Raw genomic sequence first — 144179 nt, forward strand, 5'->3', positions numbered from 1 at the left:
GGAAAGCGCAACCCAACCAAAGGGAATGTTTGATACAGGGGCAATGTAAGCTGGCGTGGCGCAGGTGGCAGCAGGCGGAATTTGTTGCTTACGGGTACGCATTGGTGTTGCGCGCGCGTGCTCTTTGTAAGTTTCCGCTATGGGTATTTACATATTACATATGTGTATGTAATGATTCAAGTGTGCAAAGTTGTAGACTTGACAAAGCAGACTTCGAACTGACGCGCCGACAGTCAAACGTAGGGACGCGCTGGCGTGCCAACTTGTGGTGCGGCGGGCTGACGCAAGCACTCACACTACAACTGACAACTAAACAGGCGCTTGTCAAATTTAGCTGAACGTTTGACAGTTCGTGCGTATAAGTGTCAGCATGAAGCGCTTCGGGCGTATGTAGTAGTAGCAAAAGCTTGCTCACTCGTGTAACGGCAGAGTTGCACATAGCATTTCTGTCGCTTAAAGCCGAAGCGTTGCTTTATGTTTTATTGTTATTTTTGTCCGTTTGGTAGTGAAATTTTCGTTTCGTTTCCATTGCGTGTATTTGTTTTCGCTTTTATGAGGCGTGCAACATGCGTGGGCAGAAGTTTAACGGAGCGTGTGAGCGTGTGAGCGTATGTGTGTTATGCAGCGCGTAATACGCAAGACCTTACGCTACGTCAAATATAGCAATAAAACACACAAAAACAAACACAATGTGAAAGCAGAAAAGTCATTGATATGCGTAGACTTTGGCTTTGATGTCACAATTAGTGTGCGCTCGCAAAGTAGTAGCGGTATGGGTGGACTCGCGTGCGTATGCAATTCGAAGCGCGCGTTACGCACGCGGTAGTAAGCGCTGTTGGGTGTAAAAGTGTTGCGTGTAGCAAGCGCCTTCGTAGCTATAACAAAGTTTCGATGATTGCGTATATTTCGTTAATAAAATGAACGCGCCGCGTACGCTTAATTAACACTTCTCATTGATTTTCTGTGACGCGCTGCCTATTTTTGCACATTTCAAAGTGAGTTGCCTTACCTTAGTACTAATATACCGATATGCGCGCCGCCTATATTTGCACGTTTGCGTTATGCGCGCATATCTTTTACCATTTTCAGCGTCTTTTCTCAAATCACTTTGTCCAACAACTAGTCTACGTTTAGCGCCGCTTACAACTGCCGCTACACTTGCGCCTTTTTAGCCTTACTCTTCAACTTTCATGCCTAGTTGCCTTATTGTCTGTCTACATGCAAGTCTGCGTTGCGACGCGTCCCCAGCGCGTTGCTGCACTGCGCCTGCATTGCAACGTCTTGCTTTTACACAGCGCGTTCTGTATCTATTGATTCACTTTTGCTAATATTTGCAACAAAAAGTGCACTTGAGCTGCTTAGACGCCGTCCACAGCGCGCACGCCAATCATCGCGCACTTCATGCGCCATTCATATGTAGACACTTTGCTTGTGCAAATATTTGTATGCGTTAGCGGCGGCAGCGACTGGGTAGCCGCATGGTACGAAGCGCAACAAACAACACTACAATTCCAATAAGAATAAGAGCGCACATCCAGCAACAATGCACTGGAAGTGTCTGGGTAATGAAAGAAAAGTGTTGTTTTGCGGCGCTCTGCTGCACTTTGTGCATAATAGTATTTGTTTTTGCATTGCTTCTTTTGAATTTCTGTGTGGTACCATATCAATCTAATTTTAGCACAAAAGCTATAGACTGCCTGCACCAACTGCCAGCTATTTGCTGCGCTCACGCACGTACCATATTACGACGGCTAGTATTTTACTACAGTCCGTATATGTAGAGCGCTATGTACTTTAATCACCTTACACAGTCTGCTGGCTGTAGTGCGAATATCAAGCGCTAGCTTGTCACTCAGTCATTCAGAAAATGCGCTTGCATGCCACCTGTATTTGGTTGAAAAATTTCATTGCAACAAGCTGCCGGTTTAAAAGTCGATGAGTGATTCATTCACAAGATAAGTTGGAACAAGTTTGCTCACATAATTTACTTTCTGCCTATTTTACACCTAATAATATGGATTTTTGTATTACTGCTTTGAAATTACATTAATCGTAAAAAAATATTTTTGGAATTCATGTGAAAATTAAGCGACTTGTTATTCAATTGAATTAAGTCGTAATCGCTTGGCAAATAATAATTTTATTAATAGGCGTAAGTAGCTGAGATCAACTCAGCTTGTTTCCATCGTCATTGCTGTCGAATGTATATTTAGTAAATAATAATTTTCACCTATCACTGCAGTCAATGACTATTAGTTAAAGTCAATTGATAAATAAACTTAAACGAATTTACAAAACCCAATAAAACGTCGCCATCAATTCTGAGCGTCGTTAACTAAAATATCTTTTCTCTAGAAAGTAAGAGATCATCATTCAATTTCCTTTGTAATAAGACAAATTGTTTAATATTTGTCTATTCTTTCGCCTCCATTTGCCAGAAAATGATTAGCAGTCATTGAATGAAACATAATGACTCCAGCATAGGAATCAATTAAGTCGCTTATAAGTCAAAATTGGAAAGATTTGCGAAATTTTTTACTGACTAGTCAATTAACTAAGCGGAAAATAAAATTAATCATTTGTGAACTTGGTTGCTAATCCTTTTTTGGATAAAGTTACATTTTAATTATACTCGGTAGCAGGGCATTATAATGGATTGTACAATCACTTTGCCATTAAATGGCTTGTGATTGAACTAGTCTTCAGCTAGTCTCTGATTAATCATTAATTAGTTAATCTCAATGGTCTCAAACAATTAATTATTGATTAATCAGAGACTAGATAAAGACGGACTCTAACATATGTGTCAGCTTTTAATTCGAATTCGTTGATTATTCAATTAGCCATTAATTAGTCATATATTAATCTCATTAAGCAATAATTAATCTCAATAAATTAATTATTGATAAATCAAAGACTAGCTAAAGGCGGACTACATCTCAAGTGTCGACTTTTAATACAAATTCATTGATTAGTCAGTTGGCAATTAATTAGTTAGAAATTAATCTCAATAAATAATATTTAATCTCAATACATTAATAATTGATTAATCAAAGACTAGCTTAAGATCGACTCAATCACAAGTGTCGATTTTTAATTAAAATTTATTGATAAGTCAATTGGCCATTAATTTGTTAGAAATTAATCTTAAAAAAATAATTATTAAATAATCGAAACTGGCTAAAGATGCACTCTATTACAAGTGTCGACTTTTAATTCTAATTCATTGATTAGTCGATTAGTTATTAATTAGTTACAAATTAATCTCAATAAATGATAATTAATGTAAATAAATAAATTATTGATTAAGCGAAGACTTTTACTTCAAATTCATTGATTAGTCAATTAATCACTAATTAGTTACAAATTAATCATTTAAATTATTTATTTAAGATTCTAAATCACTTTTGTTCTTAAATTAGTAAATTGACTATAGCATTGAGTTAAAATTGCTAAATTACTCAACTGAGTTCCGAAACGAGCTTAAGTTGTTCACACGCCTGGTATTCTGGCAATTGTTTTTATATATCAATCCAATTGATTAGTGTAATATTGATTAGAAGCAATTTTGATAGCTTTTCAACTTTTTGATTGATTTTTTGCTAATTAGTTAAGTGTTGAGTTCATTAAACTAGAAGCCATTGGTATTCAGTTAAATATTATATATCACATTCCATTTCGGGGAGTCGTCAAAAATTAGTCACTAACTTAAACAGGATTCTTCTTATATATTCAAAAATACATATTTCATTTCCAAAACTTTTAATTAAGTCATTCATTAATTAGTTACTATATTACCCACAACAAATTTAAGTCAATTAAATACTGAACTAATTGCGGACAATTCTTAGTTATTGATTGGAACTCAATTAAGTACGTCAATGTGTTTATTATTAGAAAAAATTGTTTTAAATTTTCTTGCCACCAAACTTTAAATATAACACACATACTATATACAGATGCCACCAATTATTAACTTGCCATTTTTCAACGATACCCCTGCAACGCGAGCAATTTGATTTTCATTCCTATTTTTGCAAAGGTTTTTTGCACTTTTACACAAATTATTCGCACATTTTCTGGCCGCTAACGTATTTATATTTACCCACACTTGCCTGCGCGCTCTCACGCTCTTCTTCATTGACACTGTCCGCTACCCTTTTACTCTTTACACATGACTTCTCCAACGCGCTCACTTCTTGCGTACTCATAACTGCAAGACGCGAGGCGTGAGGCAACGCTTGCGATGACGCGGATGCAGGCGCGGACAACGACAATGAAGACGATGAAGGCCAGCGCGGTCCAAAAGAAATTAACGCGCTGACATAACCGCTAACGTTTTGTCTACAAACATTTTTTGTGCTAGCCCATAGACGACGCGCTAAAGCTCGCCGGATAAATTGGCGACAGCGCACTAAATAAACGAGAGCGCCGCAGCTATATGGAGTGCAAGCACACAACATATGACTTACATAGCTGTTTGAGGCGACAGCAGCGCTGCCGACAATAATGTGTAAAGCGGTGAGCAGCGCGCATGGAAAAAATATGAACGGAACCAAAATGAGTACAAAATAATTTGTAGAAGTTGCGCGTAACAAAAGGAAAGTTCACAGAAATCCTTAAAAAATTTTGTGAAACGTCAATTTAACTGGCACACTTACTGCAATTCACGAACCGCTTGCGTCTGCTGCTACTACTACTGCTGCTGGCAATAGTGTGTACTCTTGGCTGCGCCTCTAAGATTATGGCACTGTCCTGCTCGAAGTACTGACATTGGCGTTGCGGACGTCCAGTGACGACGCTACCAAAATGTTGAGACAAACTATGTGGCACTGAATACAGCTAGGACGCCGTCGGCTCCTATGGTTATGGCTATTCTTATGGCACTCTACACTGTACACGGCACTTCACTGACTGGCTGAACTGACAGTTGAGACTGCACTGCACTCGCGCAATGGCACACACAAACAAACGCGCGTTCATACACTGCATCGATGGCATGGACCAACGCGGTGCGCCGACAATGGCGCACATAAAATCACTGTTTCACAGTAACAATCACTCATAGCCAGCCCCAGCGCACTATGCCATATACTTTGTGCGGCGCGCTAGCATATATATTTCCACATATATGTACATATGTATATATGCATACATATAAAATTTAGTATTGGCAGAGCTGGCTGTGTTATGTAGTGGTAAGTTAGTAGTAGTAGTAAGTAAGTGCGAACAACTGCGGCGCTTTGGTTAGTCCGCTCTGTGTGTCCTGTTGAAGCTGCAAAAGGGAACTGAAACCGAAAACGAAATTGAAACTGAAAAACGAATTGTCTCCATCAGCGAAAAGCAAAAGTTTAGTGTGGCGCCCGGTGAGTGTAAGGCGCGCGCGTTGTTGGTCACAGAGTAAAAGCGCAGCGTTAGCAGTGAGCGCCAAGTCACAAAAGACCGAAAACCAAGCAGACACAAGAGTTTTGGAAGCGCCTGCTTATACATACATACTTTTATGTCTCATATGTATGTATATAAGGACACGCTTGCATATACTACTCGCTTTTCTGTAGTACACAGTGATGGCGCTTTGTTGTTGCGCTTGTGGCTGTGCATGCACGGCACAATGGCTGCACGCGCTGCTCCACCAAGCGAATGAATGGTGTCCGTGCATGCCAATAGCTACAACAAAACTCATTGTTTGTGTTGTTGCTGCTTCGCGTAAAAGTGAGTTACGAGTGCAGCATGGCGTCACATTTGTTAGCTGGCGTTGCGCAAAGCGTCAGTCAGTGGAACTTGCCACACGAGTAGCGCGAGAGCGTTGAGCGCGTTGCTGGGTGCCTGTGTGTGCCTTAATGGTTCTCAAAAGCGTTGAGGTTTGGTTCTTGGTTGATGCATCATTGTTGCTGCTGTTCTTAACTTGCTGCAAAATGTTCAACTTCCAGGGTGCTGCCAGATTGTTTTTTATTCGAAATATTGTACTTTTGTTTAACTTAAAAATTTTTGGAAATTCTTTAGTATTAAAAAAAATTTTGATTCGAAAAACTTTAACACCAAATAATTATTTTAGTGGGTAATATTTTTGTTTTCTTTTTCACGTAATTTAGACATTTTTCTGTTCTAAAATTACACAAAATTGGAAGCTCACAATCAAATTAAATGATTTGCAATATTTCTTGCTATAATAGCAAACAATTTAATTAAGCGCCTAAAGGTAGACCACGTTGAAATATTAGTATAACGTTGCCTACATTTAGGCGAATATTCCACGCAATTAAATTTCACCTCTGCTTAACTTTACGGGCGACTTTATCGTGGACTGCTGATCAAATCTGTACTTCCCTACCAAACATTTTAAAATCCATCGTAAGATATAACACACATATTTTTTCTAAATGCTTAGTAAGACTTACAGTTCGTCACTTAAAATGCAAAAAACGTATCAACAAAAAAATGGTAATTGAGTTTTTTATTACCTACGATTCACTACATCTTATTATATATATTTAGCATAGAGTTTTCAGCTTCCGCTGTCAGACATAACCAATATATTGGTTAGTCGAAAAAGTATTTTCGTATTCCTAATCAAACTTCAACTTATTTTTTTATTTATACTAATAAATAAATAAACAAATATTCTTCACTTTTTTATATAAAAATTTTTCAATATATTTCGAATTTCTTCATTATTCATTGTGAACAGCTATAACTTCTTTCAACTTCCCCGAACTTAATTTTTGGTTAAATGAAGCTTAAAATCTCACCTTTTCAACTCTATACGGTATGACACAATGCGATTGGGTGCATTGGAGAGAAACAATTATTCAATACAACAATTCAATGACAACAATTGACAAAATACGAAAATACTCTTTCGACTACCCAATATAACCATTTTATAACCAAAACTCTGATTTTTTTCAAAATGAATGGTTCCTATTATATCGTTCTTCCTTTGTCTACAAATTTATGAAGAAAGATGTTATGCTATTTTTAGTTTTAGGTTACGAGTTGTAATTTTTATATAAGGCGTTGCCACACGTTTCGTTATTCTTTTTTATCAATTTTACACGAAAATAAATTTTGAGTAGAAATTTTGTGAAATATTGCAATCTGTTTGATATTTTCTGAAAAATTCAATTAATAATCAAGAGTGCCTCACTAGCTTCACTAACTGCCAGTATTTCGAATCCCTACTAATAAAATCGAAAAGCTTTAAAATATTCCGTAGCACAAGCTGGTAAGCATGGCAAATCGCCGCGCACTGAGAGCAAATGACTAATAATTTTTTATACTCCAATGAGCTCATATGAGCTGGGTGAGAGCACACAGCCAAAGCCACCCACCCACTCGTCACTCGCTACACATCGTCCCAGTGGAGTAAAACAGCAGACAGGCCTACGTGCGCTCTCTTCACCATCTTCACTGTGCTCATTGAGCTCGACCACTCTTTCATATAGCAAGCACCTAGTACAAGCTTATTTATATTCTTATATGCCTATAAATATTTATATACGCGTACGTGCCCACACACTTGATTGCTCAGCCGTTTTGCCAAAGTGCGCTGCCGATGATAATGATGATGATGACAAAGGCAACAACGGCAAAGATGTTGACAAGTTGAGCGCAGTACACAGAGAAAACGGGTGAAAAAATAATTGAAATGAAATAATAAATAATCAAGCAAAGCGTATACGATAATCTTAAAACGTTTGCAAATAGAAGAGTCACCAAAATATATACAATAAGAATGAAGCGCGCACACACACCTACAGCAAGCACAATCAGCTTCAGCGTCAGCGTCAGTACCAGCGACAGCAAATGACGAAAATGTTAAAGCGGAAGATGTGGATGAAGGTAACCAGTATATGGAAGATGAGCGCCAAGAAAGAGCGCACTCCGTTCGGCAGCGCGCTGCGCTGTGCGCGTATATTCTACTATACTACGGCTGAGCGCTGCTTCATAAATTTCGTAATTTCGTGTCTTTACTTTATTATATGAAAATAAATGTATTTATGTACATAGAATACGTACGGCAAGTACTTAGAAATGTATAATAAATACGCGCTAGAGTTTTCTAAGCAAATAAAGTAAGTCTAAGCTTCCGCGCTGATCCGCCGCACCAGTTTAAATCACTCTTCTGGCTCTTTCTTTATTTTGTAGGATGCAGCGCGTGCTTAAAACTAACAGCGCTGCTTTCATTGGTACAAATATTTGTAAAAATTTATTGAACCTAGGCGCTTATACAAAAAACTTTAAAGGGAGACATAAAAAGTGACTTTGCAAATACGCGCTTAGTTGCGGCTGCTGCAAAAAAGATAACGTTGTAAAACAAATCAAATAGTAAGCAGCCATAAACATAAACTGACAGCGCGCTTTACGCCTGCAAGGCATATAGCCTACCGCGGCTCAACGGCGCGTCGTCTTTATACTTAATGTTACATAGTTTAAACTTGTACTTACCCGCTGTACGCTGTGCGCGCTGCTTCAGCGCTGCGCTCGACGTTAACGCTATAGCGCGCCGTCGCTCACTTATTCTTTTTGATGTTTTTGTTGTTCTAACTACGGCTATTGGTTCTTTAGTTAGTACTTTTCGTTGTTTTTCGTTTTTTTTCTTTGCTCGCGACGTTTACTAATTTTGCGCTGCCGACGCCGGCTTGACTTTTTGGCCAACGTTCGCGTTTATTGCTTTTACTTGCTGTAATATTGTCTTATTTTTATTTTTACTGCTATTTTATTGCACCTCCTACGTGTACCTTAAACTTTACTTGCTTTGTTTGCTTTTTTACCGTGCTTGTGCTGTACGCAGCGCATAGACGCGTCTAACGCGGGTCACGAAAACATCACCTATTCTCTATTATTACCACACTCTTCCGCCTACCGCCTTCAACAAGAGCCGCAACAGTACTAGCGCTTTGGTGTCGCGGCTGCTGTGGCTCTAGTGATTGTCGCTACTACTACGCTTACTACTCGTAACTTTGTTGTTGTTGTTGTTGTGGGCTGTATTGCTGCCGCCTTCACTGCCGCTGCGGTTGTAGTAATTCTTGTTTGATTTCAATTTTTTTTGTGTTACTTTTAGTTTTATTTGTTCCTCTTCCAGCAGCATTCACTGAATCGTAGCGCTGTCGGCTACTCGAACTTTTGGTGGTTTGACTACTTTCTGGTTTTTACTAGGAGTCGCGCTCACTACTATCGCTTTTTGTATGAACACACACGCGCGCACACACATACTCAAGTATATTACTCAATTGTTTTACACATCATGCTATTTACGAGCAAACACTCAAGCGCACTGTGCTGTCTTAACGCCTACGGCCGGAGTTTAAGTACATAAATGGCCACGAACGGGCAGCGCGACTGCCGCAATTCTTGTTTTTTGTTTTTCTTCGACGACGTTGCAGACTAGCTGTCGTTGAAATTAGGCTCTTTTCTTATTATTTATTGTTTCTAATTTTCCAGTTTCGTAACGCGCGCGGGTGGTAGGTGTGCGGTTGGACAACTCAACAAGCAACGCGCTGCGCTAGTAGCAATTATATTTTCCAATAGTAGTATTAGTTGTAGTAGTAGTAGCACCGCGGACGGACTATACGTGCTGGTAGTGATAATAGGTACTGCTGGCGTTTTGTTTTCACTGCTCACTGGCAGCGCAATCGAAGTATGAACACTGTATTGTTGGAGATTTTTTTCCAACTACGGCGCTGAATTGTGTAGAGCGGCAGCGCAAGTGAAAATGCACAAAGTATATTAACAAAAAACCTTGAGCGCTAAATAGACGCTCTCTGGAGCACTTTATTTTGGCTGCGCGTTTGCAGACAACGTAAACGCTCTCACCGGTGCTAAGGAAGTGTAGCAGAGTACAATACATAAAAAAGAAAACAAATTTTACGCTTTCATTGTAAAACAGCGCCAGCATCGTGTGGCGCGTGCTTTATGGCGCTCAGCAGCGCCCACCATTGCTCAGGCGCTACGCTCTACGCCCGGCGCATGCAGCCGCAACTCTCTCGCATACTTAAAAAACAACAAATAACAATTTTCAAGTTAACGCCGAGAGTAACGCTTGCCACTTATAGTCAAAATACAGGGGCTTCAAAGTGTATTATTTTCATGTAGGTCTAGAAATATTTTTGTTACGTAATTAATCGAGAAGTCTTGGTTTGCATTATATCTGCATTAGAGCGCTTCTATTTAAAAACCAAATATTGCTTTTCTTGGATTTGGTATAGTTAGACCAAGTACTATAGTTCTCGTATTCGGTTGATAAAAATTGTTCGAAGTGGTTATCTTTCGGCGGGTATTCACAATCAGCCTGCAAAGGGGGAAAGAAAGTAGCATTATACCTTTCAAAGTCTATGCTAACATGAGAGGTGACAGTTGCTACGTTCTCAATACAGTCGGATCTACTAAGATAGACCGGAAGGACTATTGATAAGTTAGGTTAGTCTGGTGGGCTAAAGAGCCACGCATAGACCAGTTTTGGTTTTTTGTGGTGCCAGATGGAGTTCAGTTACGAGGACCATGAAGAGTAGTCATCCTTTAGCATGCCTGCGCTTGACGCGTACTTCAATAGACTATGTGGCCTGACTAACGACACCTCTTCCAGTGTCTTTGGGCCCTGTCGAGGTCGTAAAAGTGCACAAGAGATGTTCCATTGTTTCCTTGGCGCCTTGCTCTTTAACGGTATAATTTTTTTTGGGACTTAGTAGTTATATAAATTTTAAATAAATTTGTAGGAATATGATTCTTGATTACCATCTCAGCGATTTTACATGGAATTGTAAAAAGTAACCTGTCGTAATGTTGTTTAGTTTAGTTGCCATAAAATGTAACGAAATCTGTTTGGCTCTTAGTAGATCAGTAATATTATATATACAGAAAATTGTAACTGAATGCCACTGATATTGAAATCCAGGCATAGCTATTATGTTTTGTTTGGCGTGTTAGAAAGGCACTGAGCAGAGTTTTTGTAATGAAGACTACAAGTATGTAGGTATGATTGAATTTCAAACTGACAGTTTGGTGGCAGAGCGGCCGGTAAATAATACATTAGCTTCTAAACTCTACAGTGGTGAGCAAATAAGAAGTACACTGCCCAAAAATTTCAGTTATAAGGGTGGATTATTAAACAAAAGCAGGCAGTCGAAGTTTGATTTTACAAAATAAAAATTATAATTTATACGAAAATCAGCATTAAAATGTAAAAGTAATAAAATAATTACAAGTTAAATATAAGTAAATTAATTTTAGTATATAGATCGGAAGAGCACATAATAATAAAATATTTATTAATTACTAATTAATATTTTTTTTTTTAATTTTTTTCAGTTAGTTTTGTGAAATATGAAATATTGTATATGTAGTCTTCGCTGAGACTGAATGACTTCTGCATTTTAAACAGGTGAGTCTATTCTTACATATTGACAATACATGTTTTATATTAGTAAAGTTCCCAAAAGTGGAAGTGAATTTGGAGTTAATTTGTTCCTCTGTATATACACGTCTTGAATAATATTTCATGTCTATTGCGCTTATGAATATCGTAAGTAGACTTCTAAATAATTGAACTGAAGGACCTGTTGTTGTTATAGCTCCAGAAAAAGTCCCTGAAGTAATGTCGAGTTGACAGTCTATGGCCGGATCAAAATCCGGGTCCGTTTCGGCTACTTAGACTCCCACTGTTCCCATAATTTGAAGACCCTTATGAGTGATAACCCTACACTTGTGTCAATGTTTGTTTTTCGACAAAACGGTCGAGTCGAGGTTGTCCTTAGTAATACTGATCATATTCTTATACATTTCCTAGAGTTGTAAGATGCCCGGTTTATTATTTATTTATTGTTTCGGCTTAACATTATTTTAAACCTTATGCTTCTTAAGTCCCTCCGCAACAGTTTTGCTCTCTAATAATATAATCAGAGAATGTCATTAACAGGCTTCCATATATACCTAAATTGTTTGTACTTTGCCACCACTGTACTAATATTTGTTACAGTTTGACAAACATTGCGTTGGCTTTGAAACTGTCTTGTTAAAGGTGGATTTAATTTGTTCCGAGGTGAAGTTGGAATTATGAATTTGTATATCCTGAAAAGAGTATACTAAGTTTGCCAGGATGTTTCTAACAGCCAAAAGGAAACGTGGGATAGCTTATTAAATATATATGTATATATAAATGATCAGCTGATGAGCTGAGTCGCCTTAGTCACGTCCCTCAGTTTTTGAGATATCGATCTGAAATTCTGCACACGTCATTTTCTCCCTAAGAAGCTGCCGATATCGGATCACTATGGCATTTAGCTGTTATACAATATGAACGAACAGAATTAAACCCTTGGATAACTTTTTCATTTGACAAGATATCTTGACGAAGTTTTGGCATGAATTATTTTTCTAAGCAACGCTACGATCTCTGAAGAAATGTTGCCGATCAGACGTCTATAGCATATAAACTGAACAATGAAATATAAGTTCTTTGGAGACTTCTTTATATGTGAAGGATATTCTAGCTTCGGTGCAGACGAGGTTAACCTTTTTTCTTGTTTAATTTAATAAAACTACGTTTTTTTTTTAATTTTAAACACTTTACTGAACACTGTTGTAATTTTAAACAAAATACTAGGCATATCGCTTAAGCAACAGTCAATTTATATAAAATTAATAAAAAGTCGTTAATTTAATTAATTACAAGTGTCTAATGTATATACATGAAATCTATATAATTTAATACATATGAGCTTAAAATAGGACACTTAGGCCTAATGGATGGATCAATAGTAACTTAAGCACTGAAATGAGTTTTCGTCAAAGCGAATGTGATTTTTATTTCTACACTTTAATTAAATAATTTTTTATACTTCGTTTTTATTATTTTTTGTTTTAATCTCTACACGCAAAAGCGCAAATATTTTCGTTTTTTCTTCCATCTTACTATATTTACTCGCTTAACAGTACATCGGCTAGCTAAGGTAGCATTAAGGCAGATCGAAAGGCTTAATACATATAACATTTATGCTATAAAAGATATTAATATTTAGTTTGTTTCTCAAGCGCTTAAAAAGTAGCTGCATATATTACTTATAATAAATTAATGTAACGGTAAAAAAGAGGTGCGTCATGTGTGATTCTATCGTTTGTGTTTTGTGATGATGCGTTACTTATTACACTATATGCTAAACTTCGTTCGATTTCGTCGCCTCCTCGTATTACTTCACTGTCTCGCATTGCACTAAGTCTACATAGCCGTCTCCAGTGGCTGACTGTAGCTGCGACTATTCGTACTGAGCGGCACCATGCTCGGCGACTCATCGTCGAAATCTGTCTCTAACAGCGCCTCGGATCGGGAACGATGGTATGCCGTCGGCTCCGGACTGGCAGTTTGATAAACAGTCTTTGGACGTTTGCCGTTTTGATTGTGACCCTGCACCGAGCTCTTCCCAGCCAATGGCTGTGTCGTAGCACTCGGCTGTTGCGCCGACACCAGCGCTCTCGTAGTGTGCGGCGCCGCTGCCATACGCGACAACTGCGGTTGTGCTTTACTGCTACGCACCGCGGTGTAGTAGGAATCGGGGCGACGCATGTCGGGTGGCGGTGTGGGCAGTCCGCTGATCGCGGCGGTTTCATGCCGATACAAAGGCATTTCCTCCGCCTTTTGTGGGGTGGGTGTGAAATTTAAATTATCAATTTTTTGCTCATACGGCAACGTACTCATATGAGAGTCATTGCTCAGCTGTGAGCTGCTGGTGGGACGCATTTTGCCATTACCATGCCCACTGCCGCTGGGTAGAAAACTACTGTGTCCCTGCGCCTTCGGTTTATTGTAGGCGGGCGGTGGTAGATTCTGTTTGAGCTCATGCAGGAATGAGAGACTCTCATTACCGCCACTATGCAGAGGTAATGTACTGGCATTGCCGTAGTAATCCGAGTTGCCATCCTCCACATCGGTCTGGTGTATGATGGGCGTGTCTTCGGCAATGCTAGTGGCCACCGAGTTGTTCAGCGTGCTGGCGTAAGTAGAATTGTCGCGGAAACCTTCGTTGCGGTAGGAAAGCTCGAATGTGTCGGTTGGTCGTGGACGGCCACGCGCTGTGGATGCTTTCGAAATCGAGCCAATTGTCGCCACTTTATATGGTTCATTTGATTTATTAGCGCCCTTCAATGCGTCTGGCTCACATATTCATTGTAGTTCGGTTTTTGATATTCGCTGGGATGCGCCGTTTGATTCTCATACGGTTCGAAGCTGCCGTCAGAGCTGAGAACACTTTTGTCCATTGAATCGATGGAGCCGTTGCCCATCATTTTATAGTCTTGCCCCAGTTGTTTAGAAAGCGTGCCCGTCGATGTGGACATATTCTAATCAAATAAAGAGAGTCGTCGGAAGAAAATAAAAGTGGGGGAAATAAAAGGTGAAATGAAAACTGCAAAATAATATAAATTTATACAAAATAAGGTTTCAAATAAGGTTTAAAGTATAATAAAATAACTAACATAACAAGTCTCAAAAAATTAGACCTAAACATTATTCAGAGCAGTTTTCAGGACCTTTACTATGATCTGAGCTTACTCTTAAGAAATGTATCTTATTTCTGGTTCTTAGGGACCTCAAAAACTGACATAACATTTCAGGTAAGAAAGTAGAGATGACAAAAGCTCCCTTGGAATGGAAAGGGATCCAAGTTGCTTTCGGGTCTGCTTTTACTGATATTTGAACTTACTGCTCAAAACATTCCCCACTCGAGTTGAAGTACTTTTTCCTGGAATAATTTTTGAGTAAAAATATCTTTGGAAAGCTAGGGCAGTAAGTTTTAATAGTAATAGAAATCTTTAGACCCAAACCATGGAGTTTGATAGATACTCAACGTTCGCTTTTTGGGCAAAGAAACATTATTATATAAACAAAGCAGCTCAAAATGCAAAAAACATTAGGTTGAGATATTACCACAAAGTTTCAACCAGAAATGGATTATAGGCATGATCTCAAGGATCTGTTAAGAGATTATTGAGTACGAGGAATGCCGAGAATGTAGGCTGTAGCTCTACAGAAGTCTATTGTCAATTATTTGTGGCTTTTAAATGGAGAAATTAAATAAGGTTTTAAAAAATATCTTCCAAATGAATCCTTCTACTTAATGGTCCCATAGGGGTTCCTTATAACTTAATGACGGTAAATAAGGGGTAATTAAGCTTGCTTAAAAAATAAAGAAAAATAAACTCTCTTGAATAAATAAAAAAATATTATAAACTTAAACTAAAGTACGAAGTATCATAAATAATTTGGAAAAAACATAAAATTAATAAACATATAATCATACAAAGTTTCGACGACGCAGCGATCCCTGCGGATCAATGCTATTCAAGCTACGTAAGCTCTGCCGTATACTATTTCTGCGCTGTAAACGTTGCACGTGACGATGCTTCGACTTGGCATACCAACAGATGGCGACCAAAATCAGTAATATTATGGCCAAAATGAAAGCCGAAATGATGCTGATCGCGAAGATATCAGCGCGCCAAGAGAGCGGATCGATAATGACCTGAAAGAGTGAGAAATATATTTAAATGAAGCCAAATATGTCTAATTGTTTTAAAATATGGCCTACCCTTGGATCTGTTTCGCAAATGAAGCCCATCTCATTGCTGCAATCCTCAACCTCGGTGGTGGTGAAGGCGAAGCTCGTGCAACGATCGATGTGATCGAAATCTTGTATCCACACCTTTTCGGGGTATCTGTAAATAAAGTTTTGGAGATGAAGATGTTAATACTTTTTGAATACCTTTGAAGGAATTTTTGTCTGAGTGCTTTGATAGAAAGGAAATGGCAATGATGCTAAAATGACGTTTTTAGCATAATTTATGTTATGTAATACTACTAAAGGCTTACAGAAGTCTTCAGTCTGGTTATAAACCTTTAAGCATGAAAGATGAATTTAGTAGAACAAAACGAGAGATCTATTGAAGAGCTTCCGAGTTTCGTTAGATCGAGTGATATCTTACACAATCGAAGTTACAACAGAGCTCGAACTTAGACAATGGCGAATTATTACCGGTAGGCCCTAGATTTGTAGCTGAAGCCATGTTTCTTTTCTGGGTACCAAAAAAAAGTGTCTGAACTTCGAAAAGAACATTCTAAAAACCGCGTGGCTATTTAGACTATTTGTAAGAGGAATAAGGAGCTGTTTAAAAAAAGCGTTCCAAAATAAAAGCGATAGAGAGCCATTCAAGAATTCAGTACAAAATTGAGAGACCACAACATGTGGACAAGATTTCTCAGAACATCAAAGGTTTATCCTTGTTATTCACTTTGCAGCATCGGAAAGTTTTAATATTAATTTAAGATGAAACTTTGTGTCACAACATATATGTATGTATTCGAGGTCTTCGAAATATATACTTTTTACTCACTTCAAGTGCCTCATTTGCCCTTGTAAATATCTCCACAACGTCGCGCTGTCGGTACGTATGAAAGGCATTGTCGAGTTCTCGCTACGGCAGAAAGCGCGTGCCTCATGGAAGGTCAAAGGAGCGCCCACATAAATGAAGCAAGTATCATGCACTAACGACCAACCGGGCGGGCACTTGCCATCGAGTATGGTGAGATTGTTCATTTGGAATGGCACCGCTTGCACCTCGAGTAGCAGAGGATCATCTGAAAAAAGAGGAAATAAAAAAGTTAAAAAAAAATTTCAAAACTTCATCTAACGTTAGCATGCATACCTGATTTATCGCGTATGCGCGACTGCACCGATATCGTGTTATTATAGCTCCAATAGTTGTGTCTAGCATCGATCTTTGAGCGCCATAGTTCAATGGTGCTAATGAGAGGAAAGTGAAAATGATGAGAAAAGTAAAAAGTTATAAATTTTTTTTTTTGTTTTTTATTGAGAATTTTTTTATTGTTTTTTAAGAGACATTTTTATTTATTTTTTAATAACTTTGCTTCCACTTACCTATTGATCACATAATCAACATTCAAACTACAGTTAGAGTAACGGGTGAGTGTGTGTTTTTACGTAGCATGCATACATAGTTCAGGCACGTACATATGTAGTGGATAGTTATTGTAAAAACGAGGTTAAAAAATAGAAAAGAAAAGTTCAAAGTGGGCTTATACGTAAATATTTGTTTGGGGGTTAGAAAAATCAGAGAAACTTCGGTTTATAGTACTGAGTTATATTTGTAATACCGGTTGAAAGCTAATTTACTTACATTGAGTTATTAACGGTAATCATTTCGTAATCGTTTTCGGGATTCTCAAATATATTGTCGACATACTGCTGACCTGCAGTGCCGGCGACAACTGTAGCGCGACCCATCCAGTTTGTGGCAACATTGCTGTCAAGAAAAAAATAGTTTTTTTAATAAAGCGCCAAAAGGTATGCAATGATTATGAATATTTGGAGTAAAATACCAGCATAAATTGTTGCCTACATTGCGGCGCATTCCCAAAACACATGCTGACCTTAGAAAGCGGGCGAAATCTTAGTCAAAAGTTCATTACTCTCACTTACCTATAAAAACCATTATGCGATGTGGTCTGATAGATGGGCAAACGCACTTTCTCAAAGCCCGATATCTCGACAATTCGTCCACCAACATTGCTATGTACGAAATTGTAACTGAAGTTCGAGACAACTTGACGCAGCTTGATGACATCTTCGAAACCGGCCTTGTTCTGAGCAAAATAATTACGATATAACTCGATCTCTTGATACGGTGACGACTGACGACCCTCGACATACAACGCTGGACGATTGCGATTGCCAAAGAAAAGATTGTGATGTATGAAACCGCGTAGCGAAGTGGCTGAACCGCGTGAGTCGGCGCGTATGCTCAGACCGCCCTGATTATGCATGATCAAGTTGTTCTGGTAGGAAAAATACAATAAGTAGGAGCGACAAGTTTCGCTTGTGACTAATGACTTACCATAAAGTACAGCGAATGCATATTCTGCACATCAATGCTGAGCGCCGACTTGCAAGTGGAGAAATTGCCATAAAGTTGATGACAATTGCCCTGGATGCGATTCGAGGTGAGCGTAAGAGTGGGTGTAACCTCACCGGCGGACGAATAAGTGACAGCACCCTTCACTGCGTTCGATATGTGGGTATAGGTGACATTATGTTGAGCATCGCGAACTGCAGCGAAACAAATAATAAAGCACTAGGTTTTATGGAATTTCAAATCTATTCTACTCACATTGTCCCAAAGTAGATATCGGCACCGTTACAATTTCGGCAATGAAACCGTGATATTCTGGCGCGCCACTCGCAATCAACTGTAAGCTCAAGGTGGGACTCTCGGTCTTGAAGAACTTACGCTGATTGTCGCTGTCCCATTCGATTTTGCCGAGAAAACGTGAAGTTACGTTATATATATCGCCATCGAAAAGTTTTATCACATCCGTGCGTCCATATTCCTTCGAGTGATTAAATAAATTCGATTGCAGCAAACGGAAGCCCATCGGTTTGGCACGATATAGTGAAGTGAATATCTTGACACAGTTCACAGGGTTATTATCGTACTTGTAGTAGACTAAAATACGTTCCTCCACGGTGAGCACCTTTTGTGGATCACAGATATCAACGAGCGAGAAAAGTTTATACGGTATATCCAAATCTTTAAGTGGCGTAAAGCTGGACTCGTCACTTTCACGACCTTCACCGGTCAACGAGAGTATATTGATGCCAGCGCCAAAAGCATTGCTGATATTCAAGAAGTTGAGGTTCATCGTGCCACTGGGTGCTATATAGTTAACACCGTGGTGTGCGGAGTTCACGATCGTCACCGAACGTATTGTCGGATTCTTGTGTATCGCTTGTATTGCGGCTGATTTCTGATTATGCAATATGCCAGCATTTTCAATGCGTATATATTCCAAATGACTCTGCCTATTATTGATCGGTCCATGTGAGAGACTATCATGAAAACGATGACCATATTGATTCTCTTCAAAGTCGGAATTGGCAAAACGTATGCCACCCCAATAGACGAGATCTTCGGGCGCGCTGTTGCAACTTACAAATACGAACACATCATCCCAACGGCATTCGTGCCGACGTCCATAAACTTGTCCATTTAAGCGTTCGGCGCAATCCTCCATACGCAACTCATCGCCACGACACTCCAGCGGTTGCACCCAGGTCCAAATACGTGTCAGTGAGTTTGTGTGATACTCAATGCGTCGATCGTGTCCATAATAAACGTTGAGCGGATCAAAGCCGAGCTCACGACAAACAACCTGCGCATTACGTTCGGTGAAGCGGCTATCACAAATCGGTACCCATTGCAGTGTGGTATGGTTGAAATACTCGAGAAAGCCTTCGTTGATGCCGCCAAAAGAGAGCTGCGGATTTGTCGTGCAATTCTGTGCGCTTGTGCAAAGTCTGATGGAATCGTATGCCTGCGACTGACTCAGATCTTCGATGGCACGTTTCGTTAACATTGTGTACGACTCATGAGAGGCATTCACAAAGGGACGCATTATAATTTCTGACTCACGATAACCCGTAGCCAAGAGTGTGCCCAGTACCAATATACCTACATTTGGCTCGAACTCGAGTTGTACGCCATGTTGTATGGAAAGCGTGGCTCCAGGCATGACAGTGATGTCGGAGAGTATGCGATATGGCTCAAGACGTTTGGGTAATGACAGATCCTTGTAAATACGACCACCCGTCCAATTGTTGAGATCAATGATTTCGTCGTGCTCATCGATCAGTGAGACACTTCCATCGAAAGTGTCCTCAATGAGGAATGGCTGATAAATGACGTCCGCGTGATCGTTCCACGTATCGAAATCAAATATTTTCGACTCGATGTACTTGGCATCCTTCGAGCCCCACCAATTCTCCGTGGCATAAAAGTAGTTATTTAGACGTGCCGAACGTACACCTGCCACCAGATTGTAATCCATTTGATTCTCTGCGATTAAGTTACGATACAGCTTCACATTTTGTATGCCATCCAAACGCACGACGGCGCTCGGTAGACGATTCTGCGGACGCACTTTACGTGGGCGATAATTGCGCATGGGCGCACTACGGAAATTGCCCGCCATTGAGTCGATGCTATTACCTTTTATGGTATTGTAGGCGATCAGTGCCGGCACCTCACCCAGTATCTCGCTCAGACTGTCAGCACGCAGCTCCATAATAAATTTAGCATTGTTACTCTCGATGCGATTATAATCGAACTTGATGCGTTTCTCCATGCCGTCGAGTGTTATCAGACTACGCGGACATTGATTGTTCAAAAATACATTTGAGGTTATGTTAAAGACCGTGTAATGACCACTGACGTCGATGAAAAAGTTACGATTACGCTGCCAAGTGCTATTACCGAAGTAGACGCTGTGCGTGAAATTCTCATTGTACTGCCAAACGTAGGGCAATGCGACCTGGAAGCCACCGAAAGCATTATCCTCGACCGTCGTATCTTGTACCACATAATGGAAGAGATTATTCGATGAACGCAAATCCTTCGAAAGCTGTCTTATGCCATGTCCATTCTGTGTGATCATCGAGCTGTTCACATGTATAGTCACCTCGGAGATGTTGCTGTACTGCACATCCCAGAACGGCGACTTCACCAGTATAGCCTCTCGAAAGTTCGTACTGATTTCAGAATTCATAATTTTGATGGACTCATTCGCCTTACGTAGGTAATACTCGCCATTATCGCCCATATAACGATTGTAGTAGTAAGCGGCAATGCCACGAAAGTTCTTCTGTATCTTAGTAGAACGTATGCTAAGCGTAGGCACAGGACCGCTCACGACACGATTACGTATATTCTGCACTGGTGCCGTGACAGTAGAGAGACGCAGTACAGCGCCACCCAAAGCATTAGTACCGCTCTCGTAGTAAATGATAATGCCGTAACTGCTGCTCGTGGTTGGAAATACATTGAGATCACGTTTGAGCACCCACAAAGAGGAACGCCTGTTCTCTGTTTGCGAATCGAGTATTGTGATATGCTCCGTGGAGAGGTTTTGTACGGGGTTGAGCAATTGTATGCCCAGCACATAACCGGCGGGGCAACGCACAACAATTTTGCGACTTATCGACTCACCACGTACAGGCTCTGTGCGTATATACTTATTTTGCCAGGTGTCCAAGTCAATTTGACCTTCATCGCGTGGCAATACATAAGGATCGTAGTCAGCCTCAAAGGTGTTGAAGTCCACAGCCATTTTAAACCAACCACCCAGTTCACTCTGTTCGATCGCCGAAATGACCGGATCATGTGAGATGCCACTATCGCGATTGTTCTTTATAATCGAACCCTGTATCCGCAAATCCAACTGCTTCAGGCTGATGCCATTACCACGATTGCCTATGAATTCACAATTCTTAATGTTATTCACCGACTTGCCACCATAAAGATCTGCATATACAACACCCAGACCGTCTTGCAGATTATCCACCACACGCACATTCTCCAGATTGTGTCGCGCAAAGTCCATTTGTATTGCGGGCTTGAAGATATTCGTGGTGTAATCGAAGAGCCCTGCCTTCTCAATAGTTAGGTACTGTAGGTCAGCGCGTTCGGCTAACATGCTGAAGCGTACACCGGCCCAAGCGCCCTCATAACAACGCATACCTACATCGTTTTCATGTGTGCATGAGTTCTCGAACTCACCACGTGTTGAGTACTCTGCGCGACACTTGGTTATATCGAGATCATGTTCGGTGCAATGCACATTCGATGCAATCACATCCTCAGTCACACCCACTGTAGGCATTTGTGAGCGGTGTAGTCGCCAGTCACGCGGATTGAGTGTATAACCGAGATGATGACACACAAGCGCCGCATTTAACACTGTCCAACCGTAGTCGCAGACTGTGCCCCAACGTCCATCTAAGTAGACCTGCAAACGTCCTTCGTAATCACCAGCTCCTCCAACGAGCCGTACCGGCACACGCGGTGGCTCATTCTTCTCTATGATCGACTCGGTCTCCACATCGATAATGTCAACATCTAATTGCTCCATGTCAGTCGAATTATCCATAGCGATAACAGTCTCACGCTTCAACGTAAAGAATATATCATCTGGGCGACGACCGCGCGCCTCTAATTTACCTGCGACCATCATGCCGACGCTGGGTTCAAATTTGAGCGTAACACCGGGTTGCAGCGTTAGCTTGCCTCCGGGACGTATATTGATGTCGTTCGTTACGCGATACGTGCCCGGTGAGAGTATTTCTTGACCATCAATTTCACCGCCAATCAAATCAGAGCCTTCTTGCGAGAAGCGTGGCACCAGCGTAGACATTGTGATCATTGTCGTCGAGCCAGGATTGGAGCTATGTAACAGGTAGGGTATATACTGTATCTTAGCCAAATTATAACGATTGTTGCGATGAAAGAGACGCGCAAATATCTTATTCTCATCCGAGTGACCCAACCAATTATAGGTGGCGTTGATTATCTGACTCTGATCACTCAGCTGTGAGCCCACCTCGTAGGCAGAGTCCAAGTTGTGTAGTATGTTGCGGAAGATGTCCACATTGCTGGAAGCAACCACAACAGCAGCAGCGACACGGCAACGTGGATTGAGGCGTCCCGAGCCATCGCTACCCTCACTACCCTCGATCAGCGGCCCAAACGGTTCTGAGATCTTGTTATCACGCACGAAATTGCGTGTGAACAGCAACGACTGCAGCTCGTGTGTGCTGTAGGGCGATAGACCCAATGATACCACATAAACGCCGCTGTTACGTCGAAAGAAGTTACTTTGTATCAGCAGACGGACAGGCATGAAGTTGAACTCCTGAAAGATATAGTCATTGCGTATATAAATTGCACCATAAGAACCCATGCGAAAGTGATTGAACTCGATTTTGCCTTGTAGATTGAGTGCAGGGCTGAGAAAGATCGAGTTTTTCTGGCTATAGTCGAAGGTATTGTGTCCGATTTGTAATTGCATATTCGGCTGTTTGTTGGCAGTGAAACGCCAGCAGGACTCCACCAGCACATCGTTATTTAGACTACCGTTAAAGTTGTTTCCTGTGATGTTGACCCAAATGGGTAGACAATAGTTCCCGTGCAAGACCCCTGTCTCCAAATTTCCACCGATTTGTGAGTATTCCACTGTCGTCGTTTGGTTGAAAGGTATATATTCTACACGGTCCGGTGCGCTGGTATCGTTTAGCCAAACTGCCAAGCCATAACCTTTATTCGCTTGTATTGCGCTACGTGATATATTACGATTGCCGCCATAATAGGTGATGTTTACACCGCCACCCTGATTGAATGTTATGTTACTGCTCGTGATATTCACGTCTCCAGCGCCGCTGGTTACATGCACACCCGACACATGTCCATTGCCCGAGACGAAGCTACCATGCACATGCAGTTTGGAACGTATATTATCGATGGCAATACCACGTCCGCCATTATCCTCGACTACCGAGTTCGCAATACGTAAATCATATGCTCGTGTATCATCTGTGGTAATTCGTATAAAGCCATTCACTTCCTGACGCGCGTCTGCCTGTATACGCATGAAGAGCTTCTCGCGATTGCTCGTCACACTCTGAGGACGCGTGTAGTTACGCGCTTTCCACGCAAATAGCACCCGATCCGTCTCCGAAGTACCGTCGAAGATCTCCACTGTGGCGGTCTCATTGTTGCGCAACACAAAGGACTCAAAGTGCACCGTAAGCAAATATCCGGGACGTGTGAAGAAGTATTTACCGCACACTTTCTCCGAGCCGGCATAGTATTTTTGCGTGAAGGACAACGAGATGGGATAAGTCTGCCCGGAGGTTGTAGGCAATGTGCAAAAATCATAAATGGTCGCACGATCCATACGCTCATTCGCACGCAAATCATGTCCCACATACTTGACACCATCCGCTATGTTACCCACAATATTGCAACCGTCCAACTGTACCATACCCTGACTGGAGTTCACAAACACACCAATACCATTATTTTTCTGCACAGTCACATTCTGCAAGACGAAACCTCCCTGCGGCAAGGTCGCATTGAAACCGGTGTAAGCCGAATGACTGATTACTACATGTTGCAACACAGGCGGCAGTCCAATAGCTTCCAAGGCGGACTTGACGCTATAGTCTCGACCAACACCGGCATGCTTGATATCGACATAACGTAATGTGGACTGTGATAAGGCTGTGTAAACGATATTGTTATAGCCGAGCGTTTTAGTGGAAGGCGCGTTGTGAAAATAAAGTCCACGCCAATTATCGAGTGGTGCATTGTACAACGGTCGACATTGTATGCCGATATCATTGTGGTAGTCGCATACACCAGAGCCCAGCTGCCGCGTTGCCCAGGCGCAATTCAGCAGCGAGTTCTCACCACCTTTACAACGCGGCTGTTCGTAGAGCAAACGTGGGTGATAGCCTGGTGTGCGTTCAACCCAATTCCAAAATCGTCCGCCAGCATAACCCATTTGACGACACGCGACCGCGTAGTCCACGAGCGTCCAACTGTTGGATTTCGGAGAAAATATATATTATTTTCGTTATAAACAATTTTTAAACTACTCACTTTCTCGAATTTGTGCAGACATCGCGCCATGAGCCTTTGTGATAGAGCTGTAGGCGTCCTTCTAAAGGCGTTGGTCCATCGACTAAGCGTGCGCCTCGTACCTCTGCATCTATGATATCTGTCTGGGTAGCCATGGGTTTCGCTTGTGCTGTTAATGTGATGCGTGATGTTGGTGTTCCCTGGAAGATAAATGAAGAAAGGTATAAAATAGAGGACTATTTCAGAAAAATGTGCCGAAAATAACCGCATTTTAAGCATTCGACGTACATATGTCATTCACTTGTATGACTGTAAAATAGTTAGAAGTTTTGAGCTACATATCTATTAACACTGCCTTATGCTAGTGAAATATTTCCAAGTTACCTTATTGTTTAGCATTAGGTCCTACTCGAAGAATAGAATGAAGTAATGTTCCTTGTACATATATATGTTTTTGTCGTTTTGATATATGTATGTATCTAGAAAAAAGGCTAAGGAGACTAAAACTTTTTTCGGTTATATTTTGGAACGATACTTGATTGGTTGGTTGAAAAAGGAGGCGTGTGAGCGCCAGACCACAGGCGACCGGACACAGGCCGCACTTAGGACTATTGTGCTACCGGGTGATAACTAAATAAAGTTTTATCTAGCAACTCAGAAGATTTGGTAAAAAATCGGATTATTTTCCACCCACTGCCCAAAGTCTCTTGTTGGAGCATTGGCAGCCGTGGAATATGTGCTGTCTCTTACGGCCGAAGGCCTATAGTAATGTTTAGTTTGGCGCTACCTTCTGACTCCCGTCCGATACTCAAGAGGCACTGTTATTTATGAGTGTTTAAAAAATTTTTCGAATAAAAATCTTGGTCAGTTGGTAATTATTTTCGTGTGCAATATAGTTCTGAAGATTTAATTTTTATTATTATACTTAGTTTTAATTATTACAATAAATTGTTTAACCGCAATTTTAATTAATAAAAAAATTAATTTATTTTAATTAACTAAAAAATTCGTTTATTTTAAATTAATAAAAATAATTTTTAATATATAAAACTAATTTTTACCCAAAAATTAATTGTAATTATTTATTATTAAATTAATTATTTATTATTTTAGTTAATTTAACAAAAATAATTTTTTTAATTAATTGAAATATTTTTTTTAATAAAATTATCCTTTAGCAAGTTTTAACAAAACATAGTGTTCAAGTAAAATTTAATTTAAATAATTTTTTTTTGTAGCCGTAACTTTAATTAATTTAAAATAAATTAATTTTTTTTTAATTAATTAAAACATTTTTTTTAAATATAATACTGAACGAGTAGCATCAAAAAGTGTAAAAAGTAAATTTAATTAAAAAATTGTTTAATTAATTTTTAAAATTTATTTTTAAAATTTTTCGTAAAAAAAATAATTTTATTTAATTAAAAAATTAATTAATTGATTTTATTACTTAAAATTATTATTTTTATTTAAAACAATTTTTCAAAAGTAATTGTAATTAATTTAGATTGAACAAATTTTAATTAAATTAATTAATTGAAACAATTTTTTAATTAAATTTACTTTTTACACTTTTTGATGCTACTCGTTCATATTATAAATATAGTTAGCAGATGTGAACGTTTTCTGCCTGCAAAAAGTTATATAATTTTTAAGATGCTAATTCGCTAATTTAAATAAATTTCCATATACTATGTCATGAGCAACAGCTAATCACATTAACAATAACAATAAATAATGACAACAAGGGTCAACTTTAATTTGTCTTTCACTCATTCATACATTCACACAAACATACCCTTTTACTCATTCACTCATTAAATTGAAGCGCCAAACACTTTGACACACCAACCAACTCCTACAACGTACATATACATAGCTAAGCAAACAACAACAGGAACAACAACAAAAATCCACCAACCGAGCAACCAACTAATCTAATTAACCCAACGCGACCCAGTGGCCGTCTGTCAAGACATTCGCCAGCACAGCAAAAAAAACCAACAACAATAATAATAACCTAAAAAAAAATAAAAATACTAATAACAACAATGAAAAAAGCATCAAGCGACAACATCAAATGATTTAATGCACAAAAGTGTAGCTAAGGAGGAAGATAGGCGCGCTAATAGGCCACGAAATGGGCAATAAAGCATAGGCGCGTTGTAAAGCAACCGAACGGCGTATAACGGGGCGTGTCACAGTCATCGCCAGAGCCAACGCCGCCGCCGCCAGCAACAACAACAGCAATCACATAGCAGACAATCAGAGCAACTTCCGTTCGTGCGCTGGACGGTCAAGTAATATTTGCTATTATTGTTGTAAGTCTATATATATGTGTGTGTGCGCATAATGAACGTCGTGACTCAAAGCCAAAGTCGACATTTGCGACTTTTTAATTGGACAACTCTGAAAATTGCGCTTGCGTCAAATAGCCATTGACCCTAACCTAAGCCACGGCTATCCGCATGCCAAATGGCTCTTCAGCAATTGTCTGGTCGCGTCTACTTTACGCACTGCCTTAACGGGCAGTCAGCTTAGCTACTGTTTTTGTGTTGTTCTTATTGTTGCTTTTTCATTTTTGGCCTACCCCACCCAAAAAATTGGTCTTTCGACATTACAGTGCGCAAGTGCGCAGGCCTTTCGCGCAGCCGCTCGTACGCTTCGAAATGTCTTGCTCTTTGTTTACCTTTTTCATAATCTCACTCGAGTACGTGCAAATTGTTTGTGTAAGTGTGTGTTTGTAATGTTAACTTTATCATTGGCACCTGTTCTATTTGCTTTCGTGTTTCATTATCAATCGGGACACATTGCGCTTTCAATACAAAGTTGCCCCATATTTGGAGTATTATCTATAGAGATAATAAATAATATGTAGTATTTCTGTAGAACTGAAAGTTCGGTTTGTGATTCTCAGATTTATAGAGGGTTTGAAATTTTAGTTTTTTTTTATATGATTATGGGTCGATAAGGCCGGTAGATAGCGTTACACGTTCAAATGAGGCGATACAAAAATTCATAGGAATGGATTATTCTAACGAAGACCATCCCTCATCGGCTAATGTCAATCTGCCAGTCCCTCAAGGCAGCTTTGAAGTTAAGTAATCATCAATTTATGGGTTAAAAAAGTGCAATTACAAATCTCAGTAGAAATCCAGGCAAATATATCTATTTTCCGGTATACGCATCAGTATACGATTTTACTTAACCTGGAATGGTTAATTACTTTAAAGATTAGCTAAAACTTTGGACATAGTTTCCTCCAAAAAAACCCAGCTTGAAGCTCCAGCCCAAAAATAGTCCGAAAGCATGTAAACTTATGTTTTGCATTCTCCTAGCACTGTATTCTCAACTAACATAAGATTTATTTCCTTTCTCAGCAGGAGTTATGCCCTTAGGTTAGGTTAAGTTAGGTTAGAAGGCTGATCCCTCAGCAATTTCGAACGGGGATCGCACTTAGTCCTTTGTTGTATCCTTTGCGATGCCAAACGAAAAATAAATTTCTCTAGTTGGATACCAGCTATTGGCAAAAACGCCCTGAACCTATCACAAATCTGTTTAGGTATTGATGAGCTTGCTAGGCAGGTACTACAGTCTCAATAACTGCGGAATGGGAACGGATGATTTTTCTTCTTCTGGAAGCTGAGGAGCTCAGTTGATTTTTTATGGTTAATTACTGCATTGTTAAGCTTCGGACCGAATCAGCAAGCGTTGGTCGACCACCAGCAACAGTGCAGTAGAAAGGATATTATAACCTAGTGTACATCCAGGGAACTCTGTTCCCTTCTGTTTCAAAACTCAACCCAATTAAAATATCTTCAAAAGATACCTAACTTAATATTAGTGTTACTAATAAATTTATGCACTGAATTTATATAATTTAGAAGGAAATTTACGCAGTCGGAAGCAACCTAATCTAGACCATAACTCCGCTTGCTTAAAAGTGAATAAGGTTTGCTAGAAAAAATAGAAGAAATTTAGCTAAGAAAGGCTCTATAACTCTTCGAACCGGTTTAATTTGGCTTTCACTTAGCAACACTCGAAGCATTTACAGTCATGTTTTAGAAAATGGCGAATGGATCAGAAACTGGTATAAATCATATAAACTGGTATAATAAATTTGCGACTCTTCTAAATTAAATTTGGCTAAACGTAGAAATACACGAAGCATTCACAGATGATGTCTTAGAACGTGGCGAATAGGTCAGGAAGTGGTATAAATCATATAAACTGGTATAATTAATTTGCGACTCTTGTAATTAAATTTGGCTTTCACTTTGAAATACATAAAGCATTTACAGTCATGTCTTAGAAAATGGCGAATGGATCAGAAACTGGTATAAACCATATAAACTGGTATAATAAATTTGCGACTCTTCTAAATTAAATTTGGCTAAAACGTAGAAATACACGAAGCATTCACAGTTGATGTCTTAGAACTTGGCGAATAGATCAGGAAGTTGTATAAATCATATAAACTGGTATAATTAATTTGCGACTCTTGTAATTAAATTTGGCTTTCACTTAGAAATACATGAAGCATTTACAGTCATGTCTTAGATAATGGCGAATGGATCAGAAACTGGTATAAACCATATAAACTGGTATAATAAATTTGTGACTCTTCTAAATTAAATTTGGCTAAAACGTAGAAATACACGAAGCATTCACAGATGATGCCTTAGAACGTGGCGAATAGGTCAGAAAGTGGTATAAATCACATAATCTAGCATAATACATTTGCGACAAAAGAGCAAGCGGTTATACCATTCTAAACAGCTATCCACGCTGTGGCTTTCCCGGGAACATTTTTTTGACTAAGATTAGAGGTTAACATGGGGAGCGATCAATCGAAGACGACTGATATGCATGAATTTACCCAACCGCCGACCAACGTTGCCTGTTAATTTTTTTGTGTGTTAACCGCAAGTTTTACTTTCTCACCTCACATATGTGCCGTTAGTAAAACGTTTATTTATTTATGTACTATATATGACATATGTATCCTCACTACTCGTTATCGGTCGCCTGATAAGCGGTGAGCGATAGCGCCAACCTGCTTTTGCGATTATTCAATCAATTATTTGCCAGTGTGTATGGGTGCAGTTTTTCTTTGGTGAACTTTGGCAATGTTTGCATTGAGTGACTGTTTGCACTTTATCCACACTTTTATGTTTGAATCGATATCTTTGTTGTCAGTGGAATTACTGGCGCGTATGAATAATCGGCTTGTGTTTGAACAGTTAAGCTTTACGAAAACTGTAGAGCAACAGGTGGAATTACAGGTGAAATGAGCTGAATTTAGTGGAACAGCGAACTAATGATTTTGAGATATGGTAATAATCTTATTATATTTCTGCTGTACTCTTTAAAATGTTCTATCTTTCACGTGTATACGAGGTTCGCTTATGAGATTTCAAAGCGCTTCTCTGCTTTTCTCATAGAAAAAGCTTTAAAGTTGGTGATAGAGACTTTATAGACCATATGGAAAATAGGATTTGATCACGAAACCATGAGATGTTATGCGTTCAAGGTTGAGTTGAGTTATCTCGTGAAATTGGATCCAAACGGATGCTTTATTGAGAATATTCTATTGTACAGAGTGTACTAGGGATAATTTTGGCTTTATCTAAGTAAGGGTATGAGCTTCATTTTCTTTTATTTTCTTTATGCTGAGTTTTGCACATATATTTATACTATTCTTCGAAGTGTTCTTGAAGAACAGATTATCTTTTGAAAGGAGTTTGGACCGTCTCAACTCAAAAAAGTTTGTCTCAACAAAAATATTTCGTTTTCGAAGATTTTTTCTTTATGAATTTCAAAGCTGTTCTAAAATTGTTTACATTCGGATAATTTTCGGTTAAGTTTATATTACATTTTACAGTACTTTTGAAAAGTATTCAAACAAATTTATATCAAAGAAATGTGCCCTACAAAATATTTCACATTTCTCGTATTTTTTCACTCTTTTGCCATTCTCTCCTAAAAAATAAGAAACAATTCAAACGCTACTCACCACTGCATGCAGTATGCCCCGCACAGTTATGCCCACAGTCGGCGCAAATTCCACACGCACACCCGGCTCGATGATCAGACGCGCGCCCTTGGCCACCTCGATGTGCTGGCGCGCCACAAAAGGACTCTCACTGTAACGCAATGTCCGTTCGCCGGTGATTTCACCACCCTGCAGCTCAGTGTAACTGCTGGCCGAGAGGGCTGGCTGCGATGACATCACTGGCTGCGCTGGCGCAGGTTCCACTATATCCACCACCCTTAAAGGCCACTGCGGCGCCACTGTGCTTGGCGCTGGCTGCAGTGGTGTGAGTAGTTGTGTGCCGGCGCCATCGAGACTTGCGAATTCGAGTTCACCGCTCACATCACTGGCAGCGTCAGCGCCGCGTCCGTCAAGCGTGTTGCCTTGCAACTGTGCCGCGGCGCCTGCACACAACAGTGCAACAATGCTAAATGCTGTTAGGGTGGCGCAGTGGCAGGAAGTCAGCGTTGCAGGCAGTGTGGCATGTTGTTGTTGTCCACTGTGGTGTCGCTTCGCGTAACCAGGTGGACGCGCATTGTGTTGCGCGCGGTGTGGTGGCATGAGCGCGCTGTGTACGTGTTTGCTGCGTGTAGCAGCGCACATTTCTGTTGTTGTTGTTATAACTTTATGTTGTATATGAATATTTTGTTTGTATTTTTTGTTGCAAATTTTCACTTATGCAGTATGCGGTAGCTTATGACTGACTTTGTTGTTTTTATTATTGCTTTATTGCACTAAATTTGCGCTCACTTCTTGGAATTTTATTGCTGTAATAATTTATTTGCATTTTTTACACTTGCTGCCAGCGCATATTCGTAAGCGTCGTCCTCTTTATGGGCGCATGATTCACTTGAGTGCACATTTTTGGTTGTTTTTGTTTGTTTAATTTTTTTTACATTTTTTTTGAATTTTTTTGAAGCTAATTTTCATATAAGCTTTTGGTTTTCACAGCGTTTGGCACGTCGCGCGCTCTAACATTCACTTTAACGTAGCGCTGCGCTTGCAATTAGTTACAATTAATTTTTTGCTTCAACAAAAAAAAATATTTTTTTTTATTAATTGCACCAATTACACTTAATTAATAATTTTAGGCACTAATTTGTAATTTTTTCCCTTCCAAAACGCTCGCTATTCACCTTGGCGAAAATTTCGTCATAATCACTTACTAATATGCATGTGTGTGTGTGTGTATCAAGCACTATTTTTCACAATTTTTTTTTATAAAATGATAAGCGCTTATCAGCTGTTCGATTTAGTCATCGCAGACCAAACATTGAAATGCCAAAAGTGGCTTTCCACATTAACCTGCACTAGCAACGCTCTTACGCCCCACACCCCTCAAAAATAGCTAACGCGGCCATTCATTCATGGGCCGACACGCCACCATACACCGTCAAAACAACACGTTATACTATAAAAAACAACAAAAACTAAACACTCCCAGCAATGCCACTTTTGTCAGCGTGTAGGTCCAAAAGCAGAAAACACGTCTATACGCAAAGAACCGTTACGAGCAACTAAACTCAACGAAACACACAGCGCGCCGCCATACAAGCGCGAGTGCGCAACAACAAAGGCAAACACAAATAACAACAACAATTAGTGAACTGTTAAACTCAACTCCCCAACTGGCGGCGTCCCACAGTGTGTTTGTTGTTATACTACACTATGCATATCCACAAATATATGTATGTGTGTGTGCTCTTTGTTGGTACTTGGGCGGCTAACTCTTGTGCGCTTTTGGAGAGAATATAACTACAATTTGAGCGCGCGGGAATCACTCCCATTTACTTTCATTGTTGGCTGGTTGGCCCCAAAACTCGCTAACAGCCGAACGCGGCAGCAACGTAATGCAGCAACAATCACCATAACGGTACAAACTTGGTATTAAAAGTAGTGTAAGAAGTAGCAAATGCTGAAGAAGACCATCAAGTTTTGTTAGAACTTATTTGTTGCTAATAGCTTTGGCATAGCAATCACAGTCATAACGGTAGTTAAGTGGTAAGAAATAGAGTAATAAAAACTTAAAGTAAGTAAGTGCCTTTAATGATGAAAGTAATAGCAGGGAAATTGTTGAATTTTCCTTTTTGGGCCAAAAGCATTCCGAACTTTGTAAGTAACTACATGGCAGACCCAGCTCCAGCATAAAAGCTCTTAAAATGTATCGAATTTTTCAATACCTTGAATACCACTTTTTATTTTAGAATATATTTCTATCTCTTGAGTTGCCTACCAGAGTAATATCGGCTTTAATTAAGTCCCGGTTCGTGTAGTCACTACTTTAGTTCCAATTAAAAAAACTGAAATCAAAGCTCTAAGAAGATAAAAGTAGCCAGAATTGACCGTTGTTTTTCAACCCGGTACCAGCAGTACCATATTTTTGGACCTATTGCTTTGAGGAGCAATTTGTGGAAGTGTTGTAAATTTCAAACATACTATATTTCTCTTTCACAAAATGTCGAAGTGCTAATAAGACAAAGAACCGTTCGAAGTAGTGAAAATATTACTGCCGTTCAGGCCAGTGATGCTGAAGACCGCAATATGTCGTTTCCAAGATGTTCTCAAGAACTGGGACTGTCTCAAACCAGAACCAGGCGAATTATGAGAAATGATATGAGCTTGCATCCGTATAAAATTATTTTCCCTCAAGAACTGAAGCCATTGGACCACCGTAAAAGTCGTAAATGTAATGATTTTGCCTTGGAACAACTTGAAAATGTTAACGATTGTTTTAACAAAATCATCTTCTTCGATAAGGCTCACTTTCGTCTGAGTAGTGCGATAAATAAAGTATGCTGTCGATTCAGCTGCGAAGAAAATCCACAAATTACTCATGAACAGCCATTTCATACACATTTTTGGTCTGTTGGCATCATCGGTCCGTACTTCTTTCGAAATGTAGCTGTTGACACCGTTACTATCAATGGAGAGTGGTATAGATCGATAATAACCAATTTTTTATGGCCGCAATAGGAAGAAGTTGATCTTGAAACCATCTGGTTCCAACAAGACGGGGCTACGTGCACCACAGTACGTGCAACAACCGAATTACTGCGAGAAAAGTTTGGAGATTCGATTATTTCAATAAATTGCGTAAATAAATCGTCTCAGCTCAATACTCGTTTACTGATCATTTATATATATACTCTATACGGTCTCCGAAGCTTCTTTCTGGGTGTTACAAACTTCGTGGCAACCTTAATATACCCTGTGCAGGGTATAAAAATTATTAATAATAAAAAATTGAAGCTTCAGTTTTTCTAATAATAGGTCACAACTACTTTAATATCTTTAATATCGCTATTTAAGGTTTATGACTTTGCTTATAAATGGTGTGTGCATATGCTATAATAAAAAATGCTCCCAAATGTAGGCCACATTTTATGCCTACTACTGTCTACTAATCCGTAAGAAGTAAATATATTGATTATTTGTGGCTTGGCAGTGAAATAAAGAGTTTCTGATGCTCAGAGATAGATCAAATTGCAAATAAAAAAGTTTAGTACTTTGTGAGATATGAGGTTTCTTTACTATAATAAACTAATTTGCTATAATTACTTTTAAGACTGTACTAATCACATACAAACACACATTTGGACGTAAGCATGTGAATGAGTTTACCTATATGTATACATATGTGTTTACTCTCAATGATGCAGCGTTGAAAGCAAAAACTGAAAAATAACTGTTTCAACAACTGACACAACAAACAGCGGCGCGAGGAGTATTGCTTCAGCTGCATGCAACAACAAAAAATACCATTAAAAAAGGTTTCAAAAAAGCCAATTCTATCTTATGCACATCTACACACACACAGTTGAGTACATGATAATGTTATTTCTGGAGCTTTTCTTGTTTACTTTCCACACGAGTTTTCTTCGCTTTTCACCTAGTTTTTAGTTTTTACGCTTATTCGTAATTCTTAAGCTCGGCTCTTACTGTTTTGGGTTTTTTTCTGTCTTTTTTTGTCTCTAAAATTTATGATTTTTATGATGTTGCTGTGGCGACTGTTTGTTTTTGTTTTTGTAGTCATTTGAATAACTGTAAAATTGTGGGTTGCATGACCAACTGCGTGCTTTGTCAATAGCCGGTGTGTGCGACCGACCAGCGACGGTCATTCTAAAAGTTGTTGCTGTCGTACACACACACATCTACCAAATGGCTGAGAAAGAGCTGTGGAGAGAGGGAGTGAGAGTGAAAGGGGAATTGTTCTGGAGTTGATGACTTTTTAGCCGGTCGACTATGCTGGTTGAGCGCTTGACTACGCAACCATTTGTTGCACGTTGCATAACAACAACAACAATGTGACGTTATTGCTTGAATTTTTGTTTGTGTGTAAGTGTCTGTTCTTGTGCGCTTGTAGATTTGTATGCAAATGCTTATGGCGGCAGAACATAAATTTTTCGTCGTTGCACATTCAAATATTTTGTCATTTTATTTGTAAATTACCATGGCATTGTTCAGGAAAAATATGGGTAAAAAATTTATAGTGGAAAACAATAAAAAAACGCTAACTTCTGCTGCACCGAAGTCATAATACCCTTCATAGGTGTATATTTTGTAGCATAAAAGGCTATAAAAGAGATTTTTATCTTAATTTTGATCGGCCAGTTTGTATGGCAGCTATATGCTATAGCAGTCCGATCTGAAAAATTTATTCAATGATTATAGCCATGCCTTGAGTGATAATCTATTTCGGACGATATATTGTCAAAATAAAAAGTTTTCCTTATAAGGACCTGACTCCGCCATACTTGTAGGCTACATTGATTTGACAACGGCGGGTCCGACAAATGAGCAGTTTTTTGTTGAGAAAAAAACGTGTGCAAAATTTTAGGACGGCATCTCAAAAACTGAGGACCTAGTTCACCTATATACAAACAGAGGAATGGACGGACATGAATTTTTCCCTTGCCGCGGGTTCACTTTCGCTCTTAGAGCAAGGTTTCCAAGATGAACCTATTATTGGTCAGTTTCTACTCTCTCTGAGTCCATGGATGCCTACAATTTTGCAGCCACTATAAAGCTATTTAGCCCACATTCAACTAACTAAAAACTGTTTGTTAAAGAAAACTCACTTTTTTAATTCCGTTTGGCTTCGCCAGGGGTTAAAACGCTGCGAAGTGTTTCTAACTGCACTAAAAAGTCCTTATAAAATCCATAACCCGTTCAGAGCCCGCTTAAAATTGGATAAAATTAAAGCTAAGCCCACACTTTGTCAGATCCCATCATCATCCCAACAAATATAGCCAGATATTCGATATTGGCTTACTAAAACTAATTATAAGTTGATTCTATACTACATACTATATACTTTCTCTAGGCTTAAGCCAATGTAAAATCCTAAAAAGCCAAACTTTAACAACTTAATTTAAAACCATGAAAAAATGAGTCGAATTTCTCTTTTTTTCGGCTTAAACATATGCTTTGAGATCTCCATACTATAAAGCAAATACAGGCTACTTTTGGAATTATTGCCTAAACTAATGGAATGTAATAAGTAACTGTAACACGTTTTTGTTCAGGTCAGTTAAACCTAAAGACTCAATTATTCACCCTCATAAAGATTATCATCACCTCTTCTTTACTTAAAATTTGATCGCTGCATAAATGAATTAGTCACACTGTAATAATCGTCATATTGTGCGCACCTATTTGACCCCCAGCGGACACCGCCCAAAAGCCGTTGCACACATCCGAGCAATAAATAAAATTCAATAACCACATTTATTTTAACAAATTTATTGACAGTATCGTATTGTTCTTGTGTGCATGCATGGATGTAAATTTTAGTGCTGAGCAAGTTAGCGGTCAATGTCAATCCCGAAATTTCGGGATGCATTCGGGATTAAAGTTACAATGGATAAGAGATTACTGAACATACATTAGACAAGTAGTGGTTAATTTCAATCCCCAAATTTCGGGATTTCATTTCGGGATTCAAGTTATAATGGGTTAGAGAATTTTGAAAATAGTACCTACATATATAAGACAAGTTGTGGTCAATGTTAATCCCGAAATTTCATTTCGGAATAAAAATTGTAAAGGTTAGGAATTTCTAAAAAATTGTCAAGTAATCTGTCAATGTCAGTCCCAAAACTTTCGGGATTAAAATTGTAATGATCAAGAACTTCTAGATATTTCTCAAGTAAGTTGTCAATGTCAATCCCGAAATTTGGGGATAGCATTTCGGGATTAAAATTGTAACGGCTTGTTGATTTCTTAAAATAATTAAAGTTTGTGGTCAATGTCAAACCCGAAATTTCGGCTTTTTTCAGGGCTTGTGTTTATAAATTTAAAAAAAAATATTACTTTGTTGAGAAGAAAATGCCTTCTTTTGGGCAACGGTAGAAAATTTTTAATCATTGAGATTTTTTCTTGAATCCCGAAAGCATTTAGAATTCGGGATTATCATGTCTAGCATTCCCATATGCACACGTTCGCCACTCACATTTATGTTAGCATGCTCATATGCGCTTGTTGTGGCCATTAGCGCAAAGGTGAATGTGTAGCCACGGTCAGTAGACAATACCGTTATGGCAGTGATAACTACACAACAACAATAATAAAAAAAACATTACTAAGTATAAGTGTGTGAAAGATAATAGCCATTTTTGGAGAATGTTACCGAGTGCATATATAGTACCAGAGAAATGAGGTAATCGCTGTGGACATGTGCACACACATACCAACATAAACGCATACACTTTTTACAAAGCTATATATACACATTGTACATGCATACACACATATATGTACAAACACACACCAATAAGTTCATATGTGAGTTCTAAAGAAGCACCCAAAGCGTCTTTGAGCAAACGGCGACTAAATGTATGACTAAGCCAAGCCACAACAACAACAATACGCCTTAGCACGGAGCTTTCTTGCTTTCTTGTCTAAGGTGACGTCTTATAGTTATTTTTGTTGTTCTTTTTGAATAAATAATATGCGCTTAGATAGTTTCTTTATTTATTTGTGTGATTGACCGCAGAATGTTGGCGTTGTGTACGCTTTGGAATGCAGAAATAAATGTGTGTATACATACATACATATGCAGTGATAAGCCAAATTATTTAAAGAAAATTTTCTTTCTTTTGACAAAGTGCACTTTTCCTGCATTTTTGTGGCTTAAAAACTTATTTTATGGGACGCAATATCTATTTTTTAATTTTTTTTCTATATTTCTTTTTTTTCGTCCACTTAGCGTCCACTCTTAGTAGCCAACTTCCGCTGGATGTTGTTGCCACAAGCAATTTGCACTTCCTCTGCTCATTCTGGTCGCCGCTGACCTGTGTGAGAGAGCGATTTTCTCACTTCCGTTGTAATTGCCGCTGTTGTTGTTGTCATAAAGTTATTGATGCTTTGCCTTGTCGTCACTTGTATTTATTTATTTAATTATTGGCATTGGTGTGAGTAATATATGTACATATACCTATATATAGAACGTTTTTTAGTCTTTTATATTTTATTAGCGCTATGATTAATCGTAATGGCATTGATATTACACACACACACACACTAACAAAAGCGCATGAATTCGCTATAAACTTGGTATAAATTAAGCGCATTACACCTGCTACAGGGTGCTTAGCAGGCTTTTTGCAGCTGATATTGTTATCTCATACACAGTCATGCATATATTAGTTATTAATTAATACTTTATATATATATTAATGTATTCTATTTCCGTTTGCTTTGCTTCTCTTGCAGTTATGCGCACTCACTCAGTTTCTTCTTTCTTTTTCTTTTTTCCAGGTAATTGCAACAACTACTATGATTACCAAGCCAATTTCATAACATAAACTGGGGCTTTGTGAGTACATATGTACGTATATACAGTTAATTTCTTTCTTTTTGTAGCAATTTTTGTTTTTGTAATGCGTTCACATATAGTTTATGCATTCATTTTATCTACTTTATGCTGCATTTTCGCAATTTAAAGTTCATAAATAATAATGCAATTTGCTTTTCGGTGCATGACCAGCAGGCTAAGAAGCTAGTGCAGACACTTCGAATGTAAAATGAAGAATTTAGTGTGTTAGATGGAAAAAGTGGAGGTTGGAACGTATCCAAGCAACTTCTTTTCGAAATTCAATGTGGAAGAATCATTCCTTAGAAATAGTAATCATTACTTGAGTTATCATTTTGCGCTTTCAACGGACGAAAATAAAGATTTAATGTACATAAATGCACTTGATTCTGCTTCGAAGCCAAAGTAATTATTACAAGCAAAGAGTAATCATTACTACAGTTATTACTTTGGATTTTTTACAGACGAAAATTTCGCTATTGAACATATAAGTATATTGGTTCGAAACCAAAGTAATCATTACAAAGGAAAAGTAATCATTACTAGAGTAATTGATAAAAAACATATAAACAGATAATACAAATAATAGCAAAAGATTTTGCTTCGAAACCAAAATAATCATTACTAAGGAACTGTAATCATTACCCCAGTTACTACTTTGGATTTTCTAAAGACGAAAATTAAAATATAACATTATATTTACGTGTAGATACCCCACTTGATTTTGCTTCGTATTTAAAATAATCATTACTAAGCAACAGTAATCATTACTCTAGTTATTACTCTAGATTATAAAACATATTCATCTTTCTTACTTGCTTCTTTGCTTCGAAGTCAAAATAATCATTACTCCAGTCATCAGTAGGGACTCTATGCGGAAAAAATAATGATATAAAACCAAAAAAAATTTCCCACTTTATTTGGAAGCTATAATAATCATTATTCGAGTCATTACTAAGGTCTTTATGTGGACGAAAATAAAGTTTTAATTTAAACATTTCCAACTATACTTTGCTTTGTAGACAAAATAATCATTAGTGAGGAACAGTAATCATTACTCTAGTTGTCTCTAGAGGGCGTCATGTGGACGAAAATTAAGATATAGAACACATAAATATTTCAAACTACATTTTGCTTTGAAACCAAAATAATCATTACAAAAAAAGAGTAATCATTACTTGAGCTATCAGTAAGAACTTTATGCGAACAAAAATTAAGATATAAAGCATATAAATAGTTCCCACTGGATTTCGCTTCGAAGCCAAAGTAATCATTACTAAGAAATAGTAATCATTGCTCGAGTCATTACCAGGGACTTTATGTGGACGAAAATTAAGATATAGAACACATAAATATTTCACACTACATTTTGCCTCGAAGCCAAAGTAATCATTACTAAGAAACAGTAATCATTACTCTTGTTGTTATTATGGATTTTATACAGACAAAAAAAAAGATTTCAAAAATTGAACAATAATCATTATTAGAAAACAGTAATCATTCCCCGAGATATGATCTAAACTGCTTCATCCTTCTGCCATTTCAGTGACTTCCTCTTTTCTATGATTTATCTAGTGGAAATACGGTACGAACTAATAAAAAGTATATTAGAGCAGTCAAAATTCCGTAGATTCTCAAAAATGCTAACCTGTTTTGGTCAAAACTCAAATTATTTAGAACAAATACTGCAAACTCACTCCTCCAGTCGTCAAATGTGCAACGCAAAGCTCCCGCTCCACATCTTTTCTTAATAAATTCCGCTTTATTTTCTCCACCTCATCGACCGTTTATTGGCTACAGTTAGTTGGGCGCAATTAAATCGCGCAAAACACCTGTTACATCGCGGCTTTGCCACTGCCGCCGTCACTATTGTCGCCACCCAAACTGCACGCGCGCTGAGTAACACGACGCTGCACCGTTGCGGTTGCGCACGACCGCGTGTGCAGCCACTTGTTGTCGCCGCGATGCCAATGCTCTTTCACCACGCGTCGCCGTGTGCATTATTAGTTTTTAGCAGCGTTAAACTCGGCAGTGGCAAAAGCGCAACGAACGCGCGGAAATGCTGCCGCATTTTGAAAGAAAGATTCACTGAATCATAAGCAGTCTTGCTTTTGCGCTAAGTAATTGCGCACTGAACGCGCGCTTACACGTCTAATGATATGGATGAACATATGAATGTCGTATATACATATATATATACATATATCTATATAAATGCCTGCGGCACATTTCGCGCTACGTTGCCTTTGGCCCAAAACCACTCGAAGGGAAAACGCGCCACTGCGGCGAACGCGTCGAGGCATTGACTTTAAAGAACCTTACTTTGAAGAAAGGCGCAACGTGCTTGCAATCTATTTAATGTTGTCGGTTTTTAATTATTAGGTGTCATTGATTTGCGTAATTTAGTTTTCCTATATTGTAAGCCATTTTTGTAAAGTAATAGTAGTGGTAGTAGTGCTTTGTGAGGAATTATCGAGTAAGAAAAGAAAAGGTTAAGTTTGACCGAACCGAAAAGGTATATGATCTTAGAAAATTATACTTCTAGACCGCACATTCTATGTTTAGAACTATTTATGCTATATGAAAGATTAGAGTAGGCACATCTATCGATTTCATTTATAGTCGATTCTGCATCCGCGGCTTAGGAAAAATGAATGTCGATTTCACACATCTCGATAGACTCTGCCCATTCTAATCCAATTTTAACAAGTTCTTTCCCCAATCAAGAGAGATTCTTATATTCCAAAATGATGATATGATTTAAGTTAGCTTTAATCTGAGAAAGATGTGTGCATAAATTTACTAGCTGTCGGATTATTAGTTAGTGAATTATATCTATGTGATTGAACCAACCTTCGTTTTTGTGAAAAAATGGATAAAAAGGAATTTCGCGTGTTCATAAAATATGGTTTTTTGAAGAGAAAGAATACAGTTGAAGCAAAACCTTGACTTGTTGACAAGTTTCCGGACACTGCTCCAGAAAAATCAACAATTATTGATTGTTACTAAGTTTAGATGTGGTCAAATGATCACCGAAGACGGTGGACGTCCAAAAGAGGTTGTCACCGAGGAAAACATCAAAAAAGTCCACAAAATAATTTTGGAAGACCGTAAAGGGAAGTTGTTGGAGAAAGCAGGCACTCTAAAGATATCAACTGAATGCGTATATCATAACATTCACGAATATCTGGGTTACCACCAGTAATGACTGTTACATAGTATTATTGGTGCATTTCAAGGACGAAACCGCCAAAAAACGGGCGCAATTGAAGAAAAAGAAAGTTATGTTTCATGAACGAATTGCCTCCTCATTAACCGTATTCTCCAGATCTGGCTCTAGCGACTATTTCCTATTCTCAATACTCAAAGGAATGCTTGCTGGGCAGAAATTTTCGTCGACTCAGAAGATGATCGCCGATTACCTATTTGGAAGCAAGTGACAAATCGTACTACAAAAATGGTATCGAAAAGTTGGATGGTCACTATAATCTTTGTATCACCCTTCGAAAGAAACTATGTGTAATAAAATAAGGGATTTCGCAAAAAAAAAAAATGTGGGACTTTTAATTGACTTGTTTTGGTAAGTTTGCCACGAAGTTTGTAACACCCTGAAAGAATCATCAGAGTTCTTATAATACATATACTTATATACATATAAATGATTAACAAGTCTAGCTGAGTCGATTTAGCAATTTCTGTCTGTCCAGCCGTCTGTATATACTCAAAATAGACTCTCAGTTTTTGAGATATCGATCTGAAGTTTTGCACATTTCTTTTATGCTATCAAAAAAGCTCTCATACAGGGTATTATGCTTCAGTGTAGGCGAAGTTCACAGTTTTTCTTGTTTCTTTTACATTATTTATCTTTATTTTTTTATAATTCATTTTGTTTTATAATTTTCTCTTATTTGAATTTATTTTTACTTTTTAACACTTTTTCTTTAATTTCATTACATAATTTTTTTTCAGAATAATTTTTGTCCACTTCAATTTGTTGCTATTATTGCGCTGCTAATTACACATTTTTTACGAGCTTCACTTCATTAAAACTCGTTTTTGTTGTTGTTCGCAGGTTTTTATGTTTCTCTTTTATTTTATCGCAAATCTCAACAGATGAATCAGTGTTTAATGAAAACGCATGCATTGTTTTTGTTTTGCATATGCGGGTGTTGTCGTCATTTACGTGATTTGCTATTATTGTGTTAGTAACATTGTTGTTGCTGCTATTGTTGTTGTTGTCATATACTCCAATTCTGTTTGCACGCATTCGCTTTTTATGCAAAAGCGCACAATATTTTGTCAACGCAGCGCAACCTTTTCGAACCATTACCTAAATGTTGTTTCCTACCACTTCTTCTTCTTCTTCTTCTTACTCCTCCTCTTCTTCTTCTTCTACTTATTCTTAAACTTCCACCAACTTCACTGTTTTCTCACATTTTTATGCACAAAACTTCGATATTTTCCCTCATTTGTTGTTTTCACTGTATTTCTTAAAATTGTTGTGCACTGTTGTTGCTATTGTTGCTCTTGTTATTAACGTCTTTTTTCCAACCGTCTTGCCATATTTTGTAAGACTTCGCCATAAGCTCTCTGGCAGCCGCCTTAGTGTGGGTAAGAAACGTCAGTTGGCTAGCAAGTTATGTTAACCAACTCACCAATACCACCTCAAGCGAGCGCTTTCACACACACATGCACATTTTTCACTAATGCTGGGAAATAAAACGGAAAAAAATTGGCCAATTTTTCAGCACATTTCTTTGTTAAAAACCCACATTTTTCCACATAAATTCCGCGATTTTCACACACTTTTCACTTTCATTCCGGCGTGTGCGCACTTTTAACGCGCCGCTCGCGCGCAATTCGCACGCTTTCGAGTATTTTATTTGGCAAAATAGGCGCGGTCGCCACCAGTGACCACAAAAGTCTATATGCAACACTTGAACCGTTCAAACGACCGTCGTTCCACCAACACGCTACCAACTCGCTCAGCACCAAGAATCAAACTGATTGGCGCTGCGAGAGTGTCGCGCGCATACACCTGGTAAGACGATACGGCTGGCCTGCTAGCCGTTGACATTCGCCACCACTGTGCCGCTAACTAAGTAGCTTGAGCGAGCTTTATTATGCGCGCGCGCTCTTTGAAAGTTTTCAGTTGCGCGCGCTTGTATGTGTGTGTGTGTGTGTTTGAATTGTGTTAACTGTTAACGGCTTTGGCTCGCCGCACTGGTTGCATTTGTGTGGCGCGGCGGTGTTCCATAGATTTTGTTTACTTTTGCGCTGTCTTAACTTGTCTCTTTGGCGCTTTGCTGTTGGCAATACTTGAGTTGGCTTTAAGCTTTGTGAGCTGTGTTTCATGTGTTTTCTTTTGACTTGGGTTCGTGGTTATATTCAATGATCGTAAGCGATGTGTGCTTTCATACAACTTTTGACCACTTTGATTTTGCTAATTTACCCTATACTCGGTCTTACACAAATTTATTGTACAAGTATACCTGACCATAGTGATAGAACCGTTTAGGTTGCGCACCATCAGTGTACAGTACCTAGGTCCGAAAACTGTTTCGACGAAACGCAGACAGTTCTTAGAATATCAGTTAGTCTTTTAGTCGCTATGTCTTCTTCTTCTTTACCGGTGTAGACACCACTTACGCGATTATAGCCGAGTTAACAATAGCGCGCCAGTCGTTTCTTTTTTCGCTATTTGGCGCCAATTCGAAATACTAAGTAAAGCGAGCTCTTTCTCCGCCTGATCTCCCCAACGAAGTGGAGGTTTTCCTCTACTTTCACCGGCGGTTGCTACATCGAAAACCTTCAAAGCTGAAGTGTTCCTTTCCATCCGGACAACATTACCTACCCAGCGCAGTCACTGTCTCTAGATTCGCTGAACTATGGCAATGTCGTTGTATATCTAGTAAAGTTCATCGACCTGTCGACTGCGATACTCGCCGTTGGCAATGCGCAAAGGACTACAAATCTTCCGCAAAACTTTCTCTCACACACTTCTAAGGCCGACTCAACAGATGATGTCCATGCCTCCGCACCATATACCAACCGGGAATAATGAGCGACTTGTAGAGTTTGGTCTTTGTTCGTCGAGAGAGGACTTTACTTCTCAATTACCTACTCAGTCCAAACTAGCACCTGTTGGCAAGAGTAATTCTGTGTTGGATTTCAAGGCTGATGATATTTGTTGGTACTGATGCTTCAAAGTTATGACACGTCAACAGTGAGGAGTGACCCAAGTCGTGATTGCAATGACTGTTTGTTTGATGAAAGGAAATATTCTTCCCCTCGTTCACAACCAGACCCATACGCTCCGCTTCCTTATCCAGTCTAGAGAAAACAGAACTAACCGCGCACAACAGGATCGATCTAGTTTAAAAATTTTCGATTCGATGCTGAAATCTAGTGCTGGAATCTAGTGCTACAGACAACCACATTTCGGGCCATCAGCCTCAACCTAATTGAAGAAGGGTGGGATGATTTTTTCAACTGTTGTACCAAAGATACCTTCTTTGCCTACCCTGGCATTAAAATCGCCAAGCACAATTTTTCCATCATAGAGGAAACAGTCGTCATAAGCGCGCTCGAACCTATCAAAAAATACATCTTTGCTCATATCGTCCTTCTGTTCCATCGGGGCGTGGGCGCAAATCAGTGTTATGTTGGAAAATGGTGCTTTGATGCGGATTGCTAGACACTCATCCCCCAGGGTGAATGCAAGGACTCGACGACTGAGTCTTTCCGCCATGAATCTCAAACCGAATTTGCGCTCCTGTTTATGGTCGCTGTAGTAAAGGTCACAAGGACCTATTCGTCTCCGTCCTTGTTCCGTCTATCACATTTCTTGGTCGGCGGTAATGACAGCCTTTACTTTTACGAGGACATCAACCAGTTTGGCTTCGGCATTACGACATTAATATAATAAGAATAAGTAGCTCAGAGCTACAATTAATAGCTGTGTTCAGCTGTACCTAAATTATATCAGAAATGTTGGTGCAGCTGTAATGTATTTTTATCAAATTTCACCGTTATGTTTGAATTGTTATCAAAGCAAGTGCCTAAATGTAGGCAACATATTTTAGTATAATTCTTAGTGGCCCGTTAAGGTAATATTGAAAGACAATGCATATAGATATCTGTAGGGGAGGAACATCCTACGTATTGAACTCGAAACGAATCGAAATTTTTGATGAGATTTCTTGGAAACTGGATTTTTGTTGGAAAGTGAGAACATTTTTAAATCCAACTGCAGACCAACAAACATGAGCGAAATAGAAAATTAAGCGGGTTAAGCCTAGAGGATTTCATTACCTCCGATAATAGCTACATCAAATAAATAGGTGGTTTAGAGAAGTACTAAAATTTCAAAGCATTGTCTGACTCAGGGATCCATATACACATAGTCGTGAGAACGCAGCTATTTTAAAGCAAAACAAATTAAACCCTCAAGGTTAAATTATTTGTATATCATCTTAAGTACCCTTTTGTTATAAATCAAGTATAAATCAAATATACCAAGTAACTTAGTTACCTTCGAATAAAAAAATTATCCTGTACATTTTTCTTCAATCGGATCATCGGGGCTCACACTCAGGGTTCGGATTCAGAGCTCTAACATCCATTCAAAATAATGTCAATATACTCGGTGCAGTTCGGAACTCATGTTTCTTACTGTCTATTGAGAGTTGCAGAAGGCATTTTTGGATATCAAGTAGATGAAAGGTTATACCAATCCGCCGCCGCAGGAAAGTGTTAGAGAGATGGCAAGAGAGCTCGTCATATCTCGTGAATACGTGCACATGATTTTGGTGGATATTTTGGGTAATAATATTGAACATTAGGGAGCCTGATCGATTTGCGATCACTTGAAAGGCGAAATAGTTAATAGTGTGTGGTCTTTGTCGTAGCGAATGTCCAGAACCGTTCCAAACAGGGTTAAAACTACGGCATAACAGTGCTTGACTTAATAAAATCCGGTGCAACTCCAGTACAGCAGTGCTGACTGTTGTGGGAAATGATTAGTAGAAAATTTTGACATATCGTTTAGTCGCGTAGTTATAGACCAATCAGGTTCAAAAAGTTGTTTTTGGAAAAATTGATCGAAAAAATTTCTATATATCGTTTTAGAAGAGGGATCTCCAAGCCATTTTTCAGAAAACTCCACTATGGTTTTATTTACAGTATCGAAAAGCTTGCCCCTATATAAAAAAATTGCTTAAGCCGGTATCATAAAACTCAATTTCAGCACCGGAAATACCAAGCTGCCATATAAGATGGCGGATTTAATTATTTTACAATTTTTGTATGAATTTCTTTTTTTATTAATTCGGATGAGACATAACTCAATAGCATGCGTGTGCGGCCCAACCCAATTACTTTGATTTCAATGCAACAGATCGCGCATAAATTTGCAAAAATCGTACACAAATTTAACTGGAATTTTTCGAAATCTAGGAAAGGAGTTAACCGCAAAGCGTACTTGCACGGTTAAGTACCGGAACGTGTGGCGTATACTTTACGGCTACACTGCTACATAAAAGTGTGCATACAAACATATTTTATTCGACTCTATTGATTTTAACGGACATGTTTATGTAAATATTTACGAACATATGTACATATGTAATATATATTTATATATAAATAAGTGTATATGAGTATTAAAACTTCTCATATTCGATAAGTGTGCGTGTCGGTGAGCTTCAAGCCAAGTACTTGTACTTTTTGTACTTTTCATTAGCAAGCACTTTATATGCAGAGCGTTCTCTTATTATTTCTTAATAAAATGCTTTCTTTATAAAATTTAAATATAAACTTCTTGTAAGCGCATGCACACACACAAACATGCTATTATTTACTTTGTGTAAAGCATTGTGGTTTGCGTGTGGCGTATTGAAGCAAGTGGCTTACGAATAGTATTATTCATCGAGTTTCAAGAAAGCCTAGGCTAACACTTGGACATACAGCTATTAATAAATATATATAGACACACATACACACATACATATCTACATGTGTAACTGCTAAGTGCCACTCCACCACTAATTGTATGCACGACACGTCGCTTTGCTTCAATGCTGCTGTTGCTGCCATTATTGTTGCTGATGATTATTACTCGCACGCCGTCAGTTGCTGGTGTTGCATGTGGCAGATGTTATCTGCTGGCACATACATAGCTGCAGTGCGGGAGAAACCGTCAATAAAGTTCATGCTATAAATGTTCAACAATACTTTTTGCCTTTTAATAAGCGTGAATAAATGAGCAAATAACTAAGTGACTAAAGGACTGACTGACGATTCAACGATGCGTTTGTATTCGAATTTGTTTGTATGTATACACATACATTCGTCTTGTTCAAGGGATTTTCGCAAACAGCACAAGCTTTGTCAAAGCATTTTGAAGTTTTCATTTTATTAAATTCACTTTAATTGTGCCGATGACATTTTACGTGCTTTAGTGTGGCAGGGTGTGAGTAAGGTATGGCATAGGAAATAATGTGTGCTCGATAAAACTGCGTACGTGATTAAGTGGTGAATAAATGGGAGACTTTTTGCAGATTATAAAAATATATATATGTATATATACAATTCATGGCATAGTACATATGTACATACATATATGAATATGTATAAGTTATTTACTATATATGGTAAATGTTCATATGTATATAAATTTAAATATCAGCTAATATTTAAAAATTTCTTATAATCAGTTTTCTTACTAGTTTTTTTCGACTACAAATGATTTTAAAATTTTAATTGTTGCATAAATATTTCGGGATCCCGATAATACGGAAATATTATTAATTTTTTTTTTTACTGTAATTGTTTTAAAATTTAAATTGCTTCTTAAAAATATGTGATAGCTCGGAATTTTTATTGCGGGATCCCGAAAATACGGTATTATTAGTAAATTTTTTTCGATTGCCAATTGTTTTAGACTTGAAATTGCGACTTAAGAATATCTTATTGTAAAATGTTTTAAAATTTGAATTGTTACTCAAAAACATTTCATATCTCGGGATTGGTATTTTGGGATCCTGAAAATTCGGCATTTATAATAATTTTTTCAACGGAAAATTGTTTTAAAATTTTAGTTGTAGTTCGGCTTTATTAATTCGGGATCCCGCAAAATTCGGGATTAATAATAAAATGTCATCGACTGCCAATTATTTTAAAATTAAATTGCTTCTTATTGTTAATAGCTGAAATCTCGAGATTGGTATTTCGGGATCCCAAAAACACGGAAAAATATTACTAATATTCTCCTACTTATTGTTTAAAATTTAAATTGCTGTCTAAAAATAGCTGGTAGTTCGGTATTTCTAATTCGAAATTACGGGATTATTAATAAATTTTCATCGACTGCCAATTGTTCTAGAATAAATTACTACTTAAAAATAGCTGAATGCTCGGGATTGGTATTTCGGAACCTCGGAATTTCGGGATTTTAAATAAATTTTCATTGATTGCTGATTGTTTTAAAATTAAATTGCAGCTTAAAAATAGCTGAATGCTGGCAATTGGTATTTCGGGATCCCGAAATGCATAAAAAACTTGAACAAATGGCAATCTTTACAAATATATTTATAATTGAAATTTTTCTGATTTCATTTATGTAGTTTGATTTAAAAAATTAATTGAAATAAATTATTTCGCAAATTTCATTGAAAAAATTTTCAACAGTTGGCAACCTTTTTTTATATTTTTGTAAACCATCCGTTTGTTATATAAAATCCAATTTATGTATATGCATAAAAAGTTCCAAAAAATCGTAGTTTTCACCATGTTTCTGTTCAATCTCTCACCCTCCCTCATCTCCATATTTCCCTCTATCTCTCTCTCTCTCTCTAAAAACATTAATAACACATTGATTTGAATTTCATTGAAAATGTTTTTCATGTCATTTATTTATTTATTAATATTAAAGAAACGCTTAGGAGCCACTTTAGAGGAAGACACATGGAATGCTTAGCTTAAAATAAAGTATTTTTATAAATGCATTAAGAAACTTATTTTTAAGTACACACATACAAACTACTATATTTGTATACAATTGTAGGTCAGCATCTTTTATTTATTTATTTATTTTAAATAAATTTTTATGTTTTAAATAATTAAATAAATTTTATATATTTATAATGAAATTCTACATCTAAGTTTTTATTATGAAAAAAATTTAATATTTTATTAAAAAAATTTAAAGTTTCATACATTTTTTGTTAACATTTTCTTATTTTTTTATATATTTCATATTTTTTTTTATTTCAATATTATTTTTTTAATTTTTAACTTAAATACCTAAATTTTTACATTTACTTTATAAAATTTTTTTTTTCAATTTTGTTACATTTTTCCTCCAGAATTTCATAATTATTGTTTGTTGGCTCAACATTATTATTATTTTTCAAGAAACATTCTGTTTATGATTCTTTAGGTGTTTCTAATTTTGAATTCTTTAAATTGTTATCCTATATTTATAATTTAATTTATTTTATTTTCATATATATTTCATAATTTTGTTTCTGGTTTAAAGTTCATAAAATATCACTTCTTTAATTTCTGGTAAATTTTATTAATTTTTTTTCAATATTAACTGCGCTGTGGATCTCATATAAATAAGAAAGAAAGAGTATTGTAATTTAATTAGGCCACTTTATTTGATTTAATATTATCAAATAAATATATAAAAAAATTTTATTTCATATGTACATACATACATACATATGTACATATGTATGTTTGGAATTTTTTAAACAAAACTCCGGGTTTGGTCATGGAAACGGGTTAATTCAAATCATATTTTTTTTTAAGTCAAAAAATATTTTTACACAAGTTTTATGTGTTTGTAAGTGTTGCTTGATTCAATATTTAAATAATTTTTAAATCCCGAAATTTCGGGATTCACATTTTTAGTTCCAAAATTTTATTATTTTAAAAAAATTAAAAAAAAAAATCAAAATCGCCAAAAATCCCGAAATTTCGGGATTCACATTTTTAATCCCGAAATTAAATTTTTTCCAAAAAATCGTAAGAATAAAAATCCCGAAATTTCGGGACTCACATTTTTAATTCCAAAATTTTATTTCTTACAAAAAAATCTAATATATTAAAATCCCGAAATTTGGGATTCACATTTTTGGTGCCGAAATTTTATTTTTGAACAAAAAATCGAAAGACTGTTATAGTCTTAAAAATACTGTAATACTATACTACAGTGTCTTTCTGTAGATCTGTTTTAAGAAACTGTAGTCTGCTTTTCGGGTGCAGCAGCACAAAATTAGACAATTAAACAGTATAGATGAGTTTGTTTAATCCTCGTTTGAAAAATTTACAGTTTCTTGCTTGTAATACAATTTTATTCAAATTTCTTCCAACTCAATCGGTTACATAAGATCCACTTACAATATTACTTTTAAAATTACTTAAAAGAATGCGTTGCTCAACTCGTTATACATTTTTATTACTTTTGTTGCTTTATTAAGTAAACGTATTCATTATTGTAATATTTTACGTAAACATACATACGTAACTCATTTAAGAGCACTAAGTGCCCGGCAAGTAGAAAACATACATACATACCTAAATAACGGAGCTATTAAACTAGTAACTTATGATGTTTAAAACTAATTTTACATATATTTTTTTATAAATATGTGTGTGTGTACATGCATACTGTAATATATAAAATAATATGTGGGAAAAATAATTGAAATTTTACAAATAAAAAGCTCACTGATTTGCATAAAAGTACAGCTATAAGCAACTTAAGCTAAGCGAAAATACTAATTAAATTATGTGTGTGGATAACTTAAGTATACATAGCATGGCTTTGAAGCACTAGAATATACGTACATAGCATATGAGAAGGCACTTGAGGATTGTAAATGTATTCTATAAACTATTTAAACATAAATTTATAGCAAATAGTATATCAAAAATCTTAAAGAAACCCTTGCGGTATGGTAAAAAGTAAAATATAGGAATGTCGTGGCAGCAAACACGACCTCAGCGGCGCATTATATCCTCTATGCTAAAGCCGGTGCGACGCGTAGGTGGTGGCGCTGCTTGCTGCTGCTGCTGATGTGGTTGCATAGTCAACGCCGTAGATGCTGGTGATAGTGATGGGCGCGTTGCGCCAACGCCACTCAACGGCTCCTGAGTATTCAAATTAACTGCATTATTAGGTGGCAACAGGTAGTGACGCTCACTGCTGCTGCTCGTTAATGGCGCTATACCCACTGCCGCTTCCTGGCTCAGCAGCGCTGACGTGTCAGCATGCGCGCTACCAACAGCAATACCACCACCGGCAGCCAACAGCGATTTAGACTCACATAAGAGCGGCGCTTGATTTACGCTTGACATATATGGTTTCCCCGGGAGCAGAGTGTGTGGCGGCGGTGGCGCTGCTTTCAGCGCGGCATGCGTGCGCGTCATATTGAGCGCCATGAGACCGGCGCTTTGCGTGTGCGCGTTGTAGGCGCGTTGCGCCTCGGCCATTTGTTCGAGTCCCACAATGCGCTTACGTATCGGTATGGAACCAAGAAAACTGGGCATCGATTCGAGCGGTGAGTGCAGCGGCTGTTGTAAATTCTTGCCTGTATCTAAGAGCGGCGGTAAGGGTGGTGGTGGCGCTGCCGGCGCTATACCGCTTGCTTGTTGCGCCTGCGTTAACACTGGTGGCAATGAAATTGTTGACGCTGTCGGTGGTGGTTGTTGTGTTGGTGTGGGCAGCGGTGATGCGCCAACCAATACTCCTGGTGGCATTATATTTGCACCTTTCATTTCGGCGGCGCTTAATAGTAACGCTTTTGGATGGAGATCTCTACGCACATGTAACATGGGTATGTACGGTTCGGGCCCATTAGATGTGGAGGGCGAATGTATGGATTCACCAGAGCCGGGTAGCGCGCGCATCGGATTGTAACGTGCGCTCGGCGAGGACGGCATGAAAGCAGAACCGGTTGGCGGTGCGTTAAAAGTGTGCGGCGAATCGCTAGCATGCATTGAATCATGTAAGTCGCGCGTTTCATGCGTCGGACGCATAGTGTACATTTCACCGCCTTCGTGATGGCAATGTGTTACACCCTGCCCGGTTGGACGCGGTTCTAGTAAACCAACTTTTGGCATATTTTGCGCTGTTTCTTCCTCGTCCTCATCTTCGCCCAACTCCGCCTCATCCTCCAGCTCGGCCTCATCCAACTCATCATCCTCGTCTAACTCCTCTTCTGATTCATCTGAAATTTCGGCTGCATCATAGCATGCCTTACGCTTGAGACGCATGCGCGCTGCTGCGCGTGCCTCTCCGCTAGACTTCTCTGCATGCCCAGCAGCACCGCCGAGCTCTTGTGTTGGCGAGCCGCTGTGTAAGCGGTGTATCGGCGATTGTCGCGGTGAATCTACTTCCAGTAGTGTGTCCTCTTCATCACCACTCAAATGTCGGCCTTCATCTTCTTCGCCCACATCCACGTACTCGGACGGCCCATCACCGACCGCATGTGTGAGCGCATGACGTCGCAGATCGCAATTGCGTCGGAACACTTTGCCACAGGAAGAACACTCGTACGGCTTGTGATCGGTGTGCGTGAGCAGGTGCGTTTTCAAATTGGAGCGCTGATTGAAGCTGCGACTGCAGACGGGGCACTTGTGCGGCGACTCTTCCATGTGTAGGATCTTGTGGACGGCGAGTGTGCGCGACTGGCAGAAACCCTTGCCACATTCGGTACATTTGAATGGCTTCTCCTTGGAGTGTATGTACCTGTGGAAATGAAAGCGAAAAATTAAGTTGTTCATTAGTTTGCCTAGAGCGTGATTAATAATAACATAAAGTGGCACGTATAAAGAATGCAGCAAACGTGTAAAATAGTGGGAAACTAATGGGACTGCGCGCAGCTTTTAATGTTTGTGTTGTATTTCTTTTGTGTTCTTAGCGACGGTACTCATTAAGCTCGCGTTCGTGTGCTTGGCGGCGGCACTGTAAAGGCGCTTACACTAATTACAGTAAATGAGTCTACGAACGAAGCTCAAGTCGCGGTAGATTAATGGATTGAGTTCGTTAGACAGAATATATAAGATATTGTTGGTCTTTTCTTGACAACGAGCCTATTTTTTTTAAACTCGTACTCCATTTTGCAGGTTCTGGAATTGAATTACTCCGTTAAGGTTCTGGTGTTTACAGTTACGAGACTTTGGTAATTTTGTTTATGTAGTCTAATACGAACTCCATCATCTCCACAGCGATACTACTTTATATACTTCGGGTATCGGGTATCAATGAAGTAGAAGTTTTACGGCTCCTGAGCTGTGTTCGCTGATTACTCACGTAGAAAATGTCGTTGTATTTTTGGTAGACCGAGATCTGTCAGAGTCTTCTGTCTCTAGTAGAAAGGTTTTCAATCATTTGCTTATCCCAGCATTGATTTATTCAAGCGTTTGAATAACTTTTTCATTGAGATTCGTGAAGGCAAAGACCTTGTCTTATCAGCAAGTTAAGACTGTACCATCTATAAATTATGTCACAGCTTTAGCTTCCCTCAAAATACCTCAGTATATGGGAAATCGTAAATAAATGCAGTCTTTTCCGTTGAGTGTTGATCCTGAGATCTTTTTACGGAACCAAACTTTCGCCTCTTCGAAAGTTAAACTATTATTCATGTCAGTCAAGTCGACCAGCATTATTTTAAATTTCGGCAGATCCGTCAGATAGTTTCAATGGAAAGTATGTTAGACCTTACCAATAAAGCTCTTACGGTTCCTCTCTTTGAGGTTTATAGAATCTGTTAGAATCGTTTGTCGACAAGAATAAAGTTTGCTCATTGCTGTATTGATTTATTCGGGGGTTTCAAGTGGTTCCTTGAACTGTCGCCTCTTCGAAAGTAGAACTATTATTCATGTCAGTCAAGTCGATCAGCATTACTTTATATTTCAGATTGACGGCAGATCCGTCAGATCTTTTCAATGGAAAGTGGTTTAGACCTTTCCAAGAAAGCTCTACCGGTTTCTGTCTCTCAGGTTTATAGAATCTGTCAGAATCGCTTGTCTGTGGTTAAAAGTTTTGCCTCACTTACTCATTGCTTAACTGATTTATTCAAGGGTTTCGAGTGGTACCTTGAAGGCAAAGACCTTGTCTTATCAGCAAGTGAAGACTGTAACCTCGATAAAATATGACCGAGCTTTAGATCCCATCGGCATACCTTAGTCTGGTATAAAGCATAAATAAATTTACCCTTTACCCTTAAGATCTAAGACCTGTCGATATTTTTATGGAAACAAACTGTCTCCCCTTCGAAAATATAACTGTTATTCATGTTAGTCAAGTTGAACAGCATTTTTTCGTCAGATCCGTGGGATATTTTCAATATGGGTTAAACCTTGCCAGTAAAGATATTATGGTTCCTCTTTTTCAGACATCTATTGGGACTTTTGAAGTTCAGAAGCTTTTTTCTTCTGAAAGTATTGTCTTATTTTAATACGCTAGATTGTGTCATTCCTGCTGTTTAGGTCTCTTATAGAGCCTGCTTTATAAATCATCAATACAAAGATTATAAATTTCCGATTGGATTAGTTTGGCTAAAAAGGTTTTAAAAGTAGTAATTGGAGCTTTGTCGTGAGGATTTGTTCATTTTAAGCTTTTTGCTTCCAGTTCGAGCTAATACGGTTCCTTTCCCTCAGGCATATAGTAGGACTTATGAACTACAACAGAACCAGAAGCTTTTTTCTTTTGTTATCGCACTTTGAGACCTTAGATTGAGACCTTAGATTGTCTCATTCCTGTTGTTTCGGACTCTTAGACAGACTATCATTACAAAGCTTTTAAGTTCCATATTGGAATAGTTTGGAAAAAAGATTTAAAGAGTAGTGTTTGGAGCTTTTTCTTCGAGATTTGTTCATTTTAAACTGTTTGTTTCAAGTTCTTAGATTTATAAAGCCTAACAAATCAAACAGCTCTATAAGTGGTGAATATAACATTCCTAACTCGTCACCAACCATGGGAAATCACACTTTCAAAACACCAACTTTCTGAACTAAATGCAAACATCATAATTACTTATTTCTCAGAAAAGTTGTGTAGTTTTAACAACAACAAAAAAAAATACAGCTACAGAATGATTAATGTTATTTTCTACAGATGACGCGCGGCAATTCTATAAACTAGCAGCAACGCTTACTACACAAATAGAATTACTTCGACGGCCGGCAGCAATGGCCATGGCTTAAGTCAACACATCAGCCAGCAACGCCGCAAATCGCCACACATCAGCCACCTTAAAATGGCTGGCCTGTCGCCGTGATTGCTTGCCAAATAGCCCAAGCAGCAACCGACAGTCTCTAATGGTAGGGCAAAAAAGCGAAAAAATTATGCTCGAGCTGAAAACAGGTTCTGCGCGCGGCAAACACAACATGTCGCACTGTAGCGCTTGCGCGCAGGCTGATTGCTGGTTGTGTGCCCGTAAGATAAATGCCGCTGTTGGCTGTTAATTTTTCAATCCTTTTTTCGCATTTCTTACGCCGCTTAAACGCACTGCGTCGTGGTCTGGCAGTGACTGCGCGCAGGCTGTAGTTGCGTAGGGCTTGCGGTTTGCCCTTGCCGCGGCCGTTGCACATCGCGCGCACTAACCGCATTGCGCTTAATGAGCGTTCAGGGTTTTGTTATTTTTTACTTACATGTCTCGTTCTTTGTATGCGAAAGTAATTTGATTGCGTCGTCGCTTGCAAGACAATCACGTACAGCGCGCGCGTTTTTTTCGCAGTTGACAGTTTATGATGGATGCGCAAGGCAAAAGGTAATAATAATAACAACACGGTAAGGAAAGCTGCGTATAAAAAAAACATGCCAAACTCACCTGTGATCGCGCAAATGATCCTGCCGGCGAAACGCCTTGCCACATATGTCACACGAATACGGTCGCTCGTCGGTATGCGTGCGCTCGTGTATCAGCAGATTGTAGGACTTGGTGAACTGACGATTACAGAACTTGCAAATAAACTGCTTCTTCGGACGTGATGCGCGTCCCGGCGCGCGCAACAAACGGCGATCCAAACCGGCGTGCATGGTTGGTGGCAGCCCAGCGGGAAACAACGCTGCCGTTGCGGCTGCCGAAGGAAAGGCGAATGTGCCGGCGCCAGTTGGTGATGGCCCCGGTCCGCCCAAATACGGTGGTGGTGGATACATAACAGCAGTAGGCACACCCGGTGGTGGACCCTGTCCAGGTGGTCGTTGCATCAACATTGCCGCCGCGGCAGCCTCGCGCAACGCCAACTCCTTGCGCTTATCCGCCATCATGGAGATGATCTCGAAATTTGTATTACTACCGTGACGTTTGCTCGCCTCCTTGGCCACCTCCGCGTCCAGCATGCCACCATAAATGGCGGCGGCGCCTGGCGCGCGCATAGCGTTACGTGATGGCAGCACCGGCACGAAGGCAGAGTGAGCCGCTTGCGCATTCGCCGCGCCACCGCCAGCGCCCATTAAACCAGCCGCCACCAAATGATGTTGGTAAGCGAGTTGTGTCTCATAAGCAGCTGCAGCGGCCGCGGCGGCAGCAGCGCCGCCCGGCACACGTCCGCTAGACGCGCTACGTTGTTCCGACACGCCGCCAGCGCCAGGCGCTTGCAAGAATTGTTCCAGGCGGCTCGGACGCGTCATAGTCATGGCACCGCCGCCAGGACGGTCCTCTAGCATTGTAGTTTCGGTAGGCATTTTTCAGTTAGCACTTGACGTTGACGCGTGTTGGTAACCTTGTGGCGCTCACCGTCGCGTCATTGGCATGGCCAAGTTAGTACTGTAATGGAAAGAAACAAAATATAAACATTAGCATTTCTTTTGGAGTTGCGGAAAAGTATTTAACGCTAATAGTGGTGAGTATTCACTGCAGCAGATAAGCGACGCGTTTGTTCAGCGGGATTTACGCGCGTCTCCAAATATATACAAAGGTACAAACGTATATGTGTATATTATTTTATTGACCCTGCCGTGCTAAAATATACTCTCTAATATTTATCTAAATGATGGCGCAATAAACTGCTGATTGTTATTTTTATTATCTTCAGGCAGAAACGACTAAAATATTTCCTATCCAGCACAGCAGCGATAAGCTGGTGTTTATGACTTTGATAAACACACTAGACACTTAGCAAACATGTACTGACTATATGCAGTAGTCGGCTGAATTTCGACAGCGCAATATGCGTTATTAACGCAACGGCAGTTGCTTGTCAGCACTGCTGCTAAGCTGGTGTGCAGTGCGTGACTTAAGCGCCTTAACGCTTTGCGCGTTTGAAGAGTAGCTGACAAGTAGCAGCGACAGAGGCGCGGCAGTCATAAAATAATTTGCAATTCTTGCTGACTATACCAAAGATTAGTTGAGTGCATGTGAGTGTTCTGCAATTTCACATATTTCTGAAACTCCACACCGTCTTCGACTTGGCAGTTTCTCACCGATTTTTTTTTCAATTTTATTTTTTATAACATCGGTTTTTATAAACAAAATTCGCTTAACAGAAATTTTTATACAAACTCGTGTCACCCGCACTCAACCCCCCTTTATCAGCCATGCATTTATTCCCCCATTCATTGACCTCAATCAAAGCACATCACAGTTTGAGCACAGCTAATCAAATGCAGATTGTTGCCGCACAGCAGCAGCAAAACTAACACGACAGCTTTATAATCAGCTGCTCATTGTGTCCACCATAAGAATCTACTCTACAACTTTCTCTCTTTCTCAGTCGAAAAAGTTTTAATATTCACTATTTCTTATCCACTTTGATTCTCACTATCCGTAATGTTGTTTAATAATGCCTTCGATTGTTATCGGATTACCACCAGCCGCGTTTCCAGCGCACATATTGATTCTTATATGAAGAAGATTGAAGATTCTTACTTAGGCGTATAGCCTGTTGGAAATTTCTAACCCGTTTCTTAATTATTTTGAGGGCTGATAGTCGTTTATCGACTTGAAATAACACAACCATTATAACTTTTACTCTCCAGTCTCATCAAACTAGTCGTTCTTAAGTTCAGATCAAACTGTAAAACGCACAAACTCTATTTATTGGACCGTTTGAAGGTCAAACGAAAAATGACCGCATTTAAAGAAAAGGAAAGTGCTGTTTGCCTTGATTGCCTTGATGAGGCAATGCACCGTGTTACAACTCTGTGAAAACGATGGCAAAAGTCCATAAATTAGGTTTCGAATTGCTTACGTATCCACCGTATTCTCCAGATCAGGCCCCCAGGGAATGTTTACTGTCCTCAGATCTCAAAATAATGCTCGGTAGGAAGAAATTTTCGTCGAATGAAAAGGTGATCGCCGAAACCGAGGCCTATTTTGAAGCAAATGACAAATCATACTGCAAAAATTGGTATTGAAAAGTTGGCAGGACAGTGTATCAAAGTTGAAGGGAACTATGTTGAACAAAAAAACGAATTTTGCCAAATAATCTTAACCATATTATGAAAAAAAAACGAATTCGTGTGAAAAATAGTAATTACAAATCAGATCCTTTCTAAATTTTCTTTAGTCGTATATAATGAGAAACCTCAGGCTTTGAATTTGTAGGTCAAACCTCTGCTTATAGAAATTTGAACAGCTTAAAAGCATTTCAACTTATTTCGATATAGCTTTCCTGAACACTTTCTTGTTATACTCTGTTAGCTTTTGAAATCATAAAGCACTAATGAATGACAATGAAGAGCAGTGAGCTTCGCGATTTAACGGCAAAAAAACATTATCCGAATAATTTGGATTCATCAACCTTTCGGAAGGTACAAACTCGGATCCCTTTCTGTTACGAAGAGACAAATGTATTATTCGATTAAGTACGAACTTGTATAAGTATCAAAGATCGATTGAATATGATTTTCAAAGATCCATAGAGCACTAAGATGTGAAGTAAGGATACTACATACTTTCTTTAATACCGAAGAAGGGAAAGTTTTGCTCAAGCCGACGGCTTGTTCTCAGTTCAGTAAGACGAAAAGACACTTTACAAAATCCCTACTTGGACACATTCGCAACTGTAACTGCATTTGCATCTTTGGAACCGCAAACAAAATAAGCTGAAACCTGTAAATAAACAAACAGCACAATTGACCGTACGTCGTAAAGCCGTCTAAATAGTCGGACAGACAAACGGACAGTGACATAGTGAATGCAGATAGAGTGTACGTAAAACAAATAGCCATTTATTTCAATGAAACTCTCACGCATCGCGGATAGCCACGTATGTGAAATTAAAGTAATCAAATAAGACCCTTTCGAGGAGAAAAATAAAAACGAGTCTTGCGGGCATATAAAAACACTTTATAGTGAAACCTTGTTGGAAGTTGAAGTAAGCTCTTCCCTATAAAATTTGCAATGATAAGCTAATGATGACTGACTTAACTACAAAGTCCATAGTTTTTTGTGTTCGAAACCACGAAGAGATAGTTTTGAGATACTGATGAAGGCAATAAAGTCATGAATGGTGGAAAAAAGTGTGAGTGAGAAGTTTACAAAGCTGTCGAAGACATTTTTTTAGATTTAGATATTTATTAATATATTTGACATCATGTCAAATCTCTCTGTCATATAAAGTTACGACTAAGCGAATTCGTCAGTACTGATACTTGATGTTGTCTTTTTATCACTTCTATAGAGTCTCTTCTTGACTAAAATCACCGTAGAAAAATTGCGGCTACCATTTTCGAATGGCATATTTACTCCTCTCCGAGATTTCTTAACCTCTGAGAAAATTGGAAAAAATTGGTCACAGTCTCATTGACAAGTGACAGGGCCGTTCTTATGTTCCTAATTCTATTTTAGTGACATAACCACAATTTGGAGTATTATAAGTAGTATTGTCTCACCTACCAAAACCTCAACTAGTTATTAATCATAAATGACAGAAGCGAATTCCTACAACAGCTGATAAATTCACAACAGCTGATAAATTAATAAAATTGGCAGCTGACCATGACTAGTGACATGTGACAAGTGACAACACTTGATTTATGATTTATTACATGCTGGCAGATTTTAGTTACTAACTTTTAGGTTATAATTTGTGGTTGTTACTAACTCATTCTATAATTTATGGAAAATGTTTTTTTTTTTTCTAAACAAGAAATTTGAAATGTAAATGTGCCGTAATTTCGTCGAATTATTAACCTCCTCCACACCAGCAGCCTCAGCTGAAAATGTGAGCTCATCGCGGCTGTCCAAATGATGGCCGATGGCTGCTGGTTGCTGGCTAATGGCCGCCAACACTGCCACAGTCTAAGCCAGCGCACAGATACTGGACCTTTATTTGTTGTTTCTTTTTTGTTGTTGTTGCGCTTTTTTCTCTCCTTTTTGTTGTAATTTTCAAAACACAAATGCCAGCGGCTGGTGGACATTGGAATTTTTTTAAATGCGTGTGTGTGTATATGTATATAACATTTTTTTTTCACATCGGTCGGTAAATGCCGTAAGTGCCGCAACTGAAGGTTGCAACAAAGCGGCTAAGACAGAAAGCAAGAAAATAAAAAAAAACGCTTTGAGTTGATGATGAGGAAGAAAAAAATATAAATATGTTTATACACATACATACATATATAAATGCGTGTGAGTATGTGCGCATGCTCAGCGCACAGCATCGGTCGAAAATGCCTTCAGGCCACCAAACAAAATAAAAAAGTAGAAAAAAGTGAAGAATAAAATCAAATAAAACCCCTTTGAGGCAGCAAATACCATTGATGACGGCGTTGTTTTGCTGGCTTAAGTAAACACCACACACACACACGCACACACATGTGTACATACACACAGCCTTTCTTAACGGGCTAAGCAAATAAACGATGGCAGAATGCTTGGCTTGATGGTAGATAATAGTTCTTTTTCAGCCTTTTCATAAGAGGAAAATAATGTGGTGACCAAAAAGAATTTAAATAAATAAGTGCGGCTTGTGCGGCGTGGCTTATCAGATGGAAGCTTAAATGTGACAACGTCGACAAAAAGCCACTTTAATTACTTTTGAAAGAAAAAAATACAAAAAATGTATAAAAATAGAATATGTGTATGTCATTAAAATCATGTGGGTATTTTGTTCGTTTAGGTAATAAGGCTTATGTAGGTTGGGCTATTGGCATATACATATGTATGTATATCAGTAAGTCACGTTATTTGATATAAATCATACACTTCTTTAGATTTTTTTGTCAAGAACAGCTATTTGGAGGTTTTGCGAGCGAGCTACCAATGTACCCACAAATAAAACGTGTGTAGCTATCTTCGATACGCCACTCTGGCATTAAGGCTGTGCCCTAGGAAGCTAGACAGCTAGATTTCATGCATTCAATTATATGGATAAGTCATTAAAATGGTAAAACTGCTTTAAATTTCGTCTCCGTTTGATTATACCAGTTTATACCAGTTGCTTTTATGGCTGTTTTTTTGTTCCATTCGGCAATCCTAGAGCTTAGCGAGTTAAAAACAGTTAGTATTAAACTCATTTGAAGCTTGCATAGTTACTCATAAGACAAGAGAGCCGGAAATGAGAATGAGAAAAATTTATAAAAAAAACTGAACACTATATCTTTGTTTAAAAATAATGTTAAAAGCATTTCCTGAGTTGATTAAAAAGCATTTGGATTGATTATACCAGTTTATAACAGTTGCATTTATAGCTGTTTTTTTGTTCTATTCGCAAATTCTAAAATTTGGCGAGCTAAACAGAGATAGTATTAGACTTTTTGAAACTTTGCATAGTTCCTCTTAAGCCAAGAAAGCCGGAAATAAGAATGAGAATAATGGATAACTCATTAAAATTATAAAACCGCTTGAAAATTCGTCTCTGTTTGATTATACCAGTTTATACCAGTTATATTTATAGCTGTTTTTTTTGTTCTATTCACCCTTACCTTTAGTTTAGCGAGTTAAACAAAGCTAATATTAGACATATTTGAAGCTTTCATAGTTACTCATAAGCCAAGAAAGCCGGAAATGAGAATGAAGAAGCATAAACAACTAAAAATAATATTTTTGCTTAAAACATTTGTCAAAAGCTTTTCCGCAGTTATTAAGAAGAGTTGAAAAAAAGAAAAAAATTAAAAAATTAAAAAAAAACATAAATATCCGAAAAAAAATTTTTACCCGAAGTAAAGAAAATATTTATTTTTTCAAATGTCTCCACTTCTTTGTCAGTGACTGTCTTCATATCCAAATAATTATTTAAATTATTGGCATTTCTTTTGATTTTGTTTGTGTTATTTTATTAAAATTTATGTCTCTCTACTTTAGCGCTGACTATTGTATTTCAATACAAAAGCAACAAAAAGGCATATTTCTTTCTTTTGAGTTAAGCAATTGCCACCGTTTGTAGATTAAGCGTTGACAATGAAATTACCATTTTAAATGCAAAGTGTATCTATCAAAATTCCCCAGAAAAAAAATAATAATTATAAAAAAAATATTCCAAAGCAAATTTGTTAATCAAAAAAAATGGCTTTCAACGCTTATTAGCTACTGCAATAAAAACGCTTTGCACAACAGCTTAAAATCTCGAAACAACAATACAATAACGCACGCTGCCCATTGGTTTTACAAGCTCATTTAATGCCTATAATTTTCAGTATTAGACCAAATGATGTGACGCTAATCTATGACTTTATGATACGCGCGCATATTTCCACATACATATGTGTATGTGTGTGTGTGTGTGTGCATAAAAATTCACATTATCAGCGCTTTGTCTGTATCTAAAGTTGCTTTATTAGCTGATAAATGACAAAGCCGCAACAACAACAGCAAGAACAGCAGGAATTTCAAAAGAGTTTTCAACTTCAAATTATTCCGCTAATGCTTCACGCTTAACTTTGAGAATGTTGCGCTAATAACGCCACAGGCATGCCTACATACTAACATAAGCATATATGTACATATGTATATATATGTATATATATAAAGCGTAGTTAATGAAGATACAGCAATAAGCACTCACTTAAGTGTCTGAGCCTAACTGCCTCAAAGTGTCCAACGGTAGCCTGGTCGTAGAGTCATTATGGCTGGTAGAGAGCAACAACAAAAAATTACAAAAACAAAATAATCAAATACAAAAAAATACAAAATTAACAAAAAATCATTATAACAAATGAAAAATGTCAATAACAAAATCAACTAAGTCATGCGAGCAAAAATCAAACAAATTCTGTATTTGCCATAAATTATATATTTTTTAACTTTTTTTATTATTTTTCTAATTTTTTTTTCCTTAGTTTAACAGTGCTGCTATTTTAAGATGCTATTAAGCGCAGAGATAATTTATTTGAATATTAATGCAAACACGAAATTTCGTATGCTTAGACTTAATATGTAAGTACACAGGTATAATACATTATATACACACCATATACATTATGACAAAAAAGCACCAGGAAATAGTAATTAAATTCCCTGGGTACCCTACGAGTGATACAAAGCTTTTAAAGAGGGTCTAGAGATCGTTGAAGACATGCATCGTTTTGGACGTGATGCTTGAAAATCGTCAGGCAAGTGCTACAGAGATGGCGAGAGAGCTCGACATATCTTGCGAGTCCGCTTAAATGACTTTAGTGAATAATTTGGGTATTAAACGGGTTCTTGTTCGACTCGTTCCGATAAAGCTGATTTTTTTTAAAGAGTACCGTAGACAGGTCTCTTTGGATATGCCTGATAGTGCGAATTCCGATCCCACATTCAGGGAGAGCATTATAACTGCGGATGAAACATGGGTTTATGAATTTGACATTCAGAGAAGTCAAGAATCATCGCAATGGAGGAAAGAACAAGAGCTTAAGTCAAAAAGAACACGGCAAAATCGTTCAAAACTCAAGGTGATGCATATTGTTTTTTTCGATATTCGTAGTTTGGTGCATCATGATTTTTTTCCAAAGGGACAGACCGTCAATAGAAGTTGTATTTGGTCGTATTGAGGCGTTTGCGTGAGAGCAACCGTCGAAAACGGCCGGAATTGTGCAAAACCTATTCATTGATTTTACGCGATAATAATGCACCAACTCATCGAGTCACGATTGTGACCGAATTTGAAGCCAAAAACGTAGTGACTACCATTAAACAACCATCGTATTCACCAGATTGGCTTCGTGTGATTTTTTCTTGTTCCCCAAACTGTAATTGCCGTTCTGGGAACCCGTTTTCAGTCAATCGAAGAAATAAAACAAAATGGGAGGACTGAAAAAATCGTTGGCTTAAGTATATTACACCTGGTGGGGATTACTCTTAATGCTACAAAATATATATTGATGAATAATTGAATATTTTGCGTTTTATTTAAAATTTTCGGGTACTTTTTTGTCACAAGGTTATGCCACATACATATATATAAATACATATAAATGTTTGTATTTCCATATATTATCGTATTATATTGACTTACTAACGTCAATATGTGGGAATTATTGCTGGGGTTTTTCTATAAGCCATATTCATTACATGGACCATGTTTTTTCCAATTCAGTGCTCATTTAATTGAATGGCCCGTTTGGACAAGCAGTTAATAAAAATTATTTATTTTAATTATAAAAATAAAAACAACTTAATTCTGGCTGCACTGAAGCTATATAATATCCTTCACAAGTTTATGCCTTACAGAATAAAGGATACAAAGAGAGCTTTATCTTGCTTTTGAGCGTAGTTTTGTATGACAGCTTTATGCTATAGGGGCACAATCGGAACATTGGGAACTTTATTTTACTCGGTCGGTTTGTATGGCAGCTATATGTATTGTATAGTCGTCCGATAAGACCGGTTCCAACAAATGAACATCTTCTTGGGTGGAAAAAAGCATGTGTAAATTCCGCTGGTTATGCGCAATAAAAAGCTAATTGCTTCAATGAACTTCAAAATTTTCTCTCCAGTAACCATTATACGTTAATCTTATGAAAACCTGTAGTTCAATCTTATTGGCACCCACTCTACTCTACTCTGCTTCGAGTTTGTGCGATTGAATGAATGTACAGTAGAAAATTGTATGATTTCATGGCCTTGAAAAGTTAGTTCAGTCACCCAATAGGTGATATTTCGAAAAACGGGGAAACTTTTTAAACTTATTTTTCACTTTGAGCACTTTTAGCTTTTTACTGACATTTTAGACTTCACATTAATCATCGGATATATCGTTTCTTTACGTGGTTGTTCGTATTGTATGATTTCTATGCTCTGGATGTTCAGATCACTAATGCGATAGAAGTTCTATAAGATAATTTACGTGTATAAAACTGAGTTCAACTAGAGATCACTTCGTCGAAAATGAAGATTTTGAGTATTTGTGATAGCAGATACTGTAGTGTAAACTGAATTCGAAGTTTGAATACCTAACATATATTACGATTATTTGGATATTATTCGATAACCATTTTGCACAATTCTTGTACTTTTTAAGCAGTAGAGAAGCTGTTTTACACTATAGAGCTTGTTTGAGTGCCTCCTTTCTTGCTATCTTTGCCTAGCCTCATTAAGCCAAAATGGCTCAAAGCCTTGAAAGAATAAATTTATGTTAAAGAATTTGATAATTTGTTAGAACAAAGCAAACCGCGGGGAATTTCAACAAAATCGTATAAATCTTGAACCATTTAAACGGCATAAAATTAATTACTTAGGAAACGCTTTCGAAACACTTCACTATAGAGCGAATTACCACAAAAATAAATTATAACTCTTAATAGTCTTCCATAAACGACAGAACTTTATGAAGTAAGCGCTCTCCATAAACCTAAACTTCATAGTTGTTCAAGATTCTCTTTTTCTAAAGGTGATATCACAGCTGACATGGTTCAGCGAATTAAAAGACAGCGGCTACGCTGGCTAGGTCATGTTGTCCGGATGGATGAAAACACTCCAGCTCTGAAAGTATTCGACGCACCACCCGCCTGGGGAAGCAGAGGAAGAGAAAGACCTCCACTCCGTTGGAAGGACCAATTGGAGAAAGACCTGGCTTCGCTTGGAACAGCCAATTGGCGCCACGTAGCGAAAAGAAGAAACGACTGGCGCGCTGTTGTTAACTCGGCTATAATCGCGTAAGCGGTGTCTACGCCAATTAAGAAGAAGAAGATATCACAACTTTCCACATATTCTGGTATCTCAAGTTCTTAATTCAAATGGATCTCCAAAGAAACTTAGCTTCTTTCCGTTTATAGTATCTTGTACAGTTTTAGCCCAGATAAAAGTACTCTTATCGATCTGCATTGGCAAAAATTCTAACTATTTTCATTAGTAAAGTTTTGTAAAGTTTTAACTAAAGCTTTAAGTATTTGACGGTATAAGGTGATAGTAGAGAACCAGCTTATAAAGTGTTATTAGACTTTCTCTATTAGTCGCTCCAACTGACAATCATCTGGTTTTGCAAACAGCGGCAGAATAACGATGAACGTCCAGGGTTAAATACACAGATTTTGGCCCCTGGAAAGTATCTTTGATGAAAAGAAAACTAACAAGTGCGGTAAATGAGTTGGAGCTAGAATAAAACGAGATATCACTAACTGAAGGAGGTAAATATACAAAGCTATTACATCCAGTTCGACAAAAGTGCTGTGCAGTCCGAGGTCGGAAAAGACCTGCCCAAATGGCATGAGTGGGTAAAAATTTAGTTCAATATACACATATACTATACAAGTGGGGATATGGGCTAGACCCACTGAAGCCAAAAAGTTATGGCTTCAAATATGAACACTTTTCTTGGAGCAAGGCAGAATAGTGAAGAATTTTCAAGTATTAAGAAGACCAACTACGCCAGTGGACATGATCGTGGAGATGCTTAGTTGCCTGCGTTTCGCTTGATTTTTTACTGCTCTCCTGTGATAATTGCTTCCATAAGGCTTGCCATTAACTTGTAGTACCCAAGAACGAGTGTCTAATGGTTAATAGTTTCATAGAAGCAGCTCTAACCGTACAACTACAAGTACAACTACAACTATGTGATATGACTTTGTAATTATATGCTTTGCTCGAGCTTAAAATATTCCGCCATTAACTGCGGCTTCATTTATATTTTATCTAAGTGCCCATCGTGTGGTTATAATTTATTTTTGTTGCTAACTTATACTGGAGCACTTTGATAATATCTCTAAGTGAATAACAAGCGATATCCCTCGGCCATACTAACAGAAAAAAATATAAAAAAAAGTACGAAAGAAAAACATAAGCGCGCTTGGGCTGCACGAACGCGCTTCAAAGCGTTGATTGTGACTTGTTTTGAGGCGCACATATTCCAGGGGCCTGTGTGTATGTATGGTTGTGTGACGGTATGCACTACATATGGACAAGTGGTTATCACAATTGAATCTCTTATGCCAACCTGTCGAAAATGTGCGCCTCCCTCAGTGGAGCGGCGGTCCACGCAAGCGCTGTATACACCGATCATTACCAACGCTGGAGATGCGGACAAGTATCGACCGACGTACATACATACATACATACACATGTGTAGCATTTAGTTGGGCGCAAACCTTCGGGCAACGCGCCGCGCTCTGCCTTCACTCGGGTACACTTTTTCCTACTTGAAATCTACAAAGATTTTTAATTAAAAATCACGTTAAGCACAAAATCACACACACAGCGTTACGTACAAACAAATCGGGTAAATGTCCGTCCACCATGGTGGCGAGCGCGCACAATGGATGACGGAGAGACAAACAAAATTCAAAGACTGTCTTCAGCCAACAACTAACAACGGGCGAAGTATGCAGCCACCGGTGCTACCAACAACGATACAGAGCTACAGTTAAGAGCCGCGTAGAAGTCAGGCGGACAGGCGGCATACGACTAAAACACAGGCACACACACGCGCGCACACGAAGAGTCTTTAAGAAAAGCCAGTAAGCGCTCTGGAGAACAAGTAAACGGTGAGCTGGCGAAGCAGTCAGCCGGTTTGTCCAACAGTCGGCATGCAAGCGAGTCACTCTGTGCGAACGACGGTCGGCGCTATAGCATGCAGTCAAACCTCTGTGGCTTGCGGCAATGCTAACAAAAAAGAAAGAAAAAAAGCCGATCCAAAAAAAATTCAACGAGAAAAAAGAAAAAAACGCTCGAAAAGATAAAAACAAAATACAATGCACAACAACAACCCGCGCGCGCACCCCGCAACGATCAAGTCAGGTTAGCCAGCACGGCAGCAACCTCAGATACAGAAGCTCGCGGCAATTGCTCGTTTCCCCGACCACGTTCTTAGCGATTAACGTAGTGTGGCAGCGAGCCATAGTAAAGTCGCTATCGCGTTGAGTATTGTTGTTGTTACGGTTAAGACTGAAAACCGGATGGGAGTTTTTTCTAAAGCGAAGAACGCTTGCTGAGCGCACGTTGTTTCTTGGTGATCGCAAGCGAGGCGCGACAGTCTCTATGCGCCAAGTGCTGGTGGCCCGTCAGTGGTCGTTTAATGGTTGGGTGTAAGATGTTCCAGTTCAATTCGTTTGTCTTGCCCGTGAATGCAGTTTGTAAGTTAATAGGAAAGGTATAAAAGGAACGCAGCAGGCTTTTATACTTTGCCGGGCAGGTGGAAATGAAAGGTTGCACTCGACTGAAATATAGACATCGGTGTAAGTTTTCGAAATTCTGTTGAGATACTAGATTAACCTCGATGTTGGGAAACTTGTTCCTTGACTTCTTATGGAGCGTCGAACTGCTTCGTTCAGCCGGGGGGTCTTATTCCAGCTTCATGCATTCAGTTCATGTCTAAGGTTATGTTGTTTCAAGATAAACTTTGTATAATTTCGTTAACTTCACATAAAATTAATCAAAGTTCCTTACAAAGTTCCAAGTCGACATTCCAATTCTCAACAAGTCTCAAAAACTGTCGAGAGATAAGACTGCAAGATAGCTGGAGTCCTTAGTATATATCGCAGAAGATGTCGGAAGCAATTTAATACTTAAGCTAGCGATAACCGAGGTCAGGTTTAAAAGATCTGTCGTTAGATCACAGAGTTCGTTAACGCACAGTTCCTGTAAGACTAATCAAAGTGACTATAACCAAAGACTTACAACGTTCTTTGAGATTACATTCCCCAATCGTCTAGATCTAGAAAGAACAGATTTTATCAAAGAACTATGTCACTTGTGCTTCGTCAGAAGATTATGGGCCTTGATCATGATTTATGATCACTAAAGTCTGGAATTTTTTGAATGAATACTCTGTAGCTAAAGTAACTGGAGATCTTTTAGTGAAAATGTATCGACCTTACCACGCTTTATTAAATATCTTTGGGAGGTGGCCTCAAGAGGTTCTAAAATCTTCTTGCAATTGACTGGTGGCTCGAGAAAATCTTTGAAGACTACTTCTGACTGAAAAACAACGAGACGGCAATTCAGTTGATCCAAAACGATCTCGTTAGGTTTCCATCTTGGAAACCCTTTATACTGGAAGATCTCTTCTTGTCCGTCAGCCCAGACTTTGATCCAAAACGATCTCGTTCGGTTTCCATCTTGGATACCTTTTATACTGGAAGATCTCTCCTCATCCGTTAGCTCAGACTTTGATCCAAAACGATCTCGTTCGGTTTCCATCTTGGAAACCTTTTATAGTGGAAGATATCTTCTCGTCCGTAAGCGCAGACTTTGATCCCATCTTGGAAACCTTTTATACTGGAAGATCTCTTCTCATCCGTTAGTCCAGACTTTGATTCTTTTTCATAAGCATGGAGCTTAAGCTCAGACTGTATTCTTACTAGTAATAATTCCTTAAAGAGTTCTTGCTTTCAAGCTGAAACCATTGTCTTAAGCTGTATATTTCCAAGAGCAATAAATAACTTGTATCTCACACCGGTGGCTCTTCAGGCTGAACAATCGTTTTCGACCGTCAAGCTTTGATGCATATTGCACAAATGCGAAATGGGGAGGGGGGAATAGAATGTGGCAACTTTGCAAAAGAAGATCAATAGCGGCATATTGAGGCAGATCAACAAAAGAACGGTGCATCGATAACCACTAATCTATGTGAAAGGAAATGCAAGAAAATACTATAATGACGATACTGACACTGAAGATTATGAGGACAACACGAATGAAGATGCAAGAACGTGCTTACGCTGCCGAGCGCCGGACCAATGCAGATGCTGCGTTTGTTCCACCGCAGAGTACGAGACCAGCAAAACACAATGAAACAACTGAACTTAAGCGGCAAAGCAAAAACAGGAAAATATACAAGAGCTACAGATGCTAAAGCTAAACCAAGCCAACGCTGACCATCCACAGATTGTAGGCATGAGGCGCGCTTGGCATGAATGTGCATATATTAAACCACAGAGTGCTTAGCACATTGCTGGCTTGCTTGGTTTTGGACGTTCGCATGCTTGATAGTGCAATTGTACGGCAAGCGCAACGAATGGGTTAAAGCGGAGCGCTGTATTGCGGTGCGGCTCGTGGACGCCTTTGCTGACACCGCCACCACCGCCGCTTCACTTGTGGTTGCGCGCCGCGCGGCACCACACTGTGTTCGGTGGCAATGACAGTGGCAGCTGCTGCAATTGTTGCGTTGGTAGTAGTAGTTAAAGTCGTTGTAGTAGTAGCGGCGGTGGCGTGCCGCATTCAAGCCGCGCGCTGGCCAACAAACAAATGTGCTACAAACAGCGCTGGGGTAAGCATGGTCGCGCCGTTGAAGCGGTGACTGTGCGCCGTGGTGAAGGTGCGCGCACTGTGACACGGCAAGGCGCTTTAGCTGCCATGACCACATTTTGTACCAACACAACCATGCGCGAGCTATACAAGTGTGCGCGTACACTCAAATATTCATATAAATGTATATGGGTGAGCGCGCGCAGACATGCATACATAAGCGCGCTCTGCACATTTTGTAAGGCGCATGGTTAATCTTCTGTTTTCTACTCTTCGGCGGGTCGAAGCAGCAACAGAAGCACTGAGTAGCTGAGTAACAGCAGCAAGCTATACAAGAACAACGCGAACAACTCATCGTCAGCGCGCATAACTTGTTTCGTCGTCTGGAAAACTGGTAGCGTAGCGACGAGAGACGTGCGGCGCTGAGGTGAAATTAATTAGCCACACTTTGGAATTTGAATTTAAGTTGGTAGCACTTTAAAGTAATTAAGCGAGAAGTAAAAAAACGGCTCCCGTGCAGCGCGCATGCTCTATGTGTATGGCGTATGAATATTCAACTATGCTCATTGTTGCTGTGCCGCACCGCGTCGATTCGCTGAATTGCTGAGGTTTGCGTGCAGCGGCAGCGTCAACAGTTAGTCGGCTACTAAATGCGTCCGCTGCTGCTGTTTTGCGCAAGCTAATTAGTGTCTGTGGCGGTGGTTTTCGCTTGAATTGTAAATTTTATGCAAAAACTCAATCGGTTTTTCATTTTATTGCCTTTCAACTGCGTGTAAGCGCTGCTTGTGTTTTGTGCAAAAATGAATCACAAAAAAAAACCGCTTGCATTAATGTGTTATTGCATTTAATATGAAAAGTAGCGAGTTCGCTAACTGCGGCGCATAAATTACATTTGCGTGAATGGTTTGCTGTAATTTATTACTCAATTTATATGTAAATGCTGTTTTGTTTGGGTCAACGGAGTGTAACAATCTCGTGTTTTATTAATTTGCTTGTCGTAATTTTTTTATACATTTTATGTATTTCGAATATGGCCATGCTTCGAATTCATTGCACTGAGATATTTCAAAAAAAGATTTTTCTAAAACAAAATACAGCAGTGCATTTATCAGATTTAAGCTAAGCACAGAGTGAAGCATGCAGTGAAGAGTGGGACAGAAAACAAAATTTTGTAAATAACAGTTTCTTTAGTAATTTGAGTTTACCTAATAAGTGGTCTTAAACAAATATATCAGTCAAAGCAGCCGTTTACTTTCTGTTTCAGAAAATGCAAGATAAAACTGTGATTCTGTTCATACTTCAAAAGGGGTTATGTGCTCAGATATGAAGTTGAATGTATGGGTGGAAATATTTTAAATAAATATACTAGTTTTTTAATGAATAAATGAATAAATATTTGACCTTCATAAAGCTCAAAATTTGTTGCAAACTGAATTCCGCTGAGCGAAAGGGACTTAAAATGGTGCCGAAGTCTTTATATCCACTTGCATGACAGAAAAAAATGCCTGTTGTTTTGATTTTAATTTTAAAAAGTCATTCAATTGTATTATTAAATCAAAATTATTTACTTTTACAGAATTAACCATACTTTAATAATCAATAATTCAGTGTGATAAGATTTTCTTGATTCCGTACTCGAACTCCAGGAGAATCTGCGATAAAAGTTATGTGGTGGTGAGAAGGATTTTTTTGCTTAAGATTGTCTCTAATCCGAAAACAAAAAAAAAAAAAAACTAATTATTACTATACATGACTACAGGTAATGAGCGAAGAACTAGTCAAAATGTTTGACAAAATGGCAGAAGAATTACACTTTAATGTGGCTTGAAAAATCGAAATTATTATCGAAAAGGCGAACACCATTAATCATTACCTGGCAAATATATCTAGGAAGGTTAGGTTAGGTCGTAGCATTGAGCCAACCTCCATAGATCTTACTTGTACAATTATTTGTTCTAAGTGCTACCCAGAAACCCCTCAAACTTCTCCTAATATATCCAGGAAAGTCAAAATTTCGAGTGCGATCGGTTAAGCCTATCGGAGAAGATTTTCTTGCCGTTGTGACTACAAAGAGTTTATAGTTTTGACAATTTTTATTATCCAACAACTCAGTGGATTTGGAATCTGATTCTTTTCCACCCCATCAACCTCATGTTTCTTAAGCTGGAGCTATGGAATATATGTATGTATCTTCCCTCATAAAGCTGAAAGTTTAATATTCGAATAGATAATGATCTGCATTCCGCCGTTTCTACGCTTCCTCATTTTATGATGGTGTGATCTTAAAGGTAGGCGTCCTGTGATGACTCTTACAAAAAATTAAGATATACAGTTAGTAAATGTATAGGAAGCACAATGGCCCAAACGATGGCTAATGATTTCACGCCTCCCATTTCAATCAACCACATGTATAGGTAATAATATCAATGACAGTACAGGAATTTTTGGGATTTAATTGTTTAATTTTGATATATTTTATTCAGGGAAATTAATAAATTTTCATTTTTTCACAAGAAAAAAGTTGTGATTTGCCTTCATATAATATTTTAAAGCCTCATAAGTACTGTAATGTTATTAATTTTTTTAGAATTATTTTCATAGATCGGATATTATGTTTTTTTTTTTTATTTTTTTGCTGTTTTTAATAAAATGGATCTTGGTAATTATTTTAAAATTAAATTATATTTTAATTGAAATGTATCTATGATACCACAAACATTTTAATGTTATTAATTTTTTTAGAATTATTTTTATATTTATATTAATCTGATAGTTATAATTTTGTGTAGGTCATTTCGAGAGTTTTTAATGAAAATGGTATTATTATTCTTAAAAATATTTCTTGCAAATTTAAATGAAAACAATTGATAATTTAATTAAATTTTAATTTAATTAAAAAAATAGTTGTTTAAATAAATTAAAAAATTAATTAATTTAAAGTAAATCAAATTATTATTATTATTTTTTAATTTTAAATTAATTATTTTTAAATTAGCAAAAGCAACTATTTTTTAATTGAAAAAAATAAACAAAAATTATTAAAATTAATTAATTAATAAAAAATTAATATTTAATTTTATTAATCAGAGGATTAAAAAAAAATTAATAATTTGATTAAATTTAAATTAAATTTAAAAAAATATTAATAATTTATTTAGATTATTATTTGTTTTCCATTTAAATTGGCAAATATTAATAAAATTAAAATAATAATTTTTTATTAATTAATTAATTAATCAATTATTAATAATTTTATTTATTTTTTTCACACTTTTCAAAATTTTTTATTAAAAATTTAATTTTGTCGCCTTGGCAGTTTTCAGTAATTTTTATAATTTTTTTTTTTTTGTTTTAATTATAATTAATTAATAATTATTAAACATTTTTTTGTATTTTTTTTAATTTCGTGTGTTTTTCGAATACATTAATTTAATATTATTATACATACTTCTTTTAACAATTTTAATTTCTATTTAATAATTTTATTTATTGTTTAATTTTTGTATTTGAAATATATTTCTTTAAGTTTTTTGTTCATTAAAAAAACATACTTTATGCACAATTTTTGAAACACTTTAATTTTTTAATTAACAAGTATTAATTTTTTAAGCGTTGCACAGCGTGTTCTACATAACTAAATATTTTTGGTAGGAAATTTTGTGAATATTTGCCATTGCTTCGCCATTCATTGCTTCACGTTCACAATCCAATTCTTTATTTCGTTTTATTAAAAAATTAAATTTTTTACTTCAAAAATACTTTTCCAATTATATTGAAATCAGTTGAAATAACTCACGGCGTATGCTTTCAGTGCCAACACAACGAAAACCGAAAAAAATTATAACAGAAAATTAACGAAATCACACACAAATCGTTGCAGCCTTCACTTTTGACTTCACAGACAACAAAAACAAGAAAAAAATGAGCATAATACGAAAATTAACTCCAAGTCCAGCTGCAACGGCGATCGAGGAAGAAAATTGTGGCCAACAGTAACATTGCATGCCAGCATAAGCGCACCAACACACTGTTACTCGCATGTACACACACATACAAATGCAAGTACACTTCCACGAAACCAAAAGGCACACAGCCTCACACACAGTTGTTTTTGTATATTTTTTTTAAATTATTTTCCTTTTTGTTTTATCAATTTTACTTAGTATGTTTGTTTGTATGTGTGTGTGTGTCTGTTTCACTCTTTGCTTGCGCCTTTCTTCACCTTTCCACACGTTGATGTCGTCGTTCTTTTCGGCCACAACTCTACGAAGACAATACTTCATTTTCGAGCGCGCAGTTTAAATAAAAACCTGTTCGCACACAAGCAAATGCACGCACACATGCAAGCAGGCTTCTGCTCATGCACACACACACACATATTTATTGCTTCAAGCAGACGTGAGTAGTTATGTGTGCTTGTGCATGTGTGTTGAAATATTTTATTTTTTTCTTACACCTCACCTTCTTGGCACAATTGCTGTTGTTGTTTTTTTAAGCATTCAAAAATTGCTGTTAGTTTTTAATTTCACTGCACTTTTGGACAGCTTTTTCGATAGTAAAATTTTATTTTTTCTAGCGCTCACATATTTTTGAATTTTTGTAACACTTTTATTGTTTTTTAATGATATTCAAACAAATTTCTTATGCACCATTTCTTTAAATTTATGAATTTTTTTAAATTTTTATTTTCTAAGTTTACACTTTATTCTCAAGTTATTATTAATTTATTTAATATTATATTATAATATTTAAATTTTTTTTCTACCGTATTCAATATTTTTATTTACTTTTTATAGCTATTTTATATAAATGTAAAATTATACATTTTCTTTAATTCATTTTTTTAAATTTTTGTGTGTTTTATTTGGTCATTAACAAATAATTTTGATAAAAATAGCCTCTTTAAATAAAAACAAAGCAATTTATAAAAAATTGAATGCTTTATGTGAAAAAGCAAACTTTCACAATTACTAAATTTTGCTATAATTTTTTTCAGATAATAAAAAAACGTTTTAACTAAAGAATAAAATGAAACTTTAAAAATAATTTTTTATAAATTAGAATTATTTAATGTAAACTGGGAAGCATTTAAAAGTTTTTGCTATTATATTTTTTAATTTTAAAAATAAATTTGGAGAAGGGAGGGTTTTAAGAAAAATATGCTTTTTAAATTAAAACTATATTTTTAAAGTTTATAGAAATTAAATTTTTTAGCACTAAAAACTGTTTTGACGGTAAACTAATATTTTTGTGAATGAAAAATTTCGAAATTAACTTTTAAAAATTGGAAAATTAATTGTAAGTAGCAGTGTAAACTATAACAGTTTTCGAATTATTACAGTTTATAATTAAAAAAATATTTTTTTGTTTTAAAACAATAGCAAAAATTCACAGAAAATAAAAAAAACAGAAATGAAATAAATAACAATAAAAAATAAATACAAACTAAATAATTAAAGCAAAATAAAAGTTAATTTGAAAAATTAATTTTCTAATAATTTTGCATAATTTTCTCTCAGTAAAATTATTTAAAAAATATTATAAAAACTTGTAATTATGAAATTTTTGAAATTGAAAGAAAAATTAATATTTAAAAAAAAAACTGAATTTAAATTTAATTACCAATTAATCTTAATTTCAAAAAATAAAAATATCCACTTTTTAATTAAAAACAAATTCAGAAAAGAGAAAATATAAAAAAAATAAAATAAAAATTGCAATAAAATATAAAAATAAAATTAATTTAAAACATAATAATAATTTAATTAAATTTAAATAAATTTAAAAAATATTAATTTAAATTTAGTTAGATTATTATTTTTTCCATTTAAATTTACAAATATTAATTAAATCAAAATATTAATTTTTTATTGATTAATTAATTATTAATAATTTTATTTATTTTTTTCACACTTTTCAAAAAAATTCTTTATTAAATATTAGTTTTGTCGCCTTGTCAGTTTTCAGTAATTTTTATAATTTTTTTTTTTGTTTTAGTTATAATTAATTAATAATTATTAAACATTTTTTTGTATTTTATTTAATTTCGTGTATTTTTCGAATACATTAATTTAATATTATTATACATACTTCTTTTAACAATTTTAATTTTATTTAATAATTTTAAATTAAAACAAATTCAGAAAGATAGAAAAATATAAAAAAAAATATAAAAATAAAAATTAAAATAAAAAAATTAAACTAATAAAAAGACAAAAATCTGCAGCATTAAATACAAACATAGTTTAATATTTTTGTTTTTATTGCTAGCAAATATTTTTTTTTTAATTTTTAAACACAGTTTCCTAAAAAGTTTTATTTTTGTTTCTAAATTTTAATTAAACATTTTATTTTTCATTTTTAGAATCATTTTTTTTTTTTTCATTAATTTTTGAACATAATTTAACAAAAAAAATTAATTTTTCATGAGAAAAGCAAATTTACTCTAACTTACTGCTTCTTTAACATATGTAAATAAAGATTATAAAATTTGGTTTGAACTTAATACAAAATTTTAATGTATTTAATATCAAAAAAAAAAAATTAAATAAAAAAATTATTATGTTATTCAACATTTTTATTAAAAATTTACATTTTTTTATGTACAAAAATTAATTATAATAACTGATGTACTTTGTAATTGAATATCTTATTTTAAATTTAGATTTTTATTTTTTTTTAATTAATTACAAAAAAAACTAAAACCAAAAACAAGTTATTTTAAATTTTTAGTTAGGTTATTTCAAATTTACATTTTTATTGTTATTTGTTTATAATTTTTGAATACATATAGTTTTATATGAACAAAAAAAATAAAGCTTAAAACAATTTCTTTTAATATTTTAGTTGTTGTTGCTTATATTCTTTTATTTTTATTAATATTTTTAATTAACAAAAATATTTGAATTTCATGAGGGATAAGTGGATTAAAATACGACAAATTTTCGCTTTTTTTACATAAATAAAATTAGAATAATTATAAAATTAATAACATTATTAAATTTTATATTAATTATTAATTATATATAAATAATATATTTATTAAACAATTTAATTAAAAATAGGAATTTTTTGTAAATTATAAATTGTAAATTTTTTGTTGTGAAAGTTTTTATTTTATCTATTAAATTTATAAATTTTGTGGCTGTTTTGAATATATGTTTTTTATTTATTTATATTAAAATGTTAAATATTTTGTTGTTTTTTTATTTTTTTATTTTTTTCTATGTATTTTTTCAACGATTTTTTATATATATTTTAATGCAATATTTTTACCTTTATTTTCATTTTTTTAGAATTTTTTAGATTTTTTTTAGAATTTTTTCATAAAAGTTTTATTTCTATATATTTTTTAAAATTAAACTCATGTCCGTTTTGTTTATTTATTTTTTTTTAACTTTCAAAATTTTTTTTTTTATTTTCACAATTTTTTTAGTTTTGTATTTTTTATTATTAATTATCAGCATTCCAGTCTTTAAAATTTCTCACTTCGATTTTGTTCAGTACAACTATACACATATGTATGTACATACATACATAAGTATATTGCACACGACGTTTAAGCGATCTTTTTCATTTCACTGCGGCTTTCTTTTTACACATTATTCATATTGCTAAGGAATTTTCCAACTCCCCCACACTCCGCAACCCTTTTCACCACTTCTAACCACTAATAATCTAACACACCAGTATGTATGTATGTATGTACGTATGTATGTATGTCGCCTCAGTAAACTCCAGCAGTTGCATCAGCTACTCTACACACATACACACGCACCTAGTCACACATACATACATACATGAACACACACACGTGCATGTGCATTAATTTCCTACCTACAAGCCATTATCTTACCCCTTTCATGGCTACAACTGCGTGAACGCCCATAAACCTATCGCTATTCGATCGTCTATCATGGCCCATTGTGACGCCCTGTTGCCTAGTCAATACACTTAACAAAACATCTATAGCTTCGAGCATTTGTATGTATGCATGTGTGTGTATGTGTGTACAAGTATACGCATATACTCTCGCATACATACATACATACTCCCTCTGGTAACAGCATAATAAAATAATAAAGCAAAAGTTAAACAAAAACAACCAAAATCGAAAAAAGCAACAGTAACTACAACAACAACAACAACAAGTTACGTTGTAAGCCAAAACTCCAACTCGCTTGGTGGTGCTGGCCAAACAGCAGTTGAAATGTGTTTTCCTACATTCTGTTTTGAAATAGGAGCTGAAGCCAGTGCAGCTACCAAATCGCTCCTCAAGTAGTCCCAATCTCTACCCACACGACCGACTATGGCTCAAGACGACGATAACGACGACGACGACAAAGACGGCGACGACGCGGTTGACGTGAAACGCTGAGCGATGCTAGAAAATTGTCGAAATCGCGCTGTGATCGCATAAAACACACGCATACACACATACATATGTACACAACGAAGCATATACTCACATGCATACTTGTATATACATATGTATGTATGTATGTATAGATAGCGCACTGACAGTATAGACACCGTAAAGATATGCCTTCTAAGCTCAGCCGAACGTCGAACGTGATACACATACACACACACACACATCCATACGTGCAGATCAAATTTCTAACTGTATGTGTGGCTATCTGTAGATATCACCTTTTTCCATACGCCAGAGCATCCGACACTCGGATGCTAGAAAACGGGTTGTGGTGAATGGAAACTCTACGGCCAAGACGTTGGTGAGTGAGTGTGACTCGCTCTAGCGTTTCGGAGCACGAGATTCAACGTCCGAAGACGGCACGAATCAGCAGAGAGTAAACTCTCGCGTGAGCTACTGAAACGCTACGCTGGAAGTTCAAATAAGACACGCGCGCAACAACAACAGCATGCAAAAAGTCGCAATTACAAAAACAACAGCGACTGGCTGCACAAGAAACGCTTAAAATCCCACCACGATCCCTTGGAGACGCGCGGCAAAGCTCGCAACGAGCCAACCACCTTCTGTAAGACCGACCTACCGACTGCCCGCCCGCCTGCTTAGGCAACCTTGTCCAGGGTTTGCTGCCTTTTCTCACCACTAGACCGCTACCGACGAAACGAATGCTCGTCGCCACTGCTACTGCGCACTTTAATCTTCTTTTGCTTATTGCTTATGTATGGTATATACTCCTTTATTATTTATTCATTTCTTACACATACACAGTATATTAGTTGTAGTTGTTGTACACGACACTTTCATGTATTGGTGAACGCGTTGTATTTGTCGGTGTTGTGGAGACAATGCACAAACAGCCAAACACGATTGGAAAAACGAGCGTAGCACACAAACGAAAAACCAAAACAACAATAAAAACAGAGCAAAACCCAAACCGTCCGTATGGTTGCTCACTACGTTTCGACCGTTACGTTTGTCTACAGGTGTGTTTGGTACGATCAACTTCTCAAGACTAAACCGAGAGTGGCACCGTTGGGGGCAACGAGCCTAAAAACCTTCTGCTGCACCCAATTTGAAAAGAGCGCCCATCAAGCTGCTACAGAGAGCGAGAGAGTGGGTGAGAGTATAGACCGACTAACTCACTGCAACACACCGCCGTAATGCTTACGAACACCTGTGACCCTCATGATTGTCGCTCTATGCTATGCGCTCAGAGCGCCGTGTGCTCGCGCTCCTCCCAAACGACGTGACGTACAAGCGTCAGCCACCAAGTTAGCCAAAAACCAGTTGCAACGTTATACAAAAGAGCCAACGAGCCACTGAGCCACCGATTGACTGCGTTGACTTGACTACTGTGGCGGTGCCGCTGTTGCCACTGCCGACTGCCACTACACGTACTACCGGGAGAGTAATGAGTACAAGCGGTATGGGTTTTGTTTTATTGTTGCTATCTACTGGTTTTCCCTGCTGTTTTGTTTGTTTTCATTAAGTTTCATGTGAGCGCACAAGCCAACTTGTCGGCGCAGTGCTGCGGCATATTCGTCGCGCACGTATACGCTTCGTTGTGTTGAGCGCCACTGTTCCAATCGGTAATTTACCTGTTACTTACCTGTTCGACGGGCTATGCGTGCTGGTGAGCGCACTGTGAGCGAACTCAGTGAGGGCTACTGAGAGAAACGGGTTTTTTGTAGCGCGTTAGTGCGCATATGAAGAATTTTTGTTGCTGTCACGCTCGTCGACCGCTCGGTTGTCGTTTTGACATCGTGTCCAAGCGACTAACTGTCACACTCTTTTAGCGTTTGTCGGCTCGTTTTCTATATCTGTTAGTTCGTCGGTTTCTCCATTTGTCAGTTCGTCTGTTAGTTTTGACATTCGTTTGTCGCTTCTGACCGCATAGACGTAACGTTAGCAGCGTTGAAACGGCTTTGAAAACCTGAAGAATTTAGTATAACGAATTGTGAGCGTAAAAAATGTCCGACGCACGCTCACATATTCACTAAATGCTGGAAAGGCAAGCAGAAAAACACAACCTGAACGCTGAAATGTGACGAAGACAGAAAGCAAAATACGAAAAAAGATCATACGAAGTAAAACGATACAAAGTAACAGCAACTGGAAACAACTTTGAGATATTACCTCTAGGCACTGGCGTACAGTGGGTACTGAAGAGATTTGAGAGGTTTTTGTTCGAGGGAAATTGGAAAATAGATGAAGTGTGCAGGAGTTCGGACCGGATACCGATGAGATTTGAAGGCCTTTTTCTTTTTCTTCTGGTAATCTTCGAGGGAAATTGGAAAATAGATGAATCGTGCTGGAGCTCGGAGCTAATACTGATGAGATTTGAAGTCCTTCTTCTTTTTTTCTAGTAATCTTCGAGGGAAATTAGAAAATAGATGAAGTATGCTGGAGCTCGGAGCTGATACCGATGAGATTTGCAGGCCTTTTTCTTTTTCTTCTGGTAATCTTCTAGTAAAATTCAAAAATAGTTAAAGTTTACTGGAACTCGGTGCTCCTAAACTGCTAATTAGTTGTTATCGTTTTTATGACGATATTTTTAACAGTTTTCTAAGTCTCGTTAACGATTATCTACTACTATGCAACATTTTTTGGATTGGGTATCCTCGGCTGAAAGATTTTCATTTTTATGATATTATTTTGGTGGTTTAGCATTAATTACCTAGAACTCCGACATAGAAAGTTGTTCCAACGAACATAACCTAATATATTTACATAATATTCTTATACCACATTTTCAGAACCGGTTTTTGAAGAAACATATAAAAAACTAGAAGAGTTCCTAGGAAGGAAACTTTTGGTCGAATCAGCCGGAACCAGAACCGGTACTAATTGTCCAGTCATCTACCATCTTAAAGCCTTAGAGGATTACAAAGTTTCGCACTCCTAAGAAAGTTTAGTCGTGAACCTTAATTTTTACCTCATTTTTAAAGCAAAATACTTGTATGAAAAACTGGAAGAGTTCTTAGGTAGGAAACTTTTGGTCGAATCCGCGGCTGATGCTAGTGAGAGCGCGTTCCATAGTAAAACATAAAATCTCTTAACATTTCTTCGACAATCCCGGTTCGTAGCAAATCTCAGTCAGCTGTGAACTTCGCGTTTTCGCTCCACTGTAGCTTTTGCGCTGTGTTTGTTTTTCTCCGGCCACCCTGCGTTCGAAGAAGTGGAGAGCCAGCGCGCAGCAACGGTGGGCCGCTGGTGCTGTTGCTGCCTAGTGCGAGGTTTATCACGCGGAAGGTGGTACGCGCGGTGGTGGTGTGCTGTGGCTGTCGCTGGGACTGCATGGATTACCCTCCAGTACATAAAACTTGATACTGCTACCATTTTATGGCTATTGCTGCTGACTGCCAACTGCTGGCTGGCTGCTGTGCGGCTCAACCGACAATTGTCTTTCTTGCTGTAGTTGTTATTGTTGCTGTTGTTGGTGTATGCATGTTGTTTTGGTTACTGCTAGTATTTTTATTGTTCGCCTTTGCTTTTGTTTTTGCCATTTTCTGCTGTTATTATCTTTTGTTGTTGTTTGTTGTTGTAAGTCATTGTGGTTACTGCCGTCTATTTTTTTTTTTTGGTATTGGCTTTTGTTGTTTTTTGCCTACCGCGGCTGCCGTTTTCGCGCATTGCTGACTGCTGTTGCCGCCATTGCTGCCGCTGCCGCTGCGCCCTCTGCTACCGACTGCTCGCTTGTCACTCGCATGTGCGCGTTGTTATTACTTACCATTTGCTGCTGTTGTTGTTGTTCCGCTTATTACTACATATTTTGTAGCTATTATCATTAATGTGCCTTGTTGTTGTTTTTGATGCTTTTGTTGCCGCTTGCTGGGCAGACATTTATTTATATTTTAGTTCGATGATTATTGCGTTCGTAATTGTTCACACACTCACCTTGGCGTGACATTGGCGAGGGTGGCGGCGGCGCAGGCGTGCTGCAAGTGAATTATAGAATTTGAGTCGAACGTGCGACACATAGGAAAATATTCTCACAAATTCACATACATATTAATGGGTAATAAAGGATTGGGTGCGGGTCACACGTTAGACGCTCTCTAAAATTTTCAGAAATCTTAGGTGTTAATTGAGGTGTCTATAGAAATTGTCACTAAAAATGTTGCGTATAAAATTAGCGCTAATACTTTTAACCGGCTGAGCTCATTTTGGGTAACGAATTTAAATGCTCTAACTGGTGAAGCGCATGCTATTTTTTTCTCACACAACTTGATCTATTTTAGGCACAGGGAAACACTGTTATTAGAAAGTATTTCTCTCTGAATTTCATGTAGATTCCTTACATATTGACCGACATATGCGGTGTAAAGTCAACCAGAAGTTCGAAAATATGGATATATTGGGTATATGGGGTCTGGGGCAAGTATTAACCTGATTTTACCCATTTTCGTCATCAGAAAACGGATCCGTGACTAAGTTTCACTGCCATGGTTTACTTTTCACAATCGTCCGCCTCAAAGAAATCCCCTTATCCCCAGTACTTGTGTCAACGTTTTGTCCAACCTCGAAATAGTTCTTAAAGTTAATTTCCGGAACGGTTTCCCCTGGGCGGTCGTTTGAGTTTGCTGAATAGTCAGAAGTCACACGGAGCTTAATCAGTCTAATACGGTGGGTTTGGGAACGATATTGGTTGAAAATTCGGCGAAAACTCACGAAGAATCCAAGCAGTATGGCTCAGCTTTGCCACGATACACGGCCGATTGATCGTCTGTTTCCGGGTCGTAAACATAGATCCAAGACTCATCGTCTGTTCTCGGTCGGCATTGTTAGAATTGATGCGCGACTCAACGCCTGTAATAATACGTTTCATGGCATCATGGTAGTCGGAAAGCATTGTTTCAAAGACGTTAACGCCATGCTAGTTTTGAAAAAAATTTTGTTATTTTGGAACCAAACGTACTTTAACTTTTCCTACGCCCAAATGATGTTTCAAAATAGTTTTTACTGATCCTTCCTACATTCCAACGATGCCAGTAAGATCTCTGACTGTTGATCGTCGCAATTCCTTTATTTTATTGACGTGTTGATCATCAGTTGACTATCAGTTGATGGCCGTCCTGGACGTGGTTGGTCGTCAACGCGTTCTCACCCCTTTTTTAACAATTTTTGCCAATCAAAAACACTTTCTCGCGACAAACAAGTATTACCGAAGGCCGTTTCCAACATTCTTAACGTTTCGGCACCAGAAACTGGATTCCACACACAAAATAATATAATAGAATTTTTCTGTTGAATAATTTCACTCATCGTTAAAGTCGCCGAATGCACTTTATGTAATTCAGAATGAAAAGCGTCTACTAAACACTAATGACTATTTTGATGTGACATTTGGCACAGATGTCACAGATAGTCATACCAATCTGAAAAAATAATTTCGACGAAATAATTAAATTAAAAAGTCTTACTATTTTTTGCCCAAAGTAGTAAAAGTATAGCAAAATTAAATTCTAAACAAAATTTATACAATATTTGATGGAGTTTCCAAAAAGTCATTTGAATCTCACAACGTTTTCTGATTCTTAATGTTTTGTTAATTTTTTTTTTAAATAAATTATTATTGTTTCTTTTTAATATTTTTACTTTTGGTCTACTTATTTCAACTTTAAATTTTTTTAAGTATTGTTTTTTATTTTTTATACCCTGAACAGGGTATATTAAGTTTGTCACGATGTTTGTAACACCCAGAAAGAAGCGTCGGAGACCCTATAAAGTATATATATAAATGATCAGTATGTTGAGCTGAGTCGATTAAACCATGTCCGCCTGTCTGTCTGTCCGTCCGTCCATCTGTATATATACGAACTAGTCCCTCAGTTTTTAAGATATCCTTTTGAAATTTTGTAAACGTCATTTTCTCTTCAAGAAGCTGCTCATTTGTCGGAACGGCCGATATCGGACCAGTATAACATATAGCTGCCATATAAACTGAACGATCGGAATCAAGTTCTTGTATGGAAAACTTTCACATTTGACAATGTATCTTCACCAAATTTGGTATAGATTATTTTCTAAGGCAACAGGCAAGGAAGAAATTGATCAGATCGGTTAACGATAGCATATAGCTTCCATACAAACTGAACACATAGTTACTAAAAGAAATGCACCTGTAAAGGGTAGATTAGCTTCGGTGCAGCCGAAGTTAACGTTTTTTCTTGTTTTTTTTAATTTTTTCAATATTTTTTTTATTATCTTATTTTTTATATATATTTTTTGAGTGTTGTTTTTAAATTTTTTTAATATTTTTTTTGTTTTATTTATTTCACTTATAATTTTATTTTTAATTTTTAATTTTTTTAATATATATTTTTTATTGATTTTTTTAATATCTTATATTAAAATTTTTTTATTTTTTTTATTTTTTTATTTACTTTTATTTATTTTTATTTTTTCTTTTATTTTTAATTTTTTTATTTTAATTTCGCGAAGAACATCTAATTCCGTCACACTCACATTCCACATACTCATTCCACATACATGTACAAACATTTGTATGCGTATCTGCTGGCAACTTTGTTTGCCTTGCCGACTGATTGGGTATCCAGTTAGCTGACAGTCTCTAAAGTTGGTATGAAAGTATGTATGTGTTTGTGTGTGCGTGCGCATGCCGTTGGAGTGCAACGGCAGCAACTTGGCAGCGACCATAAATGTGCCTCGCTATCGGCTTTTGAGACAGTCACAACGAACGGCTGATAGGAGTATCTTTCAGATACTTCCATACAAATTGTCTGTGGGTTGTTGAAAGTATTATACTTTAAGTATACATATGTGTGTGTGAAAAATAAGTAGCAAACGAATTATCTTTCCTTCCACTTTCTCGTCTCCAACTCTTTTTCGTTTTCGTTTTACGTTTTTTTGTTGCGTTTTTTTTATTTTATTTTTTCGGAATTCCACACTAAACCGTCTGAGCGCTGGAGCTGCAATCTCCGATCAGCAGCGAGGATCACAGTGTGCGTGTGTAGGTGTGTGCGCATGTTTGGGTTGTTGCGTTGCCTACAACTCAGGTATCCTCGTAATCGGTGGCATTTTAAAGAGACAGTAAATCTTTTATTTACTCCAACTAGACACACACCAATACATATTTACATACACATATGTATGTACGTATATTTATGTATACAGGAATGAATTAATGCCACCATACACATATTACCGCCTTTATGAGCCGCTCTTTATTGCTTCCGCGCGGGATATCAACTACCGAAAAATCGAAGAAAACACACGAAGAAATAGTCGATCGCTGCAGACGATGGCGGTGATGGTGATGGTGACGACGCCGAACAGTAGTGCAACTAATTTGATGGAAAACAAAAACACAAACAACATTCAATTGAAATGAAGAGAAAATGAACTAAATACAGACACACACACAAACACACACTATACATGCATACAAATGCATAAAGGTAAAAAATGATAAATGAAAAGTGTAATCATTTAACCAGAATTGTTGAAAGGCAAACACCCACATACACTTACAAGCAAATGCATGCATATTCACAATGTACAAGTATGTACAACTTGTTTTTATTTTATACATTTAATTTTTTCGTTTTTTTTTTGTGATTTGCAGTTTTTTTCTTTTCATTTTTTTATTCGTTATCTACTTGCGCACACGTGTATACATAAATACATACATACATGCATTGAATTATATAGTTTTAAATTTCATTTTATGTTTTCATACATTTTTTACACAATTTATTTCTAATAATTTTACATAATTAATTATTTTTATGATTTAATTAAAGCTTTTATTTAGTTGATGAATTACAACAAAACATACAACAAACATGTTGAATGGCTGGCAGTGCGCACAGTTGCATATATACATTTAAATACACACATACATACATAGTGAAATAAAATAATATTTTTATGCGTGTAAATATGTATGTACATATGTATGTGAGTTTTTTTTAAAACTTTCTTCTTATAAAAAAAATATAGAAAAATTAAAATTCACTTATAAAGGTTGTTTGTTTTATATTAATATTTTTTAATAAATTTTTTTTTGCAAAATTTCTAATACAGCAGCTTAACAACAATTTCTGAACAAAAAAAAAAATAAAAAATTAAATAACACTTAAAGAAATTAGGAAATATAGGAAATACATACATTTGAAATTTTTAGAAATTTTTAAATGTGTTAAATTCTTTATAACAATATTATTTTTTTTTTATTTAAACTTCTGTTGTTGTAACAAATTATACATTTTCTATATTTTAATTACATTAATGAAACAGAAAAAAATTCCGAAAAATATTTTTAATGTATTAATGGTTTTATTTTAATATTTTATAACTTTTTTGTTATATTACTTTTATTGAAATTTTTCAAGAAATAGTGTCAATTTTTTTCAATATTAATTTAAAGCAAACTTTATTAATAGTTTTTGATTTTAATTTTAAAAAAATTTTTTTTTAATTACAAAATAGTTAATGTAACTAAAAGTTCCGTGTTTGTGAATTTTTTTAAAGTCTAATAAAATTTTATTAAACCTGTATAAATTTTAAACATTTCTTTTTAGGAAACTTTACTAGCACTATTTAATATTCTACAAATTTTTTATTAAAATAATTTCAAATACATATTCATTTATTTTTTATATAAAATTAAAAATTAAATTTTTTTTAAATAAAGGCAGAACTTTTTTTTTAAATTATAACTAAAAATAATTTTTTTTTGATTTTTATAAATATTTGTTTTTTTAATTTTTGGTAATAATCAATGTGAAATTACAAATTAAAAAAACATTGATTATAACGAAAAGTTAAATACCTTATATATTTTTTATAAGTTTTCACAACAATTTTTTTTTGTTTTATTAAAAATTTTGCAGTATTTAAATAAAAATATAATATTTTTTTTTAATAAAACCATACAAAATAAAAAGCGATACTAAGCAAATTTAAAAGTTATTGTAAATATAAAAAATTTAATTTTTTTTCTAATTTTAATAACTTTTTAAATCTTTTTTAATTTTAATAACTTTTTTTTTTTTTTATTTTTATTTTACTAAAAACTGAAAAATATTCAAATAAAAAAAAACAAAATAATCTTTATCAACAAAACCAAAAAAAAATTTTAAGAAAATATAAAAAAATAAATATACATACTTACATATACGTACATATGTATGTATGTATATACTATTTTAAACAATAAATTTTTCTCAATTTTCTTCGTAAATAAAAAATTGTTTGAATAAAACATAGTATATTTTAAGACTTTCTTTATCCTTAAAATAAATTTTTTTTTTTGAAAATGTTAAACATTTTGTTTTAATTAAAAATTATTTTTATTTTAATTGTGCTCAATTAAACTAAAGTATATAAATTAATTTATGTGAAACTATAAATTTAAGAATGTTTTTCGATTTGTTTTTATTAACAAATTTTTATTTAGTTGAAAAAGAAATATCTTCATCATTTTTATTTTTTTTAATTATCTACTTAAACAAATTAAATACATATCTTTATAAATTTTATGTTTTTAAATTATCTACTTAAAAAAATATATTTTTTACTGAAGAGACAGATATTTTTTTTAACATTTTTCTTTTGTAAAAAAAAAATAGTAAAATCATTATTTAAACATTTCATTATGTAAAAAATTTGAATATTATTTTAAATTAGTAAAAAGCAAATTTTGAATATTTTTTAGCGAGTTAGTTGTTAACTCCTTTTTTTTTATTGATATTACTATTTTTTTCCCCAAAAATTAATCGTATATCAAATATTTATCAAACATTTTGTAAATAAACTTTATAATAACTATTTTTTTATCCAAGAAAAAAATGTATTATTATATATTTTTTTTAAGATAATTTTCAGAATAAAAAAAACATATGCTTTTGTCTATAAATAATTTTTTAAATTTTCCTTATATATTTTTGTTTAATACTTTATAATCAGTATTAATTTCAAAACTTTTATATAACAAATACATGTTCATTGACCAAAATTGTAATATATAGTAGATAAAAGTATGAAAGTTATTTTAGAAAAATCTTGTTTTTTAACAAATTCCAAATCTTTTTGGAATAGTTAAGTAAAAAATAACATGAAAAACATAAAATATAAAATTAATACTAAAATATTTATTTTAAAATTTTAATTATTTATTTATACTATGTAAACATTCTTTGCAGCTAGTAAACATTTAAGAAGTATAACCAAAATTTTATTTAAAATTAATTATTAAAACTAGTTTAAAATTTGATTTATTAAATTTTTTTCAAGTTAATACACATAAAACTAATATAATCAAAAATTACAATTAGATTTAAGAATTAAAATTAATTTCAAATTTAAATTATTATATTTTTTAACTAATAAAAATAAAAGGAATATAATCAAAATTAGTAATTGAAATTAATTATTAAAATTAGTTTAAAATTAAAATTTTTGATTATATTATTTCAATATAATAAGTTAATAAACATAAAAGGACTATAAGCAAAAATTCTAATTTTATTTAAAATTATTTGTTTAAAATTATAATTATTATTATTAAAAATTTTATTTAAATTGAAAAATATTGTGTTTTAAAAACTAAAATTTTATTCAAAGAACTAAATAAAAAGAAAATAAATAAAAAATTATAAAATAAAAAAAATTGTCTCATATTAAAAAAATAAGTCTTAAACAAATTTCTATTAAATTTTTTATTCGAAATTTTTTTTTCCAAATATATACTAAACTAACTAACTAAATAAAAAGAAAGTAAATAAAAAATTATAAAATAAAAAATTGTCTCATATTAAAAAAAAATAAGTCTCAAACAAATTTCTATTAAATTTTGTATTCGAAATTTTTTTTCCAAATAATATACTATATATGTATGTATAATATTTAAAAAGTGTTAAACAATATTTTACTCACCCTAATACGCAGGCACTCATATAGTACATATGTATGTGTTCATATGCAACTGTGCCCAAAGCCAGTGCCCAGCTCATCAACACATTTTCGATTTATACATTAATTTGTTTTATTTTATTATTATTTTTTTTCAATCAAAACATTTTAATTACTTTTAAGTTATCTACTCACAATAAAGTGTAATAATAGCAATATACTAGTAATATTTCTTGTAAACGTATTTACTAATTTTTTTTGTTTTTTCTTTTGAGTTTTTTTACATAGTTAACATTTTACATGTGTTTGCTTGAAAAAATCCTCGTGTTAAAACTAAGTCAATATATTATTTACTTGTAAAAATATGCTAAACAAAAATATTTTTTTTTTGTGTTAATATAGTATACTTATACAAATACGCACACGCACAAAAAGATGTATGTATGTGTGCGTGTGTATTTACATATAAAAAATGCAAGCGAACATTTGTCGTTGACTGACGGACAGCAGTAGCGCAACACAGCAGCTGAGCGCACACGCTTGTGTGCATATAAAATTTTCAAACCACCACAGACACACACACATACGCCATGAACATATGCATGTTTGTTGGTAGGTGTGTACACTTGATAATCGTAGTAAATGCGGTGGCAGTCGGCGCATGCAACGTTGCATGCATTGGCCGCTGAAAAAAAAAAAATACAAAAAAGTAGAAAAATGCGCGTCATGGATCTGTAAGTAGTAAGCACAGTGGGTCGAGTATGGTTGTGTTAAAAAATTAATATCGAAACATTGCAGTAGAGAAAATTAAGGAAGCTGGATTTTGAAGTGGACAGTTAGGTCTGAATTGGTTTTGAAATTAAGCTGGCCTTGACTAGGTTTCAACTTGTAAGTCTTTTGAGATTATGGGAGGGTCCAAAGTTTGGGTTATAGAAGCCAGTGCTCGACCGTTTTTAAAGCATATACCACTGAAAAGTTAATTTCAAAAAGCTATTCCAAAGTCCCTTCAAAAGAGTTCAAAAACCGTCCAGACCACCAGTCAAAAATAACCAGAACAACCCTTTCCAACGACAGTCGGGTCTACGTAACCGGAACGTACACGAATTTTTATTAGGACAAGGACTGTCTACTCGGCAGAATTCTGCCGCTACAACAACAACAACCAGAACAACTTTGAACAACTTAGACATCTTCAGAAAAAAGCTCGATGGTCTAATATCTCGACCGCGCCAAAAATTTAAGCTTCAAAAGCAGGTGAAAACATTCAAAGTTACACCACCAGTCCGAGTGAGACTTCCCGAGATTTTCCATATTTTTTAATTCATAGTCTTCAGTTAACAGAACTAACTAAGCAACTTGCAGATATCTAGAACCCGCTCTTAATGTGGTCTCCAGTAGAAACAATCACAGTTTTGATCTAATATTTTTAAGTCTGTTCTTGAGGATGGCTCTGCTCCAGCCTGTAACAATAAACTATACTTAAGCTCCACTGAATAACCTCAAGACCTACAAATGTTGCTATATAAATTGACCAACAATACTCAATATTCTCAAGACCCTCTTACTCTTCCACACAAAATGACCCACAAAACACCACTCACCAGAGCAAGTCTTATAATATGAACACTGCCTTCAAAATAGATTTCAATCTTCAGACCCGAATGAGTTCTAAAGCAATTTACTAACCATATTTTCATATGACAACACTGTTCTTGGCATTTATCTCTAATATGAAGGCAAATAGGCAAACACTAAATGTTGCATGTTCAGATAAGAAATGTTTGAGCTTCTTACCCAACGAAATTCTGATATCCAAATAAATATACAAGAGCAGATACGCAGGTAGAAGAACGAGCGCAAGTCATCCAAGTCTAGAAGTAGAAGTTGTTGAAAGGGCACTTAATTACTTACAAAAAACAGAAAAATTGGATCGTTTAACAGCGTAATTGGAGAAGAGCTTAAGAATTTCTTGGAAGTAAACTTCAGTGCATGCATAGGTTCCAACTGACAAGATCTGCTGCGTAACCAAGATGGTTAAATAAATATTTTATTTTAGAAACTAAGCGCGTCAATGGCACGTGATAAGTTCGTTGATAGATCAAGTGGTTTATAGAGAGATCGCTTAGTAATTCGAAGCAAATAATTGCAATGAAATAACGTAATGGAAATCTAAAAAAAAATTTTAATATTGAATAAAGATATTTTGCTGAAATCCAATTCGAGGTAGATAACGGTGACCGGGCTTTCACCTTGACTCACCATAAGTCAAAGTTAAGTAGGGATAGGTAGGTCTGACGACGTACCCAGTAGTATCACAATGGGTTCCTAAGGGTGATGATCGGTGGTAACACAATGTTAGGAACCCATTGTGATACCATCCATCATCACACATAGGAACCCATTGTGATATTACTGGGTTCGTCATTACACCTACCTCTCCTACTGATAATATGATATCTGATAAAACCGAGACTAAAATCCCTCCTCTCTATGTACATCCTTTCTGAACCACGCAGAGCTTTTGATGAAGCTCATCAGTATGAAAAGGTTTCTCTGCAAAATCTACGAAACGTCATCAAGAAGCCTTTGAAAGTTAAGGCAGAGAGGAAAAGGTTATAGACAAGATGCCTCCAACAAAAATAATGGAAAGAAAGGGTGAATGTAGTGAAAGCCGAAAGATGTGTTAACAATGAGCTCTTAAGTCCAAACTGGTCAAAAACATTTTCAATAACTTGTTTGGAAAATAATGTGAATTGAGATCAAGATTATTTTATTAAACTTGTCAGATCTCTATTTGAGCCAGAAAGCTTTAAGTCACTATTACATATATTCTATTAGAAAATTCGTCACATGAACTCTCAATCCTCTTGAAGCAAACCTTTCGATTACATAGATATCTTACAAAGTATATGTGTTCCGAAGGTTCACCTCAATTTTAAGTAGGTTTTTATGGGTGATGATGGATGATTTCTTATAGGCAATGATAGATTTGTCCACTTACAAAGGCAGGCTAAGATTGAAACGCATTCTGTCGAATTTCCCCACTTATTTGGGTTACGCGGCATTCAAGTTTGGTTTCTATAGCATTTTATTTCTAATAATGCCAGGATATCCATTATTACGCTCAGTGAGAGTTTACTGAATGAATCACTCCCTGCATTTCCATCAAATAACCAAGTAGTTCTAGTAAAGGTTGTAGGTTAGGTTTGAAGTAAGTAGTGAGCAAATCTCACGAATTTTGTTGACTACTTACATCAGAAATAAATGGTAACAATAATAATTTGAAACATTCTAAAGAATCGCCATTAAAATGTATATAATTCCCATTTCCATTGGGAAAGGATACTTCTCAAAGTTGTCACCCCTCAGCCTCAGCTGCCATTCGCTGCCGGCATCCGCTTGCGTAACGTATCAAAATTTTACTATAAATAATTGCAGTTTATAACTTTTTGCTTCAGCATCTAAAGTAACGACATTGTTGTTTGTGTATTCCCTATTTATGCATGTGATTTTTATTCTTCAGTATTTAATTTTTATTATTATAAATAAATAATTATTTAAATTTTTCTCCAAAAAAAGAACAAAATACATTTTGCGCACACATTTATATACATACAATTATCCATTCATAAGTATATGGTATACTCCAATATATGTGTATATATATTTCTAAAAGCCAAATCGACAATTTCACATTTCCTCTACTATCTTTTACTAGACACAATACAGTTATATAATTTAGTCAAATGCGCCTCGCTTAATTCTGCTTCAAGTTAATTAGTTATATATATCTTTATTTGGTATATGTATATATGCCACTTTAGTATGTACTTCCTATGTAAAACTATATTTACCATAAGACTTGGTGATCAGTACTTGTGTGTGTGTGTTTCTTTGTGTGTATGTTCGTAAATGTGTTACTCATTGCTTTCGTAACTCGAAAACCTAGTAAAACCATGGACCAACGCTCATGCAAAAAATCGCGTAAATGCAAATAATTATATATTAATATATGTTTTTATATATATTCTTAAAAAAAATTACTTAAGCCACATTAAAAGCCAAATTTAGTGTACCAATTTCATATTATTAAAATTTAAAAATTGCTGGAAATATATCTAAACTTTGTTGCCAATATTAATTTTTGTAAAAAAGCCACGTCATAGCTCTAATTTTAAGAAATTAAATTTAGAAAAATTAATTTTAATTAATTTCAATTAATTTTTTTCAATTTTAATTAATTTTTTTTAATTTAAGTCTTTTATTCGTAACTTTTTATGATTTTTGAGCTATTATTTTTCTATTATTTAATTGAAAAAAATTTTATTGAAAAAATTTGAATTTTCGTCTGTGCTTTGTTTGGTATAAAACATACATTCCTCAAAAAAAATGTATTAAAATTTGAAAGTTCAATGAGAAAATTTAATAAAAATATTTCAAAAAAAGAATTAATTATAATTAAAAAAGTTAATTAGTTCTAATTAAATCTAAAAATTAAAAAAATTAATTAATTCTAATTAATTAAAAGCATAACAGTTTGACAATAATAATTAAATAAGCATTATGGCTTGATGAAAAAAAAAATTAGTTGAACTAACTATAATTAAATTTATTTTACATATGTAATTTCTGTTAATAATTACAAGTAAAAACCGATTGCAACTCGGAGAGAAAATAATTAATAATAGTGAATTATTTTTCAACTCAATTTCATTAATTAAATTCAAATTAATTATAATTAATTAATTATTTTGGGTTGTAAAGTTGTTCAAATTAATTAATTTTAAAAGCAAATAATTAAATAAAATTAATTTAAATAATTTAACTTTAATTTATAATTTTTTTTGAAAAAATAAAAGAGAATTGGAATATAAATATTTATAAAAATAATTTAATTTATTTCAAATTGCTTTAGTTTTTGTAAATAGGGAACTAAACATTTTTTTTCCTCAAATATTTTCTTTTAAATATATGTATATCAATACTATTTTATATTTAATATCCAAAAAAATTTAATAAACTAATTTTTTTCTTTTTTGCTAATTTTCATTATTAAAAATAGCCTCTCTTTTATTCGTGAGGTGTTAAAAATATTATGTTATATTGTTTTAATTCTTACAAAATTTATTTATTTCGAAAAGTAAACTGGAAATAATATTAAAATAGTTTAAACATTTATTTTAATAAATAATTTTTTTATATATTTTCTGATAATTAAAACTGAAAAAAGCTAAAACAAATTTTTAAAATTATTCCAAATTAAAAATATTTTTTTAATAATTAATAGTAAAAAATTTGGATTGAAAAAAATAAAATTATTTAGGAAAATTAAAAATTGAACAAAAAATGTTTTTTTTTAAATAGTTAATAATTAAAAATTTGTTCAATAAATTCAAGGAAAAAAAATTTAAATTATTTAAAAAAATAAAGAAGTAATGTAAATAAAAAGAAAAAAATAAATGTTAAAAAAATAATAAATTTAAAAACCGATTAAAATAAATTAATAAGTTTAAAAATAATTTTTTTTTAAATAATTACTAATAAAAAATTACACTCGAATAAAAGCATTATAAATAATTTTTTAATAAATTATTTTTTCCATAAATTCTATAATATGGAAAACTTAATACAAAAAAAAATAGATAAATTATTCAAAAAATTAAATTTCTTTTAATTTGTTGAATAAATTCTAATAAAAATTAATAAAGGTTTATAATGTTACAAAAAAATTAACAGTTCAAATAAAAAACTTTTTATTATTTTAAAAATTAAGCTAACAAATTACAAAAATCTAATAAATAATAGAAAAAATAATTAATAATTAATTTAATAAATAATTTTTTAAATTCTATAATATTGAAAACTTAATTAAAAAAATTGATATATTATTTTAAATTAAAAATGGTTTTTGTTTAATAAATTCTAATATTTTTCCATTTATTTTATAATAAGTATAAAATTAATTTTAACTTATGAAAATTTTATGATTATATGCAAACAAAAAAGAGTTATGTTATTTTTTATTTATTCACTCAAAAAATAACAAAAAATATTAAATAAATTAAGTAAAAATAAAAAAACGTATTCATCAAAAAAAATTATTTATCGTTTAAATAAATATTTATTTATATTAATATTTCTATAAATATTTTTTATATTTTGAATGTATTGAATTTTTCTTTAGAAATGCGAAATAAACAAAATTTAAATTATTTATTTTTTTATTAAAAAAAATATTGAAATATTATTTTCATTCGCATTTTTAATTATTTCGTTTAAACCATTTCAATACTAATTTTCAAAAACTTACCTAACTATTTTTAAATTATAAGGCAATTAGAAAAAAAATAATAATATATGTATAAATTGGTGAACAAAAAAATGCTTAATTTTTGCTTTCAAACAAATTTTATAAAAATTATTTTAGTTATATTTTTTTATTTTTCAATATCAACACTAATTATTTGGCATTATTTTTTACATTTCTTCACACTGATTTCTAAATTACTTTTAAGTTTTCATTAATTAATTAGTGGTGTGCTCGTGTTTGAACGAAAGCTAATTTTAGTGTTCGTCACTGTAAGTAACGGTTTTGCTTGACATCTATGTAAATAATTGTTGGCTAAATGCTGAAATTTCTACATACAAACTGTATTTACATTCACATACATATGTATTTTTCATTGTAATATTCAAAAACAGTTTCAATTATATTTATATCTTTGGCTTTTTTATTTACACTTATCGAATTTTAAACTTTTACAATATGTTTCAGTTGTTTTCTTTATTCATATTGAATGCAATCTTGAGCTTTAATCTAATATTTTTACAGCTTAATTTAAAATAAATGTTTTCTAATATACATTTCCTTTCATCGCTTTTTCATTTCAAATTCATGCTCCTGCTATCTTTTTTCCAACATCTTGTCTGATTTACTTTTGCAAACTATTTTGCTTCCCTTTAAAATACTCCGTATATCAGTTCTAGTGCTTTAGTTCTCCTGCTCTCAGTTTTACTTGACATGATTTTTTTTCATTTGGTTTGCTTAAAAGTATTTGTATATCTACTTAATATGCCTTATAATGTAATCAGTTGCAGTGACCTTTTTCATTACATTTATCCAATTCTATTTATTTTAAGTTTTTATCTTCTATAATTTTTACGTGGCAGCCAAGTCGTTCTCTTCGACACTCTGACACGCCTTTTCTCAATTTTCAGTATTTTTCTCCACTTTCTGTTCCATATTTTTACTCAATGTAGTAACTGAAACTACGCTTGCGTTTGCTCCCTATAGTTTTCAATCTTAGTTACCCGGATTTTATCCAACGATCGATGGAATATTCAAGAGCCGAAATCCATCTGGATAAATTGTAATGAAAAAGTTAAGAAATATTTTTTTATACATAGTTGTAAAGTATTTTTTAATAAGACTTTCTGTGGATAATTCCTATGACAGAACTGATACTCCAAAAATTCTTAGGCTTGTTGTTATTGAAGCTGATCTTCGAATGAAATACTGGTAAGAAATTGGTTGGAAGTAACGAAAGCATTGCACTTGGTTTAGCACCATTTGGAAGATGTTCTAGTTTTTCTTTCAGAACCTCTAGTTTCCCTAAGGTTTTCAGAGTTTTTTTCTGAAACTGCCTTCATTTAAGTTACTGGCTTTACTTTCCTTAATACCTACACAAACACTAAAGAAACAATATAATACAAAATCAGGAAATTAAATAGAATACAAAGAGCAACCTGTGCAAGGATTACCAAATGTGTTTGTGAACCAGCTAAACCTAAGTAAATCAAACTAAATCTTCACAAGGTTAGATGTCAATAGACCCTTTCGCGTAAGTTTATCATCTAGATGTGAATGGAGAAGACATTAAGTTGGAATACTAAGCCCATGGGTCCAAAATGAACTGCGGAGTAGAGGTGAGAGGTATACTCCAATGATCTTTACATCTCTCTTTCTATCCGTCTACCAAACTCTGCTAGCATCTTCAAAGAGGAAGGATTAGGTATAGAAGGTCAGTGAAGTTATATTGAATAACTATGGGAAGATACAGAAAGCAATCAAGTATAGGGAAAGCCAGGCGCCATTGTTAGCCTCATCGACATCACAGATTGATTCCAATGTAGTCAACACTTACAGGAGGGCTTTAAGCGCACTGGCAGGTCAACTACATTTGTCCACAATGTGGGTACCCAGCGACACAGGAACATTTTCGGTTATGAGGTCCAACAAAACTGAATCAAAATGGCGCATCTAGCTTTAATTCAGCACATGAGGGCAGCACTCTTACCTAGGTACCTCCCAATACAAAAACCTCTATTATTATTCCGAAGGCAATAAAACTTGTCAGGATGTGTACTTTAAAACACATAAATAAAAAGTCGTAGGGAAGGTTCTAAATATATTTTTGTCATATAAATCAAGACTTTTGCTCCTTTTCCAATCTTCTCTCAACACCTTCACATAAACTCACCTCTTTTTATCCATTTCCGATTCGGTGCAGAAATAATAATGTCGCAATTTGGTCTCTGGCGGTATAATCTCGAAGGAATTTTTCTTGCCTGAGGCATTTGTCGACATCGATGATACCTTATAGCCATGCAGACAAGCCATACCTAGAAAAACGAATAATAAACGAAGATGAGATTCCAACTCAAAGAGAAAAGGGAGCAAAGCAGAGAAGAGGAGACATGTTATATAAACAAACAAACATTTAAAGCGCACCAAACACAAAAATCCAAAACAAAGCGAACACAAAATTACATGAACACAAGACTTGAAGAATACTTGCAGACAAAGAGTACAAATATTTTCCATTAACGCCGAACGAAACACTCACCAAATGCCGTCTTACTATTAGCGTCCTGATAGAAATACAAGCAAGCATCCTTCAGCACACAGTAGCGCTTCGACCAGCCACACCAGCGGGAGCCCAATTTCAACAGGTAACCGAAACAGTCCGGACGTATAATGCTGCACGGCGGTTGGTAGAGATTGTGTGCGCTGCAGGCAGTCGAAGCAAGTGCCACGAAAAGAGAGTTGAGAAATTAATAGTTGCACAAAAAACAGAAACGAGATTAGAATTTCTCGGTAATTTCGATTTAAAATTGTCTAAAAAAAACTGGTCAACCCACCTATTATCCAGCCAGGGTGTGCCCTGTGTAGCCGCTTGTTTGAGCAACTTAATCCAACGGCTGGACAGCTCCTCCGTATCGGCGGCCACATACAATGGTATGCCTTCGCCGGAGTCAATTTTGAAGGCGTACGGCTTACCGACCTCAGGCGGGCAGTGATCAACTGTATGCTTGGCCATGATCATAGCGCCAACAGGTTGATTGTCCTACAATGCCAAATAAAAGTATAAAACATATTAAATTTCAATAAAAAAATAAAATTTCCACTCACATCTTCGGTTTTATAATAGTACAAACAGTTATCCGGTCGCAGCGAGAACCAGCGACGCACCCATTTCTTCGTATTCGGTGCACCCTTCGCTTGGCCACTCTGTCGCCACAAATAGCCGCTAAAGATCGGTTGACTCGGCGGCTCTTGTTGCTCGTGCATGAGCACACCGATTGTGCGCGCCACCTCCAGCTCGAGTGTCTCACAACCATCGTGTGCTATCTTCACTACTTCAGTATGATGTTTATCCAAGACCTCCACGCCATTCACCGATATGATTATATCGCCTACTTCGAGTCCAGAGCTCTCAGCCGGTGTTTCGGGTTCAATAGCGGCCACCACGACCGGTTTCGAGCCATGTATGCGAAAACCAAATTCGCCAGACTCACTCTTAACCACAATCGTTTTGTCAACACCTTAAAGAGAGGGGGGAAAAGAATTGTAGTATAGTAGCGTAGAAAAATATACAACTAATATTTTTTATAATACAGTTTTGAAAAATTATTGCTGTTTAAATGAATAACAATATTTTTAATTAATATGTGACCCTTCTGTACCCCTTTCTCCCGCTGTAATCTTTGAAATCACATGCGATTCGCGCGCCCATACCAAGAGCATTAATTTCAGCAGATCCTCCAGTTTTCGTCTCAAGGAATCCGACGAGGAGTTTGAGGTTATTAGTTCTGTGAAGTAAATTTTGCGTTTTACAACCGATGAAAATAACATAAGAAATCAAGCAGCATACCAATCATCGTACTGGTTGTTTTGAGACGAGTTTTTGTTTATCTTTGCCGATCTATAGTGTTTTAATTTTTTATTAAAGTTTGATATTTAAAGATTTTTTTATTTCTTTAATAATATTTATTTGTTGTTTTTCCAAAGTTGATTTTTCGTTTTTAGTTTTAATGGGTTTCTTTTGTTCCACTTTATTTATTTTATTTGTTTTTCTTTTTATTATAAAATTTGTCTCGGATCCGTTATATTAATTCCCATATACTATATAAAATGTTTAAATAATTCTTTATCTTGTTATTGTCTTATATCTTTTTTAACTATTCTTCAAGACTCTTATTACATTACTTTTTATTCTTTAATCCAAGTGATGCTTCTAAGTCCTTTTTTGTTATGAATAAGCTATGATTATTTCGATTTATTTCCAGCAACAGAGAATTGTTCCATAGAGCACAATTGTGTTGTTCAATGAAATAGTCTTATGAGAGTAACGGATTTTCCAATAGGTACGCTACAAAAGTAGACCGACCACGGAAAGATATAAGTACGATGCGATCTAGTGGAAAATTTTAAATCCAAAGGTCTTTCACACGTCGTTCTCAAGCTTTGGAGTTCTCTGTGACGTCGTTATGGCGAATTTTTCGAAAAGAACTTGGCCCACAGCTTTACAAGATCAAATTGATAACCGAAAATTTTTGGCTCGAATTATCACCCGATTCCAGCCAAAAATTGGACTTGGACAATATGTGGTTCCAACAGCACGCTTTATGCTTGAAAACCGTGGAAAATTTTTGGTTTCAGCGTCTGGACTTCTGCAAAAGAAACTCTCTCTTATTGAAAGACCCGTTATATATATATTTTTTATTGGGCCCTTCTACCGTAATGATCAAGACCGGCATGTTACTGTAAATAGGAATCGCTACCGCTCAATGATAACCGAAAATTTTTGGCTCGAATCGGGTGATATGGACTTGAACAATATGTGATTCCAACAGCACGGCGCCACAAGCCACACAGCAAATGTCACACTCGATGTATTGCAAACTAAGTTTGGTGAACGTGTAATTACACGAAGTATCAATTGGCCGCCTCGGTCGTGCGATTTGACGTCGTTAGACAAGCCAGCGACGATTGATGAATTTCATACGAATATCGAACGTGAAATTACAACAGTATCCGCCGATCTATGCTTGAAAACCTTGAAAATTTTTGTTTCAGCGTCTGGACTTCTGCAAACGAAATCGAGTTCTACACATAATGGCGTCCAAAGATATATATAAGATATTTTCACTCAGCTCAAAGTGAAGATCGTTCAAAAATGTTCCTTAAGTCCCAGCCGGCTTAAGTGAAAAAAATCTATTTCGGTTATTAAGCGAGATTATTAATGAGACTCGGTAGACTTGTTATCTATGGTCCTAAAGTGTTGACCGGAAACGAAATTTTCATTGAAAATTTTGGAAAGGAAATATTCCGCAAGCCTACAGTTTTACTACTTGCGAGAGTGTCTAATATTCGACTAACTTCCTCATTTATTTGTGCTGGAATTAGAGTATTAGAGGTCAAGAGCACGAAAAAAGCTCTCCCGCCTTAGTATTTTGACACTTTTCGAAATTTATTTTCCACGTTTTTGTCACTATGTTGAAGGTACATTATAAATTTTCAACACATTTGGAAACATATAACTAAATATTTGTTATTTTTTAAATAATTTCGATTTTCATTTTAGTATATTCAATTAATTTCGCCAACAATTTCACCGCAAAAGAATACACAATACCCAATTTCGCCCTTCCTCGACACTTGACGCCTTTGTCAATGAACCACTGACCGCTCGACCACTCGACCGCCCGATATCTATGCGTAACTCACTCGCCACGGTGCCTTGGCTCGCGCGCTAATTAATCTTATCGACTATTTTTAAAACGCACAATCAAAGTGTATAGGGCTCTAAAACACAATGCCGACATTAGAAGCAACAATAACAATTACATATGTTTTGTGGCGAAATACAACTCAATCACTTTACTTTTGCCAAAAAATGGCTTCCTACGTATGGGACGCAACGCACAACTCACGTTCACGCGAAACAAGTGGCCAGGCGCTACTACACGGCTTTGCGCTCGCACATTGCGCATTTCGAAAATTTCTAAAATCACGTCACGCATTTTCCTACTATAAAAGTTGTTTTTGTAAATGCTCAAAATTTGTATTTTGTTCGCTGGCGCTCACGATTGCTCAGTGTTTCGTCTGCACGCCGTTCCAAAATTAGATATTCGAAGTAGATAGCAACAAAGTTGCGAAATTTGTGCGGTACGTGCTCTTATCCATTTCAGAATCGGCAAAAGTTAATAATTCGGCAATTGATTATTCAATTTATAGCTGTGGTACAAAAATCTAAAAAATTCTGATTTCGAAACTGAATCTGAATCTAGATTCATTAATTTGAATAAACATTTTTATAACTAGATTTAGAAATACATTTTGAATATGTTTGAGAGCTTGGAAGGTAAAAGTCCAAAAATAAAAAAAATCGATTTGTTTTATAATTTGAAAGTTTAACTATTCAAGAATATGTCTACAAGAGGATTTTATTAATATTCAACTTATTTTCGGAGATATAGGCATTTTGCTTACCCGACATCTAAACTGGTTCGACCTGAACTGAATCCTTAAACGTATTTTTTCGAAACTGTCTTTTAGAAAACGCTACACACCGATTCTTTTTTTCCATAGGGACGCTACAAAAATAGACCGGTAGGGACAGCAAACGACGCCATATTTTTTCCCGCTCATTTGACATTTCTCTTCAGTAAAATTTGTCATTTCATCATAGAAATATATACGATCCAACAACGAATCAAAATTTTAAAAATTTACTACCGAAATTCGGAATCAGTGGCCTCAACATTGGCGCTACGTCCAATTTCTGGTCGTCATAATCGTGCTATCAGATCAACAATTGAGCCTCTAGTGGAAAAATTTCAATCCACGGGTGCAATACAAAATATTCCCATGCCAGTGAGTTAAAGAATTCCCGTAGTGTCGAGAATATTTTAGTTGTTCTCAAAACTGACTTTTTCGGAACGATACCCACGATTTCTCAGGTTCTACTGGACCAATTTACTTGAAATTTTTATAGAGTCTTCTTTATAGGCTTGTCTATGGTGGGAACTAGCCCCATCCCCAAATTTTTAATTTTATGATTTTTAAAAAAATCGAAATAGTCAGAAAAAGTTCTCCAAAAAAACTTTTTTTTCAGGCAGTCGCCATTTTGTGAAAACAATTTTTTCCCACTTTTCCGTAGTTCCGGCCATTGCGCCATTATTCTAGATTAATAATCTTTTTTTTTTGGTTTCAGATAACTAGGAGGGTTGAGGTCATGGGTATGGTCACGTGGAAATTTTTAGAGACCCCCACTTCATCAGCTCATAATTTTGAAATTTTTTACTTTTTTAGTTTTTAATTTTTTTCTGTACTCTTCTAAAAATAACAAATAACTAATAAAAAAAATGGATGGTAAAAATATTAATTTCCTTTTTTTACGACACTTTAAAAATTACCTGAAATTCATGCTTCTAGACCAGAATACCCCCATAAACTTTGAAAAATTATGGAAACCATATTGCAGCATTACATTTTCTATAAAAAATGTGGTAATATTTAAATAAAGACTAATGGATTTTCAAGGTTTTCTTGAGATACTTGATGGATCTTAATACAAAGCTATTGGACAGTCTATGGCTAATGGCAGTCAGTTCAAGTTCTTCTAAAATTCGTGACATATATTTAAACTATTTTTCACTTCATCATACTTTGCGTATCTATACTCTTAAACAAAAATTCTTAAATTAATCACCATTGGTTTCTTCTCTTTTCAGAAAAAACAAAACAACACTGGTGAGTCATATTACTATAATTTTGTTACTTCTCATTAAAACACGTAGTATTTTTTGATTGATACTTCTTTAAGTTAGAAATGTTTAACACTTTTATCACCATCACCATTTTGTTAAGAACATGTTCTTCTTACTATAAATCCATCATATTATATTCCTCGACGCTATTTTGAATGTCTAGATAATTCAATGAATCCATGGGTTTAATTTTCTCTGTCAAAGCAGAATTTCTAAGGATCTTATGGTTAGAAATCTGAGATAATCCACGTTCAAAATTTTTCATCGAGTCAAAATATTGACCCGACTAAAAACACGAAAAGCTACAGTTTAGTTGACTTAGTAAACAAAATTGATTCATAGAGATTCGTTTCTTTCTATCACAACCAGTTTACAATCAAGATTCGGTATTCCAGTAATTTTCTGGAGTTGGTTTCAAACCCTACTACAAATGTGGTTAGGTCTCTTTTGATTGGTGAAATCTCTTACAATAAGTTCTAAGAACTTACATAATTCCACAAGTTGGTTGAGAATTCTTGGCATATTTCATACTCTTGGTAAAAACCCGAAAAAAGGTATAACACGTACATAAATTTTAAACGCATCCGAAATAGCTACAATTATCTATAACATACATATTTAAACTTACGAAAATTATTGTTCCGTTGGCGATGATACATTTCCAAGGTGCAACGTCGCTGCACCAAACGATGTAGTATGACTTGATACTTTGAGTGAAAACTGCGCTCCGACTCCGTTGATGGACGGCGATCACGTTGGCGATCTGCGTGAGAATAATGAAATATAAATGAAAACCACACGCAACAGACTCATAGAGCACGTACCGAAACTTTGGTGATTTAGCTGGGTCCAAACATCAGCGTCGGTGAGGCGTGAATAACGCGCAGGATCGTAATGACCACGATAAATAATCTGCTGGCTCTGCTCAACCGCTGCATCTGGCAGTACACATGGACTCGAACCGGCTGGACGTAAGCTTTGTGGACTACGTGAGTGTACGCTCTCGCGACTGCGTTCTTCGCTCTACAAAAACGATAAAGTTTTATTATTGCTTTAAACTCGCTAAGACTTTGTAATACCCACCTTTGCGCGTATATTCTCCTGACGTGTCTTATAATGTCGACCACGTTCGCCTGCATGATAACGCTCTTCAGAGCGAAAACGTTTGTCCATCTTCTTATAAAGACGTTGCGTTGTTTTCGCAGTTACCGGTGAGTCTGCGAAGTCCGAGGGCGGTTTTACAATATCTTGTTCATGGTCATTTCCCATATAAGGCAGTGATTCGACAGAGTCGCCAGCCAATGCGCTTATATTTGTAGTCTGACCCTCTGTACCCTTACCGCAGTGCAGGCAATGACTGTGTGGCTCTTGCACGGGACCATCTGCTTCACTGTAGAACACCGAATCGGAGCCGGGCGAGACGGAGCGGAGCGATTCTATAGATTTCGCTTTCAGCTGACACACATCTGATGCAGATTTTGTAGTTTTGGCGGCCACAGCTGCCGTGGCAGTATGCGGCGTTGTGATTTTACTCGTCTTGCACTCCGTAACATGTATGTCCTCCCGTTCTTCCTCCTTCTTAACGCCAACACTGTAATCCAAGAGTTTCTCCGCGCTACCCGCTGTCGGCGGCATGCCATATAAATTCACCAAATTCTTTTGTCGCTTCGGGGTGCTATCATCGCGTGAACTCCGTCTAAATTGACGACGTATCTTTGGACGGAAACGTTTAATGCGATTCGGACTTGTAGTTTCGATAGCGTGCCCACTAGTGGTGGACTGCTTCTCTGTTATTTTCTCCTTTGTGGCTGCTGCAACTGCCGCAGCTATAGGCGTGGCGTGTGCGCCGGCCATTGCGGATGCTGGCTTCTTAATCGGACTAGTGAGCGCGCGTAAATTCTCCTTTTCGATGTCTAGTTTCATTGTCGTCTTACGACGTTTACGTTCCTCATCGAGACGATGACGCCGTGACTTGATCACGTGATCATCATCATGTGGACTCTCATAGTAGCCGGACGATGAGTAGCGTACCTCACTACGTTCATCATCCGATATGGATTCGGGCTTGATGCGTGGCTTTTCACGTACAGCGGACGGTTCGACGCTGGCGGTTGGCGCACCGACACTTTTCACGTGTAAAGCTTTGGTTGACGACGCTGCTGCCTTCCCAGCTGGCTCCACATGCTTCTCCGCATCCTTCGCAGATGGCGATGGTGTTGCCAACCCAGCGACATTATAGCTACCCGACGATGTGCTGCTAATCGAGTGCGAGGGTGAACGTTTCGCCTGCTCTGCTGTGGGCACAGGCGACTTCAGCTGCAGCTCGCGCTCAAGCTTATGCGGTTTAGTGGGTTTTTCATCATGCTGCAGTATATCCTCGGTCAACACTTCACCGCGCGTTGAGTAGAGTGAAGAGGCGCTCTCAAAGGATGAACCTTGCGTACGGTCAATCTGTGAACTTTGTGTCGACACTGGTGGTTTATGAAAACAGAGACAAAAAAGAGGAAGTACACGCTTAGTTAGCGTCTATATACAATCGCTCAGGGTTAATACACTCTAAGCGAGCATTGAACTAGGCTAAGAAGCATTACAGACACATATTTGGTTTTGTTTTTCTTTTGTGGTTTAATTTACAGAAGCGTTCATCAAGCAACAACAACAAATACCATACGAAAGTACTTAAATGCATATACACGCAATCAGCTAAGGACGTTTACAACAACACAAACATGTAATGTGACAGACCGTATGAGTGTACATATGTATGAGAGTGTGTGTGAAGAGAGCAGTTAGAGGAGAGCACAGCTAAAAGGCCTAATCGCTTGCGTGCGCGAGTGTGTGTGGCTGTGTGGGCTAAGTGCATACAAATAAGTCAGAGGATTATGTGCGGATTGGTTATATGTGTAATCTTTCGATGATGGATTGACAGCCGCTGAAAGATGGATGGATAATGAATAAGTAGCTAGTTTACGGTTGAGGCTGATATGCTGACGGTGGTTCGTGATGAGGATGGAGGTGAGGATGGAGATGATGATGAAGGATGGTAGTTAGTCGGTAGGAAACTAGTTACGTGGATGTTCGTGTCTTTCGTGTGTGCGTGTCTGTGTTTGTTAAGCAGCAAGGCACACTAATCTATTGATTGACTGTTCAATTGACACTTGTCGCTTTCAAACCTGGTACTTGTGTCGTTGATGATGAGCTTGTTGTTGTTGGTGGTGTCTTAATACCTGGCGTGCGCTTCGACGTGTCAGTACAAGTGGCATATTCGTCGGTATTCGTGCTGCACTCCGACACATCTGTGGTGTTATTGAACTTGTTGTTGCTGTTGTTGTTTAAAGTAGCTGCGACGGTCATGATCGCGTCGGTGACAGCACGCGTCTGCTGCACGTCTGATGTACGTCGTCCATCGCGTGTTAGTGGAGGTAGCTCCTGTACGATGCGTTTACTCGTGCCCGGCGATTTTTTGGGTGAGATCTCTTTGGCCAACGGTAGGCTGGGTGTGACTGCGATTGAGGGTGTGGTGATTTTCTGTGGCACCGTTAGCGTGGTCGATTTGGGCTCGCGGCTCGCTTGCGGTTGTTGTGTGATAAGCGCGCCGGATTTGGCGCTCTTAGCGGTGGTTGGTAGTGCGTTCACCGCAATGCCATAGGTGGGACTCTAAAAATAATGTTAAAGCAATAGTGTTATATGTGCTGTATACAGTTAGAACGCTAAACTCACCAAATCCACTTGTGTGTCCTCCAAATCCAATGCGTCCGTATCCACGGAGCTGCGTTGTTGGTGTTGCAGTAGTAGATTTTTCCGTCGCGTTGTTGGTGTCAGCAGCATATTCGCATTGGTGTATGCACCTTCGGTGCCTTCCTTCGGCGGTTCGGCAGTTAGGACTGTAACCTGCGACTCATTCCAAATGCCGTCTGAGTGATCGCGCGTCACGTCGTTCGCTAGGGAATCCGAGGATGGGTAAGTGGATGCATTTGCGAACAGCAATTCCTCACGGCAAGGGCTTGGTGGCGCCGAAATGCCGTTACCTTTTTCAGGCGAGACATTTTGTTCATCCAAGCTCACGGAACGTTTTCGCATGCTGGCGCGTCGTTCGGCTGCCATACTCGGCGCACTTGCGGGCACATTCTCGTAAAGTGGATCGTGTTGATCGCTTTCTTCTTGCTTGGCTTTTTCGTCGTCTATATCTGTGGCTTGTTCCGGCTCAGCCTCATCCTCGTAGTCATCCTCACTGATGGAGGAACGTGGTTCGCCTGCTTGTAGTGCGCGACAGTTTTCACATTCTTCAACAGCTTTATGTTGTTTGCTTTCCTCAAGCTGCGCTACTGTTGGCGGTAGCGGCTTATAGATTGGTCGGTATTTAGCTTGTGGAATTTGTGCGCTCGCTTTCATCATAACATTTGGTTTGAAGTCGATAAAGATCTCTTTCTCATCACCGGAAATTTCCTCACTGCCGCCTATAACCGGTTTCGGTTTAATCTTCGAGCGGAAAGATGTGCGTGGACCGAAACCATCAATCAGTTTTTCGGTTTTTACATAAATTGGCATTGACTGGCGTCGTAAGTCATCGCGTCTGAACGGTGTGGGCGTAATATCAGCGTCTAGCGGTGGCAGTACGGCTACCATGGACTTACGTCGACTTGTATCTACAACTTCGGGTTCGGGTGCGGGCTCCGCTGTCAACGTGGAAGTTGATGTCAGGGGCTCGTCGGCGTCTTTACAGTACTCGCTAGGCGGTGGCAACAAATGCGGCTTAGAGAAGTCGAGCAAACCGCCATTACCGCCATTAACACCGCCATTCGGCTCACCCATCAATTCCGTACACTCGGTTATGTGTTTACATATCTCATGTGCATGCAGTGGTTCACGTCGTGGCAGACTGTTCGAGCTGAAGCTGCTCTCGCGATGGAATGTGCAAGCGCGACGTGGCAAACTGTTGCTCTCGTAGTCGAAAGCGAGCGCGTCCTTAGGAAAATAGGGCATACTGTCCTCCGAGGGCAGTTGTGACGAGCGATGACTGTAGTAGGAAATTGTGTCAAGCGGCGGCGGTGGTTCGTAATAATTAATATTGTTTGGATCGCCGAGCTCCAGCGGTGACTTTGGCGGTTCTTCTGACTGAGTGCGATAAACAGCGTTATGATCGATAAAGTTTCTAAAAATAAGTTGGTAAAAGATTAGAATCTATTATTTCGAGAAGAATTCATATGGAAGCGAATTCAGTAAGAATTCTAGCATCTGTGTGCTCCTGTTCAACTTACCTAATTTGCCTATCATCTAATCCAGGTAACACTTTACCATTCGGCATTTCCGACAAACTTTTTGCGAGCTTCTTGCCATTCAGCAGCCCATTCGTCTGTGCGCCTTGCGATACCACCTTCACCTATAGTATTGAGGAAGCAAAATTACACTCTGTCAAGCTCGGAACTTCAGCGATTAATCAACCTTGTGCATGGTTCGTGGACTCAGCGCCAAAACCTGCGCGAAACCATCTTTCCGCACCTCAGTTTGCGTGGCTTGCGTCTTCATGGCATTACGGAACTTCTTTTCGACCACCAACACTTCGGGACTGGGTGGCGCCAACACCTGTGTGGCACACGTCAAGACACCCATACCAGTCGGCATCATACCACCATGCGCCGTCGCTCCAGCACCACCGACACCAAGTGGTATATCATCCATATGTGTGAGAGGCCTGCCGGTTAACAAGGAAATCGGTTGTTCAGTTTGGATCTGAGCACCCAACTCGGCGGCACTAGCAAAACCGGTCGGTACAAACTGATGTATGTGGATGGGTGGCCCGTGATGATGTTGATGTGAATGGCCATGTCCATGCGAGGGATGAATATGTGGCGCATGCTGATGTATGACGGCTTGTTGTGCATGTGGATGCATGGCGAGTGCGGGTGGCAACGTCGTTATATAATTGGTCGGCGGGTGTGGATGCTGTTGCTGTTGCTGCTGCTGCTGCTGCTGATGTGTCATCTGCTGTTGCTGTTGTGTATGCAAAACCGTCGGCTGTTGCGCCATATGCGCGGGCAGTTGCGTGGACTCGTAGATGGAGCCGGTGGCAATGATCGGTTTCTTGCCGCCAATAAGACGTTCCTGACTGCGTGTGGTCTTCATGCGACCGGAGGAGCGGAAACCCAAATTGACATCGTCGAAGGAGGTGAGTGTATGCGAGCGAGCGAAACTGACATGCTTAGTTCTGCAAATGAGAATGCACAAGGAGCGCAAAAGCGTATGAGAGAGTATGAATGAAGTGTGTTTGGTGCGTGGGAAAAGAGAAAGAAAGAGAGAGAGAGAGAATAGTTAAGGAAAGTCGTTGTGAAAACTGATTTTTGGCGTGTGGATGCAATAGTTAACGAGCTCATTGTGTGCTAAGTAGTCATTTTGAGTATGCACGATTGAGGTCATACAGTTTTTACGCCAATAACGGTAACGCTAATTATTCGCTTCATTGCTTTTGACAATATCAGCTGGTTGTCTGACGTCACAATAGCAGTTGCGGTCAAACTTTTGTTGACAATCAGTCTTGCTCGCACTCAATTTTCTCTCAAAGCAATGCTTTTGTGACGTTCCGAGAAATTTTGTTGAGAATTTTTGTTTTCGTCTACTCAATCGTGTATTCTGCGTATCAGAGTAACTGTTTTGAATCGCTTAACTTTACCTCGGTGTTGTGCCGCCCATTTGTAGTTGCTGGCCGGCTGGCAGTCCGACATGGGTGGGATAGTGATACGAACTGCAATAAAATGGATCGAGCATTACTCACACACACAGACGCATGCACACACGTATTTCTTTTTTTATTGTTTTCAGTTTTAGTTAGCATATTTTTTTCGGCTCTAAACAATGTTTAATCCGTTCGGCGTTTATTCGTCATGCTTCGGTTTAATTTTATATTCGTATATCTTTTTTATTGTTTTTGTTTTATTAATTTCTACATACCAAACATTTTCGAGTGGATGTGTGAAGTTTTGAAAATGATTCTGTGCGCAAAGTGCAAAACAGTTGGTCATATAAATATTCCGATATTGGTAATCAGTCGGTGTTAGCCAACAAGTCAGGCTTGCGCTGAAGAATTTTTGCAAGTTTTGTGTTTTTTTTTTAATTTTAATTTTTTTTTACGAAAAAAACGATAATAATAAATAGAGGAATAGAGACAAGTGTTTATTTTTAAACTTTCATTTGCCAAGTACTTAAAATGGTAAATGTTGGTAAAGTCGAGCTTTAAGCACGAGCTTTATTTGAAGGCACAAAATCTATGGGTGATTGAATGGTTTAATCGGAAATATGTTTATAATAATTTGTTTGCATGTTTGTGCTCTTCGAATTGGTGCGCATGCGCAATGTAGAAAAGTTGTTAAGGAAATTATTGAGCGCTTTAATGAGAGCTTTTTGACTGACTGCTTTTGTACGACAAGTTTGTAAAAAGTTGTGGAAAAATGCATGCAGCGTTCAAGCGGATCGTATACAACAGACTATAGTTACAGGGTTAATTGACAAAATTCTATAAGGATAAGGAGAAAGAGCGCGATAGTAATACAAGCTTTTGTAGAGTTATAAGAGTTATAAAAGAGAAAGAGACAGTTAGACTTTGTAAAACGTTTCGGTATGAGTATGCATGACGTCGCTGATGTCGTTTATGCGCATGAGAAGCGTCAAGATGTAATAAGGGTTCCAAAAATACACAATCTAATACTTTTAAGCAGTAAATGGAAGAAAATAAGCTCGCAAATAAACAAGTTTTAAGAAAAATGTGAAATAATAATATTTGTAGCAATTTAAAAATATAAGGAAATTATCAGTAGCGTTTTCAAACTCTAGGTTGTACACATTAAAGCTACTTTATAGCTGTTTTGACACTGGAGAATTTTTTTCCGTTCTCTAACTACACTGTACGCGAGCTTTTTGGGAGCTTTTTAACATGAAATAAGTTATTTATGAGCTTTCAAATATGAGTCAGTTGATTATTAACTAACTTCTGATGTAAAGAGTAACGGTTTAATAGAGAATTATTTTCCGATCTCTAACGGCACTGTAAGCGAGCTTTTTGGGAGCTTTTTAGAACAATAACTATTTTCTGTTGTAAAGAACAACGGTTTTTTGAATTAATTCTGAAGCGTTGTCTATAAAAATATTTTAGCATTATTTTGACTTTGGCTTAAACAATGGTAGGTACTGGTTGTAAAGTTGTAAAGCTTTTCCTCTGAACAATATTGAATGTAGGCTGATCTCACTGATACCCATAGTTGTCTCAGTCTCACGATAAGTCACTGGACGATACTGAAATATCAGTTTGCGCAAAGCATCAATAGTTTCCGGAACAACAACAGACTTTGGACGACCTTTTCGAAATTCACTAAAAGCTAAAACGTTGCCAACCAAAGTCAAAAGCTTTGGAAAAACTTGCATGAAAGTTTAGTTTAAACTTTTTGCCGCTAAGAACTGGCTTCTAACTACTAAAGCTTAGCGACAAAAGTTGCTAACTACCCACGTATCTTTTACAAAGATAAACTATTCCATAAATATAGGGTTTGATTGGATCTGTAAAGAGATTGTATATTGTAGTGTTATTTCTCTTATATTTGCATTCCGATTTGTAATACCGAAGTCATTGAAAAAAAAAATATATTACGCTGGAGTCACTTTCAAAGAGAGGTCCTTTCTACTCCAACCAAATTTGCAAAGAAATCTCAAATTTCCAAGAAATTAAGTAACTTAAAGACCTATCTAGGCTACGCAATTGCTAAATTCCCAAGAACAAAAGCACAAAAGAAACAGAAACAGAAACAGCAAAAGCAACAAAAAATTCGGCTAGCTACTGAAAATTTCGCAAAACAAGCTGAAGCTCATGCCTCATGTTTATGACCGGCCACTATGTTGTAAAGTTCAGACCTAAGCAAAAGCTTGCAACAAATCTAACGATAGATACCTTGGATCGTTGGTAAAGTTGACATTCTCGTTTCCAATACCGCTGGGAGCGCCCATCCAGGAGTAGCGTTGGTTCTGAGGCATACCCATACCTCCCACAGATGCGCCAGGGCCGACACCAACGCCGACAGAGCTTGTGCTAGCGCCAACGCCGGTGTCTTGCGTTTTCGCAGTGCTCAAAATTGAAGCTGGTTGACGTCGAAAATAGGAACTATCCATATCGGAATCGGGCGATTTGTCGTCGTGATTTTGAAAAGGTCGTTGATAGCTGTACGAAGTGAAAAATCAAACTAAAAAGTAGGTTTATCTCACATTTCCGTTAAACGAACTTACCGCGGATATTTGTAGAAGGGCGCGTAAGCAGCTAAATTCTCATCGGAGGGCACACGCCGGCCCACACAGCCGCCCAGAAACGATTGCTGCACTCCGCTACGACGAGAGAGACAGCCGAAGAAGCGATCGCGACGCGGCCGCTCGATGCTATGCAGCTGACGATCAGTTAGGCAGTACTGTACTTAAGGACAAAAAGACAACAACAATAAAAAAATAAAAGTAACCAAATGCAAGTGGCAGCCGAAAGTGTGGAAGAAGAAGAAAAAGTAGCATACGAAAACGGAGAGGACAGCAGTACAAGAAAGTACGAAGAAGAACAGAAAAACAGAAAAAATAAACAAGTGAAATAAAAAGAAAAGCATTTAACACGCTTGCCGCAGAGCATTCACCTGTTCGCGTATGTCGCCTTTGGAGTAAACGGATGGGCGCGGATACAGTTCTGTGGAGGAGGTGTTTCGCAAACGGCGTCGGCTCATATTCTCATCTTCGGAGTCGTAACTGCGATCGTAATGGCTAGAAGCCGCTGACGACTGCAACGACAAAAAGCGAAAAGCGTGCAACATAATTAATGGCTTTCATGTGGCAGCAACCGAACGATGCGGTGCGGTTCCTACTTACCTTAGACGCCACCTCAATGGTGCCTAACGAAACTGCATGATGTAAACCTGCAAGTGGGCACAGAGTTAGACGGTAGGCAATTCGTGAGAAAACTTCGCATATGTGTATGTATGTGTGTATAGGGTATATGTGGCATATGTAATGCTGGCAAATGCTGAAAATAATTAGCAAGACGAAATTAGTTGCAACTAAAGTGTGGAACCACGTTCGCTGCCCGGCGGCACTATGAGACAATGAGTGCAACGAACTTGTTGACCGGCGCGCAATGCGCAGGCGCACTCCGCAATCGTAACTGGGGAAAATGTGCTGACCGTTTAAATTTCAATTATTACCGATTAAGTGGTTGTTAATGGGAAATATTGCTGCGACTAATTGTGGCAAATGGCAAAGGGTGCGGTTAAGTGAGCAGCTCTTACCAAATGTTGGCAGAGATCGCTTTGATAGATAAAAGTAATTGAACGCTTTGGTCAGTGGAAGCCATAATATTTCAGAAAGGTTCTTCTTTTAGTAAGAACTGCTCGATGTTGGCATGAAAAATTATTGCTTAAGTTAGATATGAAACATTTTCCTTGCTAGGAAGAACACTCAGACGTAAATGGCTAAAGTACCCGGAAATAGCAAATGAAATGAAAGTCCAAGAATTGTTCTTCTACGAAGAATGTTCTCCGCAAACGCCTCAATACGACCAAATAGAGCTCCTTGTTGACTATCTGTCTCTCCGGAAAAAATTCATAATGCACCAAGCCATGAATATCGAGAAAGACAGTGAGCGGCTTTGGCGTGATTTTTTGGTTTCGGATCGTTTATATACCAAACTCATAAGCCCATGTCTCATCGACAGTAATAATGCTCTCCATGAATGTGAGATCGGAATAATTTTTTAAATATTTTTTCAGTTGAAGAGGTCGAAGGTCGTCCAAAACGAAGCATGTCTTCAACAATCTCTCGACCGCTTCGGAGGCCTTGTACCACTCGTAGCTTTGTGTTTTTTATAATAATGAATCACCGTAAGTCTTTTCCAACATTCTCAACAACTCCGCACACGAAACTTGGTTGGAAATACAAAATATGAGACAAATTCTTTGTTCGATATTTTTATCCTTTATAAAAATCGACTTATGCGGCTTCTGTAAACAACTGGTAGAAAAATTCAACGCATATTCGGCATAGTAATTAAGGACAGGGGACATATTTATAAGGTCTCTGAAGGTCTGGTTCGCATATATAGGCGGAAATGACTCTTCTCGAATCCCTGTTCATTTCTATAAACACTTTATAGGGTGTCCGAATCTTTTTCGGGATATTATAAACCTTGTGGCAAAGCCTGGTTTAAAGTCTCGTCATTTATCATAACATTTTGATGCCGCACCGCATGATCTCTATTTTAAATCTTAACACTTTGCTTCGCAAGTTCATTTCAGTTATAACTTGAACACTTGGTCCTGTCCAAAAGGGACCTTCTTTAAAGTCTCAAAGATTGTTTAGTTAAACTCTAGCTAATTAAGTCTTTTGATCAGTCGTTAACCAAATCTTTCATCTCTAAATAGTTTCAATACACATCTTCTACCGATATAAATACTTTCAGGGTAGACTAGTCTTCAAACACGTAAAATGTTAACCGCTGTTAAACCATACAAGCCTAAAAATCTTTAGCTGAGCATATCTACCTTAATAGATCGTGTATTAAAATGACAGGGACGAGTTCCTATTAAATTGATATTCTGGTTCACTAAAAGAGAACTTCTCTTTTACTTTACCAGCCATAATTTTGCACCTTCATATGACAGTGTTACCCTAAGATGCCTTGAAGCTTAGTTTAGCTTTTTGCTTTGGAATATCAAATCTAATGTATACTTACGGGTTTTATGCCGGTTTTAATAAGTTTTGAACTTAGATTATATTAGATAAATAGGCTGATTTCTTCGCCGGGTTCGTAAAATAAGGACAAACGAGATGCTTGAACCTTAGTCTGGCGAATGCTGGATAATACAGGAGAAAATATGTAGATGTTCCCTTTTCATTGTTTTGATTGCAACTTTGACCAATTGCGTCCTCCAAAAACTTTAGCCTAACCACGTCAGTGAAAATGGGATAGGGTACAGTTGGAACAGATATAATTGCGGCGATGTGATCCTTACTAAGAGCCAGCAATTCAATGGACTCTTTTCGTTCTACTCTGGGCCGGAAGGCTTTCGCAGCCCCAAGTGCTAGTTGCTGAGCTCGTGCGAGGCCGATAGATTCAGCGCTCGAGTTTTGAGCTTAATAATACTATTTTTTTGATAGAGCATTTCTATTTGAGTCGCGCTATTTTATGTAGATGTGCGATTTTTTTAGAGATTAGCCTATATGTAGGCAACGTTTTTATACTACTTTTTCGCTGAATGAGAAACAATTGTTTGGCCATTTATGCCCTGGGTACGTTGAGTTTCAACGATCAAATTGTGGAATAAAGATCTCTATTATCACTTTTAGCGCACTTACGATTGAAATAATCTTTGCATTACAGGTGTGCGACTTGACTAACAACCGCCTAAATGTAGGCAACATTTTTATGAGACATTTTATTGCTATTTGCCTTTACCGAAAAAAAGTAAAATGAGAACAAAAATAATAAAATCAAGCAGTTTCACTAGAACATCTTTGCACTTCCATTGCATAATTTCTACTTTTTTTACTTTTGTTTTGCCACCATAATTTCATTCTTTGTCCCAGCGTAGTTCACCTTCCACTCAGCTGTAATTTTTCAAATTGCCCAACCCACATATTTCAGTTATAAATGTGAAAATGTACATTTAATGAATGTGTTGAAGGTCTTTCTCAACTTTAACTTTTACTTTCTGCCACTTGCTGTTCACCTTGCTACCTTACAATTACGTACTTAACTACTTAAAGCTTACATATTATATCACACGCTCACCTGCACTTTCATATGCACAAAACAACAATAACAAAAAAAAAGGAACAGAAAAACTTAAATGAATACAATTGCTGATTTGGCAACACCTACGCAGAAGTGAAAAGAAAAGAAAATAAAGAACACACACACACTCACTCACGAGCTGTGAAGAGCACTCGTGTGAGGAGAAAGGCCAGAACACCTGCGTATGCGTGCATAGTCAGCGACGGAGGATAATGAAAGTTAAGTAAGTAAAGTATAACTGTATATGTATATTTTGTTGGTTGCTTTGTCTTCGCACAATGGCGACCGCGTACAGGACATGTCTTGCGTTAAGTAAAAATCTAAAGAAACGCACGGCGAACAGCGAAATTACATTTGTACCAACAACAAGTACAACAAAAGCAATAACCAGCATACAACTGACCTACCAGCTAACTGTACATGATATGCTGCCACTCACGTTGCCACCCAACACAAAAATTCGGTCAACGCAACATTCTTCGCAAATGAGAAATTCATAAGTGTTGTAAATGAGGCTTTCGGCGACAGTCGGAGGAGGTGGCGGAACAAAAATTGAGGATTAAGTATGAAAAAGTTGATGAGTTGCTGCTGGTTGCACAAGCCAACTTCAGTGACAAGTGACAACGCAAGCGATTCTTTTTTTTCCTTTTCATGTAAGAGGAGAGTGTGTGCTTCATTAGGGTGTGCAGGTCGAGTTGTTGCAGTGGGTTGTTATACTAAGCTCTTAAAGCTGTGTGAGGAGCCTATGCTGCTCTTAACTTAACCTCACAGGTTTTGTAAAAAATTCGTAAAACAGACAAAATACTTCAGGAGGTATAAAATTTTTCTTACTTCTTTCAGAGGTCTCAGTTCTTTATACCTTTTTTCGTGGCAAAATAATATCTAAGCAGCAAGAGATGAAGAAGAAGTTGTCTCATTGTCAAAACAGTATTAACTATTAAACAAAATTCTAATAAATTTTGAAATCATAGCTAACCCTAAGAGCTTTGAGCATGACCCGTATTAAAAGTAGGAATTTTCGAACAATATAAAAAATTTAAAATTTATAAATTTCGTAGTTTTCAAAGAAGATCGGGTTTAAGCAATTTCCGATATTTGTTTCGAAATTCGGAAAATGTTTTCAGAACTTCATTAAGCATAAGATCAGTTATGTATATTAAGGTCCAAAACTTTGTGATTGTAAAGCAAGATTAGAAAGAATTCCATTCATCGAAAATCATGTCTTAAAGGAAATCTATTGAAGGCAAATTTTGAAAATAAATCTCAAAGTAATGTATTAGCTTCTAGAAGTCACTTGAGACAATAAAAAAGTTCTTATACCGAAACTCTGAGAAATAAAATAAAATTTAGCTTTTTCGAGCTTTATTAAGAAATATTATTTTGAAAATTTTTCAAAAAATTATAACTCGAGTCAAATTCCAGTTTTCGAAAAAATAGGTTTCGACTAAAATTACTTAGCATAGAAAAGCTTTTATTTATAGAACAAATCTTAAAATTAATTTTCGAAAATGATAAGATTTTCGGAAGCACTTGAATTAATACGAAAAGTTAAATTCTGAAGAAACGTTTCTGTAAAGCATGGTTTCGAAAATGGCTCCAAAAGCTTTGAAAAGCTCAAAAATATTACATTTTTAAACTAATTAACAATTTTTTTTTATTTTTCATTTAAATTTAAATTTTTGAAATAATAATTCAACTAATAATTGATATTATTTTTCAGTTTTTCGAAGTAACAAATATTTTTAATATCAAAAAAATCAGTTTTCAAAAAAACGCATAAGAAAGCTCTCATTCAACGAATTTAATCTGAAATTTATTTTCGAAATTTCGATAATTTGATTTTGAAATTTTCGGAAACACCTCCGATAATTATACATGTCTAATGCAGAAAAAATTAGTTTAAAAAAAATTGCTTAGCAAGGAGAAAGGTTTTATGCATCGAATTTCATTTGAAATTAATTTTCGAAAATTCGAATTTTTAAGTTTTAAAAAATAATTAAATAAGAAAGCTTTTATTCATTAAATTTAAATAAATTAATTTTTGAAAATTCGAAAATAAGATTTTGAAACTTTCGAAAACACTTCAGAAATACTAAAAAATTCGAGTTTTCGAAGTAAATATATTTTATAAAATCGAACAAAAATCCCTTATGATAAAATCGCATTACCGATCACCCCAATAACGTACTCACCATTTGGTCGCATCGCCACAGCCATTCTTTTCGGCGCCCAAACTACTCACTGCTTCCACTGGCTGACTGCCGCTGCTCGTCGCTGCTAATCCTGAGCTGGTGTGGCGGCTGCGACGTGAGTTCACCTCTAGAATGTGCTGTAATTGTAGTTGAGGCTCATGCGTTGCCGGTGCACCATATATAGCCTCAAATATCTCCCACTCTATACAAATGAGTGGAGTGTGTACACTAGCATGCCGCGCTGGGCAATTTATTTAATGTGGCTGCCGCGTCACTGTTGACGCCACCACAGTACGCGGCGTGCATCCACCAGGCCAGGCAGAGCAGCTCGCTGGCCTATTGACGCGCTCAAATGCGCCTCGCTAAGTCTGACCTAGTCGCCGACGCCTGTGTTACTTGCTGCCAAGTTATTTGTTGCTTTTGTTTTTGTATTACTTTTCTCGTTTGCAAATGTCAAAAATGTGTCGCTTAGTCGGTTGGCAAATTTAATATTTGATGATCATAAATCTTCTTGGCTTCTGCTTTCCACTGGTTTCTGTTTTGATTTTTTTCTGCTTTTGCTTTCTATGAATGTTTGGAAGTATTAGTGTGAGCAGCTCCTGCGTGTTTACTATTAGTTTGTATTCGTGTGTGTGTGTGTATGCTCTCTAGGAATTTCGTTGTATGAATGGTGTGCTTTCGGTTGTGATTGCTATTGTTGTTGCTTTTGTTGGCAGTTGCATATGCATTTAGTTTAATAGGTTAGGTAATTTGGTGTTGTTGTTGCCGCCAATTGACGTCGGTTTGCTGTTGCGTGTGTTAATGTTTCACAAACATGTCTACGTTTGATAATCGTCGTTGTTGTTATGGTCGATTGTTGTTGCGGAAAGTTAAAGATGATTTTTTTTGTTTTTGCCGTTTATATTATATTTTTATACATGAAATTCTTTTGATTTTGTAGTGGTATTACTGTTTTTGGTTTTTTTTTTTCGGACTAGCGATCTCAAGCTTCTAACCACACTTTCTTAAATTTTTTCAATCACTCTCCGAGAAAGTTAAATTTTGAAGAGTTCTGCCAATTTTCTCACTTTTGTTTTTTATGGTTTTTTATTTCTTTTCTCTGTTTTTTTTGCTTTCATTTTTTTCTTGCATTTTGCTTATTTTCATTGTTTATAATTTTCTGTTTTGATGACACTTTTAGTCTCGCTTTTACAGTGACCTTGACATTGCTTGTGTCGTTTCGAGTTTACTGTTTTATAATTCGAAGAAACTCAAATATAATTTTTTTAAGATTTCTCTAAATTTTAATTTTTTTCCTTAATTTTTATACTCTTGCAACATCTTGCTACAGATTACCATATAATAACGGATGATCCAAGTAGAGGTACTTTTTTCTATAGCCTTGTTTTGACAGATCACGCGTGAGTCGTGTCAAGCTGTCATGTTATTTTTGTTCGGCATTGTTTGGCATTTCGTCATGGAAAGATTTATGCCCGAACAACATTTACAAATCGTTCAACTATATTTACGAAAACTCACGTTCGGTAAAGAATGTGTTTCGCTGGCTTCGCTCAACTTATGGCCAACATAATCTTCACACATCCTTAGACCCAGCATCCATTATTGGATAATATTCGACCGAATAGACCACGTTCAGCAGGGAACAAAGAAACTAAAGCAACCGTATCTAAGAGTGTACACGAAGACGGTGGAGGGTCGATTTGGTGCCGTTCGTGGCAACTCGAACTGACTATTATGGAACGACTTGGCGCAATTTACGTCGAGAGATCTTAATTTGAAAGCGGACAAAATACAGTTTGTACAAGAACGGAAGTTGGAACGGAACGCCTTTCACAAGCGACATCGCTTCGCTCTTTGAGCTCTTGAAAAGTTTCAAAAAAAGCCGACGTTTTCGAGACAAATTTTGTTTAGTGATGAGGTCCATTTCTGGCTCAATGGGTATGTAAACCGCCAAAATTGTCGTATTTGGGACGAAGAGAATTCCGAAGAGAAATCTGAAGAGATTCAAGAGCTGCCCTTTCATTCAGAAAAACAACGGTTCGGTGTGGTTTGTAAGCCGGTGGAATCATCGGTCCATGTTTCTTCCATAATTATGCCGATGAGAACGTAACAGTTAATGGCAATTCCCACATTAGATAGCTCTACGCACTGGAATTGACACAGATTTTATCCGGCCAAGGGGTGTTACTTCGGTGATCTAACCGGGCTTAGATCGGCAAGTTTTAAAGTTTTAACCGTTAATGGTGACCGTTATCCCATCATCATAACTGACTTTTTGATGCCTGAAATTGAAGCTCGTGAACTCGGCGACACGTGGTTTCAACAAGACGGCGGCACTTCCCACACATCACATCAAACAATGGACTCATTGAGAGAACACTTCTGTGAGCAGATAAGGTCGTGTAATATCACACCGAAAGATTTTTTCCTGCAGGATATATAAAGAAAAAAGTCTATGCGGACAATCCAGTTACGATTTAGGCCTTGGAGCCAAACATCACGCGTGTTATTCGCCAGTTACCAGTCAAAAAGCTCGAACGAGTCATCGAAAATTAAACTCAACAGATGGAAAATCTGAGACATAGCTGCGGCCAACATTTCAAAGAGGCTAAAAATACGTACTTGAAAGTTCTTCCCTGGCCTTAATCCTTGTAAGTTGCAAGAGTATAAATGTTCGTGTATACCCGAACTTAGCCTTACTTATTTTTACATATTTTTTTTATTTTTGCAAACCTTTACATACTTTTTTTTTTGTCTGCTAGAACTATTTCGACAATTAACAGTGAATTATGAAAACGTCAATTCCATTAGCTTGTTTCTATCCTTAGATTTTATTTGTTCCACTTACAAGTAGCTTAATTAGTCTGCTGTGTATGTTGTCCAACCGTGTGTTCATCATTAATTTCGTCAAGGTCAATGAACAATTCAATGTCACCAGGCCCCGGATCTGCCTCATAAAATTGCTCGTCTGTAATATTAACGCCAAGTTCTTTTAATATGCCGCGTAAACGACGAATTTCGCGATGCGCATCGTCTAACTCTTGCTCCATATTTTCAACGATTTCCGTCGGTGTGGGTTTATCCCCCAATTCCTCGCGTATAAAATTTATCAGATCTGGCCTTTCGGCTTCTAATAATTTTCCAAAAATCTCATTAAGTTTGCCGATTATACCGCACTCACGCAGATATGCATAAGCCATGGTTGCATATTCTTTATTGAAAAACGCTTCCATAATTTTACTTTTATTAAATAAATTAAAATGAAAACTTCTTTAATTGATGCTGCAAAAATGTGATGAGGTTAAAAAATTTAAGAAAAAAAAAATATATAATTATATTAAGCAATCTACGATGTTTATTACACCGGGAAGGAAACGTCGGATATTCTAAAAAGTAGATACAATATATTATCGTGACGAACTGCGTCGGTCTAGCTATGCCCGTCAGTCTATCCAGCTGTATATGATATAAGCAAACTTGTGCCTAAGCTTTTGAGATATCGACCTGAAAATTTGTGTACAATCTTTCACTAAGAATCTGCTCATTTGTCGCATTCTTCGATATCGGACAACTATAGCATATAGCCGCCATACAAACTATTCGAATTCAAGTCCTTGTATGAAAAACTTTTTTATTTGACAAGATATCTGCACGAAATTCACCATAGATTACTATCTTGGATATCGCTGTAATCTCCTTACATATTGTTCAAATTGGACTACTATAGCATATAGCTGCCATACAAACTGAATGATCGGAGTCGAATGCTTCCATGGGAAACTTCCTCATTTGACGATATATTTTCACGAAATTTTAGTATGAGTTATTGATCATAGTAATAATATAATATCGGAAGAAATTGTTCAGATCGGCTTACTATAGCATATAGCTGCCATACAAACCGAACGATAGGAATCAAGGGCTTGTATGGGAAACTCTTTTATTTGACAAAATTTCTGCACGAAATTTGGTATAGATTATTTTCTAAGGCAGCAATGTAATCTACGAAGAAATCGTTCAGATCGGCTTGCTATAGCATATAGCTGTCATACAAACCGAACGAGGGCTTGTATGAAAAACTTTTTTATTTGACAAAATTTCTGCACGAAATTCAACATAGATTACTATATTAGACTTCGCTGTAATCTCCTCATATATTGTTCAAATTGGACTACTATAGCATATAGCTGCCATATAAACTGATCAATCAAAAGCAAGTTCTAACATCGAAAAATTTCGTATTTGAAAAAGAAAAGACCTTATTATACTCTTTTATGCTATAAAAATGCACCTGTGAAAAGTATTAAAGCTTCGCTTCAGACAAACCTAGTGTTTTTTCTTGTTTTTGAAGGCGTTTAGGACATATTAAGTTTAAAACTTAATACTTTGCAACATTCTTCCTCAACCTGCAGCTACTTGCTTCAACTGAATTCTAAAACTTGCTTCTAAATTTTACAAATTTCACTGTTCCTACTTTTTCTTTACTTTCACATAGCAAGCTGTTATTTTCACTTTTTATTTATTTTTGCTTAATGCTGCGCCCATTCCACCTTGAAAGTATGCTTTCATTTAATTAATTCCTTCAATGCTGTTTCAGCTGTTTTCGCAACACTCGTCAATCCTCATTTTTCCACGCTTCTCGGCTGCGTACGCGACTGCTGCTTGTTGTTGTTGTTTATATTTTGCCACTTTCCATTTTTGTTGTTGTTGCTGTCGTAATTTGCAGCTGAGCATTCGCCAAGTTGTGCCTTTATTTTTTCTACTTCCTTATTGTTGTTGTTGCAATTTTACACTATATGTTTGTTGTTGTTGCTTTTATTGTTAGCTGCTGCAGCTGCTCCTGCGATTTTCTGCTGATTTGCAAATCTGTGAAAATTCAGCAACACAGCATTTAAATCAATTCTTCCCTGCCTTCTTCGCCGTAGCGCTTGAAGCGCGTTTCACCAAATATTTGTACATGCACATACATAGACACATACATATGTATGCGTATATGTACACATTTCGACAGTCAGCAGCGATAAATTTTTATACAATTCTATTTCTGCTTGTATGTGTATGTGTGTGTGTCGGAAGCTACACTGACGCTGGTCTGCTTACTTGTGCGTATGTATGTACATATGTATGTATGCGTGTAACTGTGTCTATCGCCAGCACACGCTCGCTGAACTGGACTTATGCAAGGCCACCAATCGATATTCTTGGCCCCAGCAAGGAAAAAACACCAACAACAACGCAAATACTACATGAAATCCATTGCCAATAGGACGTGTGGAGTTGCTACAACAATACAACAACAACAGCAGTCATAATTCGGAAATTGAAAAATTAGCAAATTTTCGATTTCACTTTTTCGTTTTTCATTGCGTTTTACACTTGCTGCCACTTTCTTTCACCCGCACACACTTCGCCCAACTTACACTGAAGTCACCGTGCACCTAAAAGTATGCTACGTTTTGTATACGTGTATGCGATGGCTTGAAGTTTGCAGTTTTCGCTGTATTTCACACTTTCAGCAACATTTTCACGACACTTTTTCACCGTTACGTTGACATTTTGCAAATATTTCGAGTTTTTTTAGCGATTTTTTACCGTTTTCATGTCTGTGTATGTGTATTTACTTGCTTTTCGCGTTTATCAGTTAAATGTATTTGCATATGTCGCGTGTATGTATGCGCTTCAGTGTGCATATATGAGTATGTGTGCGTGTGTGTGAAAAATTATTTTATACAAAAGTCAATACGCCCTTGTGAGGGGCAAGGAAACGCAGGCGCGCGCTTTGTTGATAGTAGTCAGAACTGCACTGGATGACGGTGATGCTGGAACTGAAAGAAAAGCGAGTCGCTTTCATTCACAGCAGCGACGAGCAGCAGACTCACAAGCGTACACACAGACACGCGCACACGCATGCTTGGCATCCTGTGTCCAAAAATAGCAGTGCCGCGGCAGAGTTGAAACACTTCGCAGACAGAGTTCATCGGCCAGCGCACAAAGAGCGTAAAAGAGTTTTGCAGCAAACGACAACGACAAAGCATAGATAAACAGCGCAATCAATGAAGTATGTGCCGTTATAACTGTGCGTGCCTGTGTGTGTGCGCCCAAAACAGCTGCTTTGGCCAAGCGCTTGTGCGTTCATCCGAAAATCAGCCGAGTTTTAGCGCGCGAGCTGCCAACTTTTCGTGGAACTAAAATAACACAAATATGGTACACAGCAATAGCGACGCCTGGAAGTATGCTAAGCGTGCACATTGTACGATTTGTCGGCGTAAAATGCGTGAGCGCGCATGCTTACGCTGCGAGTAGCCTGGCGGCAATTGGCGCCAACTTCCATGCGTTTTCTCCCGCATCCAGGCGAAATGAGCGTAACTGAGCGCCGTTGCTGAGCGCATAGGCTGGTGCGTGCTCTGGCGTGGTGTGTGCGCTTTGCTCGCTTGTTTTTTTGCGTTTCGCTACTCGTTCCACTCCGCCGACGACGTGCGTCTACTATTTTTTCGGTGTTTGACATTTTGAGGTTCAGCTTTGTTTTTTGCGGGCCGCAACACACAAGTGCAAGCGTGTAAAACGTTCGTATGACAACTGTTTTGACACTGCGAGCAGACATGCACACACAGTATTTCGTGTACCTGCCAAAGTAATGCCAACACACAAGTTTCCCAGCAAGCATTAGAAGTTCGAAGCTCTGTAAGGTATTTCGGGAAGAGGTTACAATATGGTATACTTCTCGTCTATCAGTGGAATGAATCTCCATATGTTATGCTGACGCTAAATCACAAGTTCACATGGACAAATTCTAACTCGGTAGAGTTGCTTTCACTAAATTTCACAGAACCGCCCGATATCCCCTTATGACTAAGAATTGTGGCTACAAATGGCGGTCAGTAACATTTGTGGCATCCAATATTAAACCTTACCGCTTAAAGTTTCAGACGAACTCGAAAACCCTTATTGTTTTCTAACAAACTATCCCTGTTTTGGATTTTTTAAGAAAGTGTCGGAGATAAAAGAGTCAAGAATCTAACAGAAGTGAAGGACGATTTTCGATTAAGCCTCATGCACGCCCTCGAACTTTCAATAACGACACCAATTGTAAAACTTTACTTCCAGGGTGAACCAAAAATCCACTCAAACCAATTTTAAATCTTCTGTCCGCCACAGATGTTATCTCCGTCCGTTTTGGAGTAAGAGTAAGGTAGAGTTTTCGTCTAATAGACCATTTCCTTCGAAAGGTTTAGCTTTAGTACTTGCCAATTCGTCGCTCAGCGAATGCTAAATCAATCCCACAGACTGCTTTTACTATTACTATCGTTCCCAGAACAGTCGGGCCTACGTAACCGGAAGGAACCCGGATTTTTATCCGCCCAAGAACTGTTGGTTCGTTAGAATTCTGCCGCTCCTACAACAACTGCATTTTCTAACAAATTTTTCTCTTCGAAATAAAAGCCTTCATTGAAAATGCGATCCAAAGACATAAAATCGTAAAATACATCAATATATGTAACTCTGAAAGTTTTTTCATTTTATTGTCTATTATTTTTCAATCCATTGATGGTTGAGTCATCTGGGAATTCGAAAGCATTGTGCTCGACCCATATATCTAAAGTTCCCAACGCAGTCGGGTCTACGAAATCTGAACGGTCCCGGATTTTCTTCCGGCCAAGGACTGTCAACTTTCTAGCATTGATAGCATTTCTCCAAAATACTTAAGGAATGTTTCGTGCCGCGATAACAACAACAGACATTTGACAACTTTCTTAGTTTATTTACATATATACAATGATCCTTCTAAATGTGAGACACCCTGTCTGGGGAAAGTCTGAAAAGTAAGTTCTGTATAACAATGCTTTCCGACTACCAGGATGTGATGACTCGGAAACAGACGATCAATCGGCCGAATATTGTGAAAAAGGTGGGCCAAAAAAAAACACGTCTAGGCATGTCAAAAATCAAGGCTATGTTGACAGTTTTCTTCGATTGTCGAGATGTGGTGCACTCCGAACTCCTTTCGACCGGCCAAACTGTCAACAAGGAATACTATTTGGGTGTTATCCGTCGGTCGCGTGAAGGTATTCGTAAAAAGAGGCCGGAATTATGTTCCGACAAATCTTTGTTTTAGCATCATGGTAATGGTGCAATGTTACTTTGTCAGTTTTTCGTCACATTTTCTCCCAAAATCGTGCCGGAACCACCGTATTCGGCTGATTTAATTCCGTATGACTTTTGGCTATTCAGCGAACTCAAACGACAGCTCCGGGGAAACCGTTTTGAAGACATTAAACATGAATCGCTACGCTCATTGAAGGCTAGGGAGAATAACTTTGAAGGGGATGACATAGATTTTGAAGAATAAATAAAGAATTTTAAAATTATGAACAAAGACTTACTATTTTTTGCTCATAGTAATATATTTTTCTATATGTTATATTCTGATCAATGTCTTGACTAGAAATCTGGGAACCGGGCTATAACTCATCCTCGGCTAACGACGGTAAACATCCGCGAGTTTCCGACTTCGAAAAGCTTGTTATCGAGATATACATCTTATTCTGGAGGAGACGGCTTGCGAATAGTGAAACCACATTTTTCGTGCATGAAATTCAAAATAAGAAGAAGCTTATTCAAATAAATGTATAAAATTGGTGTATTTGCACTGATGTTGCTTTCGAGCTGTCTGAAATCAAACTTATAAACAGTATATGCACATACATATGCCTATATACCTGCAAAAAACTCGCTATATATACGTTCAAAGCTCTATATATAGCTTATATATACCAATTTTATTCCATACAATTTGTTCGAAAATACTTATATGCATATGTATATATATTTATATATATATACCACTATACTATTTTATAAACCTTATATATGTACATATGTATACATTTGCATATGCTGATTCCTTTTTTGTGGCACCATTCAACAGCGTGTTTTCTGCGGATTAAGGTTCTTTATGCTCTTCAATGAAAACAGCATTCACGCGCATATTGAGACCACAAACACCCACACACACACATACACAGTCATAAGATATATAGGCAATCTATAGAAATAAATTTCCATAACGCTACACATGTTCATATGTTATCCATGCATATTTGCAGGCACACGCTTATACCATATATCTCTTTAAGTCTCGTGGCATTACGGTTCTTAACAAGTTGTTTTACAAAAGATTGATGTTTTTGATTGATTGATATGTTTTAAATGGGCATTACACAGGGCTAAATGATTCCGCTGTCTAGCGAAATGTTTATACACGCAGGCACACATTTGCATTTCATATTTGCATTTATTTAACGACAGACAAATATCGTTGAAGTTGAAAAATAACTTATTGTAACTGTAATCAAAAGGCTGAGAGCGCTAAAAATAGAACCACTACTATGTCTGAGCAAAAAATAGTAAGCTTTGTTCATATTTTTAATATTTTTATTTTATTCTTCAAAATATATGTCGTCGCCCTCAATGTAAATCCCTTTGGCCCCAATACACTCGTGCCAAAGTTTCTTCCAATCCTCGAAACAGTTGTTAAAGCCAATTTCCCGAATAGCCTGCAAGATGCACGTTTAATGTTTTCAATTGGCTATAAACGGTTTCCCCGGAGCGGTCGCTTGGCTGTAAATTGTACGAAAAACTCCCGGAGAATCAATACAGTATGCGAAGCGGCATTATTGTGATGCAAAAATCAAGAGTTATCGGCCTATTGCTTCGCGTAAATTACTCATAACACTCAAATATGATTGATTTTCAACAGTTTGGCTGATGGGAAGAAATTCGGGATGCACCACATCTCGATAATCGAAAAAAACTGGTAACATACCTTAATTTTTGACCTGCTTTATCGTGATTTTTTGGGCTTCGGCTTAGCTTTGCCAATTGATCGTCTGTTTTCGGGTCGTGAACATATATCCAAGACTCATCACCAATAACAAATAATACGTTTCATGACATCCTGGTTGTCGCAAAGCATTGTTTGATTTCGAAACAAATCGTGCCTTCACTTTGCTTAGACCCAAATGATCTTTCGATATGGTTTTCGCTGATCCTTATGATATTCTAACGATGCTAGTAAGATCTCTGACTCTTAATCGTAGATTCTCAAGCACCATTGCCTTTATTTCATTGACATATTGGTCATCAGTTGATGTTCATGACCGCTATGGATGTGGTCTTACTGTTTGTGCCTCTCCGCATAGCTCTACCAAATTGTTGATCCTTGGAGGCAAAAAATTGATTCAAGTGGTTTTTATCGACCTGAATTGAAGTGTTGGTTCTCTTTTACATGCGGAGACCGGCACAAATAATAAGCCAAACGGTCAAGTGTGGGAAATATGGTGGGCGCGGTAGCATATCCTGCTCAAGCTGCAAAAGCTTTTGTGAGTTAGCTAACTTGTATGAGTTCTCTCTTTATCGGTGTGGAACCCTACACCTTTTCTACTGATCCATTCCAGCCTCTTCTGTTTGAGTGCATCACTTAATGTGTCCAGCTGAGCACAATACACTTCAGAATTAATCATAGTACAGTCGAGCAAAAGCTGATAATAAATAATCTCTTTGAAATCCAACCAATCAGACGTCATAACCTTTTTCTTATGTGACTAACGGTCTTCGAAGTGGTCTGAGCGGGTTCATTCTTTTTTTACTATAATCTGTTGAACTTTACATTTTAATAAACAACCCACGTTTCGTCGCCAGTGGATCACTTTTTTGACGTTTCATAAGCAAATCACAGTAAAGCGACGAAGCAAATATCGTTCTGTAAGAACATGAGAATCCCATATGTCAAGCTTCGAAATTTATCTTAGACGTTTCGTGTGTTTGTGAACGGTCGCGTTAGACAAATTGAGCCTTTCAGCAACTCCAGTTGTTAATCGACAGATATTCAGCACAGCTGCAAAATATGCTAAGAACATGTTATCAAATTTTCTCTTTTAAAGGGCAAAATAGTAAACTTTCAGTTTTTTGAGATATCAAGATGGACTTTTATTTTTTTTAAGATATCAAGTTGAACATTTTTCAATCGTTCATTTACCCTCAAAAAGCTCTTTAAATGTCGGAACAGTTGTTACCTACGAAAGCATCAAACAAGTTCAAAAAATAATCTTGGCTGGCCGTAAAGTGGATTTGTTTGAGTTAGCAAACACTCTCAAAATACCAATTGAACGTACGGATCATATCATTAACGAATATTTTGGTATGAAAAACGGCTGTGCAATTGGGTGCCGCGCGTGCTCACGTTTGACCAAAAACAACGATGAATTGATTATTCGGAGAAGGGTTTGGAAATGTTCAAGCCAATGTAATAAACCCGAGTTGTTGCGGCGATATGTGACAGTGGATGAAACACGGCACCATTATTTCACTATGAAGTCCAATCGACAGTCATCCGAGTGGACTGCACACGATGAACTCGCTCCAAACCGTAGAAAAACGCAAAAGTCGGCTGGCAAGGTTATGGCGTTGTATTTTGGGATACGCGTGAAATACTTTTTATTGACTACGTTGAAGAAGAAACGACCATAAACTGCTACTATTACATAGCGTAATTAGACCGTTTTAATGACGAAATCGTCGAAAAAGAGCACATTTAAAGAAAAAGGAAATGCCATTTCACCAAGACACGTGACACAAGTCAGTGAAATATTTGGCATAAATAATTAATTGCTCCAGTTTTACCAACTCTCCAGATCAAAATAGAAATATAGTACAATATCAAACAAATGCTTGCTGGGAAGAAATTTTCTTCGAATGAAAGGTGATCGCCGAAACCGAGGCCTATTTTGAAGCAAATAACAAGTAGTGCGACAAAAATGGTATCGAAAAGTTGAAGTATCGCTATAATCAGTGCATCACCCTTGATGCGAACTATCTATGTTGCATAAAAAACACAAATTTTACCAAACACGATTTTTTCTATGGTAGGCCGAGGACTTTTCAATTGACCTGTTTTTTTTGGATGAAATTTTCGAATCACGGCCGCTAACCTTTCATTATTTTTGAAATATTGTTTAATAATGAAGACACCCCTTCAGCTATCATTTAACGCTTAATTTTTACTAAACCTAAACTATCTGCTCTCGGTTTTTCTAGGTTTAACAACACTTTCCAACAAACATGGTGGCAAATTTAAATCTTGTGTTAATTTTGCGAAACCTTTTTATTCCATTCAAACCCATTTCAGTTAGTTATGCATTTTTCAATCAACCAAACAATGCATGACAATTTTGGATATTTTTGTTACCCAAAACGCTAACTTTTTTACAAACTTCACTTACTGTTTACCTTACAATGGCGTTTATAATCCATCAATTTGTATGAAAAATGCAAACTCCGTGTTTTTTACTAGACTTTTGAAAAAGATGTATGTATTTGAATTCATTTATATTATTATTAATAGTTTTTCATATGAACTGCATGCATCGAATACTTCAACAAAGGAGCTTTACAAACAATTTTTTTAAGTTTTTTTTTAGTATTTTTTTCATTTTGTTTTCGTTTCGTGTGTGTTGACATTTAAAAAGTTACAAATTCGTTTAATTACAATTTTGTAAGGGTTATTTTGTAGTTGTAGTTGTAGTGATTGGTGGTGATGGTGGGGATAGTGGTGTGAGTACATATGTATGTATGTAATATCAATATTTTTCACAATTTACCTCATTCGTCGTTTAGGCATTTACACGCTTCTGCTTGCGTATGTGGTATGTGCACATGTAGTTGCATGCATGGTATATATGTGTATGTATGTATATGTTTGTAGGTTATTAAAGAAGAATTTTAAATTTCAATATTTTAAGTACTTATGATTTGGAGATTTTCGAGAGATTTAGAGAGACTTGTGCTAAGCTACTTGGAGTTGATTATTTACAATTACAAATACAGAATTGAGTGCGGTGCGACGGACAGCTTGTACATATGTATGTGTGTATGTATTTATATAGTATTTGTTGTTGCTGTTATTGTTTTGGGGCTTAGGTTAAGTGTGACCAAAAGTTGATGTAGAATGAAAGATGCCTTGCAGAGCTTGTGTAGATTTGAAATCTTGTTTTAATTTGGTATTTTAATTTTGCATTTTGGTGCGAAAACCTATTTCAAGTTGGTCTCTTCAGAAAGCTTCGAAAAAAAATATCTTTGAAAAAGGCTCTGAATGTCTGAGAAACACATATGTATGTATGTATATTTAATCATTCTCGAAAAAAAATTATTTTCTTTTCAACTAAGTGCTTCACTTTTCACTAATTTTTAACTTTATAGCTGCAAAACTTGACGAACTTTCAAGGCAAAATTATTAAATAAACTTATTTAATTAAATTGGTATGAAATTCAAGCTCTCAGCTGTCAATTCACGTCAGCTCTGTGTGCGATGACCATGTTCTTAATTAACTTGCCTTAAGAATAGAGAGAGAAAGTGTAGAGTTGCCATAGGCTTCTCCAAAATCATGCTCAATCAAGCTTGCTGTATGTTTTTCTAACGAAATCAAGCTTTTACCTTCTATTCACTCTTCAATAGTTGGAAGATTTGTCATACCCTACCAACATTCTCTTCCTATTTGTTGGCTAAAAACAAGTTTTGAAAATATTTTGAAATTAATGGCTTATGATGTAGTGAACATTTTGAAATTTATAAAATAGTTGCGCCCATAATACCATCTGATCAAATTTGAAACGGACTGAAAAATACAACGGTTCATTATGACCTTCAAAATAGGCTTCTGAGCCAATTTGAAATCTATGAAATAGTTACGGCCGTAATACCATCCGATCAAGTTTGAACCGGACTGAAAAATGTTCATTATGGCCTTCAAAATAGGCTTCTGAGCCAATTTGAAATTTATAAAATAGTTACGGCCGTAATACCATCCGATCAAATTTGAACCAGACTGAAAAATGTTCATTATGGCCTTCAAAATAGGCTTCTGAGCCAAATTGAAATTTATAAAATAGTCACGCCCGTAATAACATCCGATCAAATTTGAACCGGACTGAAAATTGATCATTATGGCCTTCAAAATAGACTTCGGAGCCAATAAGCTCAATTCAAGCTTACATACACTTATAAGCGTCGCCTGGGAAGGCTTTCAGTGTCTTCAGCGAATTTCGGTTTTTCGATTTCGGCTCATTTTTGGAGCGCCATTCACTGGACTGTTAGTGACTTTCGACGTTATATTTATAAGTTCTGTCTAGTATTGGCACGCTTGTTACCCAAAACAGTAACAAAAACATTAACCAAAACGTTAGCCAAACCATTAACCAAACCTTTAACCATACATATGAGATATTGAAATTCTCTAATATTTCTCTGGTGAAAATATGACGATGGTTATCAAGCACTGTTTCTTTAACCTTTTCGATGTCATCCTCATTAACTGAGGTACGGCTCGCAGGCGGCAAGTTTTCAATGATTTTACGGTCTTCGTTGAATGCTTTGTGGCACTCCAATACTTCTTTATGTTCGTAATGAAGGAGATAAAGTAGACTTCACACAACACGTTTGTAACCTTTTCGCCAATTCCGTAGCCGGAACTCCATTGGAATATCGTAATTTCAAAAAATCGCCAGACAAACCTGACGCGTCAGAAACAAACTGCTATGAAACAAAAATTAACTGATTTTGGGATCTTATTCCCACGAACATAGAAAGCTTAGATCAAGCCACGAGACAATTTTTTTTCGATTTGCTTTGCGTGGAAGTTTAAATGGACAAGTCTGTATCAAATCTGATAGTATTATATAATTCAGGCATAAATATTGGGTAGTCGAAATAGGCTCTTCGTATTTCTAATCAAATTTTAACTTATATTTTATATTTATAATAATAAAAAAAAATAAACAAATATGTACAATTTAGGTCTACCACTTTTTGCCATTTTTCCGCTTGAGACATTATTCCATCACTGTAAATCGAAATTTCGAAATTTCCTGAACGGAAACGAACGAACCATTGTTGTGCTACGAACTGATACAGCATCGTCTCAGCAAACTTCACAAATTTCATTGGTGGCTTGTGTGGCATTCCCCTAAATTTTTTTTTCAACTTCCCCACAATAAATTTTTTGGTTAAATGGTGCTTAAAACCTCACCCAAAATACGAAAAGACTTTTTCGACTACTCAATATATCAGTAATATATTTTTATTATATATATATTTATTATATTTATTAGTGATATTTATATATGAAGCCTTAACTAAACAAAAAATCAGCGTGAAAGCACGACTTTAGACAGTTGGAAAGTTTGGAAAGTCTGTAATAGCTTGAAGATATTCTTTTTGTGCCGACGTCACTCAGAAATTAAGAATTTGGAGCTAATAACCTAACTATATTTTAGTAGAATGCGAGGAAAGCTGTGAGATTTAGTTATTATTATACGCAACAGCTAATTATAGAAAATTTTTCATAAGCCGTTTAAGAATTGAACAATTTTAGGAATGAAACGAATGAAATTCAAACATACTGTTTAACTTTGCAACAAAAAATTTAAAATTTAAATGTACTCATCTATTTAATTCGATTTCCGTTGGGAATGTAAACATGTTTACAGCAGTGTGTATGTATGTATGCGTGTGTATGTGTTTTAATGCATGTGTGTGTGTTGGAAATCCATTTAACACCGCTCAAATGCCGGCCTCGCCATTTTTATCATTGACTTGCTACATTTTTTGCTGTCAATTTAGTTGCACCTTTTAGTCTCCGCACATCGACACTCACACGCAAACACATACAAATGTATTTGTGCATAGTCAAGTGTGTCCGTCACTCGATTTACTTTTGGCGCTGCACACAATTTGTTTGTTTACCTTAATTTATTATATACAATTACGAATTTCATTTGACCGAAATCACTTTGCTTACACACACACACACCTATAAGCATGTGCTGCCACTTATATAAATGAATATACATACATATACATTCATATTATATATAAGTATGTATGTATGTATTTTAGCAGCAGCCGGCTGCAAATTACAGTTGTAATGCTTTTATTTGGATATGATTTTTCGCTATGAACACATTTTATACAAAATTTCCGTAATACAAGTCTACATACACACATATATGTATGTATATGTATTGTATGCATGTGCGTTTAGTAAGTAATGCACACGTGTGTACTTAAGTGTTACGAGTATGCATGTATTTATGTATCTAAAATAAGGCTCATTCCCACAACAGTGTTTAGCTTAGGCAGCCAAACGAGAGTATTGTACAATATACTTGTATGTATGCATGTGTATGAGTGGAAGTATGTATGTATTCATATTTGTTGTTGTTGTTAATTTAATGAATTGCATGAATTTAACATATAAATTGCACAAACACCAACGCACACATATGCACATGCAGCCACAAAAACACCGAAACACGCACACACAAACACTAAACCGCAAAGCAACTGCACACACACACACACGAACGCGCACTTGTGAGCAACGCACAGGTAATCGACACAAGTGATGTTCAAATGCACGTTCATGCATGTAACGGTGTGCAATTGTTTGTAATTGCGGTTTACTAATCCGCACGCACACACATACACTTATTTTTGGTGCTTCAATTCATTACCCTTTGCGCACATTACTCAATGATCTACGATATTTCACTATGCTCCTTTGCTATTTATTACAAATATCTCTCCAAGTCGCCAGACACACACACGCACGCGTCCAAGTTCAAGTATTTATGTGGTCTACAGGGCGTATGCGTAACATGATCATAGTATTAAACGCGTGACAGCAGTGGACTACAATTTGTTTGCCAACAGTGTCGCATAAAACTAGTGCAGCCGATGTTTTTCAGGATTTATCGTGGCATTTCTGGACTCAAATTTTCATATTTTATAATTTTAAGCAAATTTTGCTAAATGCATTTTAGAAGCGAATGTGAGAATATACTTGCACATATTCAAATTATATACAAAGAATACTTTATATGAAATTATATATAGTATGTTAATTTCTAAATTTCTGTAACTATACTAATAACAAGAAAAAGCGTTAACTTTGTTTTTACCGCAACTGGTTTACCCTTCACAGATTCAAGTTTTCTAGCAAGTGTTTGATTTTGAGCGATCAGTTTGTATGACAACTGTATGTTATAATGGTTCGATCTGAACAATTTCTTCGCAGATTGAATTGTTGTTTCGGAGAATTATATATGCCAAATTTCGTGACTATATTTTTTCAAAAAAAAATTTTTGCTCACATAAACATAATTTTGATCGGTCTGTATGTATGGCAGCTATATGTTATAGTGGTCCGATTAGAACAATATATAAGGAAACTTTAGCGATGTCAGAGTTATTTATCTGTGCCAAATTTCGTGACGATACCTTGTCGAATCAAAAAGTTTTCTAAACAAGAACTGTATTCTGATCGGTCAGTTTGTATGGCAGCTATATGCTATAATGGTTCGATCTGAATAATTTTTAGGCAAACTGTAGCATTACTTTGAATAAAGATCTATGTAAAATTTCGTGTAGATATCTCTCCAAATAAAAAAACTTGTGCCTACAATGATTTGAGTTTGATCGTTCGGTTTGTATGGCAACTATATGCTATAATAGTCCGTTACAGGCGGTTCTGACAAATAAGCAGCCTCATAGTGAGAAAGGGACGTGTGCAAAATTTGAGATCGATATCTCGAAAGCTGAGTGACTAGTTCTAATCTCTCAGTAGACAAACATTCGGCCTACCTAGCGAAGGTGAAGATAGTAATATTAACCGACTTAAAAAATTTGTGGTAAATTTAAAACGCTTTGTCGATCGATGAGGATTTGGTGATCTACTTTTGGGAGTTTATAAGACATAGGACAGATATGTGTTCCAATGAGATCAATCACTTTTGGATCAACCATACGAACTAACCCAACACCAAGTTCAATTTTTTTTTTTAAATTTTATCTAAAATTTTTAAACGTTTTAAAATTTAAAAAATAGCTATTTTTACGGGTTTTATTAAAAATTATTAAAAAAATTTGTTTAAAAAAAAGAAAATTTTTAAAATTATGATTTATTACGAATGCTTAAACATTTATTAAAAAAAATTATAAAACTTTAGATACAATTTTTATATTATTTTTAACACATTTTTAAGCCTTCTTAATAAATCAATTAAAATTTTTATTATATTTAAAACTTTTAACTATTCTTAATAAATCATGTAAGAATAAATATTTTTAAAACATTTTTTATATTTATTAAGCATACATTTTGTCTCCTTATAATATAATATTAATGTTGTCGATATTTTTTACAATTTTTAAAATTTTTTCTAATTTAATTAATATAATTATAAACCAAAAATATTTTTTTTTCATAAAATATTATCACCAAAGCGTTAATTGAGCGCAAAATTTAGAAATTTCCAAAATAATTTTTTTCGTACTCATATTTTTGGCCTCCACTGTTAGCTGCTTATACCAATTTGTTGACGCGCAGTGTATTTGTTTGTTTTATTTGTACTCAGCAGTTGGTTTGTGGCGCTGTGTGTGGTTGGCTTTCCGTCGCACTTTATGCAAAATTATTGTTGTTGTAATGTTGTTGCTTTTACAAATATTACTACAACACTTTGAAAACACCGGTCAATCACACAATTGAAACCACACACACACACATTCCATTCACACACATTTTCCTAATTACAACTAAATTGACTAAAACCAATACTTAAATATTTATGCTACAACTACACACACATACACATACAACATTGATTCAATAGCGCTCGCTGCATTCATTCATAATTTACGAGTTTCAATAACATATTTCTAAATTTTCGTACCTAATTTATTTAGTTTTATGCTTTGAAATATGTTTTTTTTTAATTTATAATTTTTATTTATCTACTAAATACATACAAACTATTGAGATAAAGCTTTCAAACTCCTTAGGGGCATTAGGGGGTACTAGGCTCTAATTGGGGTCCAGTGATGTGACGGGTTGTGGTGGTGTTGTTTTTGTTTAGGTCATTGTTGTTGGTGGTGGTGGTAGTGGTGAAGGTAAAAAATGTAGTTGTAAAAGTTTTGCTCTCACTTGCTTACCGTTAGTTGATTGACTATCAAAATGCTAATGCATCATTAATAATACTCGAAAAGTACATTGCGCCTATATATAGCTATGTATGTATAAGTATATATGTAAGTGTATGTACGTAACTATTTATACATAATTGTATTTAATTTTTTATTTTTATTCTTGTAGTTTGTAGAATTCATTGCGCTCTTGCAAGTTTTTAGTTTTTTGCTGGCTTATATATGTAGCTTTATAAGTATATATGTATGTATGTATTTCGTTATATAAAATTACATATACTAGCAACATTTTACTTTATTTTTTTTTTTGTGTTTTGCGTTGAGAAAAGTGAAATAATAGTTTCTAAGAGACTAGAAGTGTAAATACATTCGTGAATTAGATCTTCTTTAACAAATACGCTCATATTCGTATGTACTGTCTGTACAGTAAGTATGTAGACCACAAGCATTTGGTGCATACTTTTTGTTGTCATGCTTCGCTTAAAATTTTAGAATTTATTTTTTTAAATTTTTTTCAACGCCCACCTTTTACCTGCTACGTTCAAAGCCATTGTAGACAATCCACGTGCGTTGACAGATACAGTGATATCAAAAAGTAGAAAACATATTATTTTTTGCGCAAAAACTATCATAAACAAGAACAAACATTAACGTTATACCCTTCACAAGTACAAAATATTGCTTACAGGCACTTGGATCAATCAGTTTGTATGGCAGCTATATGCTATAGCCACTCGATCTGAACAATTTTTTGGTGAATTACTTCATTTTCTTCAAAAATAATCCATGCCAAATTTCGTGAAGATATCTCGTCAAATGAAAAAGTTGTCCATACAAGCACTTGATTCCGATCGTTCAGTTTGTATGGCAGCTATATGCTATACTGGTCCAATATCGGCCGTTCCAACAAGTGAGGAGCTGCTTGGTGAGAAAATGACGGGCCTAAATTTTCAGATCGATATCTCGTCTATATAGAGACGAACAACAGACGGACATTGCTAAATCAACTCAGCTTGTCACGTTCATCATCTTTTATAGATTATCCGAAGTTTCTTTCTAGGGGTTACAAACTTCGTGGTAAACTTTGTATACCCTGTTGAGCGTAAAAATATTTGCAGGGTTGCTTTAGAAGTAGAAAAGTCCACATATTTATTACGTGAAAGATTTTATGTAAGTCTGGACTCCGCAGTCTTCAAAAGTTTGTCCAATCTCCACACATTTCAAAAATGAAATATTTGGATATAATTTTCCTTTTTAGGCTCTGATGAACCAATTACGACAGAACCTCTAGGTAAGGAAATGACCTTAATATACCGATCGGTTATTTGTATCCACGATCTCTCAATCCATTTCCGGCCTCGAAATTTATATGTTTACATATATTTTCAAATAAAGCATGGGACTTCCAAGGAAATTCTCCGACTTTGGAGCACTGGTTTAGAAAACGGTGGCTTGAACCTAGTTTTTCTAGCTAAGGGAATAATTGTCAATACCAACAGTTACTTTCACTAGGTTTCCAACACCACGCTCAGCACTTAAAACAAATTCAATGAATAATTTAAAATTTCAACGCTCGTGCATCATCTTCACAGCCTTCAACCTTTGCCTAGTAACAGTTATTGCACCAACTGTCTTTCGTCTATCTAATTTTTATTAATTATTCGCCTACACCGATGTCGTTATCTGTTCGACATATTGTAGTGGTTTGGAGAGCGATTGTGTGCGTCGATGGCGATAGCGCGGTGTTGTTGCGGCCCCGTGTATAGCGGCGACTGCCGCTGCCGTTGCTGTGGCCGCTGCTGCGCCAACACCCCTTTGATGATGCCGACACGTGAAATCGTAGTCGTGATCATGACGCGGCAAATAGATAACTTCACGTGATAAGGCTGTGGAAGAGCCGAGACGCGATGTCGTCGTCGCTGCGGGGGTTGCCGTTGTCTTGCATCTGCACACCTGATTGCCGATGGTGGAGAGACCCTCAGGAACGCTACGACTACGCGAGTTTTGCAAATAGTTCGTGGAGCCCTGATTGCAGGTGCATAGCAGCGGTTGATGTATATGCGATCTGCGAATTGAAGAAGTTTGAAATTTTGATTAGTTTTATGTAGCCAAGTGTTGGATTAGAGGAAAAGCGAAATTAAAGTGGAAAGTGGGAGCTGATTTCTTTTGTGTTTCTTATATATCGAGGATGCTTCATAAATCTTGTGGAAATATATATACTATATGCCATCGGATATGATATGTTCTTTTAACAGAAACCCACTCAAATTAAAAAGCAGAAAGCCTCACCTCGGTGACGTCTGCGCCCACTGATAGTTGTCATGGCAATTGCAATACCACTGTCCATTACAGCAATATGGATTTTGAATGAAGGACAAGCTCTTCTGCAGTCGCTTGCCCATACTACGTCCCATGCTCGCATAACCTTGCTCAATATCGTAGTGTGGACTATGCGGTCGACTCATGTCCGCCATATGGCCACGGCCTCGTGCCGCACCCGCACCGTGTACCGCACAGTTTTGCAATTTGTGCACGCTCGGCATACGCCAGCGATCACAGTAGGCATTATTGCGACAGAGATTCTCGAAATCCACTTGATTCAGGCTTACACAACTGCGACTCATCAGTAAATCGGGCGCGGGATAATCACAGCCATTGTAAACATTAAAGTCCACCACGGGCTCATGAAAGCCATGCAGTTTGCAGTATTGTGGAAATGGACGTAGCGTCGGTAGAGCGCCATTGCCATGCTTCTTATTGTTGCCCTGACTGCTGAGCTCTTGCTCCACGGTTGAGTAAGTCATGAAGAATATTATAATACCACCTATAGCGGCGGCTGCTGAGCAAATAAAATAACCAGCGCGTCCATAATTTAGTGAGTAATCATTCAGGAAACTGGTCAGCGGTATGCTAATGAGCACCGGTAGGGACTCAGCGCCTTTGATGAGCCCTGCAAATAGCAGTGTTTAACGCTGACAATTGCTAAAGTCATATTCTATATTTTTTGGACTCACCCCATGCCTTTGAGAACTGTTTCACCTTTACGCGATCCAGTGTTAGTATTTTGAAGGCATAACGGAATCCGCCGAAACCAATGCCGTACATCCAGCCGAGTATACAAAACCAACGAAAGCTTACGACGAAGGACAGGCTCAATATCGAAATCGCTATCAACGCAATAAATACCTGTGTAGTTGAAAAGTGTATTTTTATAAAAATTTTTGGATATTTTATATTATATTGACTTACCTGAGACACAATTTGTGAGGTTATTAAAAAGCTACCTATTCTAAAAGTCTTACGCAATATTGTACCGGCTATAAATACGCCGATTGTGGTAGAGACGCCTAAAAAAGTCTGCAGCAGTACTAAGTCTTCTATATCGGGGCCCTCCTTGGCAACAGTCAAGGTCTGGAAGAAAGCAAGATTTAAGTTTTAGAGAATAATATGGATGTTCAAACTCAAATACTAAATATTGCAGCCTAGTACTCAATTAGTTTGTCATAATAAGAACGAGATCGCACGGAGTTTCGTTTTAGAGTGTAGCGGGCTTCGAAAAATAAAACAAAATACTTTATAGGAAGGTTCTATTCAGTTCAAAGCGAAATGGTCTGATATAAACAGACGTCATGAGAAAGCTTAGGAATCACGAAGACTGAATGTTGCCGTCCATATTTGAGGACTCTCAGCCAAGTTGCACGCTATATATGAAGGAGCCTTTTGTTGGATTTAGCTCAAGATGGAGTGTTAAATGGGTAAAATACACGAAGCTTATAAAGTAAAGATTATTATCTTGAGAATATAACATGAGATCTGTATACAAAGGTATTCAAAAGCTGACATATTCCAGAGCACAATTTTGCAAGAACTACTTGACTTTCACGAAGCTCTTGAAGTCTTATGATGTTCTCGTCTCTAAGTAACCTATGTATAGGTCACTTTATGGAAATTTTGTTCGGTTCTGTAGTTCATAATTCTGAGAATATTAAAAAATTTTACCATTGAGATCATGGGCGTGTAAATGCCCAACGCCGCCACGGCAGCTGATACGAGTAGTATTTTCACATTAGTTGATTTGAAGGGTGATATGTCGATAAATAAATAACGGACTGTTTTCTGTTCTGTTGTGACCACAGCTCTGGATTTGTTCTCATGCATCTGTAAAGAGATTTTTTTTATTAATGGAAAATAAATTCTAAGAAATTTTAACTAAACCTTTTTTCTCTGGTTTTTCAAATGTTGTATGGCGCGCCGTTGGGGATGATATAGTGATGCAGGTCTATATAATAAACCCATAAAGAAACTAACCGCTACGAGGCCAGCAACAATTTGGAGCCCAACACGCCAACCAGCATTGCTGAAAATAGAGATTCGCCTTTTTATTTTCTAACTTTGAAGTTCGTTTTATGCTGAGCAAATAGTGGAGCAAAGCGCAGTGTTGAGAGTAAAGCAAGCATAACAGCCTTCCTCTCTTGCTATCTTCGCTTTCGCACTGTGCCTTTAGTTTTAGTTCTAATATAGACTATTTGCTCTTGAAGTCTTGAAGAAGAAAGTACTTACCCAACACCCTCTCGCAGTATCACAGAGAAAATCGATATGCCCACGCCTTCGCCAGACATGGCGACCATTTCGACAAATTGCCTACGTCGCTTAAAATAATTACCTAACATTATTGTGGACGATTCACGAACCATGGCCACAGCTATACCAAAAACAATACCTAGAAAGAGTAAAAAGTGCTGAGTGTTATATATTTTTTTTTTCAAACCGAAATATGTCTTCTTGGACTTGGGTATATTAGTAAATATGAAAGCTTCTGTAATTTTACATTTATAAACACTTACCATAACTAAAAAATATTTGGCCCAACTCCGTTGCAAAGGAGGTAAATAGTATGCCTAATGGCAGCACTAGACCACCGACCACTGCCATCAGTCGCGTCGATTTCTTTCGACAAAATGTGATCACAAACGGTGATAGTAACATAGAAATTGACCAGTTTAAAGCACCAACCCACTCTGCAACAGATGAAAGTGGAGAGAGAGTGAAATGTATTTGATATAATATAAAACTAGAGTCTTACCAATGCCATTGGAGTCTCTTAGATGTTCTATGGCATAAAAGAGTAATAGACCGCTTGACAGCTGTAAACCTGTCGTTAGTATATGCACCAGAAAGGCTATGCCACATATGATCCAACCCCAGCCGCCATCCGGATAGAAATACTATAATGGGAAGAGAAATTTTTAAGCCATTATTTTGACCTTAACCTAAACTAACTTAGTCGCTGGTACTGCTTTGACGAAATTTAAACTAAAAAACTTAGATCCAGATGCCGCTTTGTTCAATATTATACATTATAAATAGGATAAATCTTTCGGGGTTCTAAAAACAGTATAGCTCTAGTTAGTGAGCCTTTGGAATACAGACGATATTCTATTTGGTATACAACATATTCTATATAAGAAAACCTGAATAGACCAACCATCTAAAAAATACTAAAAGAACTGGCCTCTGAGTGGGATGTCTTACAATTCGGGGAAATCTAAGAAGAGAGTTACACCCAAAGCTTCGGATAAAATCAAAAATGCCCGGCGAAGAGAAATGACCAAAAGCAAAGACTTATAAGTCTTGAGGCTTCTAAGTAAACTCGGTGGAGTTCCCACTTAGTAGAAAAAGCTCAGCTATTGATAAGCTATGGAGACTTATGATGGTTATTTGAGCACAAAGACCGGTGACCGACGGTAAACGCCTGGTATCAAAACAAGAAGCGGACAACATAGGTTAGGTTAGGTAAGGTTTGGTTAGATGCCTGATCGATGACCGCACGTGAAGCCGTAGAAAACAAGAACTCCTGTGTTCGGACTTACAGATAAAACGTTTAGTACCATAGGCGCTTAATT

The 144179-nt window shown here is 36.6% G+C and overlaps 5 protein-coding genes across 9 annotated transcripts in view; all 5 read right to left on the minus strand.

Annotated features, from left to right (window-relative positions):
• Positions 1-9664, minus strand: part of LOC120768020 — a 22754-nt gene extending 13090 nt beyond the window's left edge. Inside the window, exon 1 of one of the 2 annotated variants that reach the window (XM_040094484.1) lies at positions 8449-9664. The gene's annotated coding sequence lies outside the window, so the exon portion shown is untranslated. Of the gene's footprint in view, positions 1-4661; positions 5289-8448 lie in introns of those variants that run through there. The other variant, XM_040094483.1, reaches the window with a different exon arrangement.
• Positions 9665-12902: 3238 nt separating this feature from the next.
• LOC120767735 (protein bark beetle) lies at positions 12903-43299 on the minus strand. The gene is given in 14 exon segments (XM_040093944.1): positions 12903-14142; positions 14145-14331; positions 15291-15512; positions 15579-15705; positions 16381-16624; positions 16693-16790; positions 16926-16952; positions 17185-17310; positions 17487-17842; positions 17902-18113; positions 18175-24437; positions 24499-24677; positions 30494-31538; positions 43097-43299. Coding segments are annotated over 13 exon segments (9591 nt in total). The 5' UTR covers positions 31115-31538; positions 43097-43299; the 3' UTR covers positions 12903-13213.
• Positions 43300-50619: 7320 nt separating this feature from the next.
• LOC120769187 (protein bowel) lies at positions 50620-80496 on the minus strand. Of its 4 annotated transcripts, none has more exons than XM_040096077.1 (3): positions 80081-80496; positions 56171-57109; positions 50620-53085 (listed from the first exon to the last, which is right to left on the minus strand). In XM_040096077.1, the coding sequence occupies exons 2-3, from the start codon at positions 57025-57027 to the stop codon at positions 51336-51338; spliced, it is 2607 nt and encodes an 868-aa protein (XP_039952011.1). In that variant the 5' UTR covers positions 57028-57109; positions 80081-80496; the 3' UTR covers positions 50620-51335. The 4 variants fall into 4 exon arrangements, with proteins under 4 accessions (XP_039952011.1, XP_039952012.1, XP_039952013.1 ...); XM_040096078.1 differs by having other exon boundaries at positions 79900-80496; XM_040096079.1 differs by lacking the exon at positions 80081-80496 and adding an exon at positions 79538-79789.
• A 16125-nt stretch (positions 80497-96621) lies between these two features.
• Positions 96622-120360, minus strand: LOC120768900. The gene is made up of 19 exons (XM_040095657.1): positions 119244-120360; positions 114132-114178; positions 113903-114043; positions 113514-113689; positions 113182-113448; positions 111195-111320; positions 110917-110988; positions 109692-110454; positions 109508-109629; positions 107970-109401; positions 107423-107906; positions 105333-106720; positions 105074-105272; positions 104878-105012; positions 99607-100019; positions 99336-99541; positions 99041-99204; positions 98675-98816; positions 96622-97553 (listed from the first exon to the last, which is right to left on the minus strand). Exons 1-19 carry the CDS (start codon positions 119266-119268, stop codon positions 97502-97504), a joined length of 6354 nt encoding a protein of 2117 aa, XP_039951591.1. The 5' UTR covers positions 119269-120360; the 3' UTR covers positions 96622-97501.
• An 18762-nt stretch (positions 120361-139122) lies between these two features.
• The window catches only part of LOC120768357, a 7232-nt gene continuing 2175 nt past the window's right edge, over positions 139123-144179 (minus strand). Inside the window, exons 3-11 of the mRNA XM_040095015.1 lie at positions 143360-143501; positions 143121-143294; positions 142837-142996; positions 142492-142633; positions 142276-142434; positions 141526-141687; positions 141291-141462; positions 140566-141226; positions 139123-140341 (exon numbers count right to left, since the gene is read on the minus strand). Of these exons, the coding sequence (XP_039950949.1) occupies positions 139942-140341; positions 140566-141226; positions 141291-141462; positions 141526-141687; positions 142276-142434; positions 142492-142633; positions 142837-142996; positions 143121-143294; positions 143360-143501 (2172 nt within the window). The 3' untranslated portion in view covers positions 139123-139941. The remainder of the gene's footprint in view (positions 140342-140565; positions 141227-141290; positions 141463-141525; positions 141688-142275; positions 142435-142491; positions 142634-142836; positions 142997-143120; positions 143295-143359; positions 143502-144179) is intronic.

This window comes from Bactrocera tryoni, chromosome 2 (genome assembly GCF_016617805.1).
Source record: "Bactrocera tryoni isolate S06 chromosome 2, CSIRO_BtryS06_freeze2, whole genome shotgun sequence".
NCBI classification, from domain to species: Eukaryota; Metazoa; Arthropoda; class Insecta; order Diptera; family Tephritidae; genus Bactrocera; species Bactrocera tryoni.

Coding starts and splice junctions, on each gene's coding strand:
- LOC120769187 (XM_040096077.1), bottom strand. CDS start 57,027: ATGCCTACCGAAACTACAATGCTAGAGGACCGTCCTGGCGGCGGTGCC. Junction 53,086..56,170: donor GATCATTTGCGCGATCACAG/GTGAGTTTGGCA, acceptor TCATTTCCACAG/GTACATACACTCCAAGGAGA.
- LOC120768900 (XM_040095657.1), bottom strand. CDS start 119,268: ATGGCTGTGGCGATGCGACCAAATG. Junction 113,690..113,902: donor AAGGCGACATACGCGAACAG/GTGAATGCTCTG, acceptor CCTTAAGTACAG/TACTGCCTAACTGATCGTCA. Junction 110,455..110,916: donor ATGGGCGGCACAACACCGAG/GTAAAGTTAAGC, acceptor TCTCATTTGCAG/AACTAAGCATGTCAGTTTCG.